This window comes from Callorhinus ursinus, unplaced genomic scaffold (assembly GCF_003265705.2).
Source record: "Callorhinus ursinus isolate GAN/ISIS: 27379988/994484 unplaced genomic scaffold, GSC_fseal_2.0 scaffold10, whole genome shotgun sequence".
Lineage (NCBI taxonomy): Eukaryota > Metazoa > Chordata > Mammalia > Carnivora > Otariidae > Callorhinus > Callorhinus ursinus.
In genome coordinates this window covers 39,617,502-39,761,680 of record NW_027397072.1, presented here as the reverse complement: position 1 = coordinate 39,761,680, position 144,179 = coordinate 39,617,502, and the positions used below count along the sequence as shown (strand labels likewise).

Below are 144,179 nucleotides of genomic sequence, written 5' to 3'. Positions count from 1 at the left end.
CGGTGTCATTTTCCTGTGCTTGTAGGTCTATCCTACTCAGGACTACACTGCAGAATAGTGCTTCAACTCTCAGCAATATGCAAGTGTTCAGCTCTGACTTATCATCTCCACAGACCCAAGGGCCCCTCTTTTCACTATGCAGATATTAAATCCAAGCTAGGCCAATCCTATTGCTTGGTATATTAAAGATGGCTGCAAATTATTTGCTATCCCTCCCACTGAGAGATGGAGTCTAATCTGCCTCCCTTCAAATTTAGGTTGGCCTTAGTATTCGCTTGGCCAATAGAATGTTCAAGTGTCATCCTGGGACTTATAAGAAGTCCTAGGTTTTCTACTGATGCTTCTTGGACATTCACTCTTGGGGTCCTGAGCCACCACATAAGAAACTGGACTGTCTTCAGGCCTCCATGCTGGAAAAATCACACAGGAAGACCACATGAAGAGGCCTTGAAACACACGAAAAGAAAGAAATGTCCAGTCTGCCACTGCCATTTGCACCATCCCAGTGAAGACCCAGACATCATGGAGTGGAAATGAGTTTTGTATCCTGCATCTTGTCCAAACCCCTGACCCACAGAGCCAGGGGAGATGATAACAAAATGGCTGTTGATTTCAGGTACATTTCAGGATAATCCATTAAGCACCTGCTCCAGGACTAGTTTACAGCCTTGCAAAATGATACCCTCTCTGTTCTGTCTTCTGGCAAATTCCCTTACTGAAAAGCTCAACTATGCTATGGAGGGAATCACTTATATTTTATCCAAAACTTTTAGAAATTTTTATTTTTAAAAATATTTTATTTATTTGCCAGAGAGGGAGAGCATAAGCAGAGATAGCTGCAAGCAGAGGGAGAAGCAGGCTCCCCACCGAGCAAGGAGTCCGATGCGGGACTTGATCCCAGGACCCCAGGATCATGACCCAAGCCAAAGGCAGATGCTTAATCAACTGAGCCACTCAGGCGTCCCTAAGAATTTTTAAATTTAGTTTTATGAGAGGACTTCCAGACCACTGTTTTTCATACTGCTAGAAACAGAAATCAAATCTTTCATTCCACAGATGAGAAAACTGAGGCTTAGAGGGGTCACAAATCAAGGTTCTATGAACGTAGGTTTAAAAAAGAATCTTCTCATCCCAAAGGGAACACTGAGTCATCATTCATTCAACAAATATAACACCTAGTGTGAGCATGGTACTACTTTAAGCACCAGGAAAACAGCTGTGAACAAGATGAAAGTCTCAAAAGTCAAGGAGATTGAGGAGACAGACCATAAGCCAGTAAACAAATGAATTAAAAGCATAATTTCAGGGAATGGGAAGGGGATAGAGTGGAATGTGAGATGTATTTTGGAGAAGACAGTCAGAAAAAGCATTTCGCAGAGAGGTGATATTTGAGCAGAGACCTAAACGGAAAGAGGGTGATGACCATGGACCATCTAGAGGAGTGTGTCCTGGGCAGGGGGAAGATCAAGTACAAAGGTCTTTGAGTGAGACAAGCCTGCCACCTTCCAGGAATCGTGGGGAAGCTGGAGCTGAGTGTGGGGAGAGCGGTACAGGGTGAGTTCAGGGCAGCGGGCAGGGGCCAGGCCTTGCTGAGTCTCATGAAGAATGGTAAGGAATCTGAATTTTATTATTAACGTCACGGGAATTCTTTGGACAATTTTTAAATGGCAGGGGGAAGTTATGACCTATCTCATATTTGAAACAAATCATTGGAGGGACAGGAGTAGAAGCAGGGAAAACAATTAAGAGGGTTTTGAAATGGTCTGGGAGAGCAATAATGGGCTTGGAACATGATGGTGGCAGTGGAGGCAGGAGTCAGTTGGATAGGGGAATATTCTGAAGAGAGAGCCAAGAGGACTTCCTGATAAAACTGGATTCCACAGCACACAGAACCTAGCCTGAAGAGGTTACAGATCCTGCTGGATCCTTGCAACTTCCTCAAGAGGGACACATGGGGACCACTCGTTCTCGGCCTCTTCTGCTCATGAGAAAAAGTCCCTGAGTGTTCCTGAAAATCCACGGTAAGTCCCCAGCATCAGCTGACTGTGTTTACCATGCCTCTCTCTCAAGATGGGCTGTATCCCATTCTCTGAGTAGCATGATCCGCTCAGCATAATATCACATCTGACAGGCATTGTCTTGGCAGTCTAAACCCCAAGTCGGGCAAAACTAAATTTACACAGATCACAATTAGATAGCTCATCTGTGAAAGGTTTGTGGTTGGGTACTTGGTTGGGCGAGTCCAACGATGCCATCCAGAACTCATAAAAAGTCAGGGTTGTGACCTCTCAGAACCAGGAAGGATGAATCACAGTCCAGCACAAATGGCTCATTTGGGGTTGAATTCTGGATCTACAGCCAACGATGGGAACTTTAGACAAGTCAATTTCTTTTCATTTCACAGGGGAGATGATGATATCTGACTCAGCACTTCCTGAGCTTCATGGGAATCTTATTAAGATGAAGAGTCACCAGGTCTTGGTGGGACCTGGGATTCTGCATTCTTAACTAGCTCCCAGGGATGCCAATGCTGCTGGTACACAGACTACTCTCTAAGTAGCCAGGTCCTAACTCATTCACTGGCACATACTACACCTGAAGAGCTGTGAGGGAGACAAAGAAACAGAGAAACAGGTGATCCTTAAGGAGAGGCAAATGCACAAACCAGTATCTCCTCTCCGTTTACCTCTGCATTGCCAAATTGTCCCCTTTTGCCTACAGGTCTCCATATGCCAGGGGGTTTAGCCACCAACAGCCCCACCTTCACGTCTTTCCAGGTCTGGACCCTATAGGCAAGGATGTTTTCTTTTAGCTCCAAATCAACAAGCTCTGGGGAAAGACCTGGTGGCTCAGTTTAGGCCACATACCCACCTCTGGACCAATCTCTGTGCCCAGGGAAATGTGTAGCTGGGCCTGGGTCACGTGTCCACCCCTGTGCCTGAGTGGAGGGAAGTAGGATGGGGTATGTTGCCAAGAAGGGAAGGGAAACTCATTTTGAAGCCCAGAGGATCATCCATAGACCCTACAAGGAGGGAGAAAGGATGTGAATGCCTAAGCACACAAGAGAAGGCCAGGGTAGAATTTAACTGAGCTATGACTGGTGAAAGGCAAAGAAAAAAAGGGAAAATGTGCTATACAAGTGATGGTCCTAAGAGGAAAGAGGCAGACAAGAGAGCCACCAGGCTGGACAGCCCCTATACTGGCAAGAAGGAGACACCTTTGGCCCAGAACTTCCAGTGACTGACAAGGCCTACTGGAGGTGGGATGTTAGGAGGCGGTGTGAACTTAGGTAAAGAAGCAGCTCTCTGTTCACTAACTGAGGGCAGTGTATAAAATTCTGATGGCGGAATTCTTGGATCGGGAATGGGCTAAGTCTGGGAAAGCCAATACTGAACCAACAGGTGAGCCCCCATTATCTTCTTCCCTGCATGAAACATTCATGGGACTCCTACCCCATGGAGTCCAACCCAGAATCCTAGTTGTCAAGATAGTGTCCCAGGCAGCCTCCTATCAATCATGACATGAAACTCGCGTGCAATCCCTGGTCTAGGTACACATGCCATGCTTGAAGGCCTGCACCAGATTACCTGTCAAGATTCCTTCAGACACCCCTACTGGGTGCCAAATACTTGGTCCTTTATCTATGTTTCCTTTTTTTCCATAATCCCAGAAAAGGCCCTGGGTGCGACTAAAGAAAACCCAAGGGGAAAACAATGTGCTTCTGTGTGATGACAGATGAGATTTGAAAGTTCAAAACAAACATATAGAACTATCCATCTTCCAATCCATTGGGGCCAATCCACCCAAGGCCCAGAAGTGAGAGGAAAACATCCTCATAGCCCAGATGCACACCCCCTGGGCTCTTGCTGGTTCTTGGAAAAATTCTCACAGACACCAAGAATCCTGGCAACCAGCTGGGCATGTGTGTGGCTCATCCTGGACAATGAAAATCCAAACGTGCCATGCACTGTGACTCTTGTCTTCCCATCCCCCCTGGCCCTCTGGAACCTCCTTGGAAAACACACACACACACACACACACACACACACACAATACAAAACGGCAGCCTCACTAGGTGGCCACTGAGGGCCTGACTCCCTCTTCTGTCATTCTTCCCAGGGCTCTTCCTCTCCAAATAATACACGCTCCAAAAAAGATAGCTCACTTCAGAAGGAAGGGGAAACTGAGCCAGTATTAACCAGGTAAGACCCTCACTTGTGAGCTAACCTTCAAAGAAGACAGTGGGGAACAGGGCACAGAAACGACTTCCCAGCAGGCAGGCAGGATTCATAAACAAGACCAAGGCAGCAGAACAGCAGTGAAATTGAAGCTGGTATTTTTCACCTCTTGAGGATATTCTCCTTGTTTATAAATAAACATGGTGCATGTGGGCCAGCTGGGGGAGGAGGGGACAAGGAAGGGGTCCAGAGGTGTGCCAGGACCTCCAACGTGATGCTGGACTGCAGCTTTGTCTCACAGACCAGGAGCAGGCCCCAGGGTGAGAGCAGGTACCCTGAGGACCGTAACAGTGGGTCAGTCCAGCGCTGGGATTAGACCTCAAATCCTCTGACTTCCAGCTCAACATTTTCCCTCTCACGATTCAACTGATTTACCCAGCTCTTACCCTATACCATACCAGAGTGCCAGGAAAGAAATCCTCAGCCAACCTAAACCTCCAATTAATGGGATCATTTTTCTGCATTACACTTTTTAAAAGCAAGCCCCAAAGAAAGCAAGCCCATGTTTAAGGATGTATCGCCTTTTCATTTATTTCCATTTGTTTTGCAATAGTTAAAGAATATCTTGAGGACAACTCACATTCTTTCCAGTCCTCTCTATTCGTACATCCTTGACTGGGACAAATAGACTTCGTGCTCCAAATCACGGTCCTGGGACAGAGCCAGATCTGCAACCATTAAACTAAGACTCTGTCTTAAACATTAGACTGGACCTTCTAAAAACTAACATTTTTTAAAAGATGTGCACTGTGGAAATAAGGGTTTCTTCTGTATAGCTTTTAGTTATTTGGAGAACTTTTAAAAATTAGAACGCTCTTTTCCCCACACAGTGAACTGGAGTTTTGGCCTAATAACCAAAGGGGAAGCTCTGGATTTATTTAGCCAACATTCTGGGCCTCAGCCAAAATTCTGTCCAAAGACAATGAGGCAACACCTGCTCCTTGGAATAAATGCTTCAGGATAGTGCATTCTCCCAAGAAGGCAGAGAGCAACCTCTGTGTGAATCTTCCAGGGCACATAAACATTCTCTCCCCAGTTTAAAATTCACTGGTGCCTAAGACTTGAGTTCTTTGTAAAGAAAACAAAGTATTGTAGAGGAGGCAAGCAGGCCAGTCATAAATGAGCCCCTGTGTTCCATGCAGATATCAACTAGGTTCTAACAAAGCCAACCTTGCCACTACGCTGACTACTTCGTCTTTAATTCTTCCTAGGCTGAGCCAACGGAGTTAGGAGGAAGACAACTAGCAAAAAAGCAGCATCTCCAATTGGTTCTCACTCCAAGAGCCTTGTCCAGTGGGCATAAGCCTGTCCTGATGCCCACTAACCTTCATGCCCAGGGGATAATACTGCCTGGCTCCCCCACTTATCCCAGAGCCTCTGAGCTCCTTCCACATAACCATCCTTAACTGAGTGCACTCAACGTGCCAGGTACTTCAAAAAAGAGGCTGGGGAGCAGATGAGGGGTCAGAGAGGGAAATAAGCCATGGTTACTGTCCTAAAAACACTCAGAGCCAATGGCAAGACACATATCTACAAGCACCATCCGGCTGTGCCTGGATGCCATCAGCTTGTCTTGAGGCCTCTGGTTGGAAGGAAGACACTCCCTCTCCATCCTCAGAACACAGTGATAGGTCTTCCTTAAATGTTCTTTGATGTCACAGAGGCTTATGAAGCCTTGAAAAAGTTTCTTATAGGAAACAGGACTGGTGGATAAAATCCCAGGATGCCATAGCAGAGGTCTTGGGAGCTTGAAAGAAATCAATTTCGGACAACTGTCAAGGACAGGCAGAGGTGGAAAGGGCATTGGACCAAAAATCCAGAGCCTGTTTTCTTCACCAGCTTACCCTGTGTCCTTGGGCAAGGCACACTCCCTCTGCAGTTTTATAGATGAGAGGGGAGAACTGATGAGTGATTTTTATTAGGGCTAAAACCCATATATTTCCCAAATTATTTTTCATTTAGACCCCGAATATACAAACCAAACAAAGGGGGAGTTACTCCTATTGATCAGGGCTGGGAGCCCAGAGCCTACCCACTCAGGCTGGATGAAAAACACAGGAGTAGATTAAGTCTGAGAGCCCCTTCCAGAGCTGGTAGTGGAAGATGCTCTGCAATTTATGTATCACATGTTCTTGAAATCTTTGTAACGGCAACATGCGGTTAACTAGCTCCTGAACTAGAATCTCTTGTGAACTGGGATCTGTTGGCAAGACGCAGACCTGGGATTTGAACCAAGGGTTTCCTGACTCCAAATTCAGTATTCCTACTCCTTACTAAGAGGTATATGGATATTTGAGCTGAATCAACAAATTCCTTGAATTGGAAATATAAATGTATGTGCATATATGCATAGGAAAAACATCTTGAAGAATATACCTTTTTGAAATTACCATTAGCAAAAAAAAAAAAAAAAAGAAGGAATTACCATTAGCTATCTGTTTGGTAATAATGTGGATGATTTTCAATTTATTTATCTATACTTTCTGATTTTCCTATAATGAGCAGGTTATTATTTATGTGAACCTGGTACTGCTTATTAAATCGGTTTTTAATAATTGACAACTGGCACTTCCATGTTAGGTTTCTAAAAAGACAGCGATCCGGGGATAGGCGGTGTCTCTGACCTTTTGGAGTTGACAGTGGAAATAACAACTCCAAATCCCACAAATTCTCCCTTGGGGCGGAGGGTCCTGGGCTGACCTGAGGGGCAATTCTCCTGGTCATTTATGTTCTCTGAAGCTTCACTTCGGGGGAGCGTGGTTTTAAAAAGTAACAGCAACACTGAGACCCCTCCCAAACATATGCCTCTTTTCTCCAACCCCCTCAGCTGCCTTGTGCAGTAGGGGAGGGGGATTCTCATAAAATTAAAGGTGGTCACATGGACCCCAGACTCAAAGCCCGCACTCTCCAGCGGGCCAGCCCCAGCCCAGTAGGACCTCTAGAAAATAAGCTCCGCAGCCAGGCCAATGAGAGTCTTGGGCTACAACCTGAGGGCCCCCCAGAAGCCACTGCCAAATATGAAGATCACACACTAGCTCAGGAGAGAAAATACTACCCTGAAGGCAAGACGGGCCTTGGTCAGGCATGAGGTGGGGCAAGGCGTTCCAGTAGCTTCCCTGTATTATTCATGCCAGCTCTGCCCTCAGAAATCTTCTAAATATTTAACATACCACCTCGAGGTACAGCACAAACCCCCAGCAGTCCGCAACAGCTGTGGAGAGGCCTGCATGGAATGAAGGATGGGGGGCCAAGAGGCACATCCACTCTGGCTTTGGGAAGAAAGCCCAGAATGGTGGCAGGGACACAAAGCTGAGAATGACTTCAGAAGGCTGCCTCTGGCTGCTTCTTTGAAAATCAGTAAAGAAGGGCAGGAGATGGGAAACGTTTCACAACGTTGGGAGTGATAGTGCACAATCAACCAGAGTCCAGAGCCCCTCTTTCCCAGACAAAGAAAAAGCTCCAGGTGCACCTCCCACCCTCTCTCTCCAGGCCAATTTCAGCCCTGGCTCCCCCTGAGCAGGTGGCAAATCTGTCCTGACTCAGGTAAAAGTGGTTAGGGAAGGAGAGGAACTGGAACAGCCATGTGTATCCCCAAAGGGAAATAAATCCACGAGGGAAGGAGCTCTTCAAATGTCTACTCAGCTCTGGGGCTTGACAGAGAAAAACGCCCCCCACCCCCACCCCCAATGATTTCACACAGGCCTCACCCCAGATGACTCTGCGCTCTCCTGCAAGGCCTGGGGGGTTGTCACTGCCACCACCCAAGCGGCGGTCTGTCACTTCGAAATTTCCCGTGAATTCCTGGAGATGCCCGCCCCTATCTCTCCCTCAAACCCGGGCCAAAAGAATCAGACATGGGGTCCGCGAGGCGTCTACCCCAAGATTCATACACGTTCCGCTATGTTCTACTTGCCTTTACCGCTGTCAATCTGAGAAACCTAAAAAGGAGTATTCTTGCAATCCCATTAGGAGCCCCGCCTTCATCTCTCCACCCTTCTCCGCGCCGACCCCTCCAGGCAGCGCCCCAGGCTCGTCTGGGCTCTGTCATTTTCACCTGACAAAAGCGTGGCGGCGCGGCGACGGGAGACCCCGCCAGCATTTCTCCCAAAGGAGACAGACGCGTGTCCCCGCGGCGCGCCCATTCGGGGCCTCTGCAAATCCCACCCACCCGGGGAACAAAAGCGGCCGGGGTTGCTGCGGGTCGCAGCCCCCAGCGCAGCCCCCGTGCGCCCCGGGCCTCGCCGCCCCGCCCGCCGGTGCCCCCGCGCCCGGGCCCGGCCCCGCAGGGCAGCAGCCGCGTCCTGTGTCGCCCGCTTGCAGGCGTCCTCGGCAGCTACTGTACCTGCTAAATTTAGCGGCCGCCGGGTATTAATAGCCGGAGCGAACCGGGCCGAGCGCTGCAGGAGCGCGCGCAGCCCGGGGGCCAGGGGCAGAGAAGGAGGGGAGGGAAGGGGCGCGGGGAAGGCCACTTACACCACCAGCCTGGAGATGATCCATGACACCATGGCGGGCGGGCGGGCGGGCGCAGCCGGGGCAGCGCTGCGCGGCTCGGCTGCGGGCGGCGCAGGCGACTGCGGCGCTCCGGGCACGTCGGTCCGCGCACGGCTGCCGCCGCCACCAGACTGAGCGCGCCCGCCGCCCTGCCCGGCGCTCGCGCGTCAGCGCAGCCGCGGCACGTTCCGGCGGCGGCGGCGGCGGCGGCGGCCCCAGCCCCCCGGGGCTCGGCGGGCCCGCGGCGATTGGGCGGTGAGCTGGTCGGGCGTCCGCGGGACCCGCCCCGACCCCATCGCCCCAGCCGGCGGCTGAATTTGGGCGGTTCCTCCGCGCTCCCTGGGGCACCCGCCGCTCAAATGGAACCCTGAGGTGGCCCCGTTGGCGGGGCAGAGACCTGAGGGTGCCATCCCACCCTCAGTGTTATGGCAGGGAAACCAAGGCCTGCACCTGGACCTTGGGAATCTATCTACACCTGTTCTGGTTGGGGATGCGGTCATCCCTCACTTGGACACTGCGGCTAGCCTCCTCAGGAACTACTTACCTGTATTCAGGCCTGGCCCCTCCAATCTGTCCCCCAAGAGGCATTATGTGCATAAGAAACAAATCTGGGCGTGTGTCTCCCCTAGTTAAAATACTAAAGAGTTTCTACATAATCTGGTCCCTGCCTGCAAACTCATTGCCGCCACCATTCCCCAAATAGCCATCTAGCTCTTTCCAACTGAGGCATTTTGGATTTACGTATGTGCTGTTCCCTCTCTCCTGTTCCTACACTCCATGCCTCTCCTCCTTCTTCAAGGCTCAGATAAAAGGTTATTTCCTGAGGAAGGTCTTTCCCAGGGGGCTGCTCCAGCATTTCTGTGTGGAATTGGCTCAAGGGTTCAGTCTGGCCAGGAAGGAGTAAGAAGCCGCCACCGCACAGCACCAGGGCCCTGCTTTTGGTGCCTTAAGCAAAAGGGAAAATGTGCATCCTACACACACGTCCTTACATATTTTTAAAATTACATTAAATATTATTTATCTTGATAACTGCATTTTATGGCACCCGCCTTAAATTTTGCCCCTAAGGCAAATGCCTCACTTTCCTCACCCTGGTCCTGGCCCTTATTATATAAGTTCTGATACATTATTCCCTTATGCTTGGAAAACCTTTGTCCACTGTTCCTCTGTTCTGCCTCTGCCTTTCTTGCCCCCCTCCATGGTGCTCTCCCAGAGCACTATTCCCCTTTACTGATGCTCATGTCATGTATAATTCAGTGTCAGATGGGAGAGGCACCAGAGAGAGCTGGCTTGAAGCTTTCTTTAAAGGAGCCCTGCCCAACATGGCTTGCTTCCTAGCAGAGGCAAGATGACCTCAGACCTTGACAGAAAGAGGCTGGAAATGTACTAGCAATGTGTGTGTGTGTGTGTGTGTGTGTGTGTGTGTGTGTGAGAGAGAGAGAGACAGAGAGACAGAGAGACAGAGACAAAGACAGAGAGAGAGAGAGAGATAGAGATGCAGGAAGAAGAAAGACCTTGCCCACAATAAGGGGACTGAGGTGAGACATCTATGACAAGGGGTCTCCAAAGGACCTATAAAATACCTGTAATTAGCTTAGTTTAGTTGTTGTTTAATGCTGTCTTGACCCAGTTTTGAGGCCCTGGCTAGAAGTTGATCAGTTCCCCTTTCTTGCGCAGCCCATTAAGTCCACACCCCCAACCACCTCCTTATCAGGCTCTCACACTTCAGGCCTAATCACTCCAGAGTCAGGTACCAGGCAACCAGGGACAGCTCCTTTGCCCTAGAGCCTGCTGAAATTATTCAAAGAAGCCAGTGCTAAACCTGCTTGTTCGGCCTTGCTCTTTACTTCCTGCAGAAACCACAGTTCCCTCTCTCCCTCTGCCTTATAACCTACTCCAGGGTTTACACCCTCCATGGCATGCTGTGTTCTGTCCAGGGAACTTTGAGGGTAACAAAACTGTAAAACTTTATGGTTTCTCTCCCTTGATCTGTGTCTAACCTCACCATGCCTTACCCAAGCTAACACGGCTAAAACAATACCCCACAAGAAAAAGCTTGGAATACCTACTAGGAAGATCAGGATAGTACCAAGTAAATAGGACCTTCCTGAGACCTCCCCTCCCCTCCATCCATGCCTTTTGGCTGCCTGGAGAGGTCTGAATATGCTGTTAGCAAACTTGGGGAGTGGAATATTATGGTTCAAAGATATCCTTTTGGTGGAAAAACAGGAGAATCTCTCCCTATACTGTTTCTCTCCTGGGAGCATGTCCCCTATTCCTATAAATGGAATTCTCCTATAAATGGAATTTTACTATTACACACAACTGGACAGTTTAATTCATGAAATGAGACCATTCATAGGATTAAAATATCTAAATATCTGGAAGTCTCCCTGTTGTCTGAAGAAGACCAGAAAAGTAACGGGACAAACCCCAGAATTCAGTCAAGGTTTGGGAAAAAACGTTCCACACAGCAAATTTCAACCGGCAGAGGAGGGAAAAGAGTGAAGAGAGAAGAAAGTTGCATTTTTACTTCATTTTATCTCGGGGCAACTGTTACACATATTACATCTCTCCACCCTAGACCCCCTCCAGTTTGTCCTAGACCCCGGGAAACTTGAGGCCAGGGAATGGACACAGCCTTCTTGACAACAGAACTTTTAGAGCCTTATCAGTTGTTTCACTTTATGTTCTTTTTCACATGAACTGCTGTTATGATGGATGCTTATTCTCTGGGTTTGCCCCCACACCCTTCCCCTTTCTTCTGAGAAGACCTCTCCATTTTGTATTGGAGAATGATTCTTCCCACACTCCAGTCTTTAAAAATGTCATTTTCTCACGTGTCCTTACTACTTTGATTGGTTCCTGGGTGATCACTGAACATAAACTGGGCCAAACTTCCTCCCCAGGATTTTTAAAGTTGAAAATAGGAAAAAAAGACTCCACTCCCATCCATGAAGCACTACCTGCTATGGGAATGGTCCTTATATTGTAAACAATTAGAAAACTAGAGAAAAATATACCAAGCAATTGGACAACAGGCAGGCCAGGATTGTGACAGCTATGAAAAGGAAACTAACTTATGTGAGCCCTGCAAATGGTTCCAGTTGTTTTCTGTTTCAACGCAGTTTGCAGGTATTACTGCATGAGGGGGAACCCGAACAAAGCCCAGCAATCTCAAAGAGTTCAGAAGACAGAGATCAGTGTTCAGGAAGGCTGGAGTAGCTAGAATTTGGGGAGCAGAGGATCAGAGAGGAGGGAGCTGCAGAGAGAGAGAGAGAGAGATCCAGAGATGTGCAGAGGGAGCCCCTCAAGTCTTTAGCTGAATACTGTTTAGAACATGCATGGGTGAAATTGCAGGAGGCCAGGGGAAGAACCACCAAAAAGCAGTGTGCCAAATAATTCCTGGAGCTCACACAGAGCTGGGAATATTTTATCTTCACACAAGCCAAAATGGAGAGATCTCTTAATACATGAAACACTGGCTAGAGCTCTCAAGAGGGGACTTAGTATTAGGGGGAAATTAGCTCCAGACTAAAAATTGAGATGGACTTTCCTTAACAAAGCTCAAAAGCAAGAGCCAAAAAGATCAAATTTATCCCAAGTAATTTAACTGTGCTCCAGAAAAACAAACAAACAGTTCAACACTATTTAAAGAAAAACAGAGGGCACCTGGGTGGCTCAGTTGGTTAAGCGACTGCCTTCGGCTCAGGTCATGATCCTGGAGTCCCGGGATCGAGTCCCGCATCGGGCTCCCTGCTCAGCAGGGAGTCTGCTTCTCCCTCTGACCCTCTTCCCTCTCGTGCTCTCTATCTCTCATTCTTTCTCTTTCAAATAAATAAATAAAAGCTTTAAAAAAAAGAAAAACAGAAAAATCCAATACTCAGTATGGTAAAATTTATAATGTCCAACATGCAAACAAAAATTATCAGGCATGAAAAAGAACATGACTGGGGCACTTGGGTGACTCAGTTGGTTAAGTGTTTGCCTTTGGCTCAGGTCATGATCTTGGGGTCCTGGGATCCAGCCCCCCATCAGGCTCCCTGCTCATCGGGGAGTCTGCTTCTCCCTCTCCCTCTGCCCTGCCCCCGACCTGTGCTCTCTCTCTCTCTCTCAAATAAATAAATAAAATCTTAAAGAAAAATGAAAAAATGAGAAAAAGAACATGATTCATAAGTAGGAGAAAGAAGATTGATAGAAACAGACCAAGAAATGACAGAAATGATGGAATTAGCCAAGATCTTAAAATATATAATATTTGAACAGACATTTCACCAAAGAAAATACACAAATGACATAAAAAGAAAAAAAAAGACATGAAAAGATGCTCAATATCATTAGGGAAATACAACTTGAAACCACGATGAGATACAACTACCCATCTACAACAATGGCTAAAATTAAAGACTGACCTTACTCAGTTATGACGAGGATGAGGAACAACTAGAACTCTCATACATTGCCAATGGGAATGTGAAATGGTTTTTCCAAAATGGTTTGGCAGTTTCTTTTAAAATTAAACATATACTTTATATATGACTCAGAAATTCCACTTTTTATTCAGCCAAGAGTATTGCATACACATGTCCATACAAAGACTTGTTCATTGTAGCTTTATTTATAATTCACATTCATTCTTAATTTTGCATGTATAGTTTTGAGGACCCAGCCCCCAAAAGTTGCAGGCCTGAATATGCCCCTGCATGTTTTATTGTATTTAACTTGCATTCCCTACTGTGGACAGTGAGATTGAATTTTATCTGTTAGTCAGCTATTTATGTTTCTTCTTTTGAGAATTGCCTTTTCTTATTCCTTACCACTTTTCTATTGGAGTGCTTTTGCCATTTTCTTACTGGTTTCCAAAAGTTCTTTAATAAGGTTACCAACCTCTTGTGTGTCATGTGTGTTAGAATTTTCCCACTCTGCCAGTTGCCTTTTAAATCTATCTCTTGTATTTTTGACGAACATAATTTTTTAATATATATTAATTTATATTTTATGCTAATACAGCAATTAATCTTTATCTCTAATGCAGAAACTTGATATTTATCTTTGTTCTATTTTGTCTCTTTTATTTGGGGCAAGAGTTTCAGTCAAATTTTTAATCTGATTATCGGTATTATTAACTATTATTCCTAGTGTATCTATTAGATTGTTTTCAGCTGCAAGCAGAACACCCAACCAAACAATAGGAGTCCATTTTTCTCACATAACAAGAAGCATGGCAGAGGTTGGGGGTTTAACAGCTCAGGGACGTCAGAGCCTTAGGTCAGCCCCTCTGCAATACACTTGGTCTTTCTTCCATGGCTAGGAGAGGGCTGCAACAGCACCAAGTAATATGTGTTCATGCAAACAGGTCCAAAGGCCTCTCACATTTTTAATAAGGAGGAAATATTTCTGAGAAGCAGCCCTCCCCACCCCAATCCTGAATTCCCCTTATGTTTCAGAGGCCAGAACAGGGCCAAATGGTCACTCCACCCAATCCCTGGCAAAAGGGGAATGAATGTACTCTGCTTTGACTCATTCATGATTTTTTTTTCTCAAAAGCTCGGCCATCTTCCTTGAGTACCTTGCTATCTGACATTGAACAAAATTGGGGTTGAGATAGGCAGAAAGAATGGTGAACTGGCAGTTGGGTGGGCAACCAACAATGTCTTATCTACAAGATTGATAAGATCACTATAATAGCTTGCTTGAGCTGCCGTAACAAATTACCATAGACTAGATGGCTTAAAACAACAAAACTTTACTCTCTCGTAGTTCTGGAAGCTGCAAGTCCAAAACCTGGGTGTTTGCAAGGCCATACACCTTCTAAAGACTCCAGGGTACAATCTTCCCTTACTTCTTCCTACCTCCTGATGGCTGCTGGCAGTCTTTGGTATTCCTTGGCTTTTAACTGTATCATTCCAATTTCTGCCTCTATCTTCATGTGATCATCTTCCCTTTATGACTGTCTGTTTATCTTCACTTGGCCATTTTATAAGGAAATCAGTTATTGAATTTAGGGCCCACCCTGATCTAGTATGACCTCATTTTAACTTAACTAATTATATCTGCAAAGACCCTGTTTTCAAATCAGGTCACATTCTTCGGAACTGAGGGTTAGAACTTCAAAACATCTTTGGGGGGAACACAATTCAAATCCCAACAATCACCATCTATATCTCTATCCAAATCTCTGATGCAGTGCTGAGAAAACAAGGCCTAAGACAGACCTCAGCACACACTGCCAGTGGCCTCAGCTGTAACAGTCAGGTACCCTACTGCACATTATGGCAATCTTAATAACTCAAGTTCTAAAAACTCTCCCTGCTTTCCTGAAAGAAGCTCTGTTATTGCCAGTCTCCCAGCCTCCAGCTTTCCTGGAGCCCACTCCAGAGCATTTGACTCATCCATGTGTTACTTAGCTTAGTTCCTATCAACTTCTCACCCAATGGCAATTCTGAAATTTCCTTGAAATAACCACACTCTGTCTGCCAATTCATACCTCCAGGTTCAGAAAACAATTAAGAAGCTACACCAAAGTAACTTCTTTAGGGGCTACTGGCAACTTTAGAGAGAAGAAAGGAAGGAAAGAGGTTAAGAGAGAAAGGAGGAAGGGAGAACAGGGAAAATTAAATGGTTTGGGTAGCATACAAAAAAAGAAGAACAAGAAAGAGAGAAAGAAAGAGAGAAAGAAAGAAAGAAAGAAAGAAAGAAAGAAAGAAAGAAAGAAAGAAAGAAAGAACAAGAAAGAACGAGAGAGAGAAAGAAGAAAGAAAGAAAGAAAGAAAGAAAGAAAGAAAGAAAGAAAGAAAGAAAGGAAGAAAGGAAGAAAGAAAGAGAAAGAGAGAGAGAAAGAAAGAAAGAAAGAAAGAAAAAAGAAAGAGAAAGAAAGAAAGAAAGAAAGAAAGAAAGAAAGAAAGAAAGAAAGAAAGAAAGAAAGAAAGAAAGAAAAATGGAAGAAAGATATAATAAAAAGGGAGTGGTGACAAAGGAGATGATCAGTGGTTTCCAACGATGGTCTCAGCTACTCATTGGATTCTTGGCTATACCTAGAAAGACCCACATCAAGTCACTGACCACAGAGGCAATCCCAAGGGTATGGTGGGGAAAGGAAAGGTGGAACAAACTTAATCTTGAGCCCTAGCCCTGGCTGAGACATCCCTGAAATCCACCTGGTCTGCTTGACCCACATCTCATCTTCTCAGTATCCTGACTGAGTATATAAAGAACTCAGTCTTGTATGTGCCCTCAGTACCCTCAGACCCAACACTAGCTTTTGTCTCCAGGCTCTAACAGGGCAACTCTAGACCCACCTGAGCCCAGGAGACTGCAGCAAGTTCAGCACCATCTTCCCTAGGACCCTCCTTGATACTGAGCTCAGAGAATTAGGCAGCCGAAACAACAAAACAGTTGCTTAGAGGTCAACCTTGTGAATGCAGGCAACAAGTTCCTCTCAGCGCTTTTTTTTTTAGAAGTGTTCTTTTCCTTTTTTTTTTTAATTTTATTATGTTATGGTAGTCACCATACATCGTTAGTTTTTGTTGTGGTGATCCACGATCCATTGTTTTCATATAACACCCAGTGCTCCATGCAGTAGTGCCCTCCTTAATACCTATTACCGAACTAACCCATCCCCCCTCCCCCCTCCCCTCTAGAACCCTCAGTTTGTTTCTCAGCGCTTTGGAACTAAGTGAGCAGACAATTTGGAGTCAGCCTAGTGGATTAGAAAGTGGGAATACCTCGGGCGCCTGGGTGGCTCAGTTGGTTAGGCGACTGTCTTCGACTCAGGTCGTGATCCTGGAGTCCCGGGATCGAGTCCCGCATCGGGCTCCCTGCGCAGCGGGGAATCTGCTTCTCCCTCTGACCCTCTCCCCTCTCATGCTCTCTCTATCTCATTCTCTCTCTCTCAAATAAATAAATAAATAAAATTTAAAAAAAAAAAAAAAAGAAAGTGGGAATATCTCAAAGCAGCCAATAGATGGAGCTGTCTCTACCAAACCAAACACACCATGGGACTTTTTCTCCATTCTATTAATGGGTTCCTGCTGAAATGACGGAGTAGAACAGAGGTCCATGTAAGGTGTAGATCATAGGGCTACTAACTCCATTCACACTCTATTCACACTGTTCTGAGGTTGTATCCAGGAGCCCTGGACACCAAGATGACTGTAGTATGAATTGAGAAATGGTCAACATTTCTTTAGTGCTCAGCCTTATATTATAAGCCAAGGTCAGTGGTCTCTGCCTAAGGATACCCATGGCTTTTGGTCATATCATTCTGAAATACACAACACATAGGGTGGCTGTCTGACTCCTGGGGAAATACTCAGATATGGATATGGATATGAATCAAATGCTCTGGAGTGGGCTCCAGGAGAGGCTGGCACCTGGGAGACTGGCAATAACAGTCCAAGAGGTCAACTCTGGGCTATGGATGCCTCCTCCCTGTTTATGGTTGATTGGTCCAGAGGTCGATACCTGACTCAAGACAGGCCAACCAGAACACTTCTTTGAGATTTTTCGAGCTGGAATAAGGGAAATGTGATTATCCTGCTCTGATGAAAGATGCATCAGAAGCTGCTCTCCTCATTTTTCTATTTGCATGGAAGAAGACCATCAGAATTAGGAGGAATTTAAGCTGACATACAGAAACAAGGAAGAAATGTCTGCATCATTTAAAACCTTGGTTCTAGAGCTCTGAGTCCAGCTTTATCCCTGCCCATCGCATGTTAGGTAAGCATCCTTACCACACATCTCACTTTCGGCATAGGGTGGGCTTCTGGCAGTTGCAAGTAAGGGTCCTGAGAAATAAATGTATTACCCTGACTATAAGGCCCTGGGTCCCAGGCCAGCCCACCTCCTCAGGGACCTCTGTGAAGAATGACCCAGCAGTCACTGCTAACTCTGATCATACCTATGTCATGGCTGTTGAATGTCTCAAATTATTCAAATCCCCTGGCCACGGGCTAGGCCAGCATAGACCCAGGTGCCAGCCAAGAGGGTCAATCCCATGTGCCAACCTGCTGAAGGCTGAGGGACAAGTCAGGGCAAAGCCCTTGAAGGCAAACAGATAGTTAAAACTCAGAGGCAAAACCCAACACCAAGCCCAAAGAGCAGCATTGGAGCCCAAGAATGGGAGGCAGAGCTGGGAGCCTGGGAAGCCAATTTATGGGAATAGATCAGCCAAGTTGGATGGTGGTCCCTGACCTTTCTTCAAGCAGTGTTGGGCACCTGCAGCTCCTTCACCGGCTAGGTGAGAGGATGTGGTCTATTGGCTAAAGGTTCATGTTGAGAGGCCATGAGCAGAAGAAAGGTCAGGGAGTCAGATATTACCTCAGTACTTTACTAGTTTGAGGTGAGTTTCTTGGCCCTTATGTTTCTCTCTTTTTTTTTCATCTATAAAATGGGGATAATGATACATAACTTGTGTTGTTGTGAAAATTAAATGTAATAACCTCCATGAGGTGGTTTCAAAAAATGGTTACAAATTCTTTGACATGTCTGCTGTCAAGAAGCAGGGTCTGTGTCCCATCCTGTTGGATCTGGGTGAGGATGTGAATGATTTGACCAATATTTTACAGAGGAAGTGACACCATATGACTTCTAAGGCCAGATCATAAAAGTCCATGTAGTTTTTCCTTTACCTATTACTCATTCTTGGACTGAGCTACTGGGCTCATAAAAGAAGTGTGACTACCCTGAGGCCACCATGCTGTGAGGAAGCCCAAGTCACATGAAGAGGCCACATGTAGGCACTCCAGTTGGCAGTCCTTCAAGCCATCCCAGCCCAGTCACCAGAGATGTGAGCAAAGAAGCCTCCAGATGATTCTAGCCCCTAGGTATTAGATCACCCCAGCCATCTGAGACTTCCCAGCTGAGTTTCTGTATATATTGGAGCAGAGGTAAGCCATCCTGTGCCCTGTCTAAATTCCTGACTCACAGAATATATAAGTGTAAGAAAATGGTGGTTGTTTTTTGCCACTAAGTTTTGGGGTAGTTTGTTACACAGCCATAGATAGCTAGTGCCATGTAAAGCTCCAGGTAGAGTCTCAGAGTTGGGATTTGAACTTATCTGATTTCTTCAGACCATGGGCTTTCTACTTCACTAGTAGATCCTGAAAACAAGCACCTGGCAGTGTTAGCGTTTTCATTAAGAAAAATCAGGAGAATGTAGTGAATTTTTCATAAGGCTAATGTATCCTACTTAAAAGACCATCTCTTATTCTGAGATCATCCTGTTTACCTTTGGGGTTATTAATATGTCCTTTCTTTTATGACATAATGGTGATAGCAATTAGTGATTGTTGCTTTGTTAATGTCTTTCTTGGCAAAGTAAAAAGTTACCAAACTTATGTCACTCCTTTCAGTTTGGGTTTTTGGGGTTTTTTTTTTAAGCCTCACTGGTGTTTGAAATCCAGAAGTCCAGGAGCCACTGTTCTATCCTATTCCTTGAGTGTCACAGAATCAGAAGTGGAAAAACTGGGAACTTCTAGAGTTTTCTGTTTTCTTTTTTAAAAAAAGATTTTATTTATTTATTTGAGAGAGAGGGAAGCAGTGAACACGAGTTGGGGGAGGGGTAGAGGAGAGGGACAAGTAGATCCCTTACCGAGCAGGGTGCCCAGCGCGAGGCTGGATCCCAGAACCCTGGGATCGTGACCGGAATCAAAGACCGAGGTGTAACTGACTGAGCCACCCAGGTGCCCCAGGTTTTAAGTTTTCTTGGGCTGTTTCCTACTCCCTCATAGGACTAGCACATGTGTTCATTTATAATTTATACCCCACCTGTTTCCAAAAAGGATTCAAGGCAGTGGGATAGTCTTTCCCCTGTTACAGCCCAGATGCCTGTAACTGTTACTGAATCAGACAGGGCCCTTCCCCAGGCGCCAATAGGATTCAAACAGCAGAAGGGGGTGAATGGGGGACGACACTGTACTATCTGTTGAAGGCAGAGCTGGTATGTTGCCCTTTGGCAGGGCTCAGCAGGGAAAGGCAAGAGATTGAGGCTAGGGGCTCTTGGCCCTCATCCTGGCCCAAGCCCGCATGTGGGTTGGTAGGTGCGGTTTCTTCTGCTTCCTGGTGTGTGGCTTTTCCGACATCTATCTTTAGGCTGTAGAGCTTTGTCTTAGGCAACACCTCTTTTCTTCAGGTGACTGACTGGCTGCTGTTTCCAGGCCTCCTTATGAACGACCACCCACGGCGGAGACCAAGAACTTCTTGGGGAGGTTTGTGTAGCAGAGAGGTTAAGAGTCCGACCCCTGGAGCCAGAGTGCCTGGAGGGTACATCGTGACCTTGGGCAAACTATTTTACCTTTCTATGCCTCTGTTTCCCCAAAATGGGGACAATAATAATAATAGTACATATTTCATAAGATTGTTGTGATAAGTAAGTTAATGAAGCACTTAAAACACTTAAAACTGGGAAAGGCAATTTAAAACCACAACGAGATAGTCCCACCCATGAGAATGGCTAAATTTTAAAAGACTGACCATACCAAGGCAGACAAGCATGAGGGAACAACTGGAACTCTTATATCTTGTTGGTGGGAATGTAGAATGATTTAACCACTTTGGAAAACAGATTGGCAGTTTCTTATGAAATGAAATATATACACAAAATGCATAAATATGAAAAATGCACGTCTTTACAAAAAAAGAAATGTATACTTACTGCGTGGCCCAACAACTCTACTAACAAGAGAAATAAAAATATATGATCACAAAAGATATGTACACGAATGTTTGTAATAACATTATGTGTAACAGCTAAAAAGTAAACAACTCAAATGTCCATCAAAGCTGAATGGATAAACAAAATGTGGTGGATCCATGCAGTGGAATACTACTCAGCACTAAGAAGGGACAAACCCTTGACACATGCAACAACATGCATGAATCTCAAAAAACTCTATGCTAAAAAATTTCTCTGGAATTCTGAAGGGAAAACACAAATGTGGACAGAAGAATGAACTGCCATGTAATATTTGCAAGAAATTTTCTGTCTCTAGAGCTCTATTCTAGAATAGAAACCACACAAGGGCAGGGTTCCTGGTTGGTTTTTCTCTGTGATGGGTCCCAAGCACCCATCAATTAGTACCAGACACTTGGTTGGAACTATATTAACATGTACTGAATGAATGAACCTTTGGAACATATTGTTTCTTTGACTTGATAAAAGACCAAGATAGGCTTTTACATTTCCTAAAGGTATAGCAAGTATGCATACCCTGTTCTTGGGGAAGAGGCAGGCATTACTGTCCTATGGATCCAAGCTTTTGAGATTGCTGGTTGGGAATGTGAAATTGTATACTCTTGTACCCTGTAACTGTGGGAAGTATCTACCCTTCTCTCTGTCTCTCTGTATGTCTTTTATTTTAAGGCATGGGTGTAGGTAAATGTTATTTGACTGTGAATGAATGTAGAAGACACTCTCCTTGAGAAGTTGCCTCTTGCTGTGATGATGAGGGTGGAGTCCAGTTTTGGTTTTGTGAGGGGAAGAATGTTGCTTGCAGGATCTGAGGGGTGGGTGGGACAAGATGAAGGGCCTGATTTAATGAGAGACTATGTGGGACCCCAGACATAGCTGGGCTGCTTTGGGACCAAAGTAAAGATGTGTGGTGTTGGGAGAGAGGAAAGGGCATCCTTGACCTCTTCAGACAGAACCCAAATCTCCTTTTGGCATGTGGACGAATGAGCAGGGAGCCAGGGAGGGAGCATTTTTGGTAGGATGCTCATGGTCTCCAGGGGCAGTGGCCATGGTGATACTCCCTCAGGTGTTTGGAACAGGAAGTGAAGGACATGGCAGGTGCTATATGGAAATCTTGAATTTTGGTCCATATTCATAAAAGAAGAATAGATCCTAAGAAATTCACTAGCATCATTGAGAAGGGCCTTACATCCTGAAGACTGAGTCAACAGGACTGAGTTGTGTGCCTGAATCGTGTGATTCCAGTGGCACTCGACTACAAAGCATGAAGATACAGCCCCTGTTACCTCCTCCCACCAGGACACCTAGGGCAGCCTCCCACCCTTTTATAGATCTACAACACATGTAGCATTGATTTGGGGGTTACAAGTCATTTGTGGACATGAACAGAGTTCTGAAAAATTAAGTCACCCAGAGCACACATTCCCAGCAGAGGTCAAACAAAGCAATGCTTTAACCTTCCTGTTTTTGTTCTTCTACAGACAAGTGTCCTTTCTGTGATCTACTTAGTGCTATTTTATTTACTGAGTTTTTGTGCTTTTTGTTGGTGATTTCATTGTTTAAAATGGCCCCAAGAGTAGTGCTGAAGTATTGTCTGGTGTTCCTAAGTGCAAGAGTCTGTGATGGGCCTTACAGAGAAAATACGTATGTTGGATAAGCTTCATTCAGGCATAAATTCTCATGCTGTTGGCCGAGAGTTCAAAGTCAACAAATCAGTAGTGTATATTCAATAGGGTGTCTTTCCACAGCAACACACATAAAACAAGGTATATATTGATTGGTAGATGAAAGTGTTGTGACAGGTTCCCAAGAACAGAACCCTATATTTCCCCTAGAAGCAGCTGTTCAGTATTTGCTAACTCAGTGTTTGTGGCGACTTTATAGAACTACCACAAATAAAGAAAACAGGCTATACTTTGTTACCTTATTTGCTGTCTGTCTCCCCCACTAAATGTAAGCTCACGAGGACAGAGAATTTTGTCTTTTTTTATTCAATCTGCTATGTTTCTAGCTGCGTCCCTGGTCCTTGTGCCAAGCACAGAGCAGGTCCTCAGTGAGTATTTGTGGAATGAGTGAGTAGGAATGGGGGAGTGGGGCTCAAATCTACAGACCATGCCCTTCTATAAGTAGAATTTATTATTGCTTTCCCTATTACTGGCTTTCTCATCACGACACGCAGATTAGCAACATCTGCCCGGTACTTATCCTGGCTGTGTTTAGCGTATCCTGGCTTTCCTCATTTCCCTGACCTCTTATACATCCTGTACAATCCTGTCTAGAGCAAATCTAATTACTCTCTATTTTGTCCACCTAATGGGTGGTGGTGACATGGCTCGTGTTTGGTTACATATCTTTCAATCCCAGTAGACAGGGAGATCTGAGAGAGCATGGGCCTGGCATAGCCATCTATGGTTTTTGGCTCCTTGGCTCATGGACCTATGGTAAGTATGTGGCAGTTGTTCGATATAAATTTGTTGTATGAATGAATTAATGAATGAATGAAAAAAACAGACAAACTCCCAAGCTATGCCTACTCTACCAGAGCGGAATTTCTCCACTCAAATCATCCCCATTGAGCTCTGTCTCCCTCTGCCTCTCTGATATTTGTGCTTGCATGGAAGTGGTAGCCACAAAGACAGCCAAAGACAGATGGCCCCAGCAGCCCCAGTCTAACCACTCCCCGGATTGGCAGTGCCGGAAGAAAGAACCTCTATCCCTCCAGGTACACATACCAAACCCAGAGAAGAAGCTGATTGGTCTTCTCTTCCCATGCCCACCTTCTACCCAACGTTTTTTAGCTTTCTGATGTCTTTTTTTTTTAATATTTTATTTATTTATTTGACAGAGAGATACACAGTGAGAGAGGGAACACAAACAGGGGGAACGGGAGAGGGAGAAGCAGGCTTCCCGCGGAGCAGGGAGCCCGACGCGGGGCTCGATCCCAGGACCCCGGGATCATGACCTGAGCCGAAGGCAGACGCTTAACGACTGAGCCACCCAGGCGCCCCATAGCTTTCTGATGTCTTTTAAGTATGTCTACATCTCCCTGGTGACCACCCAAGGAGTTCACTCATTACTCCACAAAGCTGGTGCTACAGACTGAATGTGTTCCCCCCAAGTTCATGTTGAAACCTAATCCCCAAAGTAATGGTACTCGACATGGGATCTTTGGGAAGTGATTAGGTCAAGAGAGTGGAGGCCTCATGAATAGCATTATTGCCCTTAAAAAAGAGACCCCAGAGAGATTCCCCACCCCTTTTGCCCCTGGGGGCACAGCAAAAAGACAGCCTACTGTGAACCAGGAAGTGGGATCTCACTAGACATGGAATCTGCCGGCCTCTTAATCTTGGACTTACCAGCCTCCAGAACTGTGAGATATAAAGTTTTATTTTCCAAGCCATCCAGCCTATGATATTTTGTTATGGCAGCCTGAGCAGACTAAGACAGCTGGGCTGGACAAATGCTGAGTCGAGCTCACTGCACACACTTCCTTTCCCAAGGGTCCAGGGCCCTCTGGGTGAAGACCTAGAGAGAACTGATTGGATTCCAGGGTAACGTCCCACTGAGAGGTGTGAAGGAAGTTCATGCTTCCCCGCAATGCCATTGTTCCAGAAAACCTGGCTGACAAGTCCGGAAAAACAAGTAGTTCTCGCTCCAAATGTGAGAACTATGTGGATTCTACAAGTGGAAAATTGCTAGACCAGAAAAAAATTTACTGGTTCATCCCCCACCTTCAGGAACCAGTAAAATTTAGGCTCTCCAGGACAGAAGAGTCTCCGTAGAAATCATCATCATCATCATCATCATCATCAACTGTAGCTTTTGGAAACCTCAGTTTTTTACCCACAAGATGAGTATCTCCCACAGGGCTGTTTACAAGATAAAATAAAATTAAGTTAAATAAGACATATGAATCAGGTAGCAAGTATCAGGGTGACACAAAGGAGGCACTCCCTAAATTTCAGCTACTTCTCTGCCATAATCAGCCTCTATCCCACCACAGTGGGGCAGAAAAGTTCATGAACAGTAGCTTAAATGAATATAAACACACACATTTATCCTGGATGTTTGTGTTCTTTTCATTCCATGATCAAGTACTATCATTTTAACATAATAATCTTTTGCTTTCATATTTTAGTGGATTTAATTTAAAGGTTAACTCAAGTATAAGATCAACATTAATCATTTGAGCCAGCTGAGTGTATAGAACTTGAAATTCTGGCTTCTATGGTTAGCTTCATTTTCAGTTTGCTTTCTCTCATTGGTAGCCTGGAGAGACTTTTTTTTTCCTAGTCATTTCAATTCAGAATTAATTAAAGCCATTTCTTTTTCTCTCCAGGCAGAGGCAGGTTCTGTGGAAGCTGGGTGAATTACTACCATAAACTCTAATTAATCCACCCGGAGTCCAGTTATTGTGATGAGCGCTGGCTAGCCATGGCACAGGAGGGCAATGCTTGCAGAACACTTGGATGTGGACGTGGGAAGCATTTACGCTCAGAGGCAGGGCCACAGGAAAAGGCCCCGAAAAGGCCACTGTGTCTGTTCTTACCATTGAGCTCATTAAAGTGGATCACCATCAGGACAACCAACCCCCAAATCACAAACTCTCTTGTGCTGCAAGAGCCCTTTGGAGTCTGTTGTGGAAGCAAGCTTGCATTTGTCCATGGAAATTGGACTGCCCAGTACACGGTTAGGTCCGGATCAGCACTGCCTTCTGATTAACCCACAAAGCTGCTGAGTGTTTCCAGCCTGAATTCTGGAAGCCAGGAGCAGGGAGTCTGCGGTGTGGGAGGGACACGGTCCTGGTACATGGCTGTTCATTTCCAGAGTACGTTGCCACCCTGGAACAGAGAGTGTTAACCTGGGACCCACAGACGCTTTGTTGACCCCAAAAAGTTTGTGTCAACATTGGTTTATGCGTGCATCTGGGCATTGTTCCAGGGAGTGAATCCGAAGCTTACTTGTGACTCAAAGATGCCACTGACAACTCCACCAGCCCTACCCGCCCCCACCCCCATCCGGGAATGTTGTAGAGTTAACTGTGCCACACTCCAAAATGAGCCACCATCTGGTATATCCGTCTGTCCAGATGCCCCTCTAACACCTCATCCCCCTCAGCTCCCCATTCCACTCCTCCTACCACTGCCACCTGAACTAGGGTAGCAGAGCTGTGGTGTCTTCGTGGTGCTTCACGACTACTTGGTAGGGCTGGTGAGAATGCAGATTTCGGGTCCTACTCTTTGGATGGATTTGGAGTGAGAGCGGGGGGATGCACCTGGCAAAGCCAGGCCTGATGGGCCTGGAAGCCAGCCAACCCCTTGTCTTGGCCCCCAAGCCTCACCCGTGGCCCTACCCCAAAACTTGGCTTCCCTGTCACTGAAAGGGGAGGGTTGGGGATGTAGCCACAGCCTCTGTTGCAGCTTGACCACGGTTAACCTGGAATCAGCTCTGCCCCACCCCTGCCAGTTCATGGTTAGTGGGAAGCTGTGTTAGTCTGACGGACTGTCCACATACCATGTCCATTCATATTGTTTCTTCTTCCTGGACAGAATCTTCTCTCTTTAGGAAAGCTTCTCCTGACCTCCAGATGGGAGCAGTGCTCCCGTCCCTCACACACCCTCTGAGCTCCCAGAAGGTTCTTTCATGGCCTACTACCCCCACGAATGATTGCGCCTTTGTGGTATTGATGAGCTCCCCGGGGTAGGGACAATACGTATTCCGAACAGCCCCATTGGCTCCCTGGTGCCTGCACATAGTACGTGCCCATTTGTTGAATGAAAGACTGACTACATGCTAAAGACTGGGTAACTTTTCATGCCCCCCGAATGGGACAGCAGTCTGACAAATATATATATTGCTTTGGACGTTGGGCAGAATATTTAAAAAGGGAACTGTCTCAGAGAATACAGAAGGCAAGGAGGCTTTAGTTATAAACCTCAAACATTCAGGCAGCATCTCAAACACCCAGTATTTGAAAATCTTTCAAGCCAAGACAGCCCTCTTTACATCTTAATCCAAGTTCCCTCTATCTCTGGCTTTGGCAAACTTCTGCAAATATCCCCAAACACTCTCTGGCATTTTCTCAAAGATCCCTGGAAGACCTTCCTGTCAGCACTGTGAGGTTTGTGCAGAAATATCTGAAGTGAGGGCCAAATTTGTCACACAATACTGGTTTGGTTTTTTTTTTCCATTTCATCCTTAACACTGCTCTCCCATCCATCAGTGAATGATAGAATTAGATCAATTCAAATATGATATTCTAGCCTAGCAAAGGTTCCCCAATTAAAAGAGCATCTATGTGTGTTTCTTTGAATCTAAGCATAGTCTCAGCTTTGTAAACCATGTATCTCTTTCTTTCTGTGAGGGACCAGGACCACCTCCTAGGATCAGTAGCAACCCCACTGGTGGGATGGGGAGGTGAAGGAGTGTCGTGGCATGAACAATGTCCCACAGAATTCATATCTACCCAGACCTCAGAATGTGACCTTATTTGGAAATAGAGTCTTGTAGATATATGTAGTTAGGATGAGATCATACCAGATTAGGCCAGTCTTAGCACTTAGGACCAGTGACTGCTGTTCTTAGAAGAGGAGAGGACACACAGAGACACACAGGAAGAAGGTCACATGATGATGGAGACAGGGATTAGAGTGAGGCATCCAGAAGCCAATGAATGCCAAGGACCGCCAACCATCACCAGAAGCTAGGCCAGAAGGAACCAACCCGGCCAACACTTTGATTTCAGACTTCTGGTCTCCAGCACTGTGAGAGACTAAATTTCTGTTGTTTTAAGCTACCCAGTTGGTGCTAATTTGTTATAACAACTCTAGGAAACTAATATGAATGGCTTCCTTGAGAATCCCCGAGGAGCTGCCTTTGTGTCTCCATATTCTCTGTGGTCTGGGCTCTTCCTGCACCATCTGCAGAACCCCAGGTGGGAATCACAGTCATATGAGCAGAACATACAGGGCCGTGGGTTTGTGACAGGTAGCCACAGGGCAACCCTCAGAAAATAACTCTGTGCCAAGTCCAATCATGGGCCCAGGGACGGGATACAATGCACACCTCAGTTGCCCCCTCTACAGCAGAGATGATAATACGGCCTCAGTGTGCAAGTCATGCTAGTGAATGCGCAGAATTTTGCTAACCATAGGGAGGGAACAAGGAGGCAAAAGCATTTGGAGGTTATGATCCTGTTCTTATTAATAATGTAATGATAAAAACTATACCATTTATTGGGCACATAGCACACCAGGCACCACACTAAGACTTTACAAGTCTCGGTTTGGCCTCACATCAGGCCTTTTGACATACATAACATGTCCAACTTCAGAAAGCTAGTAAGTAATGGAGAAGGGCAGGTAAGACATGTGCGCATTAAAAGAAGGAAGAAACATCAGAGCTGAAGATAGTAGGTGCTTAGGGCATGACTTAGCAGAAGCAACATGCAGTGGAGAAAAATCTGTAAAGTACAGACAAAAATAGGGTTGTTCTATTAAGCCTAAGTGAGCTAATGTTTCAAAGGGTTTTTTCCTTAAGTGTCTAGCAGAGAGTAAGCTCTCAATGAGTATGAAGCAATCTACTCATTAGTTATAGGGGTGGGGCAGAGAGCCAGAGCCTTCCAGATGGAAAGCCTAGCTCCAGAAAAGTAGAGATTCTGGAGTGGGTATATTTTATTCTGGAGCCAGAGGTCTACCCTGAGCGTGGAGATGAGGAAAGCAGACATGTGTGGCTAAATTAAATAACAGGCACTGGGAAAGTGATCTGGGATCTTCTGAGCCAAGGTTTCCACAGAGTTGCTGGGGGAGTGGTGTACCATCTAGTGGTGGATGTTCTAGGCTTTTCCCTATTCCCATCACCCTGAGCCAAACCGTATTGAGCTGTTTCACCCGCAGCAGGACTACGTCTGAAAAAAAAAAAGGACTTTGATTCCTAGCTTTGGCCCTCATAGCCTCGTGAAGTTAGGCACATCACCTCTCAGAGCCTCGGGGTCTCCATTATGAGATGGGGATAATATTAGCAATTATCTCCCAGGGTAGCCAGGAGCAGTGAATGATTCAACATGTCAAGAGGGTAGAACACTACTGACACCTAGTACTAGCAAAAGGATTCTGCCGCCACCTTACAGAGGAGGAAGCTGCTGATCAGAGATAGGAGAGGATTCCTTGAGGTTGCCAGGCTGGCTGGTAGCAAAGCCAAGCCAAACCAGTCTTTGACAAGTCAGATCCACTCCCATAAACCCCAACCTGGGCTTCCTCTATGCCAGACATTGTGCTAATGGCCTCACAAATAAAACTCACTTAAGCTCCTGACAGTCCTAGGAGATGAGTATTGTTGTTTTCCCATTTTACAGACAAGGACACTGAGGCCCAGAACTGTTAAGTAACTTGCCGGAGGGGTCAGAGCTGGTTAGTGGCCGAGCTGGGATGCAAACCGAGGCAGGCTGGTACCAGACTGTTAAACTTTGCCTCAATCAAGTGACATATAGCTATATGTAAGGAGGAGGGCTGAACTATAAATTCAGGGGCAGAGGGAGGTGGCTTGCTGGACTGTTGTGGGACAGGCTGCCCTGGGGCTGCCTTGGTGAAGCAGCCCAATGAGGACAGCATCCGTGGAGACCGCCCTTGCTGAGTCTCTTTTGCCGTTCCCCAGATGCCCCTCACCCCGCGCTGAGCGTCCTCCGTGCCCTGGCTTCTGCTGGGTGAAGATGAGCACGGTTTTTCGAGTCCTGGGTTCAAACCCCAGCTCTGGGTGCTGACTGAGGGCAGGTTATTTAACCTCCCTACACCGCACTCCCTCTCTCTAGAATAGGGATGGTTTTCTCGGTTTGTTTTGTTTTGCTTTACTCGGAGGATTATATCAACCGTATCTTTTTTTTTTAAGTTTTTATTTTTTTTAAGATTTCATTTATTTATTTGACAGAGAGAGACACAGCGAGAGAGGCAACACAAGCAGGGGAGGGACAGAGGGAGAGGGAGAAGCAGGGTTCCTGCTGAGCAGGGAACCTGATGCGGGCCTTGATTCGAGGACCCCGGGATCATGGCCTGAGCTGAAGGCAGACGCTCAAGGACTGAGCCACCGAGGCGCCCCTCATCAACCGTGTCTTTAAAGCAAAAGCGGCTGAATTCTTGTTGCTTCTCCGCCAGCCGCACCCTGCTAAGCCCCTCCCCATCTACCCACACCTTCCCTCTCATTGCAGAATCCTGTGCCCGGGCTCTTCCCGGCAAACAGCCCTCCATCAGATGCGAAAATACTCGACTCAAATGGCAGTTGATGGATCCAAACTTAATAATAGCAACTAACATTTCGAACACTGTTATGTACCGAGCTGGTGGTAATTGCTTTAAAATGCATTTTCTTGTGAAATCGTCACACTAATCCGGCAATTTCCCGAGGTTTCAGAGTCGGTAACTGGCCTGAGGTCACGCAGTATAGCGTCAGAGCAGGACCCAGCAATCCGACCCCCAACCCGGGCAGAAGGCCCCTCCCCAGGGCCTGCGCCCCAAGGTCCGTCCCACTGAGAAGCAAGCCCGGGCGACAGGGTTTCTACCCCAAGTTAGGACACTCTAGCCAAGGGGCTGGCGGTACGCGGCCCAGGGGCGGGGGCTCCCCTGGGACCGGCCTGGGGCCGGTGCGCCCCCTGGGGGAGCCGGCGGAGAGAGCCCGAGAAAAGCCACGGCGGCGGGTGGGGAGGAAGCCCTCGCTGCCTTCAGCGGGGTTCGGCTCTTCGCGAGGGACGGCAATTAAGTGAGGTCCCCAAGTTAACCCCAAGTTCAAACCTGGACTGTTCGAATACGTAGGCCCTGTGGGGGGGGGCTCGCAGGAATCAGGAACAGGTGAGTGAGAATTTCAAAAGGAGAGGTTCTGGGCGCCTGGGTGGCTCAGTCGGTTGAGCGACTGCCTTCGGCTCAAGTCATGATCCTGGAGTCCGGGGATCGAGTCCCGCATCAAGCTCCCTGCTCGGCGGGGAGTCTGCCTCTCCCTCTGACCCTCTTCCCTCGCGTGCTCTCCATCTCTCATTCTCTCTCTCTCAAATAAATAAATAAAATCTTTAAAAAAAAAAAAAAAAAGGAGAGGTTCTCAGAGGAGCCCGCTTCCCAGGCGACAGGCAGTCCCCTGGTGCTGGTCCCCTGACCTCACCTTCAGTCCTGGGCTGGTCAGAGGCAGCCAAGTGAGGTGCAAGCTGTTTATGTCCAAGTCAGAGGTTGTCAGTGAGGGGAATAGGACAATGGAGGAGGAAATTTCAAGTGTAGAGGACTGCTTGATGGTCAAAAGAATTCCTGCTTTGGACACAAAGTTGGAATTAAGAGAAAACTGAAGTTTCTCTGATGAAAGTTTCCGTGTTAAGAATCAATGATTCTATGACAGGTACCTCTCTAGGGAAGAGTGCACCTTGGGAATCTTCCCACACCTGGAGTTAATCTAAGGATTACAGAAGAACATTTAGAGGGAATATTGAGAAAGATAGGGGTGAGCTAGCTTAGTGGTTCTCAAAACATGGTCCCTGACCAGCAGCTGTAGCATCACCTGGGATCTTGTTAAAAATGCAGATTTGGGGATCCCACCCCAGACCTGCTGCATTAGAAACTCTATAGATGGGGGGGGGGGAAGAAACTCTATGAATGGGGCCCAGGAATTTGTGTTTTAAGAAACCTCCCTCTCCTAGCACCTCCTATCTCTACCCTCCCTACCCCCACCCCCGGATTCTGATACAAGCTCAAGTTTGAGAACCACTTGTCTGAGTTCATCATATTCTGGTTGTTTTTGTCCTCTGCATGTTTATCACGTGGTATTAACTTTATCACTGGTACTATCACAATAGAGCATTCCTTAATTAGGCACTGGTGAGTCAACACAAAAATGAACAAGACATGGTACCTTCTTAGTAGGAATTCACAATCTGATGGGAAACTTGACTGTAACCCAGACAAACTGTGATCTGCTCTACAGCCTAGGGATAAGCAGGTGAGAGAAAGCATTACTGAAACAGTGACATGTGATTTGGATCTTGAAGGATGTGTGTGATTTCCAGCAAGCAGAGGAGGAGGAACTTATTATTACTCAATAGCATTTCAAATGCCTTAAACTGAGGGTTTGTTTTGTTTTGCTTTACGTTCAACAGAGCAGAATAGCAGCTACCCTTGGTATCTCTTGTTTACCCAACAAGTCAGGGAGCCTCATTTGCTGGTGACTCTGGATAATAACAGGAAAGGGAAAATAAATGATCTTTATTAGTTTCCAAGGTTAGTGACCACCCAAGGTCATGGCTGGGGACTGTTAATCCCGATGCCACTGGTTTGGAGTAGAGGAGCAAGACGCAGAAAGAATTACCTTTCTTTCAGGTGCCTGAAATGGAGAGAGGGAAATGGAAAGACAGCAACAGAGAGGAGAGAAGGAATAGAGAAGGAATTGACTGACTCCATAGCTGCTGCATAGAAGCCAGTGGAAAAGAGGAAGAAGCAATGGTCCAGGAGCACCTATACTTTGCCTCCTAAATTAAATGTTAATAAGGCTTTTAACCTGAAAGGTTAAAAGGACATTTAAGTCAGAGTTTCAGTTATTTAATACTGCAACATAGGCTATTTGGGGCTGGCAGAGCCGAGATCCAAGTTGGCTTGAGGAATCAGGCTGCATCACCGGTGACAGAGATCACGGCCGTCTAGCCCCTGGACCAATCAGAAAAGCGAAACCACACGGCAGCATGAACAGGGCAAGTTTAATACAAAGAACTACTAACAATAATAGTGGATTGGAGTAACAAGGGGTTGGCGAGAAAGGAGCAAAGAGAGCTCTAAAGAATCTAGGAATAGTGGTTGCAGGTAGTGGCGGCTAGCCCTGGGGGCTGCCATGGTGCCCCGGATGCCCGGGCCGCCGAGATGCTGCAGTAGCAGCACTTGCCCGGGATCGGTCCTCTAGGGTGCTGGGGCAAGCTGCTCATGGCCAGGTGCCCCCGGAGCTGCTGTGCTATAAAACTGCTTGAAGGTATGGTGTCGGGGGAAGGTGCTGACCTCTGGGGGCTCTAAGAACCTGGGGCTGGAGAAGCCTTCCTGCTGCAGGAACCTGCTGAGCAAGAACACAGGACCCAGAAGCAAAACTCTTTCCTTCTGCAGGGTCTCTCCAGAGCCCCCTACCGATCAAACTTTTGCGCCAGTCGGGAAAGGAAAAATGTTTCAAAATCCCAACCCCATTTTCCCAGAGCAGTCAAAAAGGGTGACTCTGGAGCTGAAAAGCAATAAACTGATAACCAGCATGCTCTAAAGCTATTGCAGGATGTCCGGGACACTGAAAAACGGCATCCTTTGATTTGAACAGGGCTCACATAACAAGTAGGAAACCGCCTAAACTTGTCTACCCTTGGACTTTTGGGGCTGGCGGAGACTTATCTGATGGGCACCTGGCCATGTGTGCATGAAAAACTGTTTAGAACTCATGCTTTTGAAGGTAGGATTTCCAATCCTAAAGACCCATGATAAGCGAATGCAAACATACAATGATGCAAACCATTATTTAGTGGGAATTGCCCTAGCTGTGGGAAATGACCCTGTGGGCGGGAGCAACCTACAGCTAGAGACTGGCCGTGCTGTTAGTAAGAGGGAAGAAAGTGCTTAACAGTCTGACAATGGGAAAATGGTTAAATGAGTTATGGAGAGTTCACAGGATGGAATATTATGTGGTCATGAAAATGCTATTTTAAAGCAATTTTTAAAGAAATTGTAAAATGCTCATGATATAATGTAAAAAGAGGAAGAAGACCAAAACAATGTATCTATAGGATATTCTCAATTACGTTAAAATAAAGTGTGTGTGCATCTATGAAACAGAAGGAAATGATAAGTGTTTATATCTGGATAGTGATTAATTTTTCTTTTCTTTTTTGCATTTATCTGTATTTTCCATGATTCCTAGACTGCTCATGTATCACTTCCATAATTAAAAAAAAGTATGCTACATTTTAAGGAATATGCCTGTCTCCAGCGCTCAGGAGCTGGAGGGAAGCTTGACATCACACTTCCTTCTGTGTGCTTAACTTCAAGATCTGATTTCTCTCCAGGAGCACATTTAACTGCCTATTTATGGCTCCAGTGGGGATGCAGCTGGGGGTCCACTACCGCCTTTTTCATTTCCTCTTCCTCTCTCTCTTGAATATTTCCTTTCTTTGTGCAGGAGGAGAGAGAACGAAAACAGGCAGCCGTGTGATCACATGATCTTAGTAAACTCAGCTCGGGACGGCCGGTGCAGGGCGTTCCTCAGTTTGTTTAGGGACTGTAGCACCTCTCTCCTTCCTCCCTCCAAATCCCCCTCCTGAGCTGCTGGATATTTACCAGTTCATTTGTATACACGTTCCCTCTTGAAACAATCACTGGAATAAGATGAGATGACTTTTTCTTAGATTTTCACTTGCCAGATCCACATTCCAGAATCCTGTTTGTTTGTTTTTAACAGAACTCAGTTATGGTAAAGAAATGCATGCTACATAACAATAAAATCTAACGTTCATATCAATGAATTAATAGATTAAAGTCTATGAATCAATATCCATTTGAATAGCTTCCTGTGTAGTAAAAGGAATTGCGTTTTCGTAGGACACTTTTCAGTAAATCATTGTGTGAGCAACCCCTTCCTCTTCTCGTGAGTCTGAGGCAAGGCCAGCAATTTAATGATAGCTATCACTGAGGAAGTAATGGGAAAGCCCTGGAGAGAGGTGTTTGAAACTAGTAACCAATATGTCCCCGCCCACCCCCACCACACAGACTCAAGGGGAGATGGAGATTCCCTCTGGCCTATGGAACAGAAGACACTTGGAGAGAAGCAGAAGAACTGGAGGCTGGAGTGGGTCCTAGGGCAGGGTGTCATTTCCCACCCGGGTTAGAGCCAAATGAGTGAAAACCAATAGTCCAGCACTGTCCAGGGGGTAGCTGAGAGCAGAGGCGCTCTGTTCATCCTTGCCCTCCAGAACTCTGGTACCTCACAGGAATTTCTCATGCCCTCATGCAGTGGGAGCCATAGAGTAAAAATGGGGGAGTGGGATGCCAGGGACATAGAGGTCCCGGGACAGCCTCACCTCACTTCCCATGGCTTGAGGTGGCATGGGGGAACAGCCAGCCACGTTTTCCTGAGCCCCTTCCCCCCAGAAAGGTACAGAAGTTAAATGAAAAGAGAGAAATGCTAACCCGTAGGGTCTCTTGGTCATAAGAAGGGGATGCTGTAGAAAGTGGTGTAGCCATATGAAGACCTGGGCCAAGAGCCAAACCCTTGCTATAGTGGGTACTGTGGTGCTCCCCCACAGTCCCTCTCGAGGGGATGCACCCACCTCTCAGCTGCTGGGAACACCGGTGGCTGACCATTATTCAGTGGGAAGTGCCCTAGCTGTGGGAAATGACCCTCTGGGCGGGAGCAGCCTACAGGGATCCAAAGGCCAGCCTCCCTTGCTTCCTTTTGGAATCATTCTAAAGGATTGTTCCAATTCCAGAGCTCCTCCTAGGATGGGCTGAGGCATCAGGGGCAACCACATTGCAGGCTGGCATCTCTGTCTGCACAGTCCTACCTTCCTCATTCCCTTATGGATGCACCTCCCACATACGCTTTCCAATAAACCCTTTGTGTGGGTAGACAGTGTGCAGTTCTCCATCTCAGAAAGGGAATTTATTCTAGGATAATCAGTGCTAGGTGGGAAGAGCAATTCAGGCTGGTCCCATTGACCCTGGAATTAATAACCCACACAGTTAATGTGTATGTAACTGTTTCACATCCTAGGAAGCCAACTCCAAAAAGGAACCTGGGAAGTGGATCATTTGTTGGCTAGCTGGCAGTGAGGACCCCATTACTGGTGGTTGGTGGAATATAGATAGCCCCTGGCATGCTGTAACCATGCAACCGTTCAAACTTTCACCAGTGGTGAGCTGGGGTGGAATTCCAGTAGGAGGGGGCATAGCGGCAGATACAGTAATCCCAGAACTGGAGAAGCATGAGGGAGATGGCAACTGGAGGGGTTACGGAACTGGATGAGCGTTGCTGAGAGCACTGAAGTCATTGAAGAGAGAAAATGGCGAGCACAGGGGGTCACTCACCAACTCAAGGCAAAATAGGAAAGCCAGAGGGCCTCCTTGGCAGTATTTAAGGAGCCTCTAATGTCCTGCAGCCAGAGGGCAGACAGAGCAGAAGACCAGACTCCAGCTCCGGACTTAATCATAACGGTGGAACATCAGAGAATGCTGGATCCTCAGCCCCGATGGCCTTCCGTGTGGCCTCCCACAGGCAGGGTCCTGCAGGAACAGGAATGGGATTCTGAGACTCGCAATGGGGATATCTGGGTAGAGGCAGTTGAGAACTTCGAACGCTCAGATTCCCCCAAAGGCTTTGCAGAAATAACAGTGAACTTCGGCTTAGCCCTCTAGTGCTCAGTTTAGCAAGAATTTTTATAAACAGCATCCTGATGGTACTTGTCCCTGAAAATACCCAGTGAGATGGGCAAGGCTGATATTATCTCTTCCACCCTTCAAAAGAAGGCATCAAGGTTTAGAGAGTGAGGGATTGAAAGGAAGACTAACCTGGGGTTCTGACAGCTACTGTAGGGCTTTTCTTGTGAGGAAGGCGGAGTTGGGCTACATGGCCACCCATACAGTTGCTTCTGCTCCCAGGCCTACAACTAAAATACATTTCCCAGACCACTGCTCTTCCCCTTGGGTTGGAGCCTTGTGACTGAGTTCTGGGCCACCAACTGTCAACGGAAGTGGTGTCGCCATTTCTGGTATTTTCCTAAAATACTAGTTCTGCACCGTCTCAATGTTCACTACCCTTAGTGACCAGTGGATTTGTATTGAAGGTGGTGGTACTACTGGATATGTATGGATTTATTTGTACAGTTCTTCTGTTTATTTTTAATTTTTTTAAGATTTTATTTCTTTATTTGACAGAGAGAGACAGAGCGAGAGAGGGAACACAAGCAGGGGGAGTGGGAGAGGGAGAAGCAGGCTTCCCACGGAGCAGGGAGCCCTGCTGAGCAGGGAGCCCCGATGCGGGGCTCGATCCCAGGACCCTGCGATCATGACCTGAGCTGAAGGCAGACACTTAATGACTGAGCCACCCAGGCGCCCCAGTTCTGTTTATGATAGAAAGAAAAGTCAGGCGTGGCAAGGAAAAATGAGCAAATCATAGGCAGGCATGTACAGGGAAATCAGATCTGTGGTGCGAGCGTGAGAAACACTGCATTGTAACCTTTCCCATTTTGATTTCAAACACACGCGTCATCACTGGGGGTAAGTCTAAGAGTGAAGAGATAAAGGAACTGGGGAATCTGGGGACTCATCTCGGGAGGGCTACCCTGCAGCATCCTGTGGAGGCTGTAAAGATGTGTTGGGTGGGAAGAGCAGTTCAGGCTGGTCCTATTGACCCTGGAATTAATAACCCACGCAGTTAATGTGTATGTTAAGTGTTTCACATCAGGTCTGGGCCCCAGAATCCGAGTAAAGTCTCCTCGAGGGCAGAACACATGCCTCTCCACGTCTGGGTCTCCTTGGCTACAGGCCTGGGGCCACACACTCAGGAGGCCTTCGGGAATACCAGGTGCAGGAATTCTGCAGAAGAGCAGGTCAGGTCTGGGGTTTCCGTGCTCCCTGAGCGCTGGTGGGGCCACACTCCCCTGGCAACCCCAGGTGAGCTCCCTGCTGGAGTGCCTCTGGGAAGACACCTCTTTCTCTGTCGTGCATGGTTGCTGCTACTGTGGGTGTGGGCGGGCACAGTGGGAATAAGGAATTTCACAGGGTGGGTCCAAAGGGGAGAGGTGGGCAGGGCAGCAACGCCAGGGGAACCACCCTTCGCTGCCTTCTGTGCCTGGGGCCTCCTGGGTAGCTGCAAGGTGAGGACATTTGAGAAGAGCAGATTGGGTTTGCTCCCCTGGCTCTCGTGGCAGGGCTGGGTAAAAGGAGGCAGGGCGCCTTTCCCACACGACTGTTTCATCATTCTCTATATGCCAGCTACCAGGCTCTGCTCCCCGGGTCCCTGAGAGGCCCGGAGCAGTGCACAGTCTAGCCATGGAGGCGGCTGGTGAGTGACAATTGCACCTTAAAGCAAAGGAGGCCAAACGGAGACCCCAGCCAGGGGCTGTGGGGCACAGACACAAGTGTGTTTGTTGGCAGGCTGCCCCATGAGGTGAGGGCCCTCTCAGAGTGGACAGTTTGGATCTAGGAATCCTGCAGCACCCGCGGGACCAGCCTGGCTCTCCTCTGGCCCTGTCATCTACTGGAAAAGTGGGAGTGGTCGGTTCTTTCTTCCCCCTCCCAACACCCCTTTCCTTCCTGTCCCTTCCTCGTTTTCCCAGGTGGCCAACCTTAGGCAGAGACAGTCTTCAGAGAGAGGCCTGTCTGCCGTCACAGCACAGGTCACCATGGAAGGGATTATGATGCATGTGCACGAGAGGCAGGGCCTCTGAGAATCAGGCAGGGGACCCCCCCCTCCCCATCCACCCTCATACTGAACAGGAAGGAGGAGGTCTGGGAGCCTTGAGCTATTGTCACTGTCACTCTGCTCCAGGTTCCATGAGATGGTACCCAGGCCTCAGGAGGACAATCGAGCACAGTAAAGAGGGAGGTTGAGACCCCAGTAGGGCATTCCCAACCTCAGAAAAGATCCCTGGGTCCCTCAAGTGACCTCAAAACCAAAAAGTACCGTACCTGGAGATGCTGAAGGCCTGAACAATGAGGACAGTGGCAAGTGTGATGAACCAGAGCGGAGAGACACTTCTCTGATTCTCAGGGCTCTGTATCAACATTCTGGGTGCCACAACACCCCAGCAAGGGGGAGCTTGACAGTGCCCACAAGAGATCTTATAGAAAGGACCAGGTCTTGGAGCCAGAACTAAGTTAATTTAAAGAAAATAAATGTAGCAGACTGAGACTCACACACCATTACATTTGTTTGATCACATAGCTTCCTCTTTCTTACCACAGCCTACTTAAAAGTGGATTATCATTTGTATAAGCTAACGTAAGGATATGGAGAGAGAGAGAGAGAGAAAGAGAGAGAATTCCAATATAACCCTGTTCCCCCCAACACACACACACACACACACACACACACACACAGCCTTCCCTACTCTCCACATCCTGCACCAGAGTGGTACATTTGTTGCAATTAAAGAACCTACATTGACTCATCATTATCACCCAAAGTCCATGGCTTACATCAGGATTCATGCTTGACGTTGTCTACTCTATGGGTTTTGACAAATGTACAATGACATGTACAATGATATCCACCATTGTAGTGTCATACAGAATAGTTTCTTTGCCCTAGAAGTCCTCTCTGCTCTGTCAATTCATCGCTCCCCACACTGCTCCCTCACCCCCGCAGTAACCACCAATCTTTTTACTGTCTCCATAGTTGGGCCTTTCCTAGAATGTCATATAGTTGGAATCATACAGAATATAAAGCCTTCTCAGACTGGTTTCTTTCACTTAGTAATCTGCATTTAAGATTCTCCCATGTCTTTTCATGGTTTGATAGCTCATCTATTTTTAGTGCTAAATAATATATCATTGTCTGAATGAACCACAATTTATTTTATCCACTCATCACTGAAGAACATCTTGGTTGCTTCCAGGTTTGGCAGTTGTGTATAAAGCTGTTAAACACATCCACAAGCAGCTTTTTGTGTGAACATAAGCTTTCAGTTCCTTTGGGTAAATACGTAAAGATGTGATTGCTGGATTGTATGTAAAGAGTATGTTTAGTTTTGTAAGACACCACCAAACTGTCTTCCAAAGTGGCTTCCAAAGTACCATTTGGCATTCCCACCAGCAATGAATGAGAGTTTCTGTTGCCCCACATCCTTGTCAGCATTTGGCGTTGCCAGTGTTTTGGATTTTGTTCATTCTAAGAGGTGTGTAGTGGTACCTTACTGTTGCTTTAAACTGCAATTCTCTAATGACATGATGTTGAACAACCTTTCATATGCTTGTCATCTTATTTCTTGGATGATGTGTCTGTTCGGGTCTTTGGCCCATTTTTTATCAGGTCCATTTTCTTAATGTCGAATTTTAAGAGTTCTTTGTATATTTTGGATAATACTCGTTTATGCGACAGATCTTTTGCAAATATTTTCTTTAGTCTGTGGCTGTCTTCTCATCTCTCTCTTTATTTTTTTAAGATTCATTTATTTATTTGAGAGAGAGAGAGAGCACATGAGCAGGGGGAGGAGCAGAGGAAGAGGGAAAGAGAGAGAGAATCCCAAGCGGACTCCATGCTCAGCATGGAGCCAGATGCAGGGCTCAATCCCATGACCCTGAGATCGTGACCTGAGCTAAAACCAAGAGTTGGGCGCTCAACCGACTGAGCCCCCCAGGCACCCCTGTCTTCTCATCTCTTGACATTGTCTTTCACAGAATATTTTTAATTTTAATGAAGTCCAGATTATTATTTAATTTCGTTCAAACTAGTTTTTAATGTATCTTGAGAGTCCTTTTTTGACCCATGTGTTATTTAGAAGTGTGTTGTTTAATCTCCAAGTATTTTGTGATTTTCCAGCTATCTTTCTATTATTGATTTCTAATTCAGTTCCATTGTGATCTGAGACCTTTGTATAGTTTCTATTTTTTAAACTTGTTAAGGTGTGTTTTATGGCCCAGAATGTCTGTCTTGGTAATATAGTACATTTTTTACTTTTTATTATGTGAAGAAAATAGTATAATAAGTTATATTTTCATCACTCAGCTTCAACAATTATCAACACATGGCCAATCTTATTTCGTTACCGATTTCTCACTTCTTGGCCTTTTAATTTAATTTGATTTTTTAAGTAGGCTCCATGCTCAGTACGGGACCTGAACTCACCATCCTGAGATTAAGAGTTGTATGCTCTACTGACTGAGCCACCCAGGCGCCCCCTGGCCATTTTAAATCAAATTTTAGACACGATATAATTTTGTCCATAAATACTTCAATACATATTATAATGTAGTCATCATCTTTGTGAATGCAGTCCTTTGGAGTTCAACAAAATCAGCCCATACTGAGACCCACTGATATCCTGCTTTTATCCACCCCCCCCTCCATGCCCTCACCCTTGGCCAAAGCTCGATAAATCTAATTTGGTTCTGTGCATTGAGAAGATGCTAGAGACTGGTGATGTAAACACGCCTTTAGGTAGCTATTTTGGGTGGGTGAGGGGACAGTGTTGCAGTCGGCAGTCCGAATCCAGCTGTCACCACCTATGAACCATGTAAACTTGAGCAAGGCATTTAACTTTTAGAACTGTGTCTTAGTTTTCCTCCCATTAGATGGAGATCATAAAACCTACTTCAACAAATTGTTGTGAAGCTTAACTAAGATAGTAGAAGTGAAAACCATGTTAGTCAATATGGTCTATGTAGCAACAAAACCATGTTAGGGAAGACTTTCAATTAGCCTTTGGTACAAGAACCTCTTTTGTACACAGGAAGACCTGTGCCTCTTTAGAGAAGAGAGTCCAAAACACGCCTCCCCACCTCCCCATGAAACCACAAGCTCCCAGGGCACTGATTCTCAGAACAAGGCTGAATTTTGAACACCGGACACTAGGCAACCCAAACCGACCATCATGAACTAAGGTATTATCTGATCCACCGAGTCATAAAGACGGTTTTGTTCTCTTAGACTGGCTGCTCCTTGGGTGAGGGGACATAACCACGGAAGTCCCAGCTTTACATCTTCAGAGTGTGCAACCAGAGAGAAAATAGGGTTCTTTTCCAAGTTCTAATGAGAAAAATCCCACGGAAAAACTCTGATTGTCTGGATTGTCATGTGTCCATTGCTGGCCCAATCACGATACCTTAGGAATTAATGTCCAGCTTCTGCCACCAACACTGACTGGTGGCCAGAAGCAAACTTGTGGCTGGGGTGCAGGGATAGTTTCCTAGAGGAAGGAGGTCGCTGTTACAAGCAGATGATAGAAATAATTATATGCCACACAGATGAAGGAAACACATGCCTGTGGAATAATTAGTATTTTTAAGTTCTGTTTTCTTTTTTTTTAAATGGTTGAATATCAGCAATTTCTTTTTTTTTTAAATATTGTATTTATTTATTTGAGAGAGAGAGAGAGAGAGAGAGAGCAAGCACAAGGAAGGGGGAGGGATAGAGGCAGAAAGAGAAGCAGACTCCCCACTAAGCAGGGAGCCTGATGCGGGGCTCAATCCCAGGACCCAGGATCGTGACCTGAGCCAAAGGCAGACACTTAACTGACTGAGCCACCCAGGCGCCCTTAAGTTCTATTTTCATGGTATCACTAATAATTGTCTTTTACTCAGAAAAAGGTGTTTGTCTTTTAATATAAATAAGCAAATTACTTAATTCAAAGGTTCAGAATAAAAGTATTTTGATTCAGTTATTATCAGCAAATTACTGTGATTTTACAACTCAGTTCATGTCCATGAGATGAACATTGGTCTCATTTACTTTGTAGTAACCTTTATAAAGGGCCTTATTAAGCCACGTTTAGGGGGAATAGACTTGAAGTCACCTTTCCTGTCTACTCCATAGTACACAGGGCTTCTTTCTTTTTTTGGCCATAAATGCCTGTAATTCCCAGTATGATGTGAGACTGTCAAGTGAAAAAGTATAGCTGGAAGAGAAGACAAAGGAACTCTGAGGAACACTCCCTTCACGGGTGGAGCAAGCCATCGAAGCCAGGGAAAGAAGCAGAGGAGGAGGAGTTAGAGAGGAAGCAGAGTCTGGAGCACACCATGACAGGAGTTACAGAAGAGTTGTGGGAAGGAGAGTGGCCTGGGCTCTGGGAAATCCAAGATCGAGGTGCTGGCAGACTCAGTGTCTGGTGAGAGCCCTCTTCCTGGTTCATAGATGGCCGTGTTCTCCTTATAACCTCACATGGCCGGAAGGGAGAGGGAGCTCCCTGGGGCCTTTTCTTATAAGAGCACTAATCCAGTTCATGGGAGTCTACTTTCATGACCTAATCACCTCCCAAAGGCCCCACTTCCAAAGCCTATCACATTGGGTATTAGGTTTCAACGTATGAATTGGGGGGGAGGGCAGAGGAGGGATGCCAACATTCAATCTATAGCATGTATCATGGCAATGGGCTCCATTAGTGATGTTGTCATTTGGGTGGGTGGGGGTCTTTTTGGAAAATACACTGTGAAACTTGCCTTGAGACCAGACAGGAGACCCCCTGGACTCTAGGCCCTGGAGAGACTTTGATATTAACCAGGTGGCTGACAGGCTTTTTTGGAGCTCCTCTGACTTAGAACAGCATTTCCCTGCTCAGGGTTTAAAGGTTGGGTTGGGTTGTGACCTCTTCAGAGTCCTCTAGCAGCTGGAACTGCAGCCCAGAGCCTAGGGTGTTGGGAGTAGGAGGCAATGACAGCTATAGTTTGCTGCTAAGAAAGTTGTTAGACTAGGTGGGGGCAGCCAACATGAGCAGGAGGGACTGGGATAGCCTGGCTCTACTTTTCCCACCCCTAAGGATCCAGTTCTTCTGGAACAGGGTTTTCTGGTCTATGGGACAACTGAGATTCAGAATCGCTGCCCAAGAAATCTATACTCTGAGCTGGGGCCAGGCTCACAGTGGGGTCTGGAGGTAAATGTTGTGCTGTGCACTGTGGCCACATGGGCATGTGCTGCCCCGATGAAGTCCAGGTGTGTCCAGTGAATGAAGCAGAGAAGAGAACGTCACCTCGGGGAGGCCTCCATCCTTCCTGACTGAAGAAGCAGTACCATCTTGACTTGCCAGCAACATAAGACAGCGACAGCAGGTCCTCCATCCTCTTTGTATCATGTGTAGAGCCCTGCCCCCACCTCCATAATGTCTGGCACAGTGTTCGTGGAAAGGCCAGAAGCTTTCTGTGACATGCTTGGCCCATGAGCAGTACTAACTGTGAGATGATAGAAAATATGTATATTAGTCTCTGCCCCTGGTTCCTGGCACACGGATCCTAAAACCCTTGTAATTTCCTAAACTGTAAGAGCACTAGGAGCATCTTTTGTTCGAATATTTGGTCTTTGACTCTGGTTTCTGACACAGAGCACCAAAATCTCCTGGAATTTCCTAGGTGATAGGAATATCTTTTGTTCTAATGAGGTGACTCTTGTTGGGCTCCTCGTTAAAAACTGATCACCAGAAAGACCAAGCCACAGTTAGAAGTTTGGCATTTTCACATCAGAAAGGATGTATACCCAACTTTTACATCCACATGGATGGGACTGGAGGGGATGATGCTAAGTGAAATAAGTCCAGCAGAGAAAGTCAATTATCATATGGTTTCACTTATCTGTGGAACATTGGGAATAGCGTGGAGGACATTAGGAGAAGGAAGGGGAAAATGAAGGGGGGGAAATCGGAGGGGGAGACGAACCATGAGAGACTGTGGACTCTGAGAAACAAACAGGGTTTTAGAGGGGAGGGGGTTGGGGGGATGGGTTAGCCCAGTGATGGGTTTTAAGGAGGGTACATACTGCATGGAACACTGAGTGTTATATGCAAACAATGAATCATGGAACACTACATCAAAAACTAATGATGTATTGTATGGTGACTAACATAACATAATAAAATTAAAAAAAAAATTCCAAGAAAAAAAAAGTTTGGCATTTTCAGCCCCACGCCCTGTCTTCCAGAGAGGGGAGAGGGGCTGGAAATGGAATTAATGATCAATCATGCCTATGTGATGAAGCCTCCATAAAATCTCAAAAATACAAAGTTCAGATTGCTTCTAGGTTGGTGAACACGCAGAGATGCCAGGAGAGTGGTGTGCCCAGAGGGGGCATGCAAGCTCTACACCCCTTCCCATACACCTGGTCCTATGCATCTCTTCCATCTGGATGTTCATCTGGATCCTTTATCACATCCTTTTAAAAGAAGCTGGTAAATGGTAAGTAAATGTTTTCCCTGAGTTCTGTGAGCTGCTCTAGCAAATTAATTGAATCTGAGGAGGGGGTCATGGGAACCTCCAATTTATAACCCATTCATGAGAAGCGCAGGTGACAGCCTGGACTTGTGATTGGCATCTGAAGTGGGGTGCGGGCAGTCTTGTGGGACTGAGCCCTCAACCCGTGGGACCCAACACTCTCCAGGTAGATAGTGTCAGAACTGAATTAAATTACAGGACACGCAACTGGTGTCAAAGAGTATTGCTTGGTGGGGGCAAAGCTCATATGCATCTGGTGGCAGAAGCACTGTGAGTTTGGTAGTTGTGTGAGAGTAAAGGAGACGTGCAGGAGGAAGAGCGAGTTTTTTTCTACACAATAACAAACTTCAATGTGTATGGCCCAGTGTGTCATCCAAAGCACCTTCCCAGATTTTCTAACTCAATTTTTCTAATGCATCTTTCTAATTTTTAAGCCTATAACATCAATGTTATTATTACTACTTTATGGATAGAGGCTTTTATAGGTCAAGTGACTTGCCCGTCTCCAAAAAGGTAAAAATTAGCAGAGTTAAAATGCAGACTTGAATTCCCCTGCCCTATGAAGCTTAGTTAAAATGAGGGGCTGGGGTGAGATCTGGGGGTACATGTACAAGGTTGAGTTCCAAGAGCAATTTTTAGTTTGCTGCTTTCTGATGACAATCTCAAAAAAATTTCCTTAACTGTTTCTAATGACATATCTTCCTATTTGCTGTGAAAAAATCCCTGAAGTGTGCATAGAGTTAAGACTTTTTATGTGCTTTTCTCAAACTGGAAATGAGGAATCTGTGGGTCCAAGAAAATAGTGTCAGGGGTTTAGTGGGATAGTTTTTGTGTTGAAAACAGTTGTTAAATAGTATTCAAGTTGAGAAAGACCGGATCAGATGCTTATGAAGGGAGATTCTGGCTCTAACGTCTATTTTGTAGATTTACTGTGAAGTAGGAGCTGAGTGACTGGTTAGATTCATTCATTTAATTAACCAACATTTATTGAATGCCTAGTATGCCTCAGGGCTACCAAAGCCAGGAAGAATTAGACCCTATTCCTGACTTTGTGGAGCAATGGTCCATTAAGTGGGCGAGACATGAGAAAAAAAGATAATATAAAAATGAAATAATACGGTGCCCTGTGCACTGCAATGGAATTGTTTACAGTGTTTAGTGATGCACAGAAGGTGAGGAATTGCTTACGTCTCAAGAAGGAGTCATTGGTGGGATAAAAGTCACAGGTAGGTCTAACAGGGGGAGCAAAGGATGAGTGGTATCAGGGCCTCTAGGATGAGGCACCCAGGGGACAAGACTCCCATGCTCAGGCGTTGAGCTTGCATTTGCATGACCCTAAGAGGGAGTGCCTCTTTGAATTTTGCATCCTAGGTGCTTCCTAGTCACCTTGCATCCTTGTCACCTCACCCTAGGCCTGACTCAAGTAACGAAGTAGAATTCTTTTGTGATCTCCCCAGATCCCTTTTGTTTGGGCAGGACATCCAAACCCTAGCTGCCGTAGGGTCAGTGGCTAACAGCTCACAGCAGACCCTCTTTGAAGAGAATTGCCTTCAGCCAAATGGAAGCTATTATGCTTCTTGCTTCTTTCCCACTTGGGATATATATTATGCTTCTTTCCCACTCCCCATCCAAGGATCCCCCCCACAACCAAGGTTTACTGGCTTAGAGATATAAAAAGAGGGAACCTGAAAGAGGGACTTCTGGAGTGAACCCACTCCCAAATGAAGCTGGTGAAAATTATTTTAAATAAACCCCAAAACCACAGAAAACCTCTGGAAATGGTCCCAAGCAACTGAAGAAATATTTGTTCAAGAAAACCTGCTAGAATTCAGTATGAATAGCAAGAGTCGGTAGTATTTGAACCCAGGTATGCTCCTGGCCTCCACTTTCCCAACTCAGCGAGATGGAAACTCCACTCCAGACTGGTTCAGTCAAGAACACAGAGCTCCTACCCCTCCTCTCCAGCTGCTGGTTGGAGAGCTCTCTTCCCTAGCTGGCTCAGAATTTCTCATCCGGCCCCCAGCTACTTGTCTAGGTAAGAGTGGCTAACTGGTGGGGGCTGCCATCTTCCACCCAGCCCACACTCATGAGAAGGAAGCTCTACTTCAGTGGGAGATCCCAATTGCTCTTGTTGCCACTGTAAGGCAGTGATTTCATGCCAGGAGAGATAAGTCAAGGAGAATGAAACCTGGCCATGGAAGACATACTGGGTCCCTTCCACTGCATTCAAAGCATTCGAAGTCTAAATGAGTCAGAGAGCCAGAGAAGTATTTTTCCTTCTAGGTACATATTCCAGCAGCTCAAGCTCGTCCTGGGCTCTGGAAGTACCCAGTCATCCTGACACCAGCATAATTTGCATGTTGAGACCCTGGGACCCAATCCCTCTCCTATTCTTAACTCTTAGGAAGCACTGAGAAATATGAGAGAATTGGGGGGGGTTGTTTGTTTTTGCTTTTGTTTTGCTTATCAGTATGGGAAGGCTGCTGGCATTTAGTGGACAGTCCTATGCATCAGAGAATTATCCCACCATTGTATTCCTTTGAGAAAAAACCCTCCAGATTGTACCCAAAAAGTACACCAAGAAATTGAGGAAAGCAATACTAAATTTCCAGAATGCATATTTCTGACCTTGCTTTAATATGTAGCTAAAGATAGATTTGGTGGCACAGCTAATAGACCATCTAGCCCCAAACCCTTTTTAGGTATGACAAACCAGGTACCAGAGGGCATGCTAAGCCAATATTCCTGGACCTCCAACATGGGGTGGATATGGATGGGCATTGTGTTTCTGTCTGTTAGGGTCCTCCATTCTCAGAACCCGCTTCCTGGTCTAATCTTGGAATGGAATGTGCCTCCCAGATCACCCTCTCTGACTCAGGCCCCACAGAAGGGGGGAACTTTGGGTCTAGCTCTTGTCACTTACATGAGGTAAGCTTCACTCTACCTGCCCGAAGATAAATTTTATTTATTTATTTATTTTTTTTATTTTAAAGATTTTATTTATTTATTTGAGAGAGAGAGAATGAGAGATAGAGAGCACGAGAGGGAAGAGGGTCAGAGGGAGAAGCAGACTCCCCGCCAAGCAGGGAGCCCGATGCGGAACTCGATCCCGGGACTCCAGGATCATGACCTGAGCCGAAGGCAGTCGCTTAACCAACTGAGCCACCCAGGCACCCCCGAAGATAAATTTTAAATGACATAAGAATCATCCCTAAACCCAAAAAGCCTATAGGAAAGGAGGCAGAGGAGAAGGAGGGCCAGGGAGGAAGTGAGTCTTTAGGTTTGGAAGGAATGGGTACCCTCGTCTTTTTGTCAGGCATGGAGCAGGAGCATATCGCAGCCCTGGCTCAGATGACCAATGACCAGATAGACACCCTGCACACCCATCTCTTGGATACAACTTTATGGATCGGGACCCCATGTCAACAAGCCATGACTCCTGTTAGATTCTTCTGGTAGACCAGAGACAGAGTTTAAGGTAAGGATGTAGAGGATGTAAATGGGCTTAGGTTTCTCACATACCTATGTTTATGCACTGAATGTCACAACTACTTGCTTGCTGAAGAGATTTTTTCAGGAGCTTAGGGGCCAACGATATGAACATCGGCAGAAAATAATCCCTGGTGCACTCCCACCCCTAGCCTCCATGTGTAGTTCTGGTGGTGCCTCTGAGGCTTCGTCTCAACACACTGCTCCCCAAACTCAGTGACGTGTCTATTAAATCCATGCCCCCCCCCCCAGCTGGTGCACAGCAAGCTGTCTGTAGCAGAAAGACAGTCAGAGGAGTGATGTGTTTCTCGTATAGCTATTTTTTAAATCTTCAGAACAGTGCCAAAGAGCACTGAAATCTATTAAGAGAAACCAGAGGGACAGCTCTAGCCGTAGCTGAAAAGAAGTCTCCCCAGTTTATGTGAAGAGTTTTTGCTGACACTTCCAACTTCCCACCGACTTCCTAATTATGAAAACAAACGGTAAAAAGTAGAAGTTAAGAATAAGAAGAAATAGGTAAAACTATTAAGATTAAGTTACCCTTTCAAGCGGATGAAGGAATCAATGAAAAGGGGAGGAAAAGAATCATGGTTCAAATGCATGAAACAAATTCAAACCAAACAAAACCAGAGCTTAATAATTCGTGTGGTACTTGTAATATATGGTGATTAACATAACAATAAAAAAAATTAAAAAAAAATAATTCGTGTGGTACAAATAATGGTGATTTAAATATAAATTTATTTTTAAGGAATCTAAAATAATGTAAGTATGAAAATGAATTCCAACAAAAGTACCAAGTGACCTTTAAAAATGAATGAATAAATCCCAAGCCAATACAATGTGTTCAGATAACAAAAGAGACTAACAGTTTAAGAATAGAAATTATGAAAGAAATAAAAAGAAGGAAGCTAATTAATTAATTTTTTATTGAAGTATATTTGACACATGATGTTATATTAGTTTCAGGTATACAACATGGTGATTCGACATTTATCTCTGTTACACAATGTTCACCATGGTAAGTGTTGTTACCATCTGTAACCACATGTTATTACAATATTAGTGACAGTATTCCCCATGGTGCTCTTTTCATTCCTGTGACTTATTTATTTTATAACCAGAATTTTGTTTCCCCTCTGGCAACTACTAGTACTCTGTATTTATAAATCTATTTCTGTTTTTTGTTTGATTCCACATAGAAGTCAAATCATTTCGAATGTGTCTTTGTCTGACCCATTTCATTTAACATAATACCCTCTAGGTCTATCCATGTTGTCACAAATGGCAAGGCTTCATTCTTTCTTACAGCTGAATAATATTCCATTGCACACACACACACTCTTCTTTATCCATTCACCTATCGATGGACACTTGGGTTGCTTTTATATCTTGCGTAGTATAAATAATGCTTCAATAAACATAGATGGCACGTATCTTTTCAAATTAGTGTTTTTGTGTTCTTTGGGTAAATACTCAGAAGTGGAATCACTGGATTGTATGGTAGTTCTATTTTTAATTTTTTGAGGAACCTCTATACTGTTTTCCACAGTGACTGCACCAATTTGGATCCCCACTAACAGTGCACAAAAGTTCCCTTTTCTCCACATCTTCGCCAATACTTGTTATTTCTTATCTTTTTGATACTAGCCATTCTAAAGTGTGGGGTGATCTCTCATTGTGGCCTTGATTTGCATTTCCCTGATGATGAGTGGTGTTGAGCATCTTTTCATGTGTCTATTGCCCATCTGTATGTCTTCTTTGGAAAAATTCCTATTCAGGTACTCTGCCCATTTTTTTTAATTGAATGATTTTGGTTTTTTAGTGTTGAATTATATGTTTTTTTTTAATATATATGTTGGATATTACACCTTCTCAGATATATGGAAGCTAATTAATTTAAAATGTAAAGAATTTCGGGCGCCTGGGTGGCTCAGTTGGTTAAGCGACTGCCTTCGGCTCAGGTCATGATCCCAGAGTCCTGGGATGGAGTCCCACATCAGGCTCCTGGCTCAGCGGGGAGCCTGCTTCTCCCTCTGACCCTCTCCCCTCTCATGCTGTTTCTCTCTCTCTCTCTCAAATAAATAAATAAAATCTTTAAAAAAAAGTTTAAGATGTAAAGAATTTCTTAAAAATTTTAAATGTAAAAATTTAAAATGTAAAGAATTTCTTAAAAATTGAAACAAGTAAAACCAAAAGATCAAAAATAGTGAAGATAAAATAGTGACTGCTAAAGTATTGCAGGGTAAAAAAAAAGAAAAAGATTAAAGGGAGAAAAACAGTTATAAAAAGATTAAAAAGGGGCACCTGGGTGGCTCACTTGGTTAAGCAACCAACTCTTGATTTTGGCTCAGGTCGTGATCTCAAGTCGTGAGATCGATCTCTGAGTCTGGCTCTGTGCTGGACATCAAGCCTGCTTAAGATTCTCTCTCTTCCTCTCCCTCTACCCCTCCCCCCCAAAAAAAGAAAAGCAAAAAAAGATTAAAAATTAAACACAATGTTAGAAAAATAAAATATTGTTTAAATGCATACAAAATAAAAGCTTAAAAGCTTTAAAAGATTAAAAGCAAACAAATATGAAAACATCAGAAAGATAAAACTAGAAAACTGATAAAGACTTAAAGGGTGAAAAAATAATACCATTTAAAATAATTCAAAGCAACACAAGTCAGAATAAAAAGCATACTAAGACAATTCAAAAGTATACAAGTAAAAGTATTTCAGACTAAATCCTTAAGGAAAAATATCCTCATGACATATGGTCAAGGGTAAGTGTTTAAGCAGGAATTTAGGGCTGAAGCAACCCTACAAAGGAGGTGAAAAAGGGGTCCAGTGTGGGAGCAGGGAAAGGGGGTGGGACCCCCTCAAAGGATGCTCCAGGAGGAGCCACACTGCAGAAATGAGCAGCTGACAGCCAAATCCGTCAAACCAGTGGGCTGCCAGGAGGCCCCCTCACCCTTTCTATGTGCCTGTCACAGCTGCAGCAGTCAATAATGGTCTGTGGTGGCGTCAGGCACCTTTTTACACTGAGGGTCACAGAGAGTATAGGACAGTGGTAAATGAACACACCACCTTTTGAATGCAGATTAACTCACTCTTCTTAGCTACATGCTCTTAGGTAAATTTCCTAACCTCTCTAAGGCTCAGGTTTCTTACAAGGAAAGTAGAAATAATATACCTACCTTATAATGTTATTTGGAAGATTCCATAAGCTAAAGCTTACAAATTATGTTACATACAAGCAATCGACAAAGGATAGCCTTTATCATTAACTCACTAGGAGGAAAAATGTCCATTTGTTTTACAGCTATACAGGAAAAAAAATTTTTTTTAAGATGGGAAGATTTCTTTTTTTTTTTTTTAAAGATTTTATTTATTTATTTGAGAGAGAGAGAGAATGAGAGAGAGAGAGTACGAGAGGGAAGAGGGTCAGAGGGAGAAGCAGACTCCCTGCTGAGCAGGGAGCCCGATGCGGGACTCGATCCCAGGACTCCAGGATCATGACCTGAGCTGAAGGCAGTCGCTTAACCAACTGAGCCACCCAGGCGCCCTAAGATGGGAAGATTTCTTGAAAGAGAACCAGAAAAATTTCAACCATGCCATCCTTTTTTTTTTTTGCCTTAAAATAACATAAATTTTTAAAAAAGTTTTATTTATTTTATTTGAGAGAGAGAGAGAGAGTAGAGGCAGAGGGAGAGAGAAAATCCCAAGCAGACTCAGAGCTGAGTGCAGAGCTGGACGTGGGGCTTGATCTCACAACCCTGAGATCATGACCTGAGTTGAAACTGAGTCAGAGGCTTAACTGACTGAGCCACCCAGGCTCCCCAAAATAACACAAATTTATTATCTTACATTTCTGGAGCTCAGAGGTCCTAAAATCAAGGTATCAGCAGAGCTAAGTTCTTTCTGGAGACTGTAGGGGAGAATCTGTTTCCTTGTCTTTTCCAGCCTCTAGCGGCCATCTCTCTCTCTCTCTCTCTCTCTCTCTCTCTCTCTCTCCCCTCCCCACTCCTTCCCTCTCCCTCCTTCTCTCCCTCTTCCCCTACCTCCAACTCTCACCCATTTCTGTAGTCACAATCTCCTTCTCTGACCCTCCTGAACCAACCCCCCCATCCCCACACCAAGGACTCTTGATTACATCAGGTCCACCTGGACAATCCAGGATAATCTCTCCATCTCAAGATCCTTAATCGTATCTACAGAATCCTTTTGCCATGTAAAAAAAATAAATTTACAGGTTCTGGGGATTAGGACATAGATGTCTTTAGGAGACCATTATTCTATCATACCCCCTAAAAGGATTAACCTAGTATCCATCCTAAGGTGCCCTAACTCTTTAAGCCCTAACTTGTATTAGGGGTGGATTATTCACATCTACCTCAGAGGAACTTCTACCATGTTAGACGTCAGCAGTTGAGAATATTCCTTTGACATATGCAAAAGGGGTCCATTGCCCAGTACCCAGTCCAGGGGCAAGCAGAGAGCCCTCCCCAAAAAGGGAGGAGTGGGACCCAGTGGTTTGTGGTGAAAGTCAAGGGAATGCTGTGCTCTGGGTATGTTACTGCTCTAGTTCTCTAGGAATTCATAAGAAAGGTAAAAACAATGAGAAGTATCTATCGGAGGGAGGAAGGAAATTCAACCAGCTTCCTTAACTTTCACAGCTCCACTTATATAGACTCTTGGGTGTGCAGTAAAATTCACACAACATAAAGTTCACCATCTCAACCATCTTAAAGTGTACAATTCAGTGGCATTAGTATGTTTACAGTGTTGTTCAACTATCACCACTATGTAGTTCCAGAACATTTTCATCACTGCAAAAAGAAACCCTGTACCCATTAAATAGTCACTCCCCATTTCCCTCTCCTCCAACCTTGGGCAACCACTTCTATCTGTGTAGAATGTCATATTCAGATATTTCATATAAATGGAGACATACAATATGCGGCCTGTGTTTTCAATATTGTGTATCCATATTGTAGTGTGTATCAGTACTTCATTATTTTTTGTGGCCAAATAATATTCCATTGTATGGATACACCACATTTGTTTATCCATTCATCAGTTGATGGGCATTTGGATTGTTTCCAACTTTTGACTATTGTGAATAATGCTGCTATAAACATTCATCTATGGGTTTTTGTTCAGGCATCTATTTTCAGTACACACCTAAGAGTGGGGTTGCAGGGTCATATGGTAATTATGTGTTTAATGGGCCATCTTTTAAAAACACAACATAAATAAAAACTTAAGTAAATTTAACAAAAACCATTATCATATTCCAGTGGGGAGTACGTGCTCTCAAGGAGAAGATGACAAAAGTGGAGAGAGGGACAAACAAGGGGAGGAGGAGAAGATGAAAGGAAAGAGAAAAAAAAAAGAAAGAAAAGGAAAAAAACATGAATTCATTGAGATATAGGTTTGGCACTGTAAAAGAAACCAAAATAACAATAGCCTGAACAAAATAAGAGTCTATTTTTCAATGATGTGAGAGGGCCAGGGGTTCAACAGCTTCCAAAATAGCTACTCCAGTCTCTACCATCACACCTACACGTAGGGTGGCCAACTCATCCCCGTCTGCCTGAGACCTTCCCAATTTTAGCTTAGAAAGTCCTGAGTCTCAGGAATCTGTACAAACAGAGATTGTTGGTCACCCTTTAGCACTGCATCCAGCAGGAAGGGGAGAGGAAGAAGTGGTGGCCGTGCCCTCCCTTTAAAAGCATGACCTGGAGGCACAACTATGTTTCTGTTAGTATCCTACTAACCAACACTTAGTCACATGGCCACATCTAACTAGAGGGAAGGCTCAGAAATTTAACCTTGAGCTGGACAGCTATGGGCCCAGCTAAAACCTGGAGATTCATTACTAAAAGAGGATAATGGATATGCAGAGACAACTAGCTGTCTCTGCCAACATACATAACAAAGAGAGGTTCAGGGACACAATGGAAGTAGGGCTGTGCAAGGAAAACAGGGAAATATGTCATTAGGTTTGTCATTACCGAGGCTTGTAAGTCTAATTGTTAAGAGATTATTTCTTCTTTGTATACTTTATGATTCTACCAATTGGTAGTAGTACAACTAACAGGTGACTATTGAATTGTACTTCTTCCTTCCTTCCTTCCTTCCTTCCTTTCCTCTTTTCTTCCTTCTTTTCAATAAGGAACATCCTTTCTCAGTGAAGATCCTGGCAGCAAATGGCACGTTCAAGTTGGATAACTGAGGGTCATGTAATGAAGGGACTATCTACGGGATGAGGCCAGGGTTAAGTCTGACCACAAGGACAGTACTTGAAGACTAGCAATAAGGTAGAACCATCATGCCTCTCCTTTCAAAGGGCAAGAGGAGGAAGGGGTTACTGGGGCCTGGAAGGAGCCCCTGTGGTTGTAAGAGAGGGCCACCCAGCAGGAGATATGACCTCCACTAAAGGAATGTAGTTAAGTCAGGGTCCAGGAGGGAAAGAAGAGCCTGGGGAATAAACTCTCCAACTGCTCTCTCCTCCTACCCTCCAATCTCCTCTCCAATAGGAGGGTCAGCCTCCTGGGGCATGGAAGGAGGAGGAGGCAAATCTGGAGGGGCAGATACAAAATACCCAGCAAATCAACTTTTCATTAAAATGGCTCAGGTGTACAGAGCTAATAAGCATGATTTAAATGAATTAGTAAACAATAAATAGAAGTAATAGTTACTTTACCTTTTAAATTAGCCTTAATATTATTTATTGTAACTTCATCTAATGCTGGTCTCATATAGAGACCTCGATTTGCCATTCCCTTTGGACGTCACCTTCAATCTTATTTTGAAGCCTGCTCTAGGACTTCTGCTTATCCACCAGACTCACTTTGTAGGTTCCTATCTCTGTTTTCAATAGAGTATTTTACCATATTGTGAAAAGTATTTTGTTTGCCCCTGTAATAATCCCCTTGACATGGCTTATGAACTAGGAATGCACCCCCCCAATGAAAACAAACAAATAAACAGAACAAAACAAACCATTTTTGTGTGCGTGTGTTCATCCTGGGCTTCCAGTGATATGTTTTAAAATAGATTCAAGCTCACAGAAGGTCACTGATCTTTAAAATTCTAGCTTTCATTATAAAGAAGGCATGTAAATTAGTATGATAAGCACTAACTCCCTAACTGGTCAATGGAAAAAGGATATGAATAAACAATTTTTAGAAAAAGGATAAGAAATATCCAGTCTTACTAGTAAGCAAAGAAAAGCAGATTGTAAATAACCAGATTCAGATTTGGTCAATAGCAAATTAGAATTTGTAAATCTTATCCAATACTATCAAGGGTGCAGGGCAAGAATATAACTTGTCCAATTTTTTTGGAAAGCGTTTTGACAATATGTATCAAGACTCTTTAAAATATTAATATTTCCAAAATTGAGCATTTACCATGTGTCAGGCCCTGCAGGGGTTTTCACCAGGTTTTCTATCGTTAACAAGACACACATTTTTTCTCTGTCTGGTGTGTGAAGAGGGGGTAGAGATGGATAATAAACAAGTAAATAAATCAACAGAATAAATTCAGGAAATGATTAATTCCATAAATAAATGTGCTCATTGGAGGTGGGGGAAAGAGGAGAGGCAGTACAGAGAAGGACTTGTCAGGGAATGCCCTTTCAAGAAATAAATGCTAAGTTGAGGCCTACATGAGTAGGAGAAATCAGTCTTGGGAAGATCAGGGAGAACAGAGTTCCAGATTTGACTGCAGGTGGCACCATTCTACTTGGGAGCCAGGCTGTGCATCTAGGAAGTGGCTGAAGGCCTGTGTGGATGGTACCAGAAAGTAGAAGAGACCAGAGGAGTGTCAGGCCAGTGCAAGGGGATGTGCAGGCCATGGTAAGGGTTGGGTTTTACCCAGAACAAGATGGAAATCAGTGGAGCAATGGGAATTAGGAAGGTCACTCTATAAATCTGTATCTACTAACTTAGAAGTATGTCCAGGATATACTGTTTTAGATGCAACCCTGCACTGGAGTTTATAGCACTGTGATAGAGTAGAGGCTTGAAACAGAAATGAGGCTAAATTATCAAAAAAGTTGTGTATGTTGCTTGTCTGAGTTGCCGTATGCTGCAACTCTTGTGTTTACATCAAGAGACAGTGTTTCTCTTCAGGGCCCTTTTGTCTCAGTGGCAGAAGCAAGGGGATAAAGAGAAGGTAATCATTTGGAAAGCATGGCAATGAGACACACGTGTGGTCCTGCTGCTGTGACTTTAAGGTCTACCATCTTTAGAAGTTGACCTGTGGCAAGAGTGGCTTCCCTACTAAGTAGAAGAGAAAGTATAACTGGAGTGCTCAGGTTGAAAGATGAGGCACCCAAAGGGTGTATGCTGCAGATTTAGGCATGGATTCCATGAAGGAATAACACTGAAACCCAAGAGAGCAGGTGTTGCAGGATCCAGTACATCTTAAGGATTTCAACAATTAGTCACAATACTTGTTCTAGTTTAAGATAATAATAAAAATAATAACAATAATAAATAGTGTTACATATTGCTATGGGTGCACCAAGCCACACTGCCCAGCCACACTGCCCAGGTTTGAGGCCCAGAATTTCAGCAACCCTGCTGAGTGGTTAGATATGTCTCACTAATAAGTGAGTATATCAGTCAGGATAGGCTAGGTTCTGCTGCAGTAAAAAAGGACTCCCAAATCTCAATGGCTTGTAGCAGCAAAGGTTATTTCTTCCTCATGCTACATGTGTTATGAGGACTAGGCTATGTCTGTATTCCATGTTCTTTTCGCTTCAGGACCCATGCTGACGGAGTAGCCTCTATGTGGAATACTGTAGGCCCTTGTGGCTGAGGGAATGGAGATGTGGAGAACCATGGGCTAGTTCTTAAAGCTTCCACTTCAAAGCAATCCACTTCCCTTTTGCCAACATATTATGTTACCCCTGAGTTTAACAGTATGGGGTCGAGGACTTTCACAGAAGAAAGAAAAAGGGGAAAATTCGGGGAGAATAAAGGAGCTAAATATTTCAAAATATCATGCAGCACCTAAGAACAGAAAACACCTGCTTCTTGCAGGTCATGTTAAGAGGATACAGAACATGGATCAATTATTTTGTGGTGATGTTAAAGATACCATAATTGGCACCATCAAGCTCAAATTCTCATGGAAATGGACTTTGTGGTTAACCACAGAAGTGAGCACAGCCACCAAGGGAATGCCATTCATGAAGAGCATCTGCGAGTAAGGTCACTGTGTAAAAATGGGGCAGTACGTCGGCATGGGTTCTGTCCATGACTCCTCTCTTTCTTTCATACCTCACCTCTGATCATCAGCAAAGATTTCAAAATACATCTATCATCTGACTGCCTCCCACCACCTCCACTGCTACCTTCAGCTCCCACCTGGACCACAGCAATAGCCTCCTAACTGGACTCCAAACTTCTGCTCTTGCCCCAAGGAGCATCCTGACCAAACATTTCTCAGGTCATCTCTCTGTTAGTCTGAAAACCTTCCAGTGGCTTCCCATTTCACTCAGACTAAAATCCAAATTCTTATAGTGCCTGTAAGGATCAACACTGGCCTCCTGTTACCTCTTAGGCCTTAGCCCTCTTTAGTCACTCTGCTGCAGCCCCTCTGGCCTTCGTGGGACATGCCAGGTACACCTCTGCCTCATGGCACTTTCTGGTCTTTCTGCTAGGAACACTCTTTCCCCAGGTTACTCACATGCATGTTCCCACACATCCTCAGGTCTTTATCCAGATGTCACCTTCTCACTTAGAACCCCATTCTAGCCTCTTTTTCCCCTTCATAGCACTTATCATCTTCTGATATTCTGTATAATACACAAATTTATTTTTCCCTATCTCCACACTGACATGCAAGCACCAGAGGGGCAAGAATTTTTTTCTGCCTTATTTTTTACTGTAACCCAGTGCCTAGAACAGGGCCTGGTACATAGTAGATGCTCAGCTAATCTTTGTGAAACATTAAATGACTCCACTGTAGCTGAGAAATAAAAAAAATTAAGCGGTAAGTGTCCTTAGATCAACTCATATCTGCAATAAACCAGGTTTCTCACCCGTCTCCCACCTCATGGATAGGGTCACCATCTACCACATGGCTCAAGCCAGAAAACCTGGAATCATCCTGGATTCCTCCTATGCTTTTAGCCCCTCTCTATGCATCACTGAGTCCTACTGATTATTCCTTACTGTTTTCCAAGCCCTTCCATTACCCTCCACCTCCTCTATCAGTAACCTAGGTCATCTCCCCTCTCAATTAAGAGAACCATCTCCTGACTTGTCTCTTTGCTGCTGCTCTCATCTCTTCCATTTTATAATTCAGGTTCACCTTAAGCTTGCCTAAACCATTCAATGGCTGCTGTTTGCTCTCAGCATAAAGTCCAAACTCCCTGGCATGGCTTAAATCCCCTTTCTATCTGGGCCAGTATAACTCGTTAGCCTCCTTTCTCTGGGCCTTTACACATGCTCTTCCCTTGGCATAAAACTGTCTCTCCATCCCCTCTTTGCCTGGCTAACGTTGCAGTGTCACTTCTTCCACAAACCTGGGGCTCAGACAGAAGCCTGTACTTCGCCATCTTAGTATTCATCAACTTCTCTGTTGACTATCCCCCCACCCCACCTACCCACCCTAATCTCTGAGCTCTGAGGGCAGGAGAATGAAGGCTTGGTGCTCAGCTTACTCTGGGAGGGTCAGAGAGGTGGTACTGGAGTTGTGTTTCAAAGGTGAGCAGGAATTATTATTCCACCTTACCAACATTCCCCACAACCATGGTACATTTGTTACAGCTGATGAACCTACACTGACGCATCAAAATCACCCATAGTTTACATTATGTTCACTCTTGGTGTTGTACATTTTATGTACAATGTATATGACATTGTAGAATGACATGTATCCATCATTATGGTATCATACAGAGTATTTTCACTGCCTTAAAAATCCTATATGCTCTACCTATTCATACCTCTCCCTGCCCTCCCCCATCCCCAGCAACCACTGATCTTTTTACTATCTCCATAGTTATGCCTTTTCCAGAATGTCACACAGAATCATACAGAATGTAGCCTTTTCAGATTAGCTTCTTTTACTTGGTAATATGCACTTAAGAATCTTCCATGTCTTTTCATGGCTTGATAGCTCATTCCTTTTTAAGTAGTGATTGTCTAGATATACCACAGTTTATTTATCCATTTATCTGCTGAAGGATGTCTTGGTGGCTTTCAAATTTGGGCAGTTACGATTAAAACTGATACAAACATCTGTGTGCAGGTTTTCGTGTGGACATAAGTTTTCAACTCCTTCGGGAAATACCAAGGAGCAAATTGCTGGATCCCATGGTAAGAGTATGCTTAGTTATTAAAGAAACTGCCAAACTATCTTCCAAAGTGGCCATACCATTTTTCATTCCTGCCAGCAATGAAAGAGAATTCCTATTGTTCCACATCTTCACTACCATTTGGTATTGTCAGTGTTTTGGATTTTGGCCATTCTAGCAGGTGTGTAGTGGTATAAAAGATGGTTTTGAAGATGCCACATGGCAGGTAAGTGGACCAATGAGAGGATTTCACTTTTCTAGAGCCTCTCATCTTGGCAACTATGTCTTCAAATCTGCCTTATTATTGGTTCTAACAGGCACGTTCAGCTAAGTCAAATAAGCCAAAATATGATTTTTTTTTTGAAGAAGATGTTTAAACAGAAAAGATATTTAAGATGGTCTATTCAATAATTTGGTTTTTTCATAAACATTTCCTCTACTTCCAAGGTTAGATATTACTTCCCTATAGCTCTTGTTAAACCAGGAACTGCAAGGATGAAACCTGTGCTTCCCTAAATATGGAATGGATAAAACCTGTTTTACTTTCCAGAGCTTTGTGATAAGAAATGAGAGGAATGCCTCTCTCACTTTAGGCAAATGAGATGGAATTCTGAAAGGCTATCACTGGTAAAAATCACTGACAGTGAAAACCTTTTACTATCTTAATTTTCTTAACCTCTTGATCTCATCAGGTCAATGTGAATCCTTGATAGTTTAAAATGTATGACTCTTTGTGCCTTATGTACATGTTTCCTATTCCACAATGCAAACCCTGTCTCCCTTGACATATTAGAAGGATAATTTTCCTCATTTTCCAAAGTGCTATGATAATTTGCTATTTTAAAATTAATTTTATAAATAGTGTTGGGCATATGTACGCATTAAAATATGCATAACTAAACATACCTTGTTTCATGAAAATAATATGTATTTATAATCTTAATTTCATTAATAATGAATAATGAAAGGTGAATAATAATGAATAATAATTTTCATCAATTAATGAAAATAACATTATATATGAATATATGAGTTAATTTATTTTATATATATATTTACATGTATAGATAGATAGACACAAACATATATATGTATAATTCTGGTAGGTATTACTGGAGCAATCTTATCTGTGAGGAAACTGAGACCCATAGAGATTAGATAATGTGCTCAATCATCTAGTAAATGATGGAGCCAGGGCATGACCCAGGGTTCATGCATGAGTCAAAGCCCTTGTTATTTCCACTGTACCAGTGCCTCTCCTTGTGTCTGCTGTTTGATCAATGTAATTAAGAACTTTCAGCAGCACTGTTAATAACACCACAAGAAAGACCCTTTCACCCCCCAGAAAGCTCTTAGAAGCTAAAAAGCCTCCATGGGAAATGTATGTGATGACAAAAATAGAGACCTGAGGGGGTAGGACTCAGAAATGCAGTCAATTGGTTGTGGATACTTTGTCATACAGATGAAAAGCTTTGTAGAGTCTTTGGAACACTTCCCGGATGCTATTAATACAGCCTACTCCTAAGACAGAGTCACTGAGTTGGATTTATGTTCATTTCATAGGTCATCAGCATTTCATTGGTCTATTTTAATGTTGTTTATTTTAAATCTATAAGCTCTTAAATATTTGATTAAAAGATAGAGATGCAAAAATATAAGTTATTTTTTTAAAAAATTTTCTTAGTTTTCTTTTAGTACTGTTACAGTTTTATTTTTTCCTGCTTAAATCTTTCAACTTTTGGTGTAAAATATGAGGTAGGGATTCAACTTTACGTTTTTTCAGATGACTGTCCAGTTTTTGCTGTGGGATCATTTGTCATATTTGTGGCCACCCAGTATCATTTGAATCTCATTCCTATATTTGGGGGCTGTTCTTATGTGCCCTGCCTCCTCAAAGTATGAGGCAACATTCAATTCCCCAACTTCTGTTGTGGGTAGGAGAAAGGCACATGATCTAGGCTTCATCATCTAGGCATGTACAAGTGAGGTCTTGATTTGGTAAAGAGCATCATGGGGAGGCAGGTACTACTACCCAAATGTAGTTCCTGAGGAGGGTGATAAGGCACAGCAGAAAGATAAGAAGTCAGCAGCAGCAACAGCACATCTATGCTGTAAAGTGTGGTGCTAGCGCTAGAAATGGTGCAATCATTCCTGTGAGCAGTTGAATAGGCTAACTTAGTTTTCTTTTTTTTTCTTTTTAAATATTTTATTTATTTATTTGACACACAGAGAGAGAGAGAGCACAAGCAGGCAGAGCAGCAGGCAGAGGGAGAGGGAGAAGCAGACCCGCCGCAGAGCAGGGAGCCCGATGCCGGGCTTGATCCCAGGACCCTGGGGTCCTGACCTGAGCTGAAGGCAGCCACTTAACTGACTGAGCCACCCAGGTGCCCCCTAACTTAGTTTTCAAATGCTTCACCTCAATGCCCAACTCAATGACCCTTGTAGAAAAAAATTTAACCTACTTAATATTGCTTGATACATTTCTGTTAAAACGATCTCAGTTGGATTCTATGATTGCAAATTAGAACCCTGATTAAGAGGTGTTGAATACATTTATTGAATAATTCATCTTTTTCTCCACTGATCTGAATTACATGTTTGGTGAAATTCTGCTTTTGAAAAAATGACATATCAGGGACCAGATTTACTCCCTGCCTGAAACAAATAAAAAAACAGACAAGATATATGAAACAATGGGTTTCAAACATAACATTATGTGGTGCAAGGCCATGATTCCTGAAAGAGGGGAAACAAATGAGATGAGCCCTGCAATTGCCCGAGCTTAGACTTTTGAGAGATTTTAGGCCACAGTTCAGAGAGTGGGGACCAAGGCAAAGCCCTGAGTTTCCTTGAGCTAAACAGATAGACTTAGGAGATTGGGGAGGCCAAGACAGCTCAAATTCACAGAGCAGAGTACCAGAGGGGAAAGAGCTGCACAAAGAAAAAGTTCTGGATATTTGTAAAAGGTTCACTTCAAGTGGTTAGCTAAATGCTCTAAATACTCAGAGTAAATGAGTAAGTGATCTTCCCCAAGCTAGGGAAATAACTGTCTGAAAGGAACACTATCACCAGAGCTTGCAGAGAGCCAAGAATAGCCAATGATTATACCAAACAGAGTAGAATATAGCACCAATCATGGGGTTTTAGGTAAAGTTCTCAGAAGAGCAATATAAGCCTTAGACTAATTGCCTCAATAGTGTGATGAAACACTATAACAAAGCTCAGTACTATTTGTACTAAAAAATATCTAGGACCCAGCAAAGCAAAATTCACAATGTCCAGCATCTAGTAAAAAACCACCAGACATACTATTCACAATGAGAAGAAAAATCAAGCCATTGAAATAGGCCCATAAATGTCATGGATGATAGAATCAGTAGACAAGGACATGAAAATGGTTATAACCAGAATATCCCATATGATTGAGAAGGTAGAGGAAAGCAGAAACATGTGAGGGAGAGACATGGAAAATATACAAAAGACCCAAATTAAACTTCTAAAGATAATAAAAACCAATGTCTGAAATGAAAAATACCATGGAACAGATTAGCAGAAGACTAGACACTTCAGAAGAAAAATTAGTAAGCTGGAAGACATAGCAATAAAAATGATCTAAAATAAAACAGAGTGAGAAGACTGAAAAACTATTTAATAGGGCATCATATAGCTGTGGGACAACTTCAGGTGGCCCAACATATGTTCAATTGGAGTAAGAGAAAGAAGATAGAGAGGAAAACAAAACAAAATTTGAAGTAATGATCAGTTTTTTCAAATTATTTGAAAATTGTGAATCTACAGATCCAAGAAGCTCAACAACTCCAGGTGTAAGAACATGAAGAAAACTATCTCGAGGCACACAATATTCAAATTACTTAAATTCACCAGCATAGCCACACTATAAGAAATGTTAAGGGAAGTTCTACAGGCAGGGGGAAAAAGAAAAAAAAGATGCCAAATGGAAACCTGGATAGACATAAAGGAATGAAAAACCCCAGAAATGGTAACTATGGGGGTAAACATTAAAGATTTTTCTTATTACTTAATCTCTTTAATAGATAATTGACTTTAAACAAAATAATAAAATGTATTTTGGGGCTTATGACATGTAAACGTAAAATGCATGAAAATCAAAATATCATCAAGGACTGACAATAGCAGAGTAGGGAGGTTTAAAACTCTGTTCCTCTTTTAAAGCAATGACTATGTTCACAAAAGCTGTCTGAATGAACTTTAACAGAACTTTAGAACATAGTAAAAACATATAACAACCAGAGGAATGCTAAATGCAGAATTAAGCTGCTAAATTTTTGTAATATAGAATTGTTTGGCATTTTTACTTACCTACCTACCATCTCCCACTTCCCAGATCAGCAACAGTCACAAAATGTCTCAATAAATTTAAAAGCATTGAAACCATACAAAGCATGTTCTTTAACCACAACAGAATAAAATTATAAATCATTAACAAAAGAAAAACAAGAAAAGTCATGAAGTATGAGTTAAACAACACTCTTAAATAATCACTGGGTCAAAGAAGAAATCACAAGGGAAATTAGAAAATATTTTGAGACAAATGAAAATGAAAACACAACATACCAAAATTTATGACATGCAGCAAAAACCATGCACAGAGGGAAATAAAAGATCTCAAATCAATAATTGTACACCTTAAGAAATTAGGAAAAGGAGTACAAACTAAATCCAAAGCTAGCAGAAGGAAGAAAATAATAAAGATTTGAGATCATTAAAGATTAGAAAAACAATAGGGAGAGTTAATGACCCCAAAAGTAGGTTCTTTGAAAAACAGCAACAAATTTGACAAACCTTTAGCTACACTAACCAAGGGGGAAAAAAGACTCAATTAATAAAATTAGAAGTGAAAGTGGGGATGCTACTACCAACCTTATCGAAATAAAAAGAATTATAAGAAAATACTATGAACAATAATACACCAACAAATTAGATAACATACGTGAAATAGACAAGTTCCTGGAAACATGCAAACTGCTAAAATTGACTGAAGAAATATAAAACCTGAACAGACCTATGATAAGTAGAGAACAATCGAATCAGTAATCAAAAACCAGCAAAGAAAACCCAAGGACTAGATGACTTCCCTGGTGAATTCTACCTGGTTCATTTAGGCATATTGTCCTGCCTTCTCCCTTTTTTCTTTCCAGGTTTTTGTGCCCTGACTTTGAATGCCAAGCCTCTCTGATTTTTTTCTATTGTGTGTGTTTGTGCAGACTTTTCTGTGGTTATGTTGTGTTCATCTGAGAAATCTGCCTGGCACATCTGCTGACCTCACAGATCTGCCTGGTATCTCTGGTTCCTCTCAGCCATGCCTGGTCATGTCCACTAAGCTGTAAATGGATTCTGGGCATGACAGAGAAAAAGGGAAGGATTCAGATAATCTGGGGAGAACTGTGTAAAGAAGAAAGTTGGTTCAGAATATACATGGAAGAGGAATCAGCAAGGAATTTGGGAACAATAGATTCAAACTGTCAAGGGTCAGCTCAATATTTATTGAGCAACTGCCAGTAACTAGTGCTAGTAAGTATAGTTTCAAAGAAAAACAAGACAAGATAGAAAAATCCCAGGCAGGATCTTTGAATGAGAAGGTAGGCATGCCTAATTTAAATGCAGGGAATGCATAAAGATTGGGGTCAAGACTGAGTCAAAGGCAGGTGTATCAGAGACCATGGTGATCTCAGGGCCAGAAGTTTCAAACAGTGGATCAGAATCAGCCCAGTTGTTATCAAAAGAGTAAAAAAAACAAAGTTACCTTTTGCTTTCTGCTTTAAGTGTAGAAATCTTCAAGAGAATGTTGTTCCCACTGTAATGATGAGAATGAGCTGAGTAATCTACAGAACCATGGTTAAGCTCATTAGAAGCTCTCAAAGAAACCTAGTAAATGAAAATCCATGAAGTGGCAAGCCTTCTTAGGAGAAAGGAACCCATGGCTGATTTCACTCATTGTAGAGTAGCAGAAACAGCAGAAGGAAGCATCTGTGGATGGAGGCAAGAAGAACAAAGCTGAATTTTAAATGAATTTTAAAGGCAGGATGTCGTCTAGAATGACAGTTTAAAATTCCTGGAATGTGAAGACACAGGGGAGTCTGAACAAAACTGCCAACTCTTTTCCATAGACTTTGTCGCTGACTTCTCAGAAGAAAGGTTAAGACAGGCCATTTGAGAGACACTCTTTGAGGTGCAGATGTGTTAGGCCTGTTGATGTCTGAGGGTGAAGTGAGAGAATGGAGAATCACTCTGGGACTTACACTGAATATGAGGTCGAGAAGTTGCCCACTGGGGAGAGACAAGCTGAGAGATCCCCCTGAAGAAACCCCACAAGCATTTCCAGCCTTACACTGATTATCAGGCAGTATCTGCTGCTTGGAGGCAATAGAAAAGCTCTCAACAGGACCCCTGAAATACTGTCACATGGGATCTGCTGACATCTGTGGGTAGATGAAAAGGAAGACGAGTCTTCCAGACACTCAGATTAGAAGTCCTGTTAAATGTTCTCATACATTTGGGTCAGGACTAGAGTGAGATCAGTGAGGCAAATGAGGAACTTGCCCTTGGCACAAAAAAGGGGTACCCAAAAAACTCAGCAATTATAATAAATGACATTGTAATGCAATATTTACAAAACTCAAAGTTATGTGAAAAAATCCATAACAAGCAAAATCTAAAAATTTTAAATAATGACAGAGATGGTATTACTAATTTTTCCTTCTGCCTCAGGTTCCAAAATAGCTCAGCACAGCATTTATGGATCCTGTCTCATTGTGTGCCTCAGCAAATGCCTCACATCTTTTACCTTAGTCCTGGTCTTGACCTTCTCTCAAATAATTCAAAGACACCAAGAGATAATATATTAGCATCTTTTTTTTTTTTAAGATTTTATCCATTTATTTCACAGAGAGAGATAGCGAAACAAGAACACAAGCAGGGGGAGTGGGAGAGGGAGAAGCAGTTTCCTGCTGAGCAGGGAGCCCAATGTGGGGCTCGATCCCAGGACCCTGGGATCAAGACCTGAGCCAAAGGCAGACACTTAATGACTGAGCCACCCAGGCACTCCTATACTGGCATCTTTAAATGAATTTTAAATGAAAAAAAAAATCCTGTCAATCCTGAATTCTGTATCTAGCAAAAATATCCTTCAAAAATGAAGGTGAAATTAAGAGTTTTTAAACAGACAAAAGCTGAAATAACTTATCTACAGATTCTGTACTGCAAGATCTAAAAGAAGTTCATTAGCATAAAAAGTGCTGGGCTCTATCTGAAGGCTGCAGAAATTAATGGTTTGGATATATTTAGAATAAACTAAATTAAACTTTTTCTATAAGAAAAATTAAGATCACTTATTTGAAACAAAGATGAAGCCTCACCTTCCAATTTGCTTTCCCATTAGTGCCTTCCAAAGTAAGGTCTTAAAGCTGTGACTGACATTTTCCTCATAATGAATCCTCACAGAACATTGCTTAGCTTATGGTAAGCACAAAGGGAGAGGAAGACATACTTAAGAGCTTTACTATCAGTATAATCCTTCCTAGTTGAATGTTGTTCTTCTCTTATGTAGAGAAGAACAACATTCTCCATTAAGTCAAAAAACAGATCAGCAATGTTACTCAGTTTCCAATATTTTTAAATGTATTGTTACTTATGAAAAGTATTCCTTATACAGTTGTGTATGTATTGCTTATATGACTCAAGCTAAATTGATGGCTTTGATGTATGCTCTAAAGCAGAATGAATAAGGCAAAAATTAATATTATTACTTGTAACCATGAGATGAATCCTGACATCAGTGTTAAGTACCATTTTGTATTTTTCCCCTTATGTTCTCTATAGTGTACATGCTCCCTAAATCATTGAGCTGCTATTAAAAACAAAAAAAGAAAAACAGCTTGACATTGTGTACATATTTTCTTCTTGTTGATCAAATCACACATGGAAACATGTAATGAAACTAAGTGGAGTATGTATCAGTCTTGTCTTAGTATTATAGGTGGGCGGAATTGCACAGTGAACACTATTACATTATTCCTTTGATTGGTCCTTAAGCTATCTAAATCACTAAAAAATTGTTAATCCATTTTAAAAGTTCATTAGGCTGAAGGTAAATTATATTGGATAGAAAGCTGGTTTTGAAGGAGGGAATGAGGAATAGCAGAGTTAAAATATTAGAAAATGTAAAGGCAGAACGGATAAGACAAAAATAAAACTTAGTAGACTTAAAGTGAAACATATTTGTAATTATATTATTCATAATAGCCAAGAACTGAAAACTGTTCGGGTATTGATCAACAGAGCGTGGATATAGAAACTGTGGCATGTTCAGACAATGGGATACTAACTAACGACAAAAGGGAATAAACGTGTTACAGATGTAATCACATGGATGGATCTCAAAAACATACTGAGTAAAGGAAGCTAGGCACAAGAGTACGTACTGTGTTATGTCATTTAAATAAAATTCAAGAATGGGCAAAGCCAATTTATATGGATAGAAGGAACAAAGGTTACTCTGGGCAGGAGTATTGACTTGAGAAAAGCACTTGGAAACCTTCAGGGGTGATGGAATGTTCTCTATCAGGGTTTGGCAAACCTTTTCTGTAAGAGGATGGAGAATAGATGTTTTAGGCTTTGAGGCTCATACGGTCTCTAGTGCAACTGTTCAACTTTACCACTGTAGCATGAAAGTAGTCATAGATAAAACAAAGACAAATGGGTATGGCTGTGTTCTGATTTTATTTGGGTATGGGTTATATGGATGTAGGCCTTGGTAAAACGAATGAAACTGTTCGCTTAAGATCTGTGCATTTGTCTAGATGTAAGTGAACAGAAAAAATCCTTATAAAAAGAAACAAGGAACTTACTTAATTTTTTTTTAAGATTTTTTTTATTTATTTGAGAGAAAGAATGAGAGAGAGAGCACATGAGAGGGGGGAGGGTCAGGGGGAGAAGCAGGCTCCCAGCAGGGAGCCTGATGCGGGACTCGATCCTGGGACTCCAGGATCATGACCTGAGCCGAAGGCAGTCGCTGAACCAACTGAGCCACCCAGGTGCCTGGGAGCTTACTTAATTCTGATGCTCTGCTTGCTTCATTAATTGTCACAGGAGCACTGCATTAACAAATAGCATAAGATATTTACATTTTCACACAAATACACCATTCTTGTGCAATTTAAGGAAGGAATACTTATTATTTTTTTAGAGAGAGAAAGTGTGTGCACACCCATGAACAGTGTGGGGGAGGGGCAGAGAGAGAGGGAGAGGGAATCGTAGTAGGCTCATGCCCAGGGAAAAGCTGATGCAGGGCTCAATCTCATGACCCTGAGATCATGACCTGAGCCGAAATCAAGAGTCTGATGTTTTTCTTTTCTTTTTTTTTAAAGATTTCATTTATTTATTTGACAGAGAGACAGCGAGAGAGGGAATATAAGCAGGGGGAGTGGGAGAGGGAGAAGCAGGCTTCCTGCCAAGCAGGGAGCCTGATGCGGGGCTCGATCCCAGGACCCTGAGATCATGACCTGAGCCGAAGGCAGATGCTTAATGACTGAGCCACCCAGGCTCCCCTTTTCTTTTCTTTTCTTTTTTTTTTTAAGATTTATTTATTTATTTTAGAAAGAGAGAGAGTACATTAGCAGGGGAAGGGTCAGAGGGAGAGGGAGAGAGAATCCCAAGTAGACTCCATGCTGTGCATGGAGCCCCATGCGGGGCTCTATCTCATGAACCTGAGATCATGACATGAGCTGAAACCAAGAGTCAGTTGTTAGCAGATTGCACCTCCCAGGTGCTCCTAGAGTCCAGTGCTTGACTGAATGAGCCATCCAGGTGCCCCAGGAGAGGAGATTTAGACAAAAAATATTGTATTCTAATTGTTTTGCAGTTGAGGAATTAAGGTCCAAATGAATTGCAAATTACTAGTTGCTAACTTTCTTAAAGTCTTTTATTTTTTTTAAAGATTTTACTTATTTGACAGAGAGAGACACAGCAAGAGAAGGAACACAAGCAGGGAGAGTGGGGGAGGGACAAGTAGGCTTTCCGCCAAGCAGGGAGCCCAATGCGGGGCTTGATCCCAGGACTCTGGGATCACTACCTGAGCCAAAGGCAGATGCTTAACCACTGAGCCACTCAGGCACCCCTTCTTAAAGTCTTTTAGAAACTTCTGATGTTCTTTGGGGTAAAAGTCAACTCAACTGGTTAGTGACAGGATTTTGACTGGAAGGTATATGCTGGAGCTTATTAACCAGTAGAAATGATTTCTGAAAATACCTCTAGGCTAAAATATATTTGTTGGAAATGTCAATAACCTGCTACTCAGTTCTTTATCTGCCTTGACCTTAGCATATCCTTTGATCTCTCTGAATAGTTCTCCAAATTGGAATTCTCTCCTGCCTTCTTTCCAGGATGCACCTCTCTCCTGGTTCTCCTCCTGCTTGAAACATCTCTCTTGGTCTTTTCATTGTCCTTTGCAGGTCCCTGTATGAACGCTCTCCTCACCTTCCTTAGGCTCTAATACCCTGGGCCAGGCTTTCCCCCAATGTGGGCAGTCTCTTCATCCTGGTCGGACTCTAACATACCACACTAGGTGACTCCCATTCATGGATGCCCTCCTCACCTCACTTGGCCTCTAGATGTTCTTTGTTGGTTCATCTTCTGTGGGTCTACACTTCTCATCCCACTTGAGCTCTCCCTCCCCATGTGAGGCTACAACTCCTTATTCTTTCTAGTTCAATCATTCCATGCCAGGCAGCCTGTCCTTATGAAAATATACTTTGCTCTGCACTCCTACTGCCTTTAGGACTGAAATGTTCAGGAAGAGGAAGGGAAAGAGAAGGGGGAAGGAAAGGGAAAGAAATTTTATTTTATTTTATTTATTTTTTTAAAAGATTTTATTTATTTGAGAGATAAAGAGCACGAGAGGGAAGAGGGTCAGAGGGAGAAGCAGACTCCCTGCCGAGCAGGGAGCCCAATGTGGGACTCGATCCTGGGACTCCAGGATCATGACCTGAGCCGAAGGCAGTCACTTAACCAACTGAGCCACCCAGGCGCCCAAGGGAAAGAAATTTTATAATTACTATATTTTTATTTAGCTCTTTGATCCATATAACTAATAAACCCTAAAGCATATATTGAATAGTTTATTTACACTCATTTGAAATACTGTTAATCATAAACTAATTTTCGTATATACATGGATCTGTTTCTGTATTCTCAACAATTTTATATTTCTATTTTGGTTCTTTCATTCATTGATATTGTAGCTTACTTTAAGAAGAAATGACATTTTTACCAAGTCATATAAGGAGACAGAACTTTTCAAATCTTCTTTTATGCCTGTCAGTAAAGTCTTACAGTTTTCTTCATACACATTTTATTGATTTTACCTTATGTTTTTTCCTTAGGTAGTCTCAGTTTTCAGGACCATAGGTCGTTTCTTTTTTTCTATTGTATGTTCTAATTGGTGCATAAGGAATAGGAATTCTTTTGATTTTTGTTTGATCTTTTATTGCACCACCTTTTTGACTCTTATATTAGCCCTAACAATTTGGCACAAATGCTCTTGGGTGTTAATGTAGTAGATACTGTTCACAGGATTTGAAAATTAACTTTCAGGGATGCCTGGCTGGCTCAGTCAGTTGGGTGGGCAACTCTTGGTTTTGGCTCAGGTCATGATCTCAGGGTCCTGGGATCCAGCCCCATGTTGGGCTCCATGATTGCAGGGGAGTCTGCTTGTGGATTCTCTCTCTTCCTCTGCATCTGCCCCTCCTCCCCGCTCATGCTCTCTCTCTAAATTAAATAAACAAATCTTTTAAAAAATTAACTTTCAATAGTAACATATGAATACATTTGCCTTATAAAAATGAGAGAATTACAAATAATGCTAAATCACCTTTGACCAATACCCCCAATCCTATTGTGCCTCCCCAATACCAGTAACTATTATCATGAGTTGAAGTATGTTTCATAGAACATACGTAGTGTTATTTGTGTACATTTTCAAATATTACCAAATGCAACTTTCTTTTTCATCCAAAATGTGTTTTGCTAATCTATCCTTATCGGTACATCTAAATATATTTCATTCAAAAAATATAAATATATTTCACTCATTTTCAAATGCTCTACAGCTTTCTATTAGATGTATCACACTCCATTTATTAATTTTACCTATTCATTCCCCAATGAAGTACACTTAGATTATCTTGAACTTTCACAACCACAAACAATGCTGCAATGAACAAACTTGATGCCTCCTAGTACACATGTGTGGATGTTTTTCTAGGGTAGATATCTTATATTCATAAGTTTCTGGGAAGTTTAACATTATTTAAAAAAAATAATTACTATTAAATATGTGTGTCTCTTAACATTCCTAACATTCTAGGCAGTTCAGTGTTCAATACGAATGTATGGTCTTTTTAGCCTCTACTAAAATGAACACATGATTTTTTTCTCTTTTAACCAGTTTTGGTGAATTATAGTAATTTTCTAAGCTTGAAATATCCTTGTATTCATATAATCCTAATTAATCATGATGATTATTTTTTAAAAATAATGACTTTGATTTGATTTTTTAAAAAGATTTTATTTATTTGAGAGAGAGAGAGAGAGAGAGAGCACACACACAAGCTGGGGAAGAGGCACAGGGAGGGGGAGAAGACGACTCCCACCCCCCAGCCCCCGAGCAGGGATCTCAACGTTGGGTTCAATCCCAGGACCCTGAGATCATGACCCGAGCTGAAGGCAGCCGCTTAACCAACTGAGCCACCCAGGAGCCCCAGTATGCTGATATTTTATATAAGAATTTTCCATCTACATTCATGAGCCACATTGACATAAACTTTTCCTTTTTTGTATTCTCCTGATCAGATTTGATAATAGGGTTTTGCAAGTTTTATAAAGTGCTTTGGGGCACCTGGGTGGCTCAGTCGGTTAAGTGTCTGCCTTTGGCTCCAGTCATGATCCCAGGGTCCTGGGATCAAGCCCTGCATTGGGCTCCCTCCTCAGCAGGGAGCCTGCTTCTCCCTCTCACTCTGCCTGCTGCTCCCCCTACTTGTGCTCTCTCTCTCTCTCTCCATCAAATAAAGAAATCTTGGAAAAAAAAATGCTTCAGATATCTTCCCTATGTTCTGGAACCACAAATAGGAATTATATGTTCTTTGAACCTTCATAGAGCTTATCCCTTTGTTTTTCAAATTAATAATTATGTAATCAAATCCTCCACACCCCCACTTATTTTTAAAATCTGAGATGCCTATTTCTGGGGTAGATATATTTGTGTCTTCTGCTTCTATTACAAATTGTCAAAAAGTTCCCATAATTCTAATAGTCTTAGCTATGTTCTCAGAGTGACAATAGTTTAAGTGTATATTATCTTTGTGGACTTTTTCCTTTATTAATATAAAATCCTTTTCTCTTTTGATGCTTTTCTTTTCAATTATATTAACATTGCTATATTGCTTTCCTTTGATCACCATTTGGTTACTAAATCTTTTAACCTAATATCTTCAAGGTTTCTGTGTCATTGGTGGAGCTTGCCTGTGGTCAAGTTATAGCTAGATTTTGTTTTTAATCCAGTCTGTCTTTTTAATTTATGAGTAAAATTAACCCATTTACATTTATTGTAAATACTGATGTTTGGACTTATTTTTCTCGTCTTATCTTTTTCTATTTACTGTACTTCCATCAAGTTTCTTTTTCTTTTCTTGTTCTCGTTTCTGACTTTTGTTGGACTAGATGGGTTTTCTTTGTTCCATCCCCCCCTTTAACGGTCTGCAAATTATAAATCCAATTTAATTCTTCAGTGTTTATATTTAGATTTTAAAATTTATTTAATGTCACATATTCAGAACATATATGTTAAAGCTCAACACCTGGCATTAACCTGTATCTATAATCCCTTTCTGAAATTTTTTTGATTCTCAGTTTTCTGTAAAATTGGGACTTTGCATTCTTCACTTAGTTTTCATTTAATCTTGAGGATTAAATGTGATGCCATGTCAAGCTCTAGTCTTTATGAAGAGGTCTTCAATTCCTTCGTTCCATTTCGTCTTTATTCAAGGAAAAAACTTCAGGTCCAAAAGACACAATCGCCTTTTATCTCCTTTGTCCTTCAAAGTCACCTCTTCTTATTTCTTACAACATTATGGCCTTCTCTAGTCTTTCAATTTCTCTCTAAGACTCAGAATATCTTCTCAACTTCCCTTTACATAAAAAAAATCCCATTCAGCATTGTACTGAATGGTCTCTTTTGCTCTAGATTCAAAGAACGTCATTTCCCAATGACTCCATGCCTTTCTTCATTTTTCCTTCAAAATGGCGGACTTTAGACGTTCCACGAATAACACCACGTGCGCCTGCGCCTCCCGCGGCCATTTCGCCCAGCAGCCCAAACTCCAGCCTCTGCTCCGCGAAGCGCCTGCGCAAGAGCCTCCGGAGCCCAATGGCTCCTCCCCCTAGCTGAGTACGCTTGAAACCGCACGTTCCCGTCCCTTTCCTCCCCCGCTGACTCTGCACCGCCCTTACCCCTTTCCTGTGAGATTCTTCCGCCAAGTGGATAGCCCATCTTCCGTCGACAGCCTACGCAATTGAAGAGCAATCCAATAGGCACATACAGCCCTGGGGCTCATCACTCAGTCTTATCTATGCACCCCTGCAATTTTCCTCTGGCCCTAAAGTTGATAAGCGATTTCGCGGGACTTTTTTGCATACCGTAGGCAACAAATGGAAAGAATGGCTGTGGCGGAGGGATCTCTCGCTTACGCTCTGTGTACTTTAACCTAATGGGGGTCGTTCGGGAGTCGGAGGGGGAGGGGAGAGGGAGGAGGCAACCAAGGAATTGTTTTTTTTTCTCTCGCCCCGCCTGCGCCAGGCCGGCCAATGGCGATGGGCTTTTTACCCACGAGCCTCGCCCAGCTTCTTGGACTACGCCAATGAGCGGTGGAAGCGGCTCCGAGGGGGCGGACCCGAGAGGCTGTGCGTGTCTTGTGAGAGCTCTTGAACCAAGTCAGAGCTAGAGCTGGGCGGCTGGAAACGGCGGCCGCCGCCGGTGACTCAGGGAGGCAGGAGGCGGGGTAAGAGCGCCGCGGCCTCGGCTGAGGGGAGAGGAGGAAGAAAGATGAAGGCGCCGAGCCCGCGGCCCTGCCGCCCTCGCGCCGCAGGCCGGGGCGAGGGACGCCCGGGGGTCGGCGGCCGGGAGAGCGCTGTGTCGGGGCGGGGCGGCGGGGCAAGTGCGGAACCGCGGGCTCGCCCCTCCCGCGGGGCCGCCCGGGGCGGGGACGCGGCTGCCCTGGACGGGCCCTCGCTTCTGGCCTTTTCTTTCCCAGGGCGGGGGGCGAACACTTTAAAATCCACTTAGGCTGCAAAATAATTCTCCCCTCACTCCCTCTGCGTTTAGGTTTAAGGTTTTGGAAAAGCGAAACTTGGGAGAACGAGGGTCACGCGGCGCTTGGGCCCGTGTTTGCGGTGGGGGAGGGAGCCGGGGGGCGGGGGAGGACGCCGGTGTAGAGATCGGGTGTTGGGTCCTCCCTCGCACCGGCCGCCGCCTAGGGTCTGGTGCTCCGAGCGGGGTTAGAACCCCTCCCTCCGTCCCCGCTTCCCCCGCGTCCTCTCTTCCCGGCCCCCTCCCACCGGCAGCCCCCGTTGCATTTTGTTTTTGTATTTTTGCAGGGAGGAGCCCTTCCTGCAGGCGTGAAAACCATGGTGCTCACGCTGGGAGAAAGTTGGCCAGTATTGGTGGGGAAGCGATTCCTCAGTCTGTCCGCAGCCGACGGCAGCGACGGCGGCCACGACAGCTGGGACGTGGAGCGCGTCGCCGAGTGGCCCTGGCTGTCTGGGACCATTCGAGCTGTCTCCCACACCGACGTTACCAAGAAGGACCTGAAGGTAAAATCAGCTCCCGGGCCTCAGCTGTCGGGCGTTTTGTAGTTACCTTGGTAACGAGACAGCCAGTGGGGGCCCCCCTCCCCTCTTCTGAAAAGGGCGACCAGAAAGTTGGCATCTGATCTGAAGGTGCAGAAGACTAGACCTTGAAAGTCTTTGAAATGGTTGTGTAGAACCGAGGTGTGTTTGGCTTCCAGTTGCTTGAGTTTAATGACGGCCTTGGGGTTGCTCAGACACGCTTCGTTACTGCCCGCGCTGTGCCCTAGTAGGACTGTATGATTATTTCTCCGAAGGGGGAGTATTGTTAACATTAGATTGGTCAGGCAGGTGATGTTAGGAATCATTAAGAATTGAGGGCTAGCGCTTCCAGGTGGTTTTTTGTTTGTTTGTTTGTTCCTCTTAATTTCTTCACCCAACTTGTTAAACTTTCAGACTTGATAGAAATGAAGTGCGTGAAGAGGGAGGAGCTTAGTTCTGTTTGGCATATTAGGGTGGGTACTTGTCCGTATATGGTGGGTCAGGGTGGAAGTGGGTTCCTGGTCGCCTGTGATGAGCCTGTAGGTAGGTGTGGGCTTTGACCATATATGGAGGGCAGGGGTGGAGCCGACCCTTATATGGTGTGTTAGAGGAATGGCTTTGAAATATTCCACTTTGGTGTTTGGGGGAGGGAGGGAGAAAAACGGGAGCAAGTGTGGACAGTGATTTTTAATCAGAATGACACTCAGAACCTTTTTCAGTTAGATCTTTTCAAAGAGAGATGAATTCTAATTGTACTCCCTAATTGAAGTATTGGTGGCAAAGGATTGGGAACAACCAGTGAGGAAGCTATTCTACCAACAAAGACTCCTTTGTGCAAAAATAACTGGAGAAAGGTCCCTAACAAAGACTCCAAAGTGGTGATAATTTGAAGGAAGCTTGTTTAGAAGAGATTTCCACCCTGGATAGTGGATATGTTTTAGCATCTTCACTGGGCATCATTATTGCTTTTTCTTGAAAACTGTGTTCAGGTTGGGAAGCAGGTTTTAGCATTGGCAGTTGAATACATGTTGATTTCTGACACCCCATTCATTTGAACACTTTAAGGTGATAGTACATGCCCAAACTAGTTTTAGTCTGCAAAGAGTTTTTGGAAAAGGATATGTGGTCATATATTTTTAAAGCTTCCAGCATGCCTTGTCTTCATGTTGAAAAGTAGGAGTGACTGTTGAGCACTTAGCCACGTGCCAGGCATCCTACTGAACACTTCTTAGCCATGATCTTATTAATCCTTATAGCAACTCTTCGGGATTAGGTACTAATATTGCTGCATTTTACAGACAAAAATATCGGGGTTGGGGGCATTAAGTATCTCACCAAGGTCACATACCTAGAAATTGGCATAGCCTGTGTTCTAACCTAGGAAGTTTTGATACTTGAGCCCACTGTCTTTACCATTATGCTCCCTGTGCTGCAAAAGGACTCCTGTCATACACTGTGAAGTTTGGTGTTTCATTCCTCCCAGCAAACTGGATTTTGCTCTTTATAGAAAGAAAGTAGTGTGGTACAAAGATGGCCAACCTATTTGCTTTGGGCCAATCTTTCTCCATAAAGTGGGCTTTGTGTACCAGATTTCAGTCATAGTTGTTGTGGTTTATTTCACCTGCCAAGTAGAATTTTCTCTAGTGTGTTTGTTTTTATCTGATTTGAATGGAAACAATGGAAACAAGTCTTTAGTTCTTTGGCAGATGATGACAGACTAGGTGTTCTCTTCCCCAACAGGACCTAATTATAGACCCATTGGATTAGGAAGGCAGTCTAGGAGGTCCTTTTTGGGTATTCTTTTTAATCTCCACTTTTCTGCCACCCCTAATCTTTGAGGTGGTGGTAATATCTTCGTTTTCAGAATGAGAAGCTAGATTTGGGAAAATGAGTTTTGTCCAGATTTGCATAATTAGCTACTCAGTGATGGAGGGAGGATTTGAACCTAGGTTTGGCTTTGTCTTTCCCATTGCACTAAGGTGCCTCACCTGAAGATAAACAGCGATTTTTCATTTGAAAAACAATTTTAACTATATTTGATTTTTGGTTTACCTGCAGACTTCGTAATTCAGCCGTCATGTAAGGTGCAAATTACTTGATTTCTTTCATCTAATCCTGATTTATCGTTATGTTCCTTAATTGAGTAACAGATGGTTTAAGTTATAAGGGCATCTTGTATTAGCAAAAACATAGACTTTCAAAATACTAGAACCAAATCCTGGTTGGGGAAATGCAGGCAGGAGCTAGTAACGAAGACCATGATTACAGTTGGGCTTAATGTATTAAGTTTTGGGGGGTAAAATGGGACTGGGGTCTAAGATGAATATAAACTAATAAAATTCAAGTAGTATGCAACTGGTTTGGTTTTGGAAGTACAAGTTTGTCTAGACTGATTTGCTGTTAGTTGAGGATGATGTTAATGAGGCCAAGACTTGTTAACTTTGTTTCACCTTGAGGGAGACTTTATAACACAGTCACTCACTCAGATACACTATGTCTAGTTGTTGATTACAGAGAGTCAGGGTGAAGACAAAGTAATGATTAAATGGTTATTATTTGGCACCTTATTTAATTCTCACAAACATCCTAGATGGTAAACCATATTTTTTAGTGTTAGAAATTGAGGCTTGAAGAAATTAAATAACTTGCCTAAGTTTGTCTCTAGATTTTAAACAATGGGCTTTAATATTCAGGTAGAGTGAGATTAAAGCACTGTATTTTGTGGGCCTTTATATCTTTATATCTTTAGCACTTAGAACACTGCTTGGCATGTAGTGTTTGTTGAAATATTTGAATGAATAAATGGAAGGAATCACAATTATTCTACATTGAAAAGCAGTTTTAGAAATAATCCGATGGAGCAGTAGCATTCTCTTGCTCTAGAATAACAACAAATGTTTATTAGTATGGTTATAAGAACCTCTTTTTATACTACTCTTTCTACTTGAGTGTGAGACAAGTGGCTTCATTGTGCATGCTGGGAATGTCCTTCTTCCCCAACTTGTCTGTCTGGGTCTTTTCCAGTTTCCTTTCTTCGAACCTAACTTATACTTGAGTCTTCTGCTTCTTAGTTCTTAGGGATATCCCTGAGTAGCAGATGAGTAGTACTTGCCATCTCTGTGTACTATTTCCTGCTGTTAAAATTCCCTTTTTGGCAGTTGGGTGCCTTGACCAATTCCTAGCCTTTTCGCCCTTACATGCAATTGGAATTCTGCTGCCTGTCAAACCATGTAAAATGAGAAATTCCTACCAGTGTAATAAAATCTGTTTACCCCCATAATTGAATGCTAAATTCTGGGATTTTAGATAAGTGTTTTATTTAGGTGTAAGAAGACATAAGCAGAAGCATAAAGTTCTTAATTTGTGGAGAGTGGAATAAGTGGTATTCTGCATTATTAGTGCTGAGCATAGAATAGATATGTCATTAAAAACTTGACTAACAACTATGCCATTCTGTAAGTGCCTACTTTTAAACTTGGAAATATTTTACTTGGCCTTTCTGTTGGTTTTCATAATCATATACCCAGGTGAGATTAATGTATGTTAAGAGCGGGAGGTTTTGAGATTAGCTTGATTAGATATAATCATGTATTAAAAAGATTTTCTGTTGGGGAAAAATTAACTTGAAATAATTAATTTGAATATTCAACATCTGGTCTAGATATTTAATAGGCTAATAAGGTACACATTTACAAAATGTCCTATTAAAAAAATAGCAAGTTGGGAAATTCTAGGTAGTGAATCATAATTAATCAGCTTCTTTTTGGCCTTTGGAATCAGACAGCATAAATAACATCAAAAGGAACATGAGGGAATAAAGTTACATCATTAAGCTTGCAGAAGATTGGTCAGGTCACTTTATTTCCCCCTAAATTTGAATTTTTATTGGTGTTCCTTTCTGGGGGGGGGAAGGGGCAGAGGGGGAGGGAAGGACAGAGAGAAAGAGAATCACAAGCAGGCTCCATGCCTAACGTGTGAGCCCAATGCAGGGCTGGATCTCACAACCCTGAGATCATGACCTGAGTTGAAAGCAAGCAAGAGTCAGATGCTTAACCCACTGAGCCACTCAGACGTCCCTGGTGTGTCTTTTTATAGAAATTTTTGCATAGGAGGCTTGCGGGGGGGGGGGGGGGGTCCCTTACATAGAGAACCTCAAGCTTCAAGGCACAAATGAGAGACATTTGTGGTTATGATAGGAAACTTTTGAAAGAGTGAAGAGAGTTTACAACTTGTTGGTTTCATTATATTTTTTTGAAAAGTCACCTTTTTTCAAAGTAAAGTTACTGTGAGTTTTTGACCAATGCAACCTAATTTCCGAAGTGATTAAGTTATTTTTAAGGAGCTGAACTTAACTTTTGAATCACTCAAAAATTGGGATATAAAGAAGTGGCCGTGTCTAAATTTTGGTTTAGGGTTGATCATAAGCTTTATAGATATAGTGATAAGTTTTGGAAAGCTACTGAACATCTTAATCCTTTATTTTTTTTTCTGAATAGATATTGGATAATCATATTTAGGATCTTCTCTCCCCCATTCCTAACTGAACTGATATTCTGATACAAAGTAAGATTTGAATTACCATGGAAGTCTTAAAGCTACCTAATCTCCTTGCCAGATACTTTACATACCTTGTCTTAAGATTTTACCTAACAATTCAGTGAGGGGTAGATGTTAGTATTTTCATTTTGGAGCTAGCAAAACCAGTTTCAAAGAGTTTAGATTTAAGCAGGGGTTCTTAACCTGGCCTGCAGGCTAATGGGTTTTCTTTGTAACGCTACATATATTATTTTATGCCGGTAAAATCATTCTAAAAAAGCTTCAGCATAGCTGGGATTCAAACCCAGATTTCTCTGGTGCTGTAGTTTGTATATGTTCATTCCTCTTACACCACACTGATGGGAAAACTCCTCTAAATCTAGTGTGGGTTTGAGGTTGATGTGATGTGGGGTAGAAAGACTACCCAGTTTAAGGGAGCTATCATAGGACCTGTATTCTGTGACTGGGAAGGCAGGAAGATGAGCAGTCTCTAAACAATTCTGTGAAGGACCTTTTTTTTTTTTTTTTTTAAGATTTTATTTATTTATTTGACAGAGAGACACAGCGAGAGCAGGAACACAAGCAGGGGGAGTGGCAGAGGGAGAAGCAGGTCTCCCGCTGAGCAGGGAGCCTGATGTGGGACTCGATCCCAGGACCCGGGGATCATGACCTGAGCCGAAGGCAGACGCTTAACAACTGAGCCACCCAGGCGCCCTGTGAAGGACCATTTGATTGGATATAGTGTTGGATGGAATTCCTAGACCAAGGAGAGTGACAGGGCCTTGTCACATAATAGGTGCTGACACATCTGTATGGATTCTGTGATAACTGCAAGATGAAAAGCCTGCCATACATGCATCTTCTCAGGGGAAGTTGCCTGAAAGTTAGGGATGCAGATTTTACTGTAGCGGGAGGAGGGTAGGATGGGTTTTAAATTTCATTGATTTTTAAAGATTGATATTATAAAGCCATAAAACTGGAGAAGGTTTGGGATTGGGACTAGTGGTATACCAGTTGGGAATGTCCTACCTGCTAAATGGTTAAGAGTAACAGAAGGTAAGAGGCCAATTCAGAGAGAAATTTATTCATTCAACAAGTATTTGAGTACTGACTGGGGACTGGATACCAGTGAAATACAGTGGTAAGTAAATACAGATATAGACTTCGACCTATTAAAATTCATGTGAATCAGTTAGCCACAAATAAATAATTCAAAGTGTGGGTAAGTGCTAGGAAGGAAAAGTATAGGGCTTTGAGTACAGTTAACAAGGGGAACTCTTTTTGTGAGGGGGTTGCTCATTGCTAAGGGAAGGCTTCTTTGAAGAAAGGATTTTTTAATTTGAGCTCTGACAGATGAATGGAAGTTAACTTTTTTTTTAAGTTAAAGCTTGGAAAGGGAGATGTGGTTGTCTATGAAATTATGAACAGGGTTGATGTGTTCATTAACTGATTCTTTGAAGCCAAAACTGAGAGGCCTCTTTAGTAAGAAAAGGTATTTTAAGTCAAGTAAAAATAGTGATTTTTACACCAAATATTGAAGGAGGTTAGGGTCAGTTTATCAACTATTTGTTTCTATATTTAGCAAAGTAGTCTTTGACTCTAAACTCCCAGTTTATTCAACTGAAAGGGATGTTGAGGATGTGCTGTCTACTAGGCCTTTTAAGGCTAAATCCTATGCATACCAAAGGGATTCAAAACAAGTGGTGGATTATGCTGATGGTGGGGGGGGGTCATCTTAAGCCCACAGTGTCATTTTAGAATCACAATGACGCCCAATAGGTATTTTTTTTTAGGGTTTCAAATTTCTTTCTTTTGATTCAAAACTCTGATGTCTGACATACATGAAAACCTTCTACATGGGGGTTCTTTGCTGTATGGGCTTCCTAGAAGTTACTTTTGGGGCAGAGATTGGCCTCCAAAACCCTTGACTGCTATTTCCCAAAAGGATGTGGAAGCCAAAGCTTGATGGTTAGATTAACCTGTTTGTTTGGTTTATTGTGGACTGTGAAGGGAAGTAAGAGTGGGAAAGAGGGACAGCACATTTAGATGAAGATTCAAGTAGAAAATTAAGGGTATAATTCAACTTTGGCTTTTTTCATGTTTATTTTCGTTAATTGATTCTGCTTTTTTTCACTTCTGTTTAGGTGTGTGTGGAGTTTGATGGGGAATCTTGGAGGAAGAGAAGATGGATAGAAGTCTACAGCCTTCTAAGGAGAGCATTTTTAGTAGAGCATAACTTGGTTTTGGCTGAACGAAAGTCTCCTGAAATTTCTGAACGAGTTGTTCAGTGGCCTGCCATAGTGAGTACAGCTTGGGGTTATGAGAACGGGGTATTTAATCCATTATGAGTGAAATAAGGGAAATGTATATGGGCTTTGGAGAATAATATTTGGCCTTTGGAGAATAATAGTGCAGATACATGGCAAGGTAGAGGAGTCAGAAGAGCACCCAGAATCTCCTGTCAGCCCTGCTAGGCACCCTATTACTCTGGGCCCTTGACTTTCTCCCGCCTCATTTTCTTCACTTGAAAAATGGGGATGGAGGTAATGTGGGCAATGTCTAGGTCAGGGGTCAGGAACCAGCCTATGTATATAGGCATACATATATATGTGTATTTGACTTGACCTTTATAGAGTTTTAAGAAAATCTGGATTCGTTGTTTGCTTTTAAAATATGGAGAGTATACCTTAAAATCTGGCTGTTTCCTGGCTCCTGTAGTGGTTGCCAGTCTTGGCCTAATGATCTCTAAGGTTCTCTCTGACTCATAATATTCTTTGGCTCTGAAGGTACTGGCAGTCAGTACATGATTATGCCATTTCCACATCGTAAATCTGGTGTAGTTAGAAGATGAGAGTGATCACATGTCTGGAGAGGACAATTCAGGTTTTGTGAGACATAGGGCTTAACAGTGGAAGGGCCAGGTTTAAACAGTTGGAAAAGCTAGAAGGTGGCTGAAAGGCTGACTAGATTGTGAAGGGTCTAGCATGCTGTGCTAGCCAAGTTAAGATTTTGACTGTGGGTGAGAAGAGCTGCTGGGGATTTTTGAGTGGTATAGGGTTTTGGTTAAAGTTGTATTTTGCTCTTTGTATCCCCACCCCCAGCTATTAAGATTTTGCTAAAAACATGGCCCTGTCTCCCCAAAAAAAGTATGTATACACATAATTTTTCACATAAATTTTGGAGAGGCCATGTATCTCTTAACCCAGACCTATATGTTAATGACTCCCAAATGTGTGTCTGGTTTAAATGATTGATTTTGGATGAAAATTGTGCAGTCTTTTGGTTGCATAAATAGTTGTTATTGAGATACCAGCAGTAAGTAAAAAAACTTAATGGTTTTATCTCTCTGCCTGTGTAGAAAATTGCTAGTCCCCCTATTCAGAATTATGCTGATGGCAATTGTGATGCCAAGACATTTTGTTTTGTTCTAGGTGTATAAGTCTCTGTTGGACAAAGCTGGTTTGGGATCCATAACTTCTGTTCGCTTTCTAGGAGATCAACAAAGAGCATTTCTTTCTAAAGACCTTCTGAAGCCTATACAGGTAAAAGATAAAAACAATATTAAACTCTAAAGGTAGAAATATAAATTTTTTAATATGAGAACTAAAATACTGATTTTGATTGCTCTAATTCTAATAGATAACCTAACACAGAAAAGGACCCATCTCATCAGAAGTTAGTTATTAGACATCATCCTTCAACGTTAACCATTGGGTTGGTGCTGTCCATTTGGGGTTGGAAGGACAGAGGTAGTACAGTTGATGGTATGTGTTTATGTATGGAAACACTAGGTGATACAAAAATAATTTTAAATTTGTATATATATACATGTACATATATCCATACATGGCAGTCATTATTTATGTATTCTATGTGTGGGACGTTGCCTGCTTGCTAGAATATATTTATAACCCCCAAATCAGTACTTAGGCACTTTCATGGTCATTCACAGACGTTGGCAGAGTGGTGAAAAATTCGAGTTACCTGACAAGTCTTCCCAGCTGAAGTCAGATAAAGTGACACATTCTGCCTTCTTGTTTTCTCTCTCGTACTGTAAACTGATGTGCTTTCTGAGGTCTCTTTAGTGCTGAATTTTTGTGCTTTTTTTTTTTTGTTGGTGGTTTCACTATACCAAATGTAGTGCTGAAGTGCTATCTAGTGTTCCTTAGTGCAAGAAGGCCATGATGTGTCTCAGGGAGGAAATACATATGTTAGATAAGTTTCATTCAGCTGTGAGTTACAGTGCTCTTGGCTGTGATTTCCAGATTAATAATGCAGCGGGATAAAATAATGTTGTCTTCCACAGAAACACACTTAAGACATGATTATATATATAGGTTGGTTAATGAAACTGACCAAGAGGCTCATAGGAACCTAACCCTATCTTTCCACTAGGAACAGTGGTTCACTATTCATTTGTGGTGACTTGGTGAAACATAATTATCATGAATAATGAGAATTGAGAGCACATGCATGTTCTTTCCACTTAGCTTGCAAAACTCCCACCCTTCATAACATTTATGCTCTTGGGTCTTGCTTGTATGTGATTATTTTCTTGATGAAAATGTTTGGAGAGTGGGAAAGAACACACAGATTATCTTTAGATTACTCCCTTAGGAGTAATGTTGGTCATATAATAACATTCGTCTTTTAGATGTCATTTATGAAACTTAATCTCCTTTACCCACTTGGATTTGGTGACCTGACATGTTTCTGTGCACTGTACAAAAATTAAAGTCACTTATTTGTTAAAAGGCAGGGCCCATGGTCATTGCCATTGATGTGCCTGTATTGGAAAACCCAAAGCACTGGCTTTCTCTGTAAGTCTCATTTTCAAATCGTGGAAGTAAGTGAAAACAAAGTCCACATTCTGAACCTTCTTTTAATGTTTAAGTAAGTAGAACAAAGAAAGGGTTTTTGCTTAATTTCAGATGCAGGTTAGCTTTGTGATGTCAAGTAGGCATGTTGATATTTTTCCTGCCTTAAAAGGAAGAATGACTTGCTCTTAAGGGCCAAGGAACATACAGGAGGGGCTTTGGATACCTTGCTTTACTTAGTGATAGAGTAGTTTTTACTTCTCAGCATTGTTTTCTGGACAGTTCGGCTTTACATCTTTTGTGTGTCCAAGCTTTTCAGTCAAAGCAGAACTTGTAGAAACAAAGTAGGAACTTTTCTTTCTTGAGATTGGAAAAGCAAGATCTAGATCAGTTAGTTTTTATTTGTTCTCAGTGAGATGTACTGTGGCTATCAGTATGAATATTAATATTAATTGAGGGAGATTATGATGTGTGCTCTTGACTTTTACTGATGATAATAGTGGCCAAAGTTCAGTGCTCGGGGCATTCTCTTATAGATATGATTATATTAGGCTTCTACTGTATGGAACTATGTTGAGGACTGTGATTACTGCAGTAGAATGCTTGCCCTAAATAATGCACAGAGAACCTGAAAATCATTTGGCATATGTAGAAGTTGGATTTGAAACTTAAGGTCTGTTTTTTGGATTGAATTTGACTTGTCTACCTGTGGGTAAGAAAAAAGGCAAAATACCCTGGTCAGCTGTCTGGCATTCAGACTCCCGTAGGCAGAGTAGAATTTTTCTACCTTGTTTTAAGAGCCATTTGTGGCTTTCCCCATTAATGTGCTACTTATCTTTTAGTAGGAATTGGAGCACACATTTACATTATTTTGAAATTGCAGCAGCATGAGGAAAAAAAAAGCCCCCACACATGGCCCATTCTGATAATTAATGTTGAGCTCTTCTGAAGACCCTGGGTTAAGTCCGATGTTATTTGGCTTAAGAAATGCATTTTTCCAGCATGGCCTCTCTGAAAGACTAGTTATTCTTCCCAGTGGGAGAGATGGATGAACTATTTTTGGCTACTATGTATCCATTTCACAGTGTCAGAAAAGCGTGAAGCACTGATATTAGAAGGGCTTCTGTGCTATAAGTTTGTGTTTGGCAGGTTATTCCTATTGACAGTTTCTGTATACGTTTATCATAACTTAGTGTGCATACAAAGCCAAAAGACTATGGAATAGTGCCCAAAATGGAGCTGCTGCCAAGAGTTGAGTGTTTCAAAACTGGCTTGCTGAAAACTTAGGCTGTTCATTCAGATTGTGTCCATCCCCATCCCCCCTTTGCCATTTGTAAACAAGAATGCATTTGGAATTCATTTAGGTTAAATCAGTCTGTGTGAAGTGATTTGTTAAAAACAGTTTCAGTGAATTGACACTACATATCTCTGTGCTTCTATGTGTGTGTGTTTTGCCCCTGGGAATTCCTATGGGTTGACTAGCTTGTTTGTTTCCTTATTATATTTCCCATAGTCAAAGTTGTGTCATGTTTTAAAGTTATGCTTTGAGCCACTCTTAGTATTTGTCATGCTCTTAGGTTGGGGTGACTTCACTTTAGTCTCCCCTATATCTGTGATTATTTGGATTCCTACTATTTGATCTATTAAGTTCATTGGAGTTGCAGTGGTTTGGTGCCATCAAATGGCTAATGACGGTACTTTGACATTAAGCTGGTTGAAATGTGCACTGGAATTTAAACAGCTCTTATTTGTTACCTTAAAATGTAATGCTCTTCCATTTTTCAGGATGTAAACAATCTTCGACTTTCCCTTATGGATAATCAGAATGTCAGTAAAGAATTTCAAGCTTTGATTGTGAAACATTTGGATGAAAGCCATCTTTTACAAGGTATGTAGCTTATTTGTTGGTGACAGTTCATGAGTTGACCAATGATTAGCTTGTAAGAAGGTACATTTAGTCCTCACTCATTCTCTCATGATGAGATTTCTAATTTTTTTAGAGATTTCCTTTTGCTTTCCTCATGCAGCTAGATGATTGAAGGACTTTATTTATTCTGAAGCCTCTGAAATTTGGAAAGCTCGGGGCTTATATGAAAACTAGTAAAGTAAATATTAAAAAAGCTCAGCTGTATTTTGACATGGAATTTGATATGTTTGAAATTTCAGTCTTAAAAAATCGGTGAAACATGAATTTGGTAATCCTGATCCTCCCATATATTACTGAGTTTCCTGGTCAGTTTCACAGTCCTAAGTATTTTAGAAGACTTACCAGTTCTGTTGGGGTTCCTGGATTTGGATCCGCTAAAACTGCACAGGACAGTGAGTTAGGGCTCAGTGAGTTATTTGGTACTACTTGGTCTTACACAAATGCTGGAATAAATATATTGTTTCTTTTTATTCCATTTTCCTATTAATTTACCTAAAAGTTTAAAATAAAAAGCTTAAATTTTCTCCTGGCTTTGCTGAAATGTCATCTTTTCATGTTTATAGCGGTATCTTTTAATGTTTATTTTTGCTTACTGTTTACTGCTTTTGTTTTTGTTTTTGTTTTTTTTGCTTACTGCTTTTTTTAAAAGACTTGAGAAAATATCCTGGATGATGGTATGTTGGGAAATAATGCAAATTGCTCTAAGGATTTTTTTTTTTTTTTTTTCAGGTGACAAAAACCTAGTTGGTTCAGAAGTAAAAATTTATAGCTTGGACCCATCTACTCAGTGGTTTTCTGCAACCATTGTAAATGGAAACCCAGCATCAAAAACTCTGCAAGTCAACTGTGAGGAGGTAAAAGATGATGCTAATTGCATGTAAGATAACTTGACAGAGGAAGATAATTCTAAAAAGGAATTATAGTATCTTATTAGGAGCTAAACAGCTTTATTATCTTTATATTAAAATAATAGAGTAGAAAAGTAAATAGAACTATTGTTTTTAAAAGAAATTACTTGTAAGAAGCTTCTCTGGTATGCTAACAGAGTTAATTTCCGGTATGTTTCTGAGCATTTTTAAGTTTTCTATTATCTTTGTTTTATTTATTTTTAAGATTCCAGCACTGAAAATTGTCGATCCATCACTGATTCATGTTGAAGTTGTGCATGATAACTTTGTGACGTGTGGTAAGATATATTATTTGATTAAAGCCTTTGTTCTCCTTCCTATCTTTCCTCTTTCTCCTTTTCATGTTAAGAGAAACAGGGAAGCCAACCTACCTATTTTTAAATATTTTAGGTAATTCTACAAGAATTGGAGCTGTAAAACGCAAGTCTTCTGAGAATAATGGAAGCCTAGTTTCCAAACAAGCAAAATCTTGCTCTGAGGTAACCTGACTTACGTTTGTCACTTATGTGAAAGTTTCCTTAATTCTAAGGGTGCATGGCCATCTTGTTAGTGGTTATTAAGCTCTCTTCTGTGCTCTTCTGTGCTGTCTTGTCTGCTCTTCTTTGCTAGTTCCGGATCTTGGCCATAATTTCTACACTCAAGCAGATGGAGATAATATAAGTTTCTGGTTAACTATTTTTTTGTGTGTAAAACATGTTTTATTTTTTGATATTTGCTGAAAATTCTCAAGAGATTTGACAATTTCACCCATAAGGAGTGTTTTTGAGGGTAAACTGAGTTATGTGTATCAAGCTGGAAGAAAGCCTGGCATGAGAGGAGGGGAAGAACCTTAGAAATCTGAGTAGGTATTGAAATGGGACTCCCCCTCCTCAGTAATAGGTTTGATTGATAATTTATGATTGGTTAAACAAACATATTAGCTTTTTAAAGGAAGTGGTTGGTTTACCATTACTAATTTCTGCCCAGGACAGTATAGTTTGGTATGAATGCCACTGTGAGTTCAAGTACTGGATTTAATTCTGTTCTGAATTGGTTAGAATTTAGGTCAAGAAACTTAAGGCTGTTTCTCTTTTTAGGTGAGTTGAATCCTTAGGACCTATTACAATACAAATAACTTTTTTACAACTTAGGTATCCGGATGCATTTGTGTTACCGTGACAAAAACACCTTTATGATGCTCTGCTCCAGGCTGGAGTTTACAATTTTAAAATTGACCAAGTTGGTGTTAAGATTGTTGACAGCACTTTAGAAGGAACTTTGGGGTTTGTGGGAGTAAGGCAAGGAGAAATGGTATGGGAGTGGGGCAGAGTCAGTTAATGAACCTAGGGCTCTGGATCAGGGCAGACTGGACTAAAACATCAGCTAAAACCAAAGTAAGCACTGTGCTACACAAATACCTAAGAATCTGACTGGCTAAGATGATTGGCTTTCCTGAGTCTTAAGCCTGTGTATAGGCAACAGGAACTTTGACACTTGACCAAAAACTTTGTAAAGCAAGATATATCTCTCTCTTCCTTCCAAGTCTGTAGGCCTCACCTCAGGTTGTTCAGGAAAGAACGAAGTGGTTATTATTGGAAATTAATATTACTACTTTCATTTTTACCTTAAAGTTTACAAGGGAGAAGTAACGTAGTAGGGACTGTAAAGTGAGGACGTCAAGCAAGTGATTCTTGTATCTTGGAGTTACCTCACAGAGGGTATCTTCAAGTACTCCACAGTATCAGAAGCTGAGAAAGAAACAGAGTAGAATAACAACTTGTTAGGTTTCAACATTGGATAAATTGTTGGCAATCTTGGGTAGAGGTAAGGTAATAAAGGCCAGTTTGGAGACGTTAATTAGGGGTAGCCTGTCATGGAGAATGCATCAGTGTAAATAGTTGGTGAGATGAAAAGGAAAACCACATGATGTGTTGAGGAGGGGGTTAGAGAATAGGAAATGGCATCCTGATGGATCATTGAAGAATCATCCTGGGGTACGGGCAGGACTGGGGTCAGGGAAACTCCCATGGAAGAAGGTGCCAGTTCCTCACAGTGACAAGTTTATCAGTGATGGGACACATAATTGAGCAAGTAAATGTATAGCCTTCAAGGAGGCACGTGTAAATTGTGGTGATACATACGTACATAAGCGATCCTCCCTGCCTGACTCGTACTCTTCAAGGGCAGGGAGCATGTCTTTTTGATCTCTGTCAGCATTTTGTCCAGCTCAGTAGCTTTGTGTGCTACTGAACTGATTATTGGGTACCATACAGGCTATTTTTGAAAAAAGTCTAAACTTTGGCTAGGAGATAAGTTCCCATAACCTATTTGAGCTTAATTTCTGCATCTAAAATGAGAAACTAAATTTGATGTTTTAAAAATGTGTGTTTGAGCTCTTAAACTCTGTACTAGTCAAATTCTCATTCGAAAGGAAATTGGGATGGTCGATTTGGCTGGAGGTGGGTATTGGCATATTTAGAAATTCTTTTTATTATTGTTACTGTGAAGGTTATTCCCCTTTATATTTTACTTATTTGTCAAAAAAAGATTGTCACATTGAAAAAAGTTACTCTCATTTTAAAATTTTTAGTTAACCCAGAAAAACAAAAGAAACATCACTTATAATCCTACTTCTCACAGACTCTCGCTGTTCACGTTTTGGAATCCCTGCCCTCCTCTTGTCTTTTTTTCTAGTTTTTTTCCTGTATAATCATGGAGGCCTTTAAAAAAAAAGACTAAAAACCAAACTGTTTTATAGTCTCCTTGATTCCTTTCTAGTATGTTGTGAATGTTTTTCTCTATCAGTAAATATTCTTTTTTTATCCTGGGTGGTTCTTGTAATCAGGCAAATTTTGGAAACACTGGCTGGGGCTAGATTCAGAGAGCTAGACAGGTTAAAGGAAGAGGGGGGAAAGAAAGTTCATTTAAATATGGGAGTGAAAGGTGAGTACAGTGACATACTTGGCACACATCTCACTGTTAGCACTTCCCAGATATGTTGGACCGGCATGGAGTTTACTTTTAGGGTGGTCTTTGGAAGACAGGTGTTTGGGACTAGGTAGTCAAGACTCCTGATTGCCTTGGTGAATACTTTTGCATAGAATCAACCTGTTTGCCAGTAACGTCTGGTTCCTTGAAGGTCTTCTCTGCCTAGCAGACTATTCCTCAGAGTTAGGACATTGCTTGGTTAATTGAGAGAGTCTGCTGAGTAGTGTGAGCCAGCAGTGTCCTTTTTAGAATACCATCATACACTCAATTATATTATCTCCGTCTGCTGGCAGGGAGGAACTATTGCCATGACTGGTATAGAAGACCTTCAGGGAAAACTCTTCAGGTAAGAAGAAACCTTGACCCTTGTCAAGTCAGAGGCCAGGGCAGCGGTGTGCACGTGAAAATGGGTTTTGGAATTGGAGCCCTATCCCTCTTGAGCTAACCCTTAGAAATTTCTAGAGTGATAATTTCATCCCTAAAAGGAAAAGCATCCTGAGTTATGCTGTTTGTAACACATGGTGACTGTACTGAGAAAATTTTTGTATTTCTCTGCTTTGAGTCCGCTAATCTATGTGCCAGGCACTGTGGCAGAGCACAGCCCTATAAAAAGTGTGCTTCGTTATTCTCGTTTTACAGTTGAGGAAACTGAACTCAGAGAGCTTAAATAATGTGCTAGGAAGCATCAGAGACCAGATTCCAACCAAGGTCTGCCCAGTGCTCTTAACCACTGTGCTGGTGTTACCACTCCTCTCCAAATCTTTTCCTTGGTGTGGTGAGTCACCATTGTAAAAACAGCAGATTCCTACTTCCTTCTCTCTGTCCTTCCATCCATCTTTCCAACGAATATTTAGAATATGAAATACATGCTAGACACATTGGTGAACATTACTGCCTGGCTCTTGAGGGTAACTCATAGGACTAACATAGCTATTTTGAAATAACTGAGTGCTAACAGCATTCATTCATTCATGTATTCCACCAGTCTTACTTGAGCATCTGCTGTGTGCCTTTATAAGGTTTAACGGTGGACACGAGAGTAGGGTCTGCCCAAAGGAGTGTGCAATTCATTGTGAGGAGACTGACAATAAAAAAGTAATTTATAAAGCATAAGTGCAGTATCCTAGTGCGGTGGCAGTTATAAACATAGTAATATGATAAAGAGTAAGGGGGTGCCTTGTGGGGCACTGCTTTGGAAAGAGTAATCAGAGATTCTGAGGAGGTGACAATAGAGCAAATTTTTTTTTTTAAAAATTTATTTGACAGAGAGACAGCTAGAGCGGGAACACAAGCAGGGGGAGTGGGAGAGGGAGAAGCAGGCTCCTGGCTGAGCAGGGAACCTGATGCAGGGCTCGATCCCAGGACCCTGGGATCATGACCTGAGCCAAAAGCAGATGCTTAACAGCTGAGCCACCCAGGCGCCCCAGTAGAGCAGATTTGAAGAGTGAAGGGATAGAACTAGCCAGCCACATGAAAACTATCCAGAGAGGGAATAACAAGTACAAAGGTTCAGGCAAGAAAGAGTTTAGACCATCTGAAGACCAGAAAGGAAGCCGATGTAGTGGAAGCTCTGTGAACAAGTAGAATAACATGAGTGGAGAGGGTTGGCGACCAGACCACATAGAATTCTTGTAGGCAGTGAAGTGCCATGATCTGGTTGGTTGATATATATATGTGTGTGTCAATCTATATGTATATAGATATATATATATATATATATTTTTTTTTTTTAAGCTTTACTTATTTGACAGCACGAGCAGGGCGAGTGGCAGGCAGAGGGAGATGGAGAAGCAGGTTCTCCGCTGAGCAGGGAGCCTGATGAGGGACTCGATACCAGGACCCTAGGATCATGATCTGAGTTAAAGGCAGATGCTTAACCAACTGAGCCACTCAGGTGCCCTGATTTATGTTTTATAAAGATTGCTCTGTGGTAGAATAAATTTGAGTGGGAGGCAGAACATTTAGGCAAAAAATGGAAGTCGGGCCAGTTAAGAGACACCTGATAGTCTAGAGGGGAAATTGGTGGTAGTGGTGGCAGGAAAAGAAGGCTAGATTCCATAAATATTTTTTTATTTTTTTAATATTTATTTGTCAGAGTGAGAGGGAGCACAAGCAGGGGGAGCAGCAGGCTCCCCGCTGAGCAGGGAGTCCGATGCGGGACTTGATCCCAGGATCCTGGGATCATGACCTGAGCTGAAGGCAGATGCTTAACTGACTGCGCCACCCAGGTGTTCCTCCATAAATATTTTAGAAATAGAGGCAGGACTTACTGGTTTATTGATTGGATATAGGAGATGAGATGAAGGGGTTTTTGACTACAGCACAGTGGCTTTCATGCAGAATAAAAATTTATTCAATCAAAATTTCTTAAGTAGGTTACTGTCAGGAAGGTAATTTAAGAAAAGGTATTGTATGTATTAGTGCATCAATTCTAAACAATTCGGAACAAGGAAGGATGATGCTTGGTGAAAGCCTCGAGTAAGCATTTTGAAATGACTTAGCAATTCAACTTTGGGAGGGTAATTGTTTTATAGGTGATTACCAGAATTCTAAAACAGAGTCAAAAAGGACTTTAGGACTAAACTTCTCTAATTACCTCAGCTTAAGGATTAAGAAACTGAGTGCCAGAAAGCTGAAGTTGACCATCCCAAGGATATTCTTAGAATAACCAAAGTCTCCCCCTCAAAAAATTTTTTCTGGGGAACACTAGGTTAATATTTAACCAAAATTGAGTTGACTAAAATAATACACAGTCTGATAGTTTTGTATTTTAAAATAGTTCGAAGGTATGCCAAAACTTTGATAGTGATTAAGTAAATTCTTATTTTTCAGATATTTCTATTTAGTGTACATTAGGCACTCTTTTCAAGGCTGCCAGAGTTAAATGTTTGAGAAAAAGATTCATGAATGGACTACATGTAAATACACTTAGAATTGTGAAGTTTTAAAAACTTGCTAAGTTTTAAGGTCAAGTTCTACCTCGGATTTTAGAAACTAATTCCTAGAAGATGAAGAAACTTTGAAGATTCTTCAAGTGTAGATTTGGTAGTAAGATAAATGTAAAGGTCATTGTGTGTAAAGGTCATTGTGGAATGAAAGAGTTGCAGCTGGGAAGGGCACAGGACTTGAAGTTTAAGTGCGTACAAAGAGGCTGGTGAAAAGGGGGAATGATTGCCCCTTATTTAGCTAGACACTGCCCATGTGGAGTTGAGTTTAATCTTTCCTTCTTTTTCCCTGGTGGGAAGTTTACTTTTGTGGAAAGTGTTAATTGGGAAGGAGTGGGGTCCATTATTTATATTTTTGTGAAGATAAAACTGCCTGAAAAGAGAGGTGTCCCAACTCTGTCCCATAGGCTTGTCATGACTTGATATTTTTTGTAGCTTGGGTGGCCTTCGTGACTTGAAGAGCCATATAAGAGCAAGAACCATGTTCTCAACCTTTATTGGATTATAAAGGCTTCTCTTGGTACCCAGTAGGCACCACTGCCTACAGGAGTCCTAGGTGGTCTGGTCTCCTGCCAGCCAATGCAGTAAGTGTGTGGTAGGCACTCAAGTAATGCTAAACTGAATGTGTGTGAAGCTGCTACCATCTGAAGACCATCGTTGAAAACCCATTTTTGTGCCTTGCATTATTAAAGTAATTGCCACATGGCTGCATTTTCCTGACATAGTGATTCAGAGGTCTGTAAAAGATCAACTGGTGATCTTTTATAGGAAGACTCAAATTTTGTGAAAAGCTGGCATAATTTATTTAATAGCCTTTGGATAGAAGTCCTTAATTTTGTGATTTATCACTTGTTTTACTGTCCTGTTCTCTTTATTTGGAAATGGTATTGTGCTTATTTAGTACTAAACCAAGCAAATAAATTTGAATCTTGCTAGGACTTCATAATTCCCCAACTAGGAACTTTCCTTTTAATATCTGTTGGTTTGGTATCTTTTAGGCCTCCCCCAGTATGTGTCCTGTACAGTCTGTTCCCACAACAGTTTTTAAGGAGATACTGCTTGGCTGTACTGCAGCAACTCCACCTAGTAAGGACCCAAGGCAGCAGAGCACTCCCCAGGCTGCCAACTCTCCACCTAATCTTGGAGCAAAAATTCCTCAAGGGTAAGTAAAGCTGTTAAAGGTGTTCATTTGTAATAGGAGGAAAAATGATTTTAGCCATGGTTCATCGTACGTGAGCTTACCTTTGCTCAGGTGGCAAGAATTAACCTGCATTTGGTGTTTCATAGAGAGAGTGTTAGTATAGCTATGTTTGGTGTAATGACCAGCCATTCATCTCAGGTTGTCCAGGGAGGCTTTTCATTCGAGTTTTCAAATTGGTCACGTGTCTTCAGAGGTAAAAAGGGTGATAGGCATACAGAACAACGTGGAAAACATTTAAAAAAATGAGGGAGATGTGAGAAAAGAGCAACTTTCTTGACTTGATAAAGTGAGCAGAATCCATTGAAATACTATAGACAGTTGTAGAATAAATGTCTGCTTTAAGGAAAAGGGAGCATGTTGGTTGTATGTAGAAGACTGAGGTCAATGGGAGTGTGGAGAACCCGGAAACATGGTGATGGTGGTTCTTATCAGCCCAGATCTCAAATATAGGTGAGAAACTTGGCTGCAGAGAAAATAAGTCATGGAAATGAGGGTGCAGTAGCCGTAGGAGGAATAGGTTGCTAATTTGTAAGTGAAGAAAATGAGTAAGAAATGTGAAGTGTAACCAGAGATTTAAAGTGGCTACCAGGTTACCGAGACAAGACTTTTAAGGGAAGACTCTCTCTTAGAAGGGGTGGTGGCTTGTGCAGGCAATTGATAAAAGCTTAAGATACAGGTCAGAGAGACAGTGGTATAGAAAGGTGGGCTTGGGGCGCCTGGGCGGCTCAGTCGGTTAAGCATCTGCCTTCGGCTCAGGTCATGATCCTGGAGCCCTGGGATCGAGCCCCACATTGGGCTCCCTGCTCAGTGGGGAGTCTGCTTCTCCTTCTGCCCTTCCCCCTGCTCATGCCCCCTCTCCCTTTCTCTCTTTCTCAAATAAATAAATAAAATCTTTAAAAAAAAAAATCGGTTTGGAAGAGTGCTGCAATAAGAGGGGAGAGTGGCTGAGCACATTGGTTCGTTGGGAAGAAAGTAGGCTGTCCGAGATGAGCTTGGAATATGGTCAAAGAGCAGGTAGAAGGAGGAGCAGTTTTCAGAGTAGAAAGAGGGAATAGTAAGAAGTACAGCGTTACCCAAGTCAAATGTGAGTATTTAAATGAAGAAATTCTTGGGGCGCCCTGGCTGGATCAGTCGGTGGGGCATGTGATTCTTGATCTCAGGATTGTTAGTTCAAGCCCCAAGTTGGGCATAGAGCTTACTTAAAAAAGTTGTTTTTTTCTTTTCAAGGATGAAATCCCTTATTAGAGACATGGAAAGAAAAGTTTAATAGGAAAAAAGGACTTTGTGTTTTGCTGGAGAAACAACTTTAGGATGAATTTCAGAGAAACAAAAGTTCTTTAAAGATACCGTGTTTTAGGGTAGAGGATGGGAGGAATACCAGATCATTCTATGAACAAGCAAGTAATCAATTGGCTCTTCAGTTGCTTTGGGTCCTGATCACTAACCAAACAAGAATGGAATTACCCAGTGTCAGGGCTGGTTCCATATTGTTCCATGTAGCCAGACCAGGTTTCGTGCTGCTTGTTGGTTTTGGTTCCATATGATACCCAGTTCATTTTGAAGGAAAGCTAAGGTTCATCATGCTGTAATATATAGAAGTAACTTTTGAAGTAGTGAAGGATTTATAAGAACATCAGATAGGATTTAGGGTTATATTTTCCTGAGTGTTTAAGATGTTTTTGCAGAGCCATTGACTTGATTATTTTTAACTCCAGCTCACAGAAACCTATCCTACGTTCTTTCATAACATAAGCATTTTTTTCTCTTTCATATTGGTTGCCTTAGGGTACCAAACAATTGTTTTTGAAAGGTAGAGGAGAGGTAGAAGAGACCTAGATGCTAGTTTTTCATATTCTTTGTTTCAGATGTCATAAACAGATTTTACCAGAAGAACTTTCTTCCTGTCTCAATACAAAGCCTGAAATACTGAGAACAAAACCAGACGTCTGCAAAGTAGGATTGCTGTCTTCAAAGTTCTCTCAGATTGGAACGGGAGACTTAAAACCCCTTAGTGAACCAAAAGGTAGCTGTACCCAGCTGAAGACCAACACTGATAAGGAAAACAAATTGGAATCTGTTTCTCAATCATCGACTGGCCTTCCTAGGGAGTGCTTACCTACAAAGCCTTCTACAGCAGACCTGGAAATTGCCAGTACTCCTGAACTGCAGAAGCACCTAGAATATGCACCTTCTACATCTGATGTCCTTTCAAATAAGCCAGAAGAGAAAGTAGGTGTCAATAGTAATAGCCCTAATAGTTGTGTGGAAAAGAAGATAGAACCTTCAACTTTAGGATGCCAGTCACAGAATTTGAAGGAATCTTCAGTAAAAGTAGATAATGAAAGCTGTTGTACAAGAAGCAACAATAAAATCCAGAATGGTGAGTGTTTGTACATGTCTTTATTGGTAGAAGAGATGGTAGTGGGTACATGTATATTTTCTTACCTTATGAGAAAATAATATGAAAATGACTCTAGAAGAAGTTCATACAGGGGCACCTGGGTGGCTCAGTTGGTTAAGCAGCCAACTCTTGATTTCGGCACAGGTCATGATCTTGGGGTCCTGGGATTGAGTCCCATGTTGGGCTCCTTGCTCAGTGGGGCGTCTGCTTGAGGATTCTCTCTCCCTCCCTCTCTTCCTCTCCCGGCTTGCACACATTTCCGTGTGTGCACGCACTCTCATAAATAAATAAATCTTAGGGAAAAAAAGGGGGGGGAGAAAAAGTTCATACAGTTGGAAAAGTTCAAAGGAAAAAGTAACATCCCCAAATCTCCTCAGAAATGGTTACTGTTAATATCTTGGTGTACGTAGTGGAGTAGTTCTACGTATATTAGAAGTACAGACAAACTCTTACACAAATGGGTTTATAGCAACAATTTTATCCTGTGAATTAGTGTAGGTGTCTATCAACATTTTAAAGGCTGCAAGGATTCCATTATGTATGCATTTACAGGTGACTTACCTATTAGATGGGTAATTAGGTGGTTCCCAGTTTCTGGTTGTAAGCAAATAATTTTGAAACAAAATCTAAAGTAATCTGATGATTATTTCATCTTCAGCTTATCACTGATTTTTGTGTGATGGGTGGTTCAGTCGGTTAAGCATCCAACTCTTGATTTCAGCCCAGATCATGATCTCAGGGTTGTGAGATCGCTCTCCGTTCAGGCTCTGCACTGGGCATGGAGCCTGCCTGGGATTCTCCCTCTCCTTCTGCCCTTCCCCAGTCCCTTTCCCTCCCCGACTCTAAAAAAAAAAAAAAAAAAAGAAGAGATGATTAATACTTTATGCTCATGCAAGTAGTTCAGAGCTGCAATTTTTTTTTTTTTTTAAAGACAGAATTATACCACCTCTAGATAAAAGGACTTTTGGTTAAAGATTTTAACGACAGACTGAAACACCAGGCAGAGTTTCTTTGCCTAAGGGGAAGTCCTACTGCATTCACAGTTTAAAAACTGTGTACAATCATACCTCATTTTATTGTGTTTTGCTTTATTGCACTTTACAGATACTGCATTTTTTTTTTTTAACAGATTGAAGGTTTGTGATATCCCTGTGTCAAGCAAGTCTCTTGACACCATTTTCCCAACAATATTTGCTCACTTGTAGTCTCTTTGTCACATTTTGGTAATTCTTGTAATATTTCAAACCCTTTCATTATCATTATATTATGGTGATTTGTGGTCAGTGACCTTTATGTTACTGTTGTAATTATTTTGGGGTGCCACAGACCGCACCCATCTAAGATGACAGACTTAGTTGATAAATGTTGCATTGTTCTGACTGCTCCACCAACCAGCCATTTCCTCATCTCTCTCCCTCTCCTCCGGCCTGCGTATTCCCTGAGACACGAAAATACTGAAATTAGGCCAGGTAATAACCCCACAGTGGCTTCTAAGTGTTCACGTGAAAGGAAGAGTTGCACGTCTCTCACTTTGAATCAAAAGCTAGAAATGATCAGGCTTAGTGAGGAAGGCATGTTGAAAGCCGAGATAAAGCTAGGCCTGTCACGCCAGACAGTTAGCCAAGCTGTGAATCCAAAATAAAAATTCTGGAAGGAAATTAAAGAGTACTACTCCAGTGAACACGCGAATGGTAAGAAAGTGGAACAACCTTACTGTTGATACGGAGGCAGTTTTAGCAGTCTGGATGGCAGAGCAAACCAGCTCCAACATCCTTAAGCCAAAGCCTAGCCCAGAGCAAGGCCATTACTTTCTTCAATTCTATGAAGGCTGAGAGGTGTGAGGAAGCTGCAGAAAAGCTTAAAACTATCAGAGGTCGGTTCGTGAGGCTTAAGGAAAGAAGCACCTCCGTAACATAAAAGCACAAGGTGAAGCAGTGAATGATGGAGAAGCTGCAGCAAGTTAGCCAAAGATCTAGCTCAGCTCATTCACGAAGGTGGCTACACTACACGACAGACCGGAGGAAGATGGCAGCTCAGACTTTCATAGTGAGGGAGGAGGGGTCAGTGCCTGGCCTCAGAGCTTCAAAGAACAGGCTGATTCTGTTGCTAATGCAGCCAGTGACCTTAAGGTGAAGCAGTGCTCATGTACCATTCTGAAAACCATAAGGCCCTTAGGTTATGCTAAATCCACACTGCCTGTGCTCCAGAAATAAAACAACAAAGCCTGGATGATAGCACATTTGCTTACAACATGGTTTACTGACTATTTTAAGCCCACTGTTGAGGCCTACTGCTCAGAAAAAAAAATGCCTTTCAAAATATTACTGCTCACTGACAATGTACCTCTCCACCCAAGAACTCTGATGGAGATATCCAAGATTAATGTTTTCATGTCAGCTAACATCACCCATTCTGCAGCCCATGGATCAAGGAATAATTTTGACTTTCAAATCTTCTACATTTTGTAAGACTATAGCTACCATAGACAAATGTTTTTTCAATGGATCCAGGCTCTTGCACACTTAATAGATTGTGGTATAGTACAACATTTACATGCACTGGGAAACCAAAGCATGCATTTGATTTGCTTTACTGTGATACTCGCTTTATTGAGGTGGTCTGGAACCACACACCTGCTGTGTCCCCAACATAGGCCTGTACTCTAGAGAAAATGCTACATTGTATTTCATACTGCTTCTGTTAAGTTTGAGGATGCATTCCACTGATGGTAGTTACCACAAGTTCTCCTGTTAGAATTAGTAGAACTAAATGGCTTCGGTATGTCAAAAGGTTCAGAGCTATTACAGTTTAAAAATACCTTTGATAATTGTCAGCTGTGTGGGAAAATTAGCATGGATTTTGATAGCTTTTAAAAAACTTAATACAAAACACTGTGCACTTTGATAAGTAGGAAACGAAATGTATGCACAATTTAGCTTTTATCTCAGGCTCTGAAGCTAGAGAGAAAATGGATGGATTTGACTGTTGGTCTTTGGATGCAGAGTTAAAGGAGTAGGAAAACCTGTCTTTGCCTAGTAATACTTCTAGCCCAGCTTCTACATTCTTGGGCTTAAGTTGATAGGGCTGTTGATTTGCATAAAATTAATTGCTAAGATTATACTGTTTCTTCTTGAATTATATAACTCCCCAAAGAAAGTGAATATTCATAACCATATTTCTGTTCTATTTTTTTATTCTTCTTGAGTCATCAGGCCTTACATTCAGATAGTTTTTGGAGGCAAATTAATGTTGCGTAAAGAAACAATAAAAATTCTATATCGATAAGCACATTATAGGTCTATAAATGAGTTATGGAGTCTCGCTTTGTCTCTTTATGTGTTGTACAACTGTATACCAGCTAAAGTGATTTTTAGAGAAATAAAAAACCTAATTAAATATCCTCGTGCATGTTGTCTACTGGGACATCTGGTTGAAGAGCAAGAGAGTGTGATCAGGATCTCTGCGCTGTGACCACTGGTACTGCTTGTGGGTGTGGAAAGACTCGACTGGAAGCTATTTTGTCCCCTGCATCCTTCTCCAGTTTGGGGCTAGAAAACAAAAGCAGGCTGAGTCGAAGAACAGCTGTCTTTTTTCTGTTAGGTAAATGTGTGATTCCTTAGAAGTTGGCATATCTTTTTTCTCTTGGCTCTCCTCCAAATTTGTGAGAATCATTGACTGGGTCAACTATTGCTCTCCTTGCTAAAGAGCTAGACTTAGGTAGTTCAACTTGCTTATTTATAGGTATTTCCTCTTGTAAGTGAGGGCAGAACAGATAACCTTTGGACCCTTTGCCCATGGTCTGTGAAAACCTGGTCCAACCTAGAAGGTGATGTCTATTTCAGTATCTGAGTGATTAAAATTACATCCTTGAACTATTGATCACTTTATTTTCTGTTCTTACTGTATCTTTTCTTTCACTATAACTGAATAAAGAATGCTTAAGGGATCACGGCCTGAGAGTCAGCATCCGTTTAGCATTTTGTAGTGTGCTCTGGCTGTACTTTGAGAGGTTAAGATGGGATGTCTCGGTGGCTCAGTCAAGGATTTGCCTTCGGCTCAGGTCATGATCCCAGGGTCCTGGGATCAAGTCCCGCATCGAGCTCCCTGCTCAGTGGGGAGCCTGCTTCTCCCTCTGCCTGCTGCCTCCCCTGCTCGTGCTCTCTCACTCTCTCTTTCTCTCTGACAAATAAATAAATCTTTAAAAAAATAGAGGTAAGATTAGAATATTGCTAAGGTCATTATTAAAGATACTTAGTTTATTTAAAGCCTTCTTTGCTTTGAGATCTTTCACTTTCCTCCACAACTACTAACCTATCCCAGCTGTCTCTCAACTGGTTCCCCAAAAGTTGTTTCTTGGGTTTTGTTTTTGTTTTTTGTTTGTTTGCCAAAGAATTTACATCCTTGCTCCCTTGGACTCCGAGGGAAGGTCTTTTCTGTTGATTTCATATGAAATACTCCTCAAGGCTCTTGACATTATAAATAAATAAATTTTAAAAATCTATAAATAGATTCATTTCTGTGTTATTTGGGTTGATGCAGTTGATGCAAAGATCACTCTTTCCTGTCAGATCTCTACTTTTTCTCACCTTTTTCTTTAGAAACTGTGTTAACATTTCCTTTGAAGTTCTCCTGCCCATTACATGTTAAGACTTAAAAATGCCTTTACTTAAAATCGTAATCCTATCTTTAGTCACTCCCTTCATCCTGAATGGAACATATGTGTGAAGGAAATTGAAGAAGTATCAAGGGTCAAGTGACACTTCTTGGAAGCATTTTAGAAGATAGTTCTTATTTTATAGACCCAGGGGCCTGTGTGGGAAAACTATTTGGCTGTTACTATATTTAGAATGGTTAGCTTTTGCACAGTGCTCTAGAAAACACACTTTGTGTGCTTTGAAACAGTCTTTGAAAAGTGACAGAATTGACTTGCACACAGATCTCTGTTGAGGTGAACCTATCTCTGGGCATTGTTAATGTTGCAATGGGTTTAAGTATCTGATTTGGAAGAGTCTTCCTAAAATATTTTTCTTATCTAGGGTTGTGAATAGAAGTACACACTACCTCGGAATTATGAGTCTAGTTGTTGAATTTGGGGTTTTAAGTTGCCTTGCCCAATGGATTTACCAAATGAGAATTATTCTATAAAGCTAGTAAAGCTTTCCAGTTCTGATGGTGGTTTTATGTTAAGCCAGTTTTAGAAATTACAGTTGAATCAGTATTTAAGGAGTTCTCCTTTTGGGAAAGCTGGCCTTTGGAAAAGAATTCAGTCAAATGTTGGGGTGACTTAAAAATTTGAGGTCTCATTTCTTTAATCTTCTGTTTTCCTAGCCCCCTCCCGGAAGTCGGTTTTGACAGACCCAGCCAAGCTCAGGAAGCTACAGCAGAGTGGTGAGGCCTTTGTGCAGGATGACTCCTGTGTCAACATCGTCGCCCAGCTGCCCAAGTGCAGGGAGTGTCGCTTGGACAGCCTCCGCAAGGATAAGGAGCAGCAGAAAGACTCGCCTGTGTTTTGTCGCTTCTTTCACTTCAGGAGGTGAGGCATTTGGGGAAAAGCTCAGGTAATCTGGGCCCCATAGCATACTTTTTCCCCCTCCTCCTCTATCAACAGTAATTCTAGAACTACAGAGGGTGAGGATTGCATTTTTAATCTCTGGCTTTGAATGTCTAGATCTTATCCCATGTTATTTCCTTCTCAATCTTTCTTTCAGTTTGTTTTTAAAGGAGAGAAGCCTAAACATACAACCTTCTCTTCTTAAAACTAATAAACATTATAGAAAAATGTTGAAATTTCTAAAAAAAACCCACCCCCTACAAATAAACACTGTTAACTTGTCAGTGCATTTTAGTTTTTGTATGGTCATAAAATATATTCAAGCATACCTATTTGGGTATATAGTATATACTGTATTGAATCTTCTCAATACCTAGTAGGAATCCCTTGGTCGTGGTAGCTTTTTTCTGCAAAAACTTTGAATAGCTAGGTAGGAACCCATAATAGTATTTGAAAGTTCACTTAACCAATTTTCTTACTGGTGTTAGGATTATTTTGTGGGGTTTGTCACTAAAAATAATACACAATCATCCTGTCCCCATCTCTCATTGTTTACTTTGGAAGGATTACTGGAAGTGGCATTACCAGGTCAGAAGCCTTGTGTGTTTTAGGCTTTGATACATATGTTCTGCCAAATTGCCCTACAGGAAGGTTGCACCTGTGGCAGGCCCCCTCGGGCAGCGTTTAAGCATTCCTGTCTCTGTGTACTTTTGCCAGCAGGAAGAGGCATATGTTTTTTAAAAAAATCTTTCCTAATTTTATAGGCATAAACTTTCATTTTTATACTGTATTTTGTTAAGTCAAATTTTCTCAATTCTTCTATTCTTAGTGAAGAAAAAAGCTGTTTCTTTTTCGTTGTCATCTACTTTTTGATAAATAAATGAGCAGTGTTATTCTGGATATAGGTTAACTTTAAGTATGTTTCACTTTCTCAGAAATGTAGATACTTTCAGGCTCGACTAGTCCTAATCATAAACACAAATGTTGACCTGAATTTCTTCCTATTCACCTCCACCCCTTTAGTTTTATCAAGATTAAAGAGTGCTGAAGAACTGAATTAGCTGCACAGGTATTTTAGGTCGTTGATTATATCAGTTCTGGTAACTTTTAGATTTGGGCTTATTTTAATGAACTCTATAGAGTCTTTTAGATGGTAGCTTGCCCCATTCGTTCCTGAGTAAATTGCAAATGTACCATGATGAAGTGTGTGGCTAGTATTTAGAACTGTAATAATTGCTAGCATGTTAGTGTATTTTATTAACATATTTTGAATAACACGTGGCCCAGAATAACTTCTTAATAAAGGTTAGTTCCACTTCCTCTCCGGAGAATTTTTTACACAGGTAAGTGTGTTAAGATGCATATGCCATGGGTTCTGACATATATTTTGAAGAGAGCACAAAATGTTACGCTTTGTACAGATCTATGTATTCCTATTACACACTTAGTCTCATTATGGTTCCTTTGCTCTGAAACGTATAAGCAGACTGGAGGGGAGAGATTGATTTTGGTTTTAAGTGGCAGAGGCCTTTTAAGGAGGAGACATTTAGTTTTTTCTTTTGAATATTACCAGACCTTTTTTTTAAACCACTATTTTGTAACCATCTAGAAATCACTGATTTTATGACTTCACTGTTTTCCCATTTTTGACCTCTTTGAAGGGGAAAGCGCCGTTGCTTAATGTTGCATAGTAGAAGCCAGTCTAGTGGAAATTAGAACAAATTCACTTCTTGGGTAAAAAGAATGTCATAATTTAGGGGCGCCTGGGTGTCTCAGTCATTAAGTGTCTGCCTTTGGCTCAGGTCATAATCCCAGGGTTCTGGGATCGAGCCCCGCATCAGGCTCCCTGCTCCGCAGGAGGCCTGCTTCTCCCTCTCCCACTCTTCCTGCTTGTGTTCCCTCTCTCGCTGTGTCTCTCTCTGTCAAATAAATAAATAAAATCTTTAAAAAAAAATGTAATAATTTAAAGAATAGAGCCTTTTTTCCCCCCCTGATGTTTAAAGAGAAGATTAAGGCTGTCATTAGCCTCCTCCCCAAATTTGTTTCTTAATTACATTCTCCTGCAGATAAAATAGGAGGGTTAGGGTCTCAGTGCTAAAGCCCAATTGCCAAAGCCTATTTGCCATCTCCCCCTTTGAAATAGCTTTCAAATTCATTTTTTAATATTGAAACTGTCTCTTAATTTGGGCTGTTGATTAAAAATTTGCATCTCTCCTTTGGACCACTTGAAATTAATTCACATCTGTTAAGCAACATCCAGTGTCCTTCCAGTTCATTCTACACTCTTCTGGACAAATGGTTTTTCTAAAATACAACTTTAGGTGTGTCTCACGGGCTCGAAGACTTGGTAGCTGGCCAGTGACCAATGGAGAAATCAAGATCCCTGCATTTTTCTTTCTTTTGTATGAAATACCGTTTCCTTGACATGCTTCTCTTAGCTAATGTCTACCTTTTCTGGTAAGGCCAGTCTTAATCACTGTCACTACCATGAAGTCTTACTATTAGTCCTACAAAACTCATAGTACTTCCTCCTCGGGCTCCTATAAGATTTAATGATTGTTACGATATCCTACCTACTTCACTGTGTATTTTATGTCTACTTCTGTGTCTCCAACTAGATTGACATGTCATTTCGAATGAATTTTGAAAAAATTCAAAACTAATATGTAGCTTAGGAAAAACAGGTGTCAAAGATATTGAAAGAGAATCTTGAGAAAGTATTCTGCCTTTTTGCTCCACTTCAGGTACTTAGGTCCGTCTTAAACTGCCTCTCATTCCAGATGCTTACACAGTAATTTGCAGCTAGGATTCATATGGGTGCTGAATTCCTCATGGATCTTTGTGGTCATGGCTTCAGGGACTGTCTAGGGTTAGCCTTCCTTTGCTGAGCATTATTCTTGAAGGAGTGGTTGTATTCAAATCTGATCAGATTATCTCTCACCTTCTGTTGTTTTCCGTTTTCTTCTGTGGTGACTTGTGATTGTCCTTGCTGTTAAGTCCCAAGTCTGGAAGGTTCAACAGCTGCCCCTGGAGGCAGTATGATTAGATCTTGGTTGAAGTGCAAAACACCTCTCCCCTGCCTCCCTCCCCATGTCCTCCGAGGGAAAACTTGGAAATTTTAAATCTTTTAAATGTTTTCACTGACCTTGCCAAGTAACAATTGGCTATATTAGCCATGGAGATTATAGAAAACTGGGAAGGAATTCGTTGATCTTAAATAGAAACTACAAGATGTAAATCCAATTTTGTGTGTGTGTGTAACACACTTTTTCCTCCACTTCCTCTAGGTTACAGTTCAACAAACATGGTGTGTTGCGGGTAGAAGGCTTCTTAACACCAAACAAGTACGACAGTGAAGCAATTGGCTTATGGTTGCCCTTAACCAAAAACGTTGTGGGGACTGATTTGGACACTGCGAAGTATATCCTGGCCAACATTGGAGACCACTTCTGTCAAATGGTGATTTCTGAAAAGGAAGCTATGTCAACTATTGAGCCACACAGTAAGAGCATCTCTTAGGGGGTAGGATTTTTGAGTCCAACTTGATTTTGTTCCTAAATGACACCTAAGTTCTAATTGCATGGGTTTCATTGTCACCCAGAAGTTTGCATGACTTTGGTATAATGAAGTTGCATTTTCCCTTTTATAACTGCCTGTTGGTTTCATCAAAGTCAGTCACCTATCTCTGGGGTTAATTTTGGGGCAGGTATCAAAGGAGTGAAACTCCTTTTTTGTTAAGAAAGGTGAAGGTGAGGTAGTGGTAGAATTTGCACAGCCTTTATCAGCAGTATGGGCTCATCAAAAGGGGATGATGCCTCAGGTTGGGTTATTTTTTAAGAAAAAGGTTCATAATCAGGAATGCGTTTCAAAAATAAGAACGGACAGGCTCTGTTCTATACCTACTAAATCAGAATCTGGGGGGCTGGGTCCCAGGCATGAGAATGGGAATAAGCTCAAGTGAAAAGGATTCTGTTAGAGTCAAGGTTTTAACAGGATACTTGGAGGTTCCAGCTGGGTGAATGCTGATGTCTTCTCCTCTCTTAAGAGCATTCTAACACTGATCTGGCAGCCCAGTAAACCACAGGGATCACTGTGAGTGACACATGAGAACTGTATGATATCTGGGAGAACAGCACACTTCTGTTTTGTATGCCTCTGTAAAAGTGAGGTATGCAGCCAGAAGCTCCCAGGAGCAGCTGTTTTTAAAGTCTCATGCTTTCTTCCATCATTTTATCTTTCCCAAATGTTTGAAACTTAAAAGTGAAGTCTTTCATTTCTCGTAGATATCTTTTCAGACTTTGCATAACCAAGTATGTTTCAATACAAGCATCCACACATAGCAGTCTTGAGAAATTTGGTTGTAGGTACCAGAAACTAATTGAAACTAGCTTCACAAAAATAATTTATTGGATAGGTATGGATACTGTTAAATTTCCACGTCCATGGAATGGGAACTGAGGCATTCTGAGGAGCAGGAATTCAGAGGTAGAAAGAGAATGGGATCGTGAGCTCTGGGGCCAGCCAAAGTCACGAGCCAGAGTACTCGGCCAAAGTAAATCACTGTAGAATCACTCCATTCTTTTGGAGTAGTAGAGACTTACAAATCAAGGATCTTATTGAAGTTGTTTTTCTGTAATCTTCTATTAGGATGAGTGGCATTGGTTTCTAATTTTAGTAGAGATAAAGAGTTTCTTAATTATATACATTTAAGTAAAAGTAGTGAGGTTAAAGAAAAATTCTTAAGTAACTGATCTAGAGGTTACTTAGGTAGGTATATAAATGACTGGAATGTAGAAACACTTCTTTGGAATATATTAGTAACTTCACTCCTGAATTAGCAGGACTTGTTAAAAGCAGCTGATGTTTTTTTCTTTGCTCAAGAGAAGTCGTCTGAATAATGGTACAGAAAAAGGTACAGATAGCTGTCATTTAAGAGTATAATTAATAAACTCTGTCCTTGAGGGTTTAAATAGGATTACCTTTTCCTCCTTGCTTTTTTGATTGTCCTCTTCCTCTCTTTCCTCTGCGACAAGCTGGTCGGTTGAAGAGAGGAACTCACTGTGAATGGTATTGACAGATGCACCATAAGATGTTCCTAAAGGGCTTACCCTCTGATCCTAAGATTAGGAAGCAGGTGTCAACCTTTATACATTTGTCCTGTCTTTTCAATGACAAATAATCATTAAATGGGTGGCTGAGAGATCTAAATACTAGTCTCTAATGAAATAGTCTAAACCAAGTGACCGAGGAGAAGTTCATAAAACCTCATTAGTAAAATGCCTAAAGCTCTGTGTATTGTGGGCTGAGCTGTTACATTATAATGAAATGGTAGAAGTTCATTTAGCAGCTGGATTAATTTGGTAAAAACTGAAGTTGATCATTTGTGTTTTGGTCAGTTGAAGAAAGAATGAATAAACCACAGATTGGGTTAGGAAAAAGGTGTTTTCCATAAAACAAGAATGTGACAGTATTGATCCAGTCTTGTTCAAGAGAGACAGACAGACAGAAAAGAGCTTTCTGGTTAACAAACATTGGGCTTTTCTGTGACCCAGGAAAATGTCCTCCCTTTGCACATACTCCTTGAAGCTTTCTGATACTGATTTGGCATTCCCCCATACTGGGGGAAGGGGTATGATGTCTTACCCAGTCCTGCAAGGCCCCTCCGTCTAGTTATCAGGGCTTGGCCACTGCTACAGAAGATACCATTTTGTAGAATCTTGGATTATGCCTCAACCTATTGGTTATTTGGTTAGTGTGAGTCAGTCCTGGATGCCTGCATCACTACTGACACACAAAAAAAATCAAGTTTCTGACTCTGGCCCATGAAGAAACCAACTTTGTACTATTAAGTTAATGTGCTGCTCCCTCCAGGTTCCCTAACCCCCTGGAGTTTTTCATAGGCTGTGTGTGAGTGGATTCAGGGCCTGTGTGAATAATCTGACAATCTATGTTGGCTTTGTATATCTGAGTCATTTTTTTTCCTTTGGAGAAAGCGTGGTCCGTGCTCTCTTCAGATTCTGAAAAGGGCTCATGATCTAAAAGGTGAAAGAACCACTGCTGTGTTGTAATACCTGTGTCTGAACTGCAGCTTCTGTAATCACTGCTGTTTTCTTCAGTGATTTATTCTGCAGTACTTAGTATGTACCAGCACTGTGCAGAGTGGGTGGGGACTAGGTACAGCCCTTCAAGCAGGGATTCTGCTTGTACAGAGCTTCGTTTCCTAGGGAGAGGTAAAACCACACCTGACTGCATACAGTGTGAAGAAGCCTGAGTCCGAAGTACAAATACAAGTTGATGAGAGTACTGAAGGAATCCAGGAGAGCTTCATGGTGGAGGTGGAGAGGTTGCGGGGGAGGCATTTGAGATGGTCTTTGAAGGCTGAACAGAGTTGATGGGAACTCCAGGAAGAGGGAGGAATGACATCAGTTTCCCTCCCCTTTCATGTTTTATTTCAAAAACCCTCTCCTCCCCCAAGACTAAGTGATTTATTGATTTTTGTAGGACAGGTTGCTTGGAAGCGAGCTGTCAAAGGTGTTCGGGAAATGTGTGATGTGTGTGACACCACCATCTTCAACCTGCACTGGGTGTGTCCTAGGTGTGGGTTTGGAGTGTGTGTGGATTGCTACCGGATGAAGAGGAAGAATTGCCAACAAGGTGAGAAATGACTTGATTCTCCTCCAAGCCCCCCTGACACTCTTAAATTAAGCTTTTTATTGATTTGTGGTAAATGGATTTCTGAAATATTTGGGGCCAGAGTCCATGAGGAGCAGTTACTATAAATCATTTATTTGCAGGTGCTTCCTACAAGACTTTCTCTTGGCTGAGATGTGTAAAGAGTCAGATACATGAACCAGAGAACCTAATGCCTACACAGATCATTCCTGGGAAAGGTATTTCATGTGGTGCATTGATTTTCTTTCCCCCTTGTTTTGGTTAGCTCATAGGGGTTGGTCATTTGGTTTTGTATAGTATAATTACTTGATAACTTATCTTAGTATATACCATAAATTGTTCAAAGATATATTGAATCATGCCCCAAAAACTTTTTGATTAAGGCCTTGTGAATAGTTTTGTAGAAGGAAGGAAAAGGATGCATTTGCGGGGGAAGGCATACTTAGGAAGAAAAGGAGAGAATCTAAGCACCATGTTGCTTAAAAGGAAAGTAATTCTGTTGGAAATACCAATTTCTGCTTTGTAATGTTGAGGTTGAAAGTACCTAATACCCTTGTTGAGATGTTTGTCTCTGCCCTTTTTTTAGCCCTCTATGATGTTGGAGACATTGTTCATTCTGTGAGAGCAAAATGGGGAATAAAAGCAAATTGTCCCTGTTCAAACAGGCAGTTCAAACTCTTTTCAAAGCCAGCCTCAAAGGAAGACATAAAACAGGTATACTATTTATGCTATATTCACCATCCTTGAGATTGTTGTCTGTCTTTTCAAATAACCCAAGGATTTCTGTAGTATATTTGAAAGGAGCATGGGGACAGTGTTGAGTGGAAATAGACAACTCCTACATTTTATGTGACACTTCATGGACCCATTCTCACTTTTCACATTTTTGTGGACCTCATCTGTAGCCTCTTTTAGTAGGTTTTAATTTTTGTTCCTTGAAAAAGCAAAAATGTCTTCTATTTTAGTTTACTTAATGAGTTGCTGTTGAATTTTATGTGGGTTTTTAAAAAACTTCTCATGTTTTACAGAGTTAAGATAATCTTTTAAAATTACTGAGTATATATTATCTATATAAGATATATTTGGGGGCGCCTGGGTGGCTCAGTCATTAAGCATCTGCCTTCGGCTCGGGTCATGATCCTGGGGTCCTGGTATCAAGCCCCGCATTGGGCTCCCTGCTCCGCAGGAATCCCGCTTCTCCCTCTCCCACTCCCCAGCTTGTGTTCCTGCTCTCTCTGTCAAATAAATAAAATCTTTAAAAATATATATATATTTGAAGAGTTAAAGGAAATAATATTGAAATGAACTTTAAATACCCATCACTCACCATAAAAAATGTTCATTTCCATGGTGCTCACGTACCTCTTCCTGGTAGCTTCCCTTCACCTCCACCATCACGTCTACCCTACTCTCTCTCCCTTCTTCCCCTTCACCCCACTGTCTTCTCCCATGTCGTATTTGATAGCAGAATTCCACATTTTCCTAAAGCTGTGTTGTGAAAGGCAGTAGAGGTAGAAGAGCTGTGCTCTTTAGATTCAGAACTGAATTTGAATTCTTCGGCCATTTTCTAGTTGCATGACATCAGCTGATTTACATATGCTTCTGCTTCCTCATCAGTAACAGAGGAATTGGGGCGCCTGGGTGGCTCAGTTGGTTAAGCGTCCGACTCTTGATCTCAGCAGCTCAGGTCTTGATCTCAGGGTCATGGGTTCCAGCCCCACACTGGATTTTGCGCTAGGCATGGAGCCTACTTTAAAAAAAAATAAGTAACAGGAATAATAAACAATACTGATAATTGAGTATCACAGAAATCCATCACACGTAAAAGAAAGGCTGGGACCACAGCAGAAATTTGACTGTTTTTCCTTCTTATGTTTGTATAAACTTATCAGCTAAGTCAAGGCAATTTTTAAGTAACAGAAAAATAAGTGGGGTACCCTGTCTAGTTTTTTAAATGTTTGAGTTCTTTTAAGAGCTGTTCATCTCATTTTTAAAGCCTGCTATGCTATGCTAAAATGAAAGAACATTTTTTTTCTCTGCATCTCATTTCCTTCTGAAATCATAGCTGTACCTTTCCTACCCTGCCTCACTCATTCACTCACTCATTCATTCACTCATTCATTCATTCAGCAACCATGTTGTGAGTGCTTATTCAGGATACTGTGGATTCACAGGGGAGATAGGCACAAACTGGTCCTTTTAAAGCAACATGATAGGTGGAGTGATAGAAAATATGTATGAGCACGCAATGGTTGATTAAGGGCTGGGGAGGGATATCTTGCTGTTAAATTCTTAATGTCTTTTGTTTTCACCAGTAATACTTAAAAGTTAAAATTAAAATCTCTTCTACTTTAATAGTTTTGCTCTATTAGTATAAGATTACTGCAGTTGTGGTGATGTCCAGGGCTGTTAGGTGGTTTTGTTTGGGATATTTCTCTCTTACTGGTGAGCTGTTAGGGGAGAAGGTAAGGAAAAGGAAATGTAATGTTTCAGCTTGTGGAAAATTCTCTTTTTAAACTCAACACAGACTTCTTTCGCTGGGGAAAAACCTACTCTTGGTGCCGTGTTCCAGCAGAATCCCTTGGTGTTGGAGCCGGTGCCTGTGGCTGGGGAAGCCGCTTCCAAGCCAGCCAGTAGCATGAAGCCTGCTTGTCCGGCCAGTACCTCTCCCTTAAACTGGCTGGCGGACCTGACCAGTGGGAATGTCAACAAGGAAAACAAGGGTGAGGGTTTCCTGCTTTCCTGTGGGTTCCTGAGAACTTGAGTCCGTTCTCGGAGGGGATTGGCAGCCTCAGCTGCTGTGAGGATAGTGTGATTAGAAGTGTGTGGAATGGAAAGGAGTGGTTCCCTGTAGTCACCAGGGAGACCTGACCGAAATTCAAGTATTTTTAAATGCAGCCCCAAGGGGCACTTGGGTAGCTCGGTTGAGCATTCAACTCTTGACTTCAGCTCAGCTCTTGGTCTCAGGGTTGTGAGTTCAAGCCCCGTCTTGGACTCTACACTGAGTGTGGAGCCTACGTTAAAAGAAAAAAGAAAAAAGAAAAAGAAAAATGTAGTCCCAAAAGGGAGAACTTCTGCTGACAGTAGGACTCTAGGCTGAGATTATGTTTGGCAAGAAAGGAGTGGGCTGAGACTTGTTTGTTTTAATAAATGATTTCTACGTTTCTGTCCTTACCCTCTTGTTCCTGTTTTGTCTAATTGGAATGTTCTGGCTTCAGTTTTATTTTTCTCATCTGTGCTGTTGTCTTAGGATACTTGATGACAGTATAAAGAATACAGGCTTTAGAGTCAGGTAGTTAAATTAGAATTTAGGTGATTCTGCTTTTTCAGCTATGTTACAAGAAAGAAAAATTGGAGGTTAATTTCTTTCATGCAAAGATCCTAAACAAAGTTTTCAGTACTCTCTAGATAAAGGAATTCTATAGTATGACCAAGCAGGGCTTCAGAAGAAAAGTCATGTGCCAAGACATAGAAAAGTAGTAAAATTCAATACCTATGCATGACTTAAAAAAAAACACAAAACTTTTAAATTAGGAACAAAAGGGAACATCCTCAATCTAATGAGTTTCTACAATAAAACTGGCAGCAAACATCATAATGATTGATTTTTTTTTTTTTTTAATTGGCTGAGTATTTTCTTTAACAGTGTGCCTCTCTTCAGGAATAAGAGGATACCTGCCATCACTATTTTATTAAACATTGTGCTGGGAGTCCTGGCTATTGGAGTAAGGCAAACAAAAAAAGATGTTAGGAATGGAAAGAAAGTGATAAAGCTGTTGATACTTTAGACAATCTGATTATACCTGTGAAAAATCTAAAAGTATATTTAATAAATACTTATCTATCAAGTTTGCTAGTTACAATGTTAATTTATAAAAATTTTATTTTATATACCAGGAGCAAACAAATAGAAAATGGAAGTTTAAAAAATACCATTTGCACCATATGATTTCATGCATGTGGAATCTAAAAAAACAAATGAATAAAAAAATCAGACCTATGATTGCCAAAGGGGGGTGGAGGGGAGTGGGAGATACAGGCTTCCAGTTATGGAATGAAGGTGACATGGGAATAAAAGGCACAGCAATAGGGATTACAGTCCATGGTCTTGTAACAGTGTCCTGTAGTGACAGATGGGAGCTACACTTGAGTGAGCACAGTATAACAGAGAAGCTGAATCACGATGTTGTACACCTGAAACTAAAGGAACATTGTCAGCTATACTGGGGGGGAAAATTTAAAAAAAAACAGTATCACCTTGAATGTTGGGTACTTATTGTTTTAATACCAGTGGGAAATCCTTGTCTAAATCAATGATTTCATTAGGATTTATCCTCTTAAGTTTTTTGGTTCTAAAGTAAATGAAAACCAAGTTCCAAAGTAATTCTACTAATAGAAGACAAGTAAGGGATTTGCCTTTCCATCTGGATGTTTTTGGTTTTGTTTCTAGAAAAACAACCGACGATGCCAATTCTAAAGAATGAAATCAAATGCCTTCCACCCCTCCCCCCTTTGAGCAAATCCAGCACAGTCCTCCACACCTTTAACAGCACAATTTTAACACCTGTCAGCAACAACAATTCTGGTTTCCTCCGAAATCTCTTGAATTCCTCTACAGGAAAGGTATACATTTGTCGTATTGTTTGTATTCCGTCTTGTAAAAATGAATAGAGTCAGAAAAGGAGAGACTAGAGAAATTGAAACAGTGGAAAGAAGATACGAATCTTAGGCTTTCCTTCATGGGTACAGAAGGTTTCATTGGCAGGTGGGCTTCACAGGGTTATAGTACCGAGCTGGGCCATTTTTTCATTAAACTTTTTCTGTACCTACTTCTGTGAGTTGTAATGTCAAGTGGGGGAAGGGAATTTACCTATTTGTCTTGGGTCCTGACTTGGACTCTTGGATATTTGATCTTTATCCTAGCATTATAGGAATGGGTTTTTTGATGGTAGGCAATGACCTATTTAAAGACTTGTATTCTTTCTCAAATTCAGACAGAAAATGGACTGAAGAATACACCAAAAATCCTTGATGACATCTTTGCCTCTTTGGTGCAAAATAAAACTTCCTCTGATTTATCTAAGAGGCCTCAAGGACTGACTATTAAGCCCAGCATTCTGGGCTTTGACACTCCTCACTATTGGCTGTGTGATAATCGCTTGCTCTGCCTCCAGGATCCCAACAACAAGAGCAACTGGAATGTGTTTAGGGAGTGCTGGAAACAAGGGCAGGTAAGAAGGGCCTCTGCTCCCCCAACCCAGTTCAGAGCCCCTTTCTCCGTTCTTTTTAGTAGGCTTCTGACAGTCCTGCCCCCCACCCCGCCACCCTTCATTTATAAGTGGTATATACCTTATTTGCTCTTTGTATACTTTAGGGTGAATATAATTAAGGCACTGTAGCTCTGAGTCTTATTTTTTACAGCAGACATTGCTGAGCTCTCTTCCAGTGAGGTTTTGACTGCTTCTAAACCAGTCATCTTTGGGTTTTTGATGAATGCTTTCTGGGCTCTGTGATTCTTGGGTGATAAACCTCAACAGGAGGAGTGCGAGCAAGACTAAGAGGCTGATGGGGCTTGGGGGATTAGACAAAATACAATCAAAATCATGTGTCCCTCTTCCCTGAATTAAAACGCTTATGCTGAAGGCAATTTTAGGTGTGCCAGAGCCATGTGGTGTCCTCTTGGAGTTGGTGTGTGGTCTCCCAGGGGCCTGCATTGTTCCAGCTTACATTTTGGTTGATGGTTTGGGAAATGCATGGCTTTGTGAACCTGCTCCTCTGCTTTCTTGTTTTGGTTTTTGTATTCTGGATCTTTGGCTTCTCTTTGGGGCCAAATGGAGTCCTTGCTAAAGGGACACTATGTTCTTGGACAAGGCCAGGACTTGGGGAATTGCCAAATAGAGAAATGTATGTATTTAACCAAAACAAAGTTCCTGCATTTTTTTTCAGCCCTGTATAACTAACATATAAGATTTGCTCATGATGACAACGACAGGCTGAGTATAATCCACCAGCCATGTTTTGTTTGGATTCCGTAATGTTTAAAAAAATTGAACTTCTCAATATTTTAGTTAGGCTCTTTCACGTAAAGATTGGAATTTCTAGCTTGGCTTGGCACCCGCAGGTCCATGTTCCTGCCTGGCAACAACAGGCTGGAGACCAGTGGCAGCACCCCTTTTGGACAGGACACTCCTACCACCTTTGTCTCTCCTTTACATTCCCTGCCTGGTCCTGAGCCTTGCTGTTGGTATTCTGTGAGTAATGGCCTCTGAGTCAGAAGATGGGATCCTTGCTCCTGGAAGCTTACTAATGTAGTTTGAGAACAAGGAGCACATGAAAACAAGAAGTGCTGTGGGAGCTCAGAGCACTAAGCTGTCACCTCGGGATCTGCCACTGAGGACCAGCCACAGAGAAACAAACAAGCAGCAGTTTGAAAAGGGGCTGCCACTGGTTTGGGGACCGAGCTGGAGGAGTTCAAACTAAAGTCTTCATTCTCTTCTTATAGCCCGTGATGGTGTCAGGAGTGCATCATAAATTGAACACTGACCTTTGGAAACCCGAATCCTTCAGGAAAGAGTTTGGGAATCAGGAAGTCGACCTAGTTAACTGTAGGACCAATGAAATCATCACAGGAGCCACAGTAGGAGACTTCTGGGATGGATTTGAAGATGTTCCAAGTATGTATTAAAGCCTTTTAAGGGAGTTAGGATGTGGAAGGAGGGCATGGGAGTAGCAGGAGTCTAAGGCCCCTCGGTGGCAACAACAGCATTGTCTATGATCTTGGAGTTTAAAATTCGTGTCTTATCTCTTCTTCCCCTTTCTTTTTAAAAGTTATGCTTTCAAACCAAGGCAACATTCATTTTGTAGTTCCTTAGAGAGGTGAGGTTTTGGTCATCTGTACTCCAGGGGCCTTCCACATCTGTCCCACGACAGGAATTCTGTGCTTTCACTTGTGCCCAGGGGGAGAGGAGCACAAAGCTGGGGCTTGTGACTCAAGGGTGGTGGTTTTATGTGTGTCTCACCCTCATACATCCTTTTTGCTTTTAAAAAATTTAACTACTGTTTAACAAGATAAGTAGACCTGAAGATGCCAGGGAATGTGAATGCATTTAACATGGGGTATCCTGGTCACTACCTACTGCATCTGGGCTAGGGGCCATTGAGGCAGTAAGAAGGTTTGTGTGTATAGTGCTGAGGCTTGGCCCTTTCTGTGTATTGGCCAGTCAGTAAATTGTTTCCAGGAACATTGAGTTCATGATGGGCCCTGGGGATTCACATCAGCACAGGCCCCCGTCCCCACTGGAGGGTTTGGCCAGTTCATTTATCAGACTGTCAGTAATTCACATTCACTCATTCATCACTCTCAGTTTTTTAGACACACACCTTTTAATCTATTGCTTTCTTATTCCCTTTTACCCACATTTATAGATTATAGCTCATACTTTCAACAAACTTTATAACAAAGTTGTAGTGACTTTTTAAGACAAGGCATGATGGGGTTTTCCACAAGTAGATGCTGAGAATGGAGTTTCAGACAGAAGATGGTTACTTAGGGATCAGCATCTGTGAAACAGAGGGGAAAGCAGGACTGAGCAGGAAAAGGAGTCAGCCACAGTGCAGACTCAACAAAGCCTCGGCCAGTCTTGCAGGGAGGTCTGAAACACATATTGCCCTTCGTTGTCTCAGGTTGGGCTGAAGTTAGAAATGTCAGGGCCTTTGTCCCCCTGCCTCCTTCAGTCTCTAGATACTGGTGCCCCAGGAAGGGACCTGACCAGGCAAGGCAGTACTGTGCAGCTGACCCTAAACTCTGTGTCTGGGCAACAAGTCTTTGGAAGCTTTCCAGTTAGGCCTGAGTTCAAATCCTGTCTCTTGATATGTTCTTGTTGTGTATAGGAGCTTGGTAACTTAATTTTCCTGGGACTCAAAAATTTCCTCCTGCTGGCAGATGGTGAAAATAGCTCCAAGTCAACTATAGCTTGCCCATTCTATACTGATGATTCTGTTGCACACACCCCCAGCACACCACCCACACTAACATACTGCTGGTATTCTGAACATACCCTGTTACCCTGTATTTTTCTGTTTCCTCCTGGAGTATGCACTTATTTAAACTAGGTTATGGACAGTACTTGGTTGACTACAAAACGTCATACAGTTGTTAGTCCTCAAGAGTACCAGGTCTGAAGTCAAACCTGGGTTCCAGCCCCAATTCTCCCACTTAGTAGCTGGATGACCTTGGGTGTGTCTGTCAGTTCCCCGTCCCCAAATCGGAATGTCAGATGGTGTCTAATCTCATTGGGATATTGGGTTTAGTTGTAAGGATTAAATGGTTAAGACACTTGGCAGAGATTAGAACACAGCAAGAAATGAAATAATAGTTGTCATTGCTGTTGATCATAATTACCAACATCTTTTTCAATTAGAACTCCTTGGTTCTTCGTTCCTTGCCATTACCTGCAACGGGTAATAGTTCTGACTAAACTACGTGGTGCTATTGGCCCTACTTGTCCCTGGACAGAACATCAGGTGGTTTCAGTCTCTTTGAACAAAACAAGTCATTTTTATTTCATGGTAGCGTTAGAAAACCTGGGCTACTAAACATCTGTGACCTCTTACTGTTAAAGTGCATTGCTGTTTATTAGTTAAGGAGCTGCTCACTTCTTCCAGAACACTGTATAGAAGGAAGATACTGGATCTGAGACAGACAACTATCAAAACACCAACTATGTGTAATGGGCAAAGGGGTGGCTGAAATCTCAAAGAGTGAGCCGCAATTTTAAGAAGCATCTAGAAAAGATTAGTTGGTAATTTTATTTTGCTGCCCCCGTCCTGCCTCCTAGGTACGAATGGGTTTCTTGGCAACGTAAAAATAAAATAGTTGGCAATTGGCAGGAGGGGACTATTAAAGAAAATAATATTTGTGTACTAGGTGGTCTGTTTCTGAGTTATGAATAGTAACAATTCAGTAATTCTGGTTACCTTTCAGACCGCTTGAAAAATGAAAAAGAACCAATGGTGTTGAAGCTTAAGGACTGGCCACCAGGAGAGGATTTTAGAGATATGATGCCTTCTAGGTATGATTATTGGCAGGGGGGGAGGGGTGATTCTGTCCTTGACTTGGTAGGATAAATTCTTCTTGAGGTGGTGAGAAAAGAGTTTTCAAAAGGGAAAGATGAAATACGGAATAGTTTTACTGGTGCTGATAGTTTATTTCTAGACTAAGTCTTTGGATATGTGTGTTTTAAAATACAAAGAGAAAGAGGTTACTGACTTTGAGATTTGGCTGACTGATGGAATCTTCACACATTTCCACTGTAGTGCTCGGCCAGAGAGAGGCCACATGAGCTGTGCAGCCTCCGACTTGGAAGCAGGATTGGGATTGGACCTCTCAGGGTTCAGTGTAATGATGTTGTATTCGACAGCAAGACAGCTGAATTGGTAGATCCATTTTCCTGATTTGAGCTTGAACCTTGGAAAGGATCCTTAGAACTAATGAATAGTACATCCCTGAGTGTCACTTCTTATCAGGAAGTTACTGACATATTTTAGGTCATTTTGATAAAGATGCATGCTGTGGGAGAGAAAGAAGATATCTTTGTTCATAACTACTATAATTCTCTTAAATATTGTTCAAGGAAAGCTTTCTCCATTTTTACAAGCACAGATATTTTTATTTGTTCCTTTTGGTAAGAAGGAATAAAACAGATCACACAATGATGTTTGGTTCTCTTGTCCTAGGTTTGATGATCTGATGGCCAATATTCCACTGCCTGAGTACACAAGGAGAGATGGCAAACTAAACTTGGCCTCCAGGCTGCCAAACTACTTTGTGAGGCCAGATCTCGGTCCCAAGATGTATAATGCTTACGGTAAGGAAGAAATGGCTAACTTGAAAAGACTTTAATGGAAATAGAGCATGTCAAAATGTTTGGAAAATTGCTTTTGGGGGAGGTGGAGATGGAAGACCTCTATAGTCCTAACACTTCACACAGCAGTGGGCTTCAGTTTTGCATATTTCCTTTCATTCCTTTTCATGTGTAGGTGTATTTCGTTTTCATAGTTGCAGTTGTAGGGCGTGTGTGATTTTTTTATTTTTCTTTTCTACATCTCATATTCTATCGTAAAATCTTTGTGTTGCTTAATAGTTTTTAGTGTGATAATTTTTAGTGGTTGTACGGTATATCATTAAATTAATCTAAATTTGTTACTCATTTTTTAAAATTTTTATTTTTTTTATTATTGAAATTTTAGGTAGTTAACATATAGTGCTATGTGTTTCGGGAATAGAATCCAGTGATTTGTCACTTACATATAACACCCAGCACTCATCATAACAAGTGCCCTCCTTAATACCTACAACCCATCTATCCTATCCCTCACCCACCTCCCTCCAACACCGTTTGTTTTTTTTCTCTGTAGTTAAAAGCCTCATGATTTGTTTCCCTCTCTTTTTCTTCCCCTGCCTTATGTTCAAGCATTTGTTTCTTAAATTCCACATATGAGATCACGTGGTATTTGTCTTTCGTCTGACTTTGTTTCACCTAGCAAAACACCCTCTAGCTCCATCCATGTCATTGCATATGGCAGGATTTCATTTTTTTGATGGCTGAATAATATTCCATTGTATATATGTATACACCACATCTTCTTTATCCATTCATCTGTTGATGGACACCTGGGCTCTTTCCATAGTTTGGCTGTTGTGGACATTGCTGCTATAAACATTGGGGTGCATGTGCCCCTCCAAATCACTATGTTTGTATCCTTTGGATACATACCCAGTAGTGCAGTTGATGGATCACAAGGCAACTCTATTTTTCACTTTTTGAGAAACCTCCATACTGTTTTCCAGAGTGGCTGCACCAGCCTACATTCCCACTAACAGTGCAAGAGGGTTCCCCTTTCTCCGCATCCTCGCCAACACCTGTTGTTTCCTCTGTTGCCAACCTTAGTGATTCTGACAAGTGTGAGGTGGTATCTCATCATGGTTTTAATTTGTTGTTACTCATTGTAAAGTCAGTCTGCTAGCTAGTTTTAACATCTGCCGCACTTAAATACCCCCATGTTGGGGGTAGTAGTTTGTTACTTAAGTTAGTATCAGAAGCACCCTCTGAATTGGATTTTCATTGTTTAGACACAACTCAGTAAACTACCCAACACGGAGTATTGCACAGGATAGAGAATGATTTCCTCAGTTACCAGAGTTGTCTTTTATCATTATTGCCGTGACCTTGACCAGTTTTCTGTTGGGTCTTTATTTAGATCTTGATTATAGTCGGCTGTTTTGAAGGAATTGTTTACTGATTGATTGTTGAATGAAGTTTCAGTTGTTTGGATCATTTATTGACTTTGCTTTAGTCTTTTACACTATTTGGACCCCATTTTTCCAGTCCTCTAGAATTACTTCTTTGATTTTATTCCGTTCTCCCATAATTACTCTGACGTCCAGTCTCTCAGACCTGAGGGTGGCAGCTCTCCTGAAGAAAGGACAGAACCCTTTGGCATCTTTGCCGTGTTCTCCAGAGACTGTTGGGGGTTGAGAGGAGCAAGGACTTGCATCTCAGCCCCACAATTGTTCTGTTATGGTGTCAGTCCGGGCATCCACCTGGAATGGGGTCAGCGAACATTTCGAGAAGGGAGTTTATATTGGGAAGCTCCCACAGCCTAGATGCCCGAGAGCATTCTGCCAGGGTAGGGTGAGAAATGGTCTGTGAGAGAGAGGACACAGCAAGCGAAGTCCCCCAGCCTATTCCCTTTACTTTTCAGGTCTCAGTTTAGAGAGCCCTGTGCACGCTGTGGGGCTGTAGCATGTTCCCTGGCTGAGTTTCCTTCCCTCAAGCCCTTCAGAGCAGCTAGTTGGTTGGGGCCTCAGGATGTACTCCGCTCCTAGTGGAGATTTATGATGAACCTATGTAAATGAAAGTATTTTTTCACTGAAGTAAATGGTATAGTGTTGCATAGTGATTATCCATGCCTTGTAGGCCCCATGAAGCTCTATGGGGTAGAAGTGGTTACCTGAGAAGTTTCAGAATAAATTGCTTGGTTTAAATAGCTTGGTAGCATGGACACCAACAGATAGATGGCAGTGTTACTCTGTACAAGCTTTATCTCTGACAGAATTGTTCCCATCCGGAGTCAGCAGTTAGGGATTGAAAATAATGGAAATGTGTTCATTTTCAAACATCTTACACCTTGTCATAAACAGTAAAGAGCAATCATTTTGAAAGGTTGGATGATTGAGCTGGGACTCCTCAGGCAGAGTAGGGTGAAAAGGCTCTTCAGAGAGAGAGAGTCCACATCTCTCCATCCCCAGTACCACCACCAGTTCTACCCAGAGGGGCCAGGACTTCAGGACAGTGGCAGGGACAGTGACCTGCTCAGGATGTATGAGGGCCAGTCTGTAGCAGGTCTGGGACTAGGACGTTGGGTCTCCTGATTTCCAGGCTAGTTCTGCTCTCCCTGCAACCCCAGTGCTGTCACTCGGCAGTCCCTGTTGGTGTCAGCTCATGTGCTCTTCATAACTGTCCATGGTGGTGTTATGTTCCAGGATTTTCTATATTCTGGGAATCCTTTCCCTGGGACCTTTATGTTTTTATAATCTTGGTTCCGTTTAGGCTCAGGCTGTCTTCGTTTAGAGACCGTTTTATCAGCTTGCAGTTGCCCATAGCTGCCTGTGGATGAGTGTTGGGCAGGTAGCTGGGTAGGTGTCGCTTCCTTCCTTGTTTGGCACAACTCTTTTCCTCTGTTTGGCACTGGCCAAGGAGCAGGCAGCCTGACAGAGCTCTGAGACCTGTTCGCCCTTCCTCCCTCTTCTCCCATCTCGTGCCCTTCCTTCCTCCCACAGGGTTACCTGCTGTCCTGCAGTTTGTACGCTTGTAACGCCACTGTATGTATTTGTATTCCCGCAGAATATTCTTTCAGTTCTAACCTGTGTTTGAGCTTTATATAAATAGAATCAGACTTTTGGATAATCATCCATGCTATCATTTATAACTGTCCATTTCATTCATTTTCCTTCTATTAATTGCTTTTCCTTCTTACATTTTAACTTTTTTTTTTTTTCAAAGATTTTATTTGAGAGAGAGAGAATGAGAGCCAGAGAGTACGAGAGGGAAGAGCGTCAGAGGGAGAAGCAGACTCCCCGCCAAGCAGGGAGCCCAATGCGGGACTCGATCCCGGGACTCCAGGATCATGACCTGAGCCGAAGGCAGTTGCTTAACCAACTGAGCCACCCAGGCTCAGTTTTAACTTTTAACTTTTTTTACTCTTTATTATAGAAAGAGTTTCCAAATGCACTCAGAACTTGAAAGTCTAATATAGTGACTCCCCATGTACTTAGCCCAGTTATAGCAGCTATCAATTTTTTGCCATGATTTCATTATTCCCTCCCGTTCTATTTTTCCTTTACCATTTTAAAGCAAATCTCCTTGGGGCGCCTGGTGGCTTAGTTGGTTAAGCAGCTGCCTTCGGGTCAAGTCATGATCCCGGGGTGACTGCCATTCCCCCTGTTTGTGCTTGCTCTCTGTCTCTCTCTCTCTGTCAAATAAGTAAATTAAAAACAACAACAACAAAAAATAAAGCAAATCTCCTTTGATATATCTCCTTTAAAGCCTATCCTTTGATTTTGCCTAAATACTTAAATGTTCAGCCCTCTCCTAGGGCTGATAGTTCAGCTAAATGGAAAGGAAATCGCTACAGTACAGGGCTCTTAGGGCTACCGTCCCAGGTTGAAGTTATGGGGTGCCCTCTCCTGTGTCGAGCTGCTCCTCAAACTGCAAGGCTCTGGCAAGCCGGAGGGAAGTCCCTTGGCCTCCTCCAAACAAAACAGAGCTGTTTCAGGGGCTGGTGGGTTAGCAGACAGCCTCTGCCTGCCCCCTATGAGCCAGGCTTCTCTCTGCTGCCCAATCAAGGGTCTTCACGTCCCGGCAGGCCATCCACGGTGACCACAGGGCTCGGTGAGCCTCAGCGTGACTGCCGAGAAGGCGAGTCTTTTTCTGGGGGTAAGAGATGAAAGTTTCAGACTACGAGCACCAACCAGGACTTCATGCTGTGGCTCACTACCCCCACTCCCCACTTGTCTTTTCTTTTCTTTTTTTTTCTTTTTTTTTCTTTTTACAGTTGAAGGAACCAAGGAATGCGTTGGGCAGTGTTCTATCTTGTTCTAAGTGTATAGCCATTTGAGGTCCCAGCTTTATGTGCATGTGAGGGGGCTTTCTGTTAGACTCCCCATCTTGAGTGGGTCTTGGGCCTATTGTTTTGCCCCAGAATACTCTAGGCTGTGACAGCCAAAGCTTGAGAACTGGCCGAGCACATGTCCTTTCGGCACATTCCAGCTCTGGGAGCCACTTTACCATTCCTGAGTCCTGCTTTCTTGTTTTTTGGCTTAGGAGTATTTCTTCTCTCGCCAGCACATTGTTTCATTAAAAAAATTTTTTTCAATAATTTCATCCTGGACTTTTAGTTGCTCTTCGCAGGAGGGTCTATCAAGGACCTACTTTGCCTATCATCATAAACAAGTCCTAGTAGTAGGACTTGGTTTTTTATTTTTATAATTAAATATTTGATGAGATTATTTTCTTTCCAAGTTGAAAGGATAACATAACTTAATATTAAATATTCTCTTACTTTAACATGATTTATATAAGAGGCAGCTTTTAAATCTTATGACCAGGTATCTCTCAGGGAGTGGGAGAGACAGTGGCAGCCTTCATCATCTCCATAAATTTAAGGTGTTTTCTGTTGACAGGATTAATTACTCCAGAAGACAGGAAATACGGAACCACAAATCTTCACTTAGACGTATCTGATGCAGCTAATGTCATGGTGTATGTGGGAATTCCCAAAGGACAGTGTGACCAAGAAGAAGGTAGGGTGCTAAGTGTAGAAGTGAGACTTGCTCTCTGAGTTGGAGACTGTGGTCTGATATTTGCTTTCTCTTGCTCTAGAAGTCCTTAAAACCATCCAAGATGGAGATTCTGATGAACTCACAATAAAACGATTTATTGAAGGAAAAGAGAAGCCAGGAGCCCTCTGGCACATATATGCTGCGAAGGACACAGAGAAAATACGAGAATTCCTTAAAAAGGTGTGGTTTCTATCCTATGGCTTGTGAAGAGAGGCATGGAGAATAGCACTGTTAGAAATTACTCCATGTTGAGAACTGACTGGCTACTGGGCAATAATCATAACCTCAAAAGTTTAATCTTTGCTTATCAGATTGACTAGGCTGAAGCCGGTTGCTGAGGAACAAAGATTTCTAAGTGATCAGGCTCACACCTCTGACAAGAGGAGGCCTTGTCTTATGTCTGTGTTTTACATCATAATGCATTTGGAGATTTTTGTGCTCTCCCTTCAGGTCCGAACCGTTCCTCTGATTGTTTAGCATCTATTTGTTTTTATTGCCTTAAAAATCTAAGTACCGCAGAAGTTCATGTGTAATTCCTTGGCCCTTGATACCTGTGTTCTGAGTGAGTTACTTAGATCCCTGTGGGTTTTGTCCACCCTCATTTAGTAGTAGGTCAGGAAAGCCTCAGGCATTACTTGTGGCCCTTAGCTTGCAAAGGGCCATTGGAAAGGGATACAGGGGCTTTTTTTTTTTTTTTTTAAAGATTTTATTTACTTATTTGACAGAGAGAGACACAGCAAGAGAGGGAACACAGGCAGGGGGAGGGAGAAGCAGGCTTCCCGCCTAGCAGGGAGCCCAATGCGGGGCTCGATCCCAGGACCCTGGGATCATGGCCTGAGCCGAACGAAGGCAGACGCTGAACGACTCAGCCACCCAGGTGCCCCAGGATACAGGGGCTTTTAAGATTCCAAGTTCCTAGTGGTTGTCAGGTTGTTCAGCAAGGGCTATGTGTGGAAGTTCTAGGCAGCTGGAAGGACGGGAGCATCCAGTATCTGTGGCTGATACTCTTCAGTTCATAAGGATTAGATGTGAACACCCCTAGCCTGTTGCCTAGTGCCGAGTAGGTCCTTAACCAGCATTGGTTTGAATCAAGCTGTTTCTGACTTAGGATCATTTGACTCTTCCAAAACCTGCTGGTCTCCATATTGCTGCCAAATACTGTGTCTAAAATAAACTGATTTAATTTATAGCTGTCTTTGGGACTGCTCTGTAACTCAGATTGTTAAATGAATTATAGATTTTTAATAACGGCAGTACAACAGTCTGTTTCTAAGGAACTTGAGCCTACTTACATTCAAAAGTCTAGACCAAAATATTGTCCAAACATAGTATCTAGAAAAATATGCAGACTGCCAGTCAGAGATTATTGGAAATGACAGAAGGAAAACCACATTTTCTTTCAGTCTTCTCTTGGTTCTTTCAGTTAACGTCTTTGAGTATTACCTGTCTCTTTCTGCTGGTGGGGTACGTGTTAAGGAAGGCCTGACATCTACTGACTGTCCACACTATTCGGGGGCCTGGGGGCGGGGTGGGGTGGGGGAATGCCCTCATTGTGCCTCAATGTGTTGCTCAGTTTCATAATATTTCAAATGTGTTCTAGGTATCAGAAGAGCAAGGTCAAGAAAACCCAGCAGACCATGATCCCATTCATGATCAGAGCTGGTACTTAGACCGATCACTGAGAAAGCGTCTTCATCAAGAGTATGGAGTTCAAGGCTGGGCTATTGTACAGTTTCTTGGGGATGTGGTATTTATTCCAGCAGGAGCTCCACATCAGGCAAGAAACATTACTTTATTCTTTATTCTCTTTACACTAAGAACTTTTGCATATGTTACTGATGTAACTTGTGTTTTCCAGGTTCATAACTTATACAGCTGTATTAAAGTGGCTGAAGATTTTGTTTCTCCAGAGCATGTTAAACACTGTTTCTGGCTTACTCAGGAATTCCGTTATCTGTCACAGACTCATACCAACCATGAAGATAAATTACAGGTAAAAATAGCACTGATTCTTGGCATTCTCTCTCTCTGGCTTCATGGCCCATTACTCACCTAAAGAGAGTCATTGAACTTGGCCATGTCACACTTGGTACAGTGAGTTGATAAACTGGCTTCGTGTGTAGTTTCACTGTCTACTTAGGCCAAGGAGGAATGAACATAGAGGAAGTCTCACCTTGGTTTGTTATTGTTTTGACTGGAAAGGACTGTGCCCCAAGAGAAAGACTTACTAGTACTGAAAATGAATAGATCTTTGAGGGGCCTGGGTGGTGCAGTCGGTCGAGTGTCCGACTCTTGGTTTCAGTTCAGGTCATGATCTCAGGGTGGTGAGCTTGAGCCCGATCTACACTGAGTACAGAGTTGGCTTGGGATTCTCTCTCTCCCTCTCCCTGTATCTTTCCCGCTTATGCTTGAGTGCACATGCTCTCTCTCTCTCTCAAATAAATCTTTAAAAAAGAAAGAAAGAGAATAAATAGATCTGACTTCTGATCCTGGCTCAACTGCCAGACATTGGTCTTGAACAAAGACTTTTAGTGCTGTGTTGTTCTCATCCTTGAGTAGAGCAGAACAGAATCTCTGGGATCCAAAGAAGATCTCAGAGAGTGGGTTTAAAGATGCTTTCAGTAGTGAATTACGTAACATAGTTTCATGTTTGGAAAACTAGGGGAACATAAAAGTTTTGAAAAATTGTACCTTGGGGCTTGCCTCTCCCTGTACTCACCAGGCTCAGGTTTATGGGACATCAAAACCTGCGGAAGGGAGAAAAGGAGGCATGGGTTTAAAATGTGTATGACATACTGGCCTAAAGGAGTCTAGGTGCCTTTTAAGTACTAACATTTTGAATACCAAGTTTTAACTTTAGAGAGAATGGTAATAAAACTGTCAGGGGAAATGTTTGGTCTTAGTGACAGATTTTAGATATAGTGGTAAACTGACCATAATTTCTCCCGTTCTTTTAGGTGAAGAATGTTATCTACCATGCAGTGAAAGATGCAGTTGCTATGCTGAAAGCCAGTGAATCCAGTTTTGGCAAACCCTAGGGGTCCCAGAGACGCCTTAACCCCTGTACATTGGAAGTGAATTCCTGGCAGCTGATCAAACTCTTCAGGCAGGATTCCTGTGGACTTTGAGATTCATGTTACCTCAGCTTCTTTTTTAAACTGTACCCAACTGGTAAGGGTACTCTGTCTGATGTATATTTCTAGTGTTTACACACACTAAATGTGTATATGTAGGAACTATTTACAGAACATGCATCCTTAAACTGTGACTTTTCAACCTAGTGCAGAACTTCTACCATATTCTGTAAAAACAAAACCTCTTATCCGCTCTGGAACAATACCTGCAGTTACTCCCCAGCTGAGGGGTTGGACAGCTTAATCAGAATGGGTTTATAACTATTAGGAATCACTGCGCAGTTTATTTGGTTGTATTTTGTTTTGTGTGTGTCTGAGTACTCTCTCCCTCAGCCTGTAGGGCTCAGGTGAGCGACGGAGGACGGAGGACGGAGGAAGTGACAGCTAATGATGCAGTTCCTGCTGTGTTGCATTAGGACTGGCATTATATAGCAGAAATCAACTACTGTATAATTCTTGGGTTTAACCATCTTTATTTAGTCCAATGGAGTTTTAATTTAAATGAAGCTTTGCTAATTTTAAGTGTTAAGCATTTTGCATTAAAGTATTCATATAATATTTTGACTCTACTTATTGGCATTGTTATCCTCTGGTTGTAGGTTCAATAGACTTTTCTCAAGTGTTACAAGTGTTAAGAGGTTGCTCCAGGAGCTCATCTTAAAAGCAAAGAAATTAGATGCTATAGTGATTTGTGGTTATTATAATGCTAACATGGAAATAAGTTTCTTCCCAGCCAAGTGGAAACCTTGTCACACCTCTACAAAGAAACATCACCAATTAGCTAAATTCAGAGTGGAAGTTAACAACAACAAAAAAAACCAAATAGTGACTGGTTAAATGGTTCTTCTAAAAGGGTATTTCAAAGAGATCGAAATACATTGTCTTCTGGCCTTTCATAAAGTAAGTTTACAAAGGAAAAGGAAATTATTAGAAGTTTTAGAATAGTAGTATCTAAAATAGTCCTTTCTGATGGAAGAAATTCATTAAAAAGCCACATTTCTGTATCTCCCTGATTGTCTTAGACAGCTATTGTTATACTAAATAAAAGGAATGAAGTTGAAATCAAGTAGTAGAGACAAAGCCTAGAGCCTGGGTTTTTTCCTATGTGCCCAGGTAGGAGGTCAAAGATCCCTGCCTAATGCCAGCCCCCTCTTCAAGCCAACACCTGTAAAACATAAATTTCCTGGAAAAAATAAGTAGACATATCTGCCCATATCAGTGGGAAACATCTTCCCTGGGAATTTATCAGAAGCTCCTTTATACAGGTTTGGCTCTCAAATTGGCACTGCTACTTAGAAATCTCCCTCAGCTGAAATAGGAAAATTGGGGTCCTCTGTAGAGGAAATCAGCTTCAAGCCAGACCTCAAGGGAGTGACAGTTCCAAGACTGTTATTCACAATCAAATAGATTGGAACAACAAACATGAAAACTGAAAGCCACCATGAACAAGAGTCAGCAAGGACCTTCAGATTGCCATATTAAACCTGCAGAGGTTTACAGACTGAAATGATCCAGTGTTATTTTATATTCTGAAATGTTATCTCTGTTAAAAGAAATGAGAGTATAGGAATATGAAGAATGTGGTTTCCAGAAATGACAAGATATGGAAAGAAGCTAAATAGAATTTATAGAAATGAGACATGATGTTTAAAATTAGAAACTTAGCAGATGAGTTAAACAAAAAAAGTTCTTTTATGAACTGGGAGATTGGTAAAAATACAGAATACAGCATTGAACAACAGGATTCTATAAAGAGGTGTTAACTGATAAGCAGAATGCCAAAAAATACAGATTTGGTAATCAGGGACTGAAAGCCGAGAGGGATGGGCGTGGGGGATGCTGTCCAGAGACAGAGTTTCCCGGTACTCATAAAGTCATCAGATTGGAGAAGCCTATCTAAATCAAGCAAAGTAAATAAAAAATCCACATATAATAAATTACAAGAAAGGCAACTAGAGTAGGGAAAACATGATCCTCAAAGAAGTGACAGACTAACAGGTGACTTCTCCACATCAACAGTGCAGGTCAGAAGAAAGTAAACGCTGTTCTCACTGTGCTGAAGACCGGAGCCCGAAACAGCAACACAGACACAGCCAAATTCTTTCCCTGTTCTTTATGGAAACTTTCAGACAAAAATCAGGGTTTATTTTCAGGCCCTTACTGAAGGAAGTTTTAAGGGTATCCTTAGGAAAGAAAACCCACAGCATGCAAGAGAAAATGGAGGACAAGGGAAATTACAAACTCCTGGATACATTGAAGCAATAGTAGCATTAATATTTTTAAAAGGATAATTTTTCTTAAAAAGTTAAACAGAATTATGATTCAGCAACTCCACTCCTAGGTTTACTCAAAAGGATTGAAAGCAAGGATTCAGATACCTGTACACACGTGTTCATAGCAGCGTTACTCAAAAGACCCAGCCCAAGAGTCCATCCCAGATGCAGGGATAAACAAGATGTGGCATATACATACAATGGAGCATTTTTCGGTCTTAAAGGAAATTCTGGCACATGCTACAACGTGGATGAATAAGTCAGACCCAAAAGGATAAATACATGATTCCACTTATATGAGAAATAATCATAATCTTAGACAAATTTCATAGAGACAAAATAGAACAGTGTCGCCAGGGCTGGGAGGAAGGGGTAATGGGAGTTCCTGTTTAATGGGTATAGAGTGTATCTGTCTGGGATGAGGTTCTGGAGATGGATGGTGGTGATGGTTGTACAACATTGTAAATGTACTTAATGCCACTGAATTGTACACTTAAAAATGGTTAAAATGCTCAATTTTTTATTATGTATATTTTACCAAAATAAAAATCAACTCCCAAGTAGGGAAAACCTTTGGAGTTGAATGAGAAAATGACATTTTTGTTTTTTAAAAACTGATTAGCAAGTCAGGAAAGAAGGAACAAATGGGACTTTTCTGAATATTCCAAATACAAGGTAAAGATGGTCCGACTGTAATAAAAGACTCGACTATTTGCGGCTTATGAAAGATACAGTTTGACTGTAGGTTAAAAGTACAGAAAAAATTGTACCATGTAAACACTAGTCATATGAAAATAAGTATGGCTATATTGATTCCAATTTTAAGATTTTAGGATGAAGAGTATTACCAGAGAGAAGGTGTTCTTTGGTTGGTTTTTAGAAAAAAAAAATTTTTTTTTTAGAAATTTTTTTAATTTGCTTATAGTTGACACAATGTTACATCAGTTTCAGGTGTAGGACATGATTGGACAACTCTATACATTGTATGTGCCCCCCACAAGTGTAGCTGTATCTGTCACCATACAGCGCTATTACAGTATCATTGACTGCATTCCCTATGTTACACCTTTTATTCCTGTGACTTAGTCATTCTACAGCTTGGAAGCCTGTATCTCCCCCTCCCCTTCACCCATTTTGCCCTTCCCCCACCTCCCTCTCCTCTGATGATCATCAGTTTATTCTCTGTATTTATAGGTCTGGTTCTTTTTGTTTTATTCATTTGTTTTTTAGATTCCACATATGCGTGAAGTCATAAGGTATTTGTCTTGAGAGAAAAAGTTTTAGCAATCATAAAAGGGTCAACTCAGTGGGAAGATACTGTGTACACACCTAACAGCAGAGCTTCAAAATAAAATGAAGCAAAATTTGACAGAATTAAAGGGGAAAAGAGTTGGTGATTCTCCCTCTTTCTGTAGTTGCTATAATCAGACATAAAACCAGTATAAGTACAAAATAATTGAACCTATCAACCAAATCAACATTTATTAGGACACTAAAGCCAGTGCTATAAATAACACATTTCTTTCAAGTGCATGTTGACTCTTCACCCAGGAAGACCATACACTGTAAATACATTTCAAAGGAGTATGTAAATTGAAATTGTATAGAGTATGTTCTTAATGTGATGATAATGGAATTTAACTAAAAATCAGTAAAAAAGATTTACTTTTTTATCAGCAAAATTCCCAAATGCTGGGAAAATAGGCAGCTTACTTCTAAGTAACCCACTGATCAAAGAAGAAATCAGAATAGAAATTAAATATTTGGAACTGAATAATAAAAATACAACACTTAAAAATAGTGGGATTCAGTCACAGCAGTGCTAAGGAATGTATAGTTTTCAGTGTATAAGAAAAAGAAGACTTAGATCACACATAAGTAATATGGAATATTTTGGAGATTTTTGCATCTTTGTTAATGGAAGGGTATTGGTCTAACATTTTGAAATGTCCTTGTAATGTCACATTATGATAACAAAGTTGTGATAATCTAAAACAAGTTGGGAAATGTTTTTATCTACTCTCTGAAAAAAATATATATAGTTGGCCCTTGAACAACAGCCTTCGAAGTGCACATGCCCACTTACACATGGGTTTATTTCAATAATTATATTGGAAAAGTTTTTGGAGATTGGCAACAATTTTAAAAATTCAGATAAACCCTGTAGACTAGAAATACAAAAAAATTAAAAAGGTCTGTCATAAATGCATAAAATATATGTAGGTACTAGTCTATTTTTTTCATTTATTACCATAAAATATACACAAATCTATTATGAAAAGTTAAAATTTAATAAAACTGAGGCACATAAACACAGACCGTACATGCTGCCATTCCCAGTCAAGTAAACATAAAGATGCAGTATGAAACTGCATAAAATTAGTTGTAGGTATTGTACTATTTTAATAATTTTGTAACTGCCTCCTCTTGCTGTTGAGGTGAGCTCACCTAAAACACGACGTGACACTGGTCTTCTCTGTATGAGCAGTTCATGTCTTCAGTAAATTGTATATTGTATTACAAAGTGCTCGGATTTGTCATGTATTTTTGTGTTTAGTGCAATACCATAAACGTAACACCAGGGGACCCATATGAAGTGCCACTAATGATGTTGGAGGTGCTCCCAAGAAGCAAAGTCATGACATTACAAGGAAAAGTTGAATTGCTTGCTATGTATTGTAGATTGAGATCTGCTGCAGATGCCCACCATTTCAAGATAAACGACTCAAGCTTAGGGACTGTTGTTAGAAAGAAAAGGAAAGGAAATTCATGAAGTCATGGTTGTGTTACACCAGCTTGTGCAAAACATTTTTTGTGAAATACCTTTTTAGCTTATTGAAAATAAGCATTTATGTGGGTGCAGGATTGCTTTAAGAAAGGCATACCTATAGACATATTTGACGACAAAAGGAAGCAAAAGGAAGGCAAAGGATTTAAAGCTGGAAACTTCAGTGCCAGCAAAGGATGGTTTGATAGTTTTAGAAAGGTTTGGCCTTAAAAATTCTAGAGGGGCGGGGGGTGGGGGATGGGTTAGCCTGGTGATGGGTATTAAGGAGGGCACATTCTGCGTGGAGCACTGGGTGTTAGACGCAAACAATGAATCATGGAACACTACATCAGAAACTAATGATGTATGGTGATTAACATAACATAGTAAAATTAAATATATATCAAGATAAAAGAAGCAGTTTCTACTGACCAAGAGGCAGTAGAGGAGTTCCCAGGAGCCATTGAGAAGATCATTGAGGAGAGAGGATATCTGCCTGAGGAGGTTCTTAGTGTAGACCAACGGCACTATTCTGGGGGGAAAAAGTCACAAAGGTCATTTATTAGGAAGAGGAGGACCAGGATTTAAGGCAGGAAGGGATAGATAGGCTCACTCTACTGTTAGGTGCAAATGTGGTCGGATTTCTGATCAGGACTGCCCTTACCTTTAAAGCTCCTAACATCCAAGCATTGAAGGGAAAAGATAAATACCAACTGCCAGTCTTGTGGTTGTACAAGAAGGTCTGGACAAATGAGAACCCTTTTTCTGGATTGGTTAATTCATGCTTTGCCCCTGAAGTCAAGAAGTACCTTGCCGTCAAGGGACTGGGTTTTCAAGTTCTTTTGATACTGGGCAAATGCCCCTGGCCTCTCAGAACTCTGCAAGTTTAACATTGAAGGCACTGAAGTGTCTACTTGTCCCCAAACACAACGTCTTTAATTCAGCCTGTAGATCAGGGAGGTATAGACATTTACGGCTCATTACACATGGCACTCTATGGAAAGGATTGTCAATGCTATGGAAGAGAACCCTGATCGAACATCATAAAGTCTGGAAGGATTGCACCATTGAAGGTACCATCGTTGTTACTGAAAAAGCTGTGAAAGCCATCAAGCCTGAAATAATGACTCCTTGCTGGAGTAAACTGTTCAGATGTTGTACATGACTTAATGGGATTTATGACAGCCAATCAAGGAAATTATAAAAGATTGTGAATATGGCAAACATGGTAGGAGTTGAAGGGTGTCAAGGATGTTGGAGAAATTCAAGAGCTAACAGACCCTGCATCAGAGAAATTATTGAAGATTTGATAAGAATTAACAGTGCCAGACATTGAGGAAAAAGATGCAGACGAAGCAATGCCAGAAAACAAATTGACATCAGACAATTTGCTGGAAGGGTTCTGATTATTCAAGACTAATTTTGCCGCCTTCTATGACATGGACCCTTTGATGATACAGGCACTGGAACTAAAGCAAATGGGGGAAGAAGGATTAGTACCAAAGAGAATCATTTAGAGAAATGAAATAAGTTAGACATTCTGATGTATGTCTATAAAGTCACTCTGAGTGTGCCTGCCTCCCCTGGCTCCCCTTCCCCCTCATCCCCCTCTGCTGTCCCTGAGACAGCAACAGCACCTCCTCTTCCTCCTCCTCAGATGACTCAGCGTGAAGATGATGAAGATATTTATGATGATCCACTTCACTTCGTCAATAGTAAGTAATCATGCCACACAGTTAATAAGCTTATCTGTTGTGTCTGTCTGTATTCGAGAATATAATAAGCTCGTGGCAAGAATGGTATTAGGCGTTCTTGAGTCATCATCAAAGACGCATTGCGTAGAACGTTGCGTGTAAGACTTGCATGGAAGTGGACAGCCTCTCCTCACATAGGCATAAGGTGAGTAACATTTAATATGAAATTAATGTGTTTTTTTACTGTTCTATAACTGCTTTCAAAGACTTACATTACTGTATAGTATGCCTGTAATTTGAGAAACTGTGTATCAGCCCATCATCACAGGTAAATGGTTTTAATGTAATATTCCCAATACTAGGAATATGACTGTAATACTGTATGTCATGAAAATGTTATAGTGATTCCTTCATTAGTGCGTAAGCTAGGGTATTGTGAAGCATTTGTATCAATTACACTAGGCGACCATGAAGCAATCATATTACTGCTTCATTATCAATGCGTGAATTGTTATACTTGTAAATATATATGAATTTTTCACAGTGTTTCATTTTTTATATCTAAAAGTAATATGTATAACATTTACAGTGTTGTGTATCATATGAGAGAATACTGATGTAAGTACTGACAAATGATCCCATCTTGTAAACAGATGACGAGTTTACACTATCCATAAATACTGTACGGTACTGTAAGTGTATTTTCTCTTAATGATGTTCTTGACATTTTCTTTTCTCTGACTTACTTTATTCTAAGAATATAGTATATAATACAAATAACATACAAAATCTGTATTAACTGTTTACATTATCATAAGGCTTCTAGTCAACAGTAAGCTATTAAGTTTTTGGAGAGTCGAAAGTTGTATGCAGATTTTTGACTGCTTGGGAGGTCAGCACTCCTAACCTCTGTGTTGCACAAGAGTCGACTGTACTAGTAATATTTCTTTCTTGAATATTTAGTAGAAGCACTTCATTAGTGAAAATATGGGCTAGGAAGACTTTTTAAGTATGGATTCAATTTAACAGATCTAGGACTATTCAGGTTTCATATTTTATATTTTTAGTGTTTTATTTTAGCTACTGGCTTGTCATATATGGCTTTTGTGTTGAGGTGCATTCTCCCTATACACAGTTGGTTGAGAGTTTTTATCATACACAGATGTTGAATTTTATCACATGCCTTTTCTGCATTTATTAACATAATCATCTGATTTTTAAGCTTCATTTTGTTAATGTGGTGTATCACGACAATTTGCAGAGCTTGAATCACCCTTGTACCATTAGGATAAATCCCATTTGATCATGGTGTATGATCCTTTTAATGTACTGTTGAATTCGGTTTGCTAATTTTTTTTAAGATTTTATTTATTTGAGAGAGTGCAAGCACAAGCAGAGGGAGAGGCAGAGGGAGCGGGAGAAGCAGACTCCCCACTGAGCAGGGACCCTGACGCTGGGCTCGATCCCAGGACCATGGGATCATGACCTGAGCTGAAGGCAGATGCTTAACCGACTGAGCCACCCAGGTACCCTGCTTTGCTAATATTTTATTGAGATTTTTGCATCTATGTTCATCAGGAATATTGGCCTGTAATTTTCTGTGGTGTCCTGTCTGTTTTTTATATCAATGTAATGATGGCCTTGTAAAATAAGTTTGGAAGTGTTCCCTCCTCTTCTATTTTTTTTTTTTTTGAAGAGTTTGGAAGGATAGTGTTTTCAAAGGATAATCCTTTGGAAAGGATTATTAATTCTTCTTTAAATATTTGGTAGAATTCACCAGGGAAGCCATCTAGTCCTGGGCTTGGTGTTGTTCGGTGGTTTTTTTTTTTTTTTTTTAAAGATTTTATTTATTTATTCATGAGAGACAGAGGAGGAGAGAGAGAGAGGGAGAGAGAGAGATTGAGAAGCAGAGGGAGAAGCAGGCTCCCAAGGAGCAGGGAGCCCGATGCGGGACTCGATCCCAGGACCCTGGGATCATGACCTGAGCCGAAGGCAGATGCTTAACCATCTGAGCCACCCAGGCGCCCGTGTTCGGTGGTTTTTGATTATTAATTCAATGTCCTTACTAGTATTAAGTCTGTTTTGATTTCTTGATGTCTATTTCTCCATGATCCAGTCTTGGTAGGTTGTATGTTTCTAGGAATTTATCCATTCTAGGTTGTAAAATTTGTTGGTGAATAGTTGTTCATGGTAGTCTCTTATGATCCTTTGCATTTCTGTGGTATCAGTTGTAACATTTTCTCTATTTTGGATTTTTATTTATTTGAGTCTTCTCTTTTTACTTGGCGAGTTTAGCTAAAGAAAGGTTTATCAATTTTGTTTGTCTTTTGAAAGAACCAGCTCTTAGTTTCATTGATTTTGCTCTATTGTCTTTTTAACCTTTATTTCATTGATTTCCACTCATCTTTGTTATTTCCTTCCTCCTACTAACTTTGAGCTTTATTTGTTGTTCTTTTTCTAGTTCCTTAAGGTATAAAGGTAATGTTAGGTTGTTTGAGATTTTTCTTATTTCTTGTTGTAGGCATTTATTGCCATGAAATTCCCTCTTAGAACTGCTTTTGCTGCATCCCGTAAGTTCTGGTAGGATTTATATATTTGTTATTTTTTGATTTATCTTTTGATTTCTTCTTTGACACATTGTTCATAGCACGTTGTTCAGTCTCCACATATTTGTGAATTTTCTAGTTTTTTTCTGGCAGTCGATTTCGAGTTTCATACCATTGTCACTGGAAAAGAAGCTTATAATTTCAATCATCTTAAATTTATTAAGCCTTGTGACCTGACATCTGATCTATTCTGGACAAGTTCCATGTACACTGAGATGAATGTGTATTCTTTTGCTTTTGGGTGGAAAGTTTTGGTATATATCTGTTAAGTCCATCTGGTCTAATGTGTTGTTGAACACTGATGTGTTTGGTCCTTATTGATTTTTTTGTCTGGATGATCTATTTATTGGTGTAAGTTGGGTATTAAGGTCTCCTTCTACTATTGTATTGCCGCCTATTTCTCCCTTGAGATGTGTTAATATTTGCTTTATATATTTAGGTGCTCCTGTGTTGAGTGCATAAACATTTATGAATGTACATCCTCTTGTTGGATTGACCCCTTTATCAATATGTAATGCCCTTTTTGTCTGTTACAGTATTTTTATTGCATAATATATTAATTATTAATATATATATTATATCTACGGGTGTATTACATATAGATATATTTAAAGGGTAATGTGACCATGTGGGGTTTATCCCATGGGTGCAAGACTAGTTTAATGTTTGAAAATCAGTGCATTAGCAGAAGAAAGAGGACAAACTGTATTGTCAGTAGATCAGAAAAAGCTTTTGATAAAATTCAGTTTTGATAAAAATTCTCAGTAAACTAGATATGATAAAGGGCATTTATTAAAGACTACAGCTAAAATGATACATAATGATAAAATATTTTGTACTTTATCCCAAGGGCAGGAATAAATCAGTTATATTCTCATTCTAACCATATGCACTCAGTATTATACTAGAGATCCTAATCAGTTCAATGAGGGACGAAAAGTGTTTGAAAGTAAGAAGTAAAATTGTCTTTATTCACAGATGGCATGACTGTGTACACAAAAAATCCAGAAGAAACTATAAACTACAATAAAATAATTTAGAAAGGTCATAATAATATATAAAAATCAGTTGTATTTCTAAATATTAACAATAAGCAAGTTTAAGATGAAATTTTTAAATGACATTTACCGTAGCAGCAAAAGTAAAATTCCTCAGAAGAAATATAGTGAAAGACATGCAAGATTTTTACATTGAAGGCTATAAGTATGACTAAAACTAGAGACTTACATAGAAGGAAAAGTATACCATGCTCTTGGGTTAGAAGACTCAATGTTGTTCAGATGTCAGTTTCCCCCAACATTGTTAGAAGACAACACTTTCTGGTTCTCTCATGTTTCTGCATACACTGTGAGTGAAGCCCTGACTGCCCTTTGGGACTATCTTCTCAAAGCTGTTTGATAGTAAACAGCCTTATGAGAGAGACTGCATCCCTCTGGAAGAAAACTGCCCATTATAAAAGATTTGGATTCCCCAAACTCAGTATCCCTCTCCTATTAAAAACAAAAACAAAAAAACCCTCTGTATATGGAGGTATCATCTGGCCCTCTTGACATTACTGTGGGAATTGGGACTTGCACTGCCCCCCCCCCAAAAAGTGAATATTGAGTCTCAAATCCTTTACTAGCATCCATGAAAACGTGACAGGCTTACTTGTTAGTGTGTACATAGGGTAAGATGCTTGTAGAATGCAGCTGAATAATTACACAGAAGGAAAATATGTCATTTTAAAAGCACTTACTAGAAAACAAAAAGGACAGTAAAAAAGAAGAGTTAAACATTTAACTCAATAAACTAGAAAAATAAGGCAGTCTCACAGTACACAAAAGGAAGAGGTTAATACAAGCAGAGGTTAAGAAATAGAATGAACGACAAAATTGAAGCTGAATTTGAGAAAAATTAGTAAAATGGACAAACTTCTGGCAAGACTGATGAAAAAGTACAAGTGAACAATATTAAGAATGAAAATGAAAATATAACTACAAATGTAGAGATTTTAAAAATCTTAAGTGAATTATTGTTAATATTTTAATTTAAAACAAATTCTAGAAAAATTACCAAAATTGACTCTGAAAATCTGGATAAATAGTATTAGAATAACAGAATTGTTAATTAAAAATTTTGCACCATCCATATGCCCAAAAGGCAGCAGGCACAGAGAGTTTTACAAGTGAGTTTGTACCAAGCTTAGAAAACGATCCTTATTTTATGCAAAATAGCCTAGAGGATAGAAAATGGAGAACACTACTTAGTGGATTTTATAAGGCTAGTATACTTGATACCAAAATCTGACAAGAGTGGTAAAAGAAAAGCAAATTACAGGCCAATATTACTTATAAACATACTGGAAAAAAATCCTAGATAAATTATTGGCAAGTTCAAATCTAGCATGTATAAAAAATGGTGTCATTACCAAAAAAAAAAAAAGATTAAGGAATAAAAGTCTAGTTTAACATTAGAATATTTAGATATTTACCACATTTAACAGAAGGCAAAAATCCATGTGATCATCTCAAATATACAAAAAAAAATTTAGTAAAATTCAACATAGATTTATATTTAGTTGTACAATTGAGTGGCATTCACAGATCTCTGTAACCAGCACCATTTTCTATTTCCAAAATATTTCATCACCCCAAACAGAATCTCTGTACTGATTAAGCAATAACTCTTTTCTCCCTTACCTCCAGCCCTTGGTAACCTCTAATCAGTTTTTATCTATGAATTTGTATGTTTTGGATATTTCTTATAAATGGAACCATATATAATATCTGTGCTTTTGTGTGTAGCTTATTTTACTTCAGCATAATGCTTTCAAGATGCATCCATATTGTAACATATTTCCAAACTTCATACTTTTGTGTAGCTGAATAATCCATTGCATAACAGTTGTTTCCACCTTTTGGCTATTGTGAATAATGCTGCTATGAACACTTATGCACAAGTATCTGAGTCCGTGTTCTCAATCCTTTGGAGACTATAACCTGAGAGTGGAATTTCTGAGTGAAATGGTAATTATATACTCACCTTATTGAGGTACCAACCAAACTGTTTTCCACAGTGGCAGTACCATTTTACATTCCCACCAGCAGTACATGATGGTTCATTTTTTTTTTTATCACCAACATGTGCTATTTTCCATTTTCTCAAAGTGTAGCCATCTTCATAGGTGTAAAATGTCCTCTCATTGTTTAATTTGCTCCTCCCTAATGATGTTGAGTATATTTTTGTGTGCATATTGGCCACTTGAATATCTTCTTTGGAGAAATGTCTACTTAGGTCCGTTGCCCATTTTTTAACTGGGTTGTCTTTTTGTGGTTATGAGTTCTTTATGTATTCTGGATATTAAACCATTAACAATTAAGACATGCCATTTGCATATATTTTCTCCCATTCTGTGGGTTGTCTTTTCATTCTCTTGCTAGTGTCCTTTGATGCAAACAGAAGAATAGGTCTGACTTACCTATTTCTTACTATTTTGGCTGTGCTTTTGGTGTCATATTTAGGAAAACATTGCCAAATTCAGGGTCATAAGATTTGCTCTGACGTTTTCTTCTAGGAATTTTATAGTTTAACTCTTAATTTAGGTTTGGTTTATTTTGAGTAAAGTTCAAAGTTCATTCTTATGAATATGGATATTTCAGTTTTCTAGCACCATTTGTTGAAGAGATTGTTCTTTCCCCATTGAATGGTGTTGACATCCCATTCAGAAAACAGTTGACCATAGATGTGAGGGTTTACTACTAAGCTTCCAATATATTCTACTAGACTATATATCCTTATGCCAGTGGTGCACTGTTTTGATTCTTGTAGCTTTGTAGTAAGTATTAAAATCAAGAACCATAAATCCTCTAACTCTGTTGTTCTTTAAGATTTTTTTTTTTTTTTTAATTCAGGGTCCCTTTAAATTCCAGATGAATGTTGAGTTAAGTCTTTCCATCTCTAAAAAATAAAACCCGTCTTTTGAAAGCGATTACACTGAAACTACATATATTGGTTTGAGTAGTATTATCTTAACAATGTTAAGCCTTGCAGTCATCAACATGAGATGTCTTTCAATTTGTTGGTGTCTTCTTTTCCCTCCCAGCTTTTTGAGACATAATATATTGTGTAAGTTCAAGATGTGTGAGGTGTTGATCTGTTTACATATTCCTAAGTGATTACCTAGTGGTGTCTTTAATTTTTTTCAGCACTGTTTTCTAGTTTTCAGTGTACAAGTCTTATGCTTCCTTGGTTAATTTTATTCCTACGTATTTTATTCTGTTTGATGTTATTAAAAGTGGAATTGTTTTTGTAATTTTCTTTTTGGATCATTCCTTGATAATATATAGAAATGCAACTGATTTTTCTTTCTACCAATTTTTGCATGATTTTGTATCCTGCAACTGTGCTGAATTTATCAGTTCTGACTGTGTGTGTGTGTGTGTGTGTGTGTGTGTGTGTGTGTGTGTGTGTAGAATACTTAGAGTTTTCTACATATAAGATCCTATGAGCAAAGATAATTTTACATCTTCCTTTGCAGTCTTGGTACCTTCACTTTCTTTTTCTTACCTATTTGCTCTTGCCAGGACTTCCAGTTCTGAGTTGCATAAAAGTACTTCAGAGCAGGCATTCCTTGTCTCGTGATCCTTGCTTCCCTGCTCAGGCTCTTATATTCAAATTAATCCTAACAGCTCTCCCTTTGCTTTTTCCCCTGTATTTTTGTGACACACTTTCTTACCTATTTCAGACAATTAGAAAGGCTGTTTCCCTGGAGGATTAACTCTGGACTCCATTTTGCACTTAACTTTGTAATCCCACAGTTTGTTTTTTTTTTCCTCCCAGACTTGCAGTTTCCTTTATTTTTTTAAATTTTTTAAATTTATTTTTTGACACAGAGGGAACACAAGCAGGGGGAGTGGGAGAGGGAGAAGCAGACCTCCCGCTGAGCAGGGAGCCCGATGCAGGGCTCGATCCCAGGACCCTGGGATCATGACCCGAGCCAAAAGCAGGCGCTTAATGACTGAGCCACCCAGGCGCCCCTAGACTTGCAGTTTCCCAACTTACCATCTTGATTTTCAGTGTCTGGTTAAACAATTTTCTTTCTCTAGGACCTGAGGCTGGGAAATTATTTTATTTTACTTTTTTCTCTAAAGGGAAAACTAAGTTTGATCACTTAACAAGTTTGCTGTGTGTGGAAGATGCAAGAGGAGTAACCTAGTTCAGATACTAAGATACTAGTTCATATACTAAGTGTGCTGAGTGAAATCAATAGCAAGGTTTTTTTTAAAGTCCCTCATCACTTGTTTTATTTATTTTTGTTTTGTTCCTTTTACTTGTGATGTCAGATTCAAAAAAAAATCCTTGCCAAGACCTACGCCAAGTGGCTTACCACCTATGTTCTCTTCTAAACATTTTGTGGCTTCTGGTCTTATGTTCAAATCTTTAATCCATTTTGAGTTAATTTTTGTGTATGGTGGTCCAGTCTGATTTGTTTGCCTATGGCTGTCAAGTTTTCATGACACCATTTATTATATATTCATTTTTCATCCTTTTAATGACTTGGTTTTATTATTTTTTTAATATAAGCTCTATACCCAACATGGGGCTTGAACTCTCACAACCCCAAGATCAAGAGTCTCATGCTCTACCAGTTGAGCCAGCCAGGCACCCCAAATTAAAATTTATTTCAGTCTGATAATAATATAGGTACCCCATAGTGTATCACATTTGAGTACTACTCATTTGGATTATCTTTTTTCCATTTTTTGCCTTTTTTTAACATTTGTACTGTTAACACAACACTGAGTTTTTTTTCTTTTATTCTACTATAGTTAACATACAATGCTATATTCATTTCAGGTTTACAATATAGTGACCCAGCAATTCCATCCATCACCCAGTGCTCATCATAAGTGTACTTCTTAATCCCCATCACCTATTTTACCCATCCTGGTAACCATCAGTTCTCGATAGCTAAGAGTCTATTTCTTGGTTTGTCTCTTTTTTTTCCCCTTTGTTCATTTTGTTTCGTAGATTCCATATATGAGTGAAATCATATGGTATTTGTCTTCTCTCACTGACTTATTTTGCTTAGCATTATACCCTCTAACTCCATCCGTGTCATTGCAAATGGCAAGATTTTATTCTTTATTATGGCTGAATAATATTCCATTGTGTGTGTGTGTGTGTGTGTGTGTGTGTGGCACATATTCTTTATCCATTCATCTTACTGAGGAACACCTGGACTGCTTCCGTTATTTGATATTGTAAATAACGCTGCTATAATCACAGGGGTGCATGTATCTTTTTAAATTAGCGTTTTTGTATTTTTTGGATAAATACCCAGTGGTGCAATTACTGGATCATAACTATTTTTAACTTTTTGAGGAACCTCCATTCTGTTTTACAGTGGCTGCACCAGTTTGCATTTCCAACAGTGCAAGATGGTTTCTTTTTCTCCACATCCTGACCAACACTTGTTTCTCGTGTTTTTGATTTTAGGCATTCTGACAGGTGTGAGTGATATCTTGTAGTTTTGATTTGCATTTCCCTGAATGATGAGCATCTTTTCATGTGTCTGTTGACCATCATCTGGATACCTTCTTTGGAGAAATGTCTGTTCATGTCATCCCATTTTTTAATTGGATTATTTGTTTTGTAGGTGTTGAGTTATATAAGCTCTTTAAATACTTTGGATACTAGGTTGCCTGGATGGTTCAGTTGGTTCAGCGTCTGCCTTCGGCTCAGGTCGTGATCCCAGGGTCCTGGGATCAAGCCCTGCATCGGGCTCCCTGCTTGGCCGGAAGCCTGCTTCTCCCTCTCCTTCTGCCTGCCGCTCCCCCTGTTTGTGCTCTAAGTGAATAAATAAAATCTTTAAAAATAAATAAATACATACATACATACATACTTTGGATGCTAAGTATCTGATATGTCTGATATGTCATTTGCAAATATTTTCTCCCATTCAGTAGGTTGCCTTTTAGTTTTGTTGATTGTTTCCTTCATAAAGCAGAAGCTTTATGTGCAGAAGCTTTTTATTTTTATGTAATCCCAATAGTTTATTTTTTGCTTTTATTTCCCTTGCCTCAGGAGATATATCTAGAAAAATGTTGCTATGTCCAACGTCAGAGAAATTACTGCCTGTACTCTCTTCTAGGATTTTTATGGTTTCACATTACTTCTTTAAACCCATTTTGAGTTTATTTTTATGTATGGTGAAAGAAAGTGGTCCAGTTTCATTGTTTTGCATGTAGATGTCCAGTTTCCCCAACACCATTTGTTGGAGAGACTGTCTTTTTCCCGCTGGATATTCTTTCCTGCTTTGTCAAAGATTAATTGACCATATAATTGTGGGTTTATTTCTGGGTTTTCTATTCAGTTCCATTGATCTATGTGTGTGTTTTTGTGTCGGGACCATACTGTTTTGATTACTACAGCTCTGTAATATAACTTGAGGTCTTGAATTGTGATACCTCCAGCTTTGCTTTGCTTTTTCTTTTTTAAAGATTTTAATTTATTTGACACAGAGAGAGAAAGCGAGAGAGGGAACACAGGGGAGTGGGAGAGGGAGAAGCAGGCTTCCTGCTGAGCAGGGAGCCCGATGCGGGGCTCGATCCCAGGACCCTGGGATCACAACCTGAGCCAAAGGCAGACGTTTAAATGACTGAGCCACTCAGGCACTCCTGCTTTTCTTTTTCAAAATTGCTTTGGCTTTTTGGGGTCTTTTGTTGTTCCATATAAATTTTAGGATTTTTTTCCTAGTTCTTCTAGATCTGTGAAAAATGCTGTTGGTATTTTGATAGGGATTGCATTAAATCTGTAGATTGCTTCTGGTAGTATAGATATTTTAACAATATTTGTTCTTCCAGTCCATGA

At 41.7% G+C, this 144,179-nt stretch overlaps 2 protein-coding genes across 4 annotated transcripts in view; one reads left to right on the top strand and one right to left on the bottom strand.

Moving 5' to 3' along the window:
- Window positions 1–8,808, bottom strand: part of REEP1 (receptor accessory protein 1) — a 100,220-nt gene extending 91,412 nt beyond the window's left edge. For both annotated transcript variants that reach the window (XM_073897449.1, XM_025868276.2), the window contains exon 1: window positions 8,712–8,808. In XM_073897449.1, coding sequence (XP_073753550.1) covers window positions 8,712–8,743 — 32 coding nt within the window. In that variant the 5' untranslated portion in view covers window positions 8,744–8,808. The remainder of the gene's footprint in view (window positions 1–8,711) is intronic.
- A 65,243-nt stretch (window positions 8,809–74,051) lies between these two features.
- Window positions 74,052–129,481, top strand: KDM3A (lysine demethylase 3A). 2 transcript variants are annotated; one of them, XM_025868248.2, is made up of 26 exons: window positions 74,052–74,198; window positions 74,794–75,009; window positions 81,705–81,860; window positions 82,992–83,102; window positions 86,163–86,265; window positions 87,034–87,158; window positions 87,418–87,490; window positions 87,603–87,691; window positions 94,123–94,286; window positions 96,191–96,705; window positions 102,055–102,259; window positions 105,565–105,779; window positions 108,779–108,931; window positions 109,072–109,167; window positions 109,536–109,663; window positions 111,525–111,672; window positions 113,400–113,572; window positions 113,944–114,180; window positions 115,452–115,623; window positions 117,933–118,020; window positions 118,685–118,815; window positions 123,693–123,812; window positions 123,892–124,031; window positions 125,452–125,628; window positions 125,710–125,844; window positions 126,809–129,481. In XM_025868248.2, exons 2-26 carry the CDS (start codon window positions 74,824–74,826, stop codon window positions 126,887–126,889), a joined length of 3,921 nt encoding a protein of 1,306 aa, XP_025724033.1. In that variant the 5' UTR covers window positions 74,052–74,198; window positions 74,794–74,823; the 3' UTR covers window positions 126,890–129,481. The 2 variants fall into 2 exon arrangements, with proteins under 2 accessions (XP_025724033.1, XP_025724031.1); XM_025868246.2 differs by having other exon boundaries at window positions 111,477–111,672.
- Window positions 129,482–144,179: the final 14,698 nt, after the last annotated feature.

Coding starts and splice junctions, on each gene's coding strand:
- KDM3A (XM_025868246.2), top strand. CDS start 74,824: ATGGTGCTCACGCTGGGAGAAAGTTGGCCAGTATTGGTGGGGAAGCGA. Junction 83,103..86,162: donor ACCTTCTGAAGCCTATACAG/GTAAAAGATAAA, acceptor TCCATTTTTCAG/GATGTAAACAATCTTCGACT. Junction 124,032..125,451: donor TACGAGAATTCCTTAAAAAG/GTGTGGTTTCTA, acceptor AATGTGTTCTAG/GTATCAGAAGAGCAAGGTCA.